Source organism: Hemitrygon akajei, chromosome 11, assembly GCF_048418815.1.
Source record: "Hemitrygon akajei chromosome 11, sHemAka1.3, whole genome shotgun sequence".
In the NCBI taxonomy this organism is placed as follows: domain Eukaryota; kingdom Metazoa; phylum Chordata; class Chondrichthyes; order Myliobatiformes; family Dasyatidae; genus Hemitrygon; species Hemitrygon akajei.
The window spans coordinates 104,777,202-104,921,380 of NC_133134.1; positions in this window are offsets into that span (position 1 = coordinate 104,777,202).

Consider the following 144,179-nt stretch of genomic DNA (forward strand, 5'->3'; position numbering starts at 1 on the left):
TGCTTGTGTTTGCTCTAGGCTTCAGCACCTGAGCGTGAGCATGCATAGAGATGGCAATGTAGGTCATATTGTTGAGATTACATGTGATAGGACCAGAAGACATAGGAGCAGAATTAGGCCATTCAGCCCATGGCTGATTCTAGATCCCACTCAACCCCAATACACCTACCTTCTCGCCATATCCTTTGATGCCCTAACCAATCAGGAAAATATCAATATCCACCTTAAATATGCCCAAGGACTTAGCCTCCACCGCAGTCCGTGGCAGAGCATTCCACAGGTTCACTACTCTCTAGCTTAAAAAAATTCCTCCTTTTTTTCTGTTCTAACAGATCAGCCCTCATTTTGAAGCTGTGCCCTCAAGCTTTGGATACTCCACCATAGGAAACATCCTCTCCACATCCACCCTATCCAGTCCTTTCAACTTTCGGTCGGTTTCAATGAGATCCCCCTCCCCCCACATTCTTCTAAGTTGCAGTGAGTATAGGCTCAAAGCTGCCAAACACTCCTCACATGTTAACCCCTTCATTCCTGGAATCATCCTCTTGAACCTCCTCTGGAATCTCTCCAATGACTACACATTCCTTCTGAGATATGGGTCACAAAACTGTTGACAAAATTCCAAGTGCAGCCTGACTAGTGTCTTATAAAGCCTCAGTATTGTCTCCTTGCTTTTATATTCTATTCCCTTTGAAATAAATGTCAACATTGCATTTGCCTTCTTTACCACAAACTCAACCTACAAATTAACCTTCTGGGAGTCTTGCATGAGGACTCCTAGGTCCCTGTGCACCTCTGATGTTTGAACCTTCTCCCCATTTAGATAATGGTTTACACTACTGTTCCTTTTACCAAAATGCACAATGAAACATTTCCCAACACTGTATTTCATCTTCCAATATTTTGCCTATTCTTCTGATTTGACTAAGTCCTGCTGCAATTGCGTTGCTTCCTCAGCACTACCTAACCCTCCAGCTATCTTTGTATCATCCACAAACTTTGCCACAAAGCCATCAATTTCATTATCTAAATTACTGACAAAAAATGTGAGCAGCAGCTGTCCCAATACAGACCCTTGAGGAACACCACTGGTCACCGGCAGCAAACCGGTCCCTCTGTAGGAAGCTTAATTCCCATTCGCAGCATCCTGCCTGTCAGCCATTCCTTATCCATGCCAGTATTTTTCCTGCAAAGCCATAAGATTTTATCTTGTTAAGCAGCCTTATTGTGGCACCTTATCAATCAACTTTTGAAAATCTAAGTAAATGACATCCACTACCATTCCTTTGTCCACCCTGCTTGTTACTCTTCAAAGAAATCTAATAGATTTGTCAGGTAAGGCTTCCCTTTATAGAAACCATGCTGACTCTGACTTATCATTCGTCTCCAAGTACCCTGAAATCGCATCCTTATAATAGACTCCAACACTATTCCAACCCTTATGCTATCTGGCCAATAATATCGTTTCTCTTGCCTTCCTCCCTCCTTAAAGAGTGGAGTGACATTTGCAATTATCCAGTTCTCTGGGACCATGCCAGAATTAAGTGACTTTTGCAAGATCATGACCAATGCATCCATTATCTCCACAGCAACCTCTCTCAGGACTCCAAGATGTTGTCCATCTCGCCCAGGTGTTATCCACCTTAAGACCTTTGAGATTGCTTAGAACTTTTTTGTTTGTAATAGAAATGGCTTTCGCTCCTGCTCCCTGAGAATCACAGACCTCTGGCACACTGCTGCTGTCTTCCAAAGTGTAGACTGATATAATGTACCCATTAATTTCATCTGCCATTTCTTTGTTCCCCATTACTACCTCACCAGCATGGTTTTTCTGTGGTTCAATATCAACTCTCACCTCCCTTTTATTCATTATATAACTGAAAAAACTTTTAGTATCCTGCTTTATTTTATTGGTTAGTTTGCCCTCATATTTCATTGGTTCCCTTCTTATTGTTTTTTTCAGTTGCCTTTTGTTGGATTTTAAAAGCTTCCAAATCATCAATCTTCCCACTTACTTTTGTTAACTTATATGCCCTTTCCTTGACTTTTATCAAGTCCTCAACTTCCTTTGTCCTGCCATTTGAGAACTTCCTCTGTAGGGCTCACCCTACTGGCACCTTGTGAACTATTCCCAGAAACTTCAGTTATCTCTGCTCTCATGTCATCTCCTCCAGTATCTTCCTTCAATTCACCTGGTCAAGCTCCTCCCTTATGCCTCTGTAATTCCTTTTATTCTCTCATGATACTGTTCATCTGCCATTTCTTTGTCCCCATTACTACCTCACCAGCATCACTATCCCATGGTCCAATATCAACCCTCACCTCCCTTTTTATTCTTTATATAGCTGAAAAGACTTTTAGTATGCTGCTTTATATTATGAGCTAGTTTGTCCTCATATTTCATCTTTTCCATCTTTTCCCTTCTTATAGCTTTTTAAGATGCCTTTTGTTGGATTTTAAAAGCTTCTCAATCATTCAGCTTCCTACTCACTTTTGCTATCACTTTCCTTGTCTTTTATGTAGTCCTTATCTTCCTTTGTCAGCCTTGGTTGCCTACCCCTGTCACTTGAGAACTACTTTCTCTGCAACATATCCATCCTGCGCCTTGTGAATGAATCCCAGAAACTTCAGGCGTCACTGCTCTACCAACATGCCTGTCAGTATCCTCCAATCCACCTGGGCAAGCTCCCCTTTCATGTCTCTGTAATTCACTTTATTCCATTGTGATACTGATACATGTGACTTATGCTTCTCCCTCTCAAATTGCAGTATGAATTCAATCATATTATGATCAGTGGCTCCTCAGGGTTCCTTTACATTAAGCTCCCTAATAAGATCTGGGTTATAACACAACACCCAATCTAAGATAGCCTTTCCCCTTGTAGACTAAAGCACAAGCTGCTCTTAAAAGCCATCTTATAGGTATTCAACAAATTACCTTTTGGTATCCAACACCAACCTAATTTTTCCAATCCCCTTGCATATTGAAGTCCCCCATTACAGTTGTGTCATTATCCTTATTACATGCCTTTTCCAGCTCCCTTTGCAATCTCAACCCCACATCTTGGTTATTTCAAGGACTATATATGATTGCCATAATGTTTTTTCTACCCTTTCAGTTTCTTAACACCACCCACAAAGATTCAACATTCTCTGACCCTTTGTCACCTCTTTCTAAAGATGTAATTCCATCTCTTACCAGCAGAGCCACACAACCACTTATGCCTTCCTGCCTGGCCTTTCATGTTAAGCTCCCAACTATGGCCTTCTTTCAGCCACAACTTAATAATACCCACAATGTCATACCAACCAATCTCTAGTTGCGCCATGATTGTGTCCACCTTATTCCAAATGCTACGCGCATTTAAATACAACACCTTCAGTCTTGCATTTTTTGCCCTTTTGAATTTTGCCTCTGTTGTACAATTTAACTCTGCTCTGTTTGTATTTCTACCCAGTCACTGGCTTGTCCTTCCTTTTATTCATGTTACATCCATCATCAACTTGTAAACCTTATGGCTCATCCTCAGCTCTATCATACTGGTTCTCTTCCTCCTGTCATAATAGTGTAAACAACACTCAACACCTCTAGTAAACTTGCCCACGAGAGTATTTGTCCCCTGAGATTCAATTGCAAACCATCCCTTTGATTTAACATATCATGCCTGCCCCAGACAAGGTCCCAATGATCCAGAAATCAGAATCCTTGCCTCCTGTTCCAATTCTCCAGCCACACATTTATCTGCCACCTCCTTCTATTCCTATCCTCACTGTTGCATGGCCCAGGCAGCGATCCTGAAATTACTACCCTTGAGGTCCTCCTTCTCAGTTTCCTTCATAACTGTCTGCATTCTTTTTTCAGGACCTCCTCTCTTTTTCTGACTATGTCGTTGGTACCAATATGTCTCACCACTTCTGGCTGCTCATCCTCCCATTTCAGGATATTGTGGACATGTCCGGAAGCATCATGAACCCTGCCACCTGGGAGGCAAACTACCATCTGTGTTTCTTTTCCACGTCCACAGAATAAACTATCTGTGGCCCAAAACTATTCACAATACTCCCAGTGTGGTCTGACCAATGCCTTATAATGCCTCAGCATTAAATCCTTTCTCTTATGTTCTAGATTCTCAAAATGAATGCTAACTTTGCATTTCCTTTCCTTACCATTAATTCAAGGTGCAATTTAACCTGTAAAGAATCCTGCACAAGGACTCCCAAGTCTCTTTGCATTTTTAATTTTTGAAAAGTCTCTCCTTTTAGAAAATAATCTACACCTTTATTCCTTCTACCAAAGTTCATGACCATACATTTCCCAACACTATTTTTCTTTCACCATTCCCCAATGTATCTAAGTCCTTATGCAGACTCCCTGCTTCCTCAACACTAATTGTCTCTGTATGTATTTTCATATTGTTCACAGACTTGACCATAAAACCATGAATTCCATCATTTAAATCATTAATACATGGCATGAAAAGTGGCTATACCAATAACGACCCCTGCAGAACACCCATAGTCACTGGCAGCCAAACAGAAAAGGCCCCCTTATTCCCACACTGCTTCCTGTCAGCCAGCCAATCTTCTATCCTGGTAAACCTCATCTGCACCGTCCCTAAAGGCTCCAGATAACTGGAAAAGCAGAACTGAATGAAAAAAAGTCTAGTTGCAACCTAACTAGAGTTTTCTAAAGCAGTAATATAACTTCCAGTCCCTTGAATGCATTGCCTTGACTAATAAGGCAAACAAGCCATGTGCATTTGTTACCAGCCTTTCAGGGACCTATATATTTGCATCCCATGGTCCTTCTGCATATAAAAACTGTTAAAATTCCTGCCATTAACTGTACACTGTCCATTTACACTGATCTTCCAAAGTGCAACATCTTACATTTGGCCGGATTAAAAGCCATGCGCCATTTCTCCACCCTTTTCTGCAATTGATGTATATCCTGCTGTATCCTTCAGCAATCTTCTGCACTAACCACAATGCCAGCAACTATTGCATCTTTTGAGTACTTAAAAACCCACCCATCTGCATTATGATGAGAGCAGTGGAACCTCCAATCAGGAATCAGTTGAAAGTTCAGATAGATAGATAGTTTAACTACTTCCGTAAGCAGATTCAGACTTGGCTGAGAAGCTTTTTATGCAAGAGATGGTTCTCACTTAGCAGAATGGTGGTCTCCCCTGATGGTTTCTAATTTGGTTAGAAGGAACTTAATTCTGAATTAAAGTGAGGAATAAAAACAGAAAATCCTGGAAACTGTGAAGAAATCAACAGAGTTCCACTTCTCTCTCCACATATGCTGCCCGACCCAGTGAGAGTTTCTGGAAGTTTCTGATTTAATTTCAGGTATCTAACATTGGTAGTTTATTTTTGGTTTCCAGTGAGAGTAGGAAGATTAATTGTACCAGTGGTGGACATGAAGTTGGCACTTCCAAAGCATTAAAAATGGGAGTAAAATTTCTGACATAATATGTTGCTCAGCTCAGCAAGTTTTATTTGATCTATGTGGAGGAATGATGATGACAGAATTTCTCATTCAAGAGCATTGTAATCAGTTGCCTTTCTATTCATAATCTAGGTCAGTTTTTGGATGAGTAGATAATTATAACAGAAATGACAGTGCCAATGACTATTAAAACACTTTAGCCTGGAATAGTTTGATAATTCTGTTTGTTTTAATCAACAGCTGCTTGGTTTAATTCACATAGCTGATTTAATTGGATGAGGATCAATGCCTAGGCATGAGTTCCAGAGAAGTCTCTGTGGACACAGTGAAGCTACCGATTTGTTCTGGAATTTGTACTAATGCAACAAGGCCATTCCAAGCTTACCTTTACATCAAGGATGATGTGCTTCTAATTCCGGATTGTGTGTTCTGAGGTGGTTGATGAGTCCAATGTGGGAGCACAGTCCCTGCCACAGGTACAGCCGGTGTTGAATATTGGGGTGGTGAGTTTGTGTGATGGTGTACTTTATCTGTTCCTTATGCAGAGACTCTCTGTGCTTCTGAATCATGGATTGCTGTTCTCAGTATCTTCCTGATATTCCTTCTCCTCCTGGAGTGGTTGTGGGACATAGAATCCCAGAATCAGTGGGAAAATTAGATTTCCGCAAGGATGCTTTGAGTACATCCTTGTCCCTTCTCTTTTATCCTCCTAGCAACCTCTTCCCTTGTCAAATATTTGAACAGAGTATTTGTTTATGAGTCTAGTGTTGGCTACGTGAATGCAAGTGCAAATGGGACCACAGTCAAGGGGTTCTAGGATCAGGACAGGACACTGAGAGGATACTGACCCTGGCTTGCTTATCCTTCCAGTAAATTTGAAACATTTTGCAGAGATGAGTTTCAATACTATAAGCTACTGCTGCACAAAGAGAACTCTGAAGGAAATAAAGAATGTAGAACAGTATAGCACAGGAACATACATTTGATCCATGATATCATGCTAAACTAATTCAGTTAATAATAACTTGCCCAACCAAAGCAATCCCTTATGCCCACAGTGTTGATATCCTGTGATATCCTGCACATCCCTGCCTAAGAGCCTGTTGATCACCCCTGTGGTATTTGCATCCACTATGTCTCCAGTAGTACGTTCCACGCATGCACCACACTCTGTGAAACAAAACTTACCTGGACATCTCCTTTGAACTTATTCCCTTTCATTTTAAATGCACACCCTCTGGTATTAGACATTTCAACTCTGGGAAAAAGATATTGGTTCTTCACTAAGTTGCCAGAAGAAATGCTTGAGGCAGATGCATTAACAATATATAAAAATCACTTGGACAGGTACATTAGAAAGGTTTAGAGGGATATGGGTCAAACATGACAAATGGGACTAGCATAGATAAAAATCTTGATTGCTATGGACCAGTCGGGCCGCAGAGCTATTTCCCTGATGTATAACTCTATGACACTTTGTATACATTAGAATTTGCCTGATGTATAGTGCTTTCAGTGTTCAAGCCCTCTGCATAGAGCTGTTGGACTGGGATGTTTTTCATTTTGGGATTGACCTCTGCTGGACGTTTTAGCCATGTAATGTCATAATTTAAAATTGTATTCTTTATTCTTTGGGGTGTTTATTTATTCACTGTACTTCTCTGTGTGCACATCATATCCAGAAAGAACTGGCCTTCATCACTTCTCAGAACCCCATGCAAGGCCTCAGTTGGAAGATAATGAAGGTTCAAACAGTGAGTGGGCTGGAATTGAGGCCCAAATGTACAAATGTCTGACAGCTGAGACATGAAATTGTGAAAATCAAGACAGAACAACTGGAAGCTCATGACTAATGCAGAACACCAACAAGTCAAACCTGGCAAGAAATGACCATCTGCCACCCATTTGCACTTGGGTTATCAGGATTCCTGCAGGGGGAACGTGGAGAAGAAACAATGAAGCTAGCAAGTATAAGGGCTAGGTGACTTCAATGTGAATCACTAACATAGCTTGATAGGACCAACACTGAACGAGTCCAGAATTATTATTTGGTTTGTCATTATTGTCACATGTACTGAGATACAGTGAAAAGCTTATGTGCTATTCTGTTCATACTGATCAAATCATCACACAGCCCATTGAGGTAGAACAAGGTAAAACAATAAATTATAAACAATAACAGAATTCACAATGAAGATAGCAAATAGATAATGCAGATAGACAACAAGTTGTAAGGTCATACAGTAATGAAGTTGATTGTGAATTCAAGAGTCCAACTTTTCCAACCAGAGAATCATTTAATAACCTAATAGTGGTTGGGTTGAAGCTCTTTGAGCCTGGTATATAGAGTTAATAGACTGGGCCTGCGGCAGGTATTGAGTGAACCAAGGTGAGCACTAGACCAACTTAATTTCCCTGTCACCGGTCTACCTGCTGCAGATGCATGTATCCATAACACTGTTACATCCCCTACCGATAGCAGATTCTTCATTCCCTAAATACTCATGACTACATGGTCAGATTCTACTCTTTCTACAAGTTTGCAGATGATAACACCATAGTAGGCTGAATTTCAAATAATGAAAAACAAGAAGGAGATAGAAAGTCTAGTGAGATGGTGTCATGACAACAACCTTCCTCTCAATGACAGCAAAACAAAAGAGCTGGTTATTGAGTTTAAGGAGGGCTGTATACCTGCTTCTGTTTATATCAGTGGTGATGAGGTTGAGAGGTTTGTGAGCTCTAAGTTCTTAGGAGTGAACATCGCCTGTCCTGAACTACTACATAGATGCCATATCCAAGAAAGTTCATTAGTGCCTCTCAGTCCTTAATTGGCTAAAGAAATCCAGCATATCCCCATTAACCCTCAGCAACTTTTATTGATGCATCTTATCCATATCCATCACAGTTTTCCTGCACTGCACTTGCTCTGTTCAACATGTTTTTATTGCTTTACCTTGTACTACTTTGATGTACTGATGTGGTGAAATGATCTGCATGGGTAGCTTGCAAAACAAAAATCTTCACTACAATTTGGTACATGTTGCAAGAATGATCCAGTTGCTAATCACAAATTGATACTGCATGGTCCTTGTGGGAACAAAAACCCACCATCACATCAAGGACAGAACCCACCCCTCACCACTACAATACCTGCGACCATACAAATATCATCAATGGAATGGGGTGAGAGCAGATCAGATAGCTCCTATGTAGTGCCCATAAAGCAGTGTTAATCATCAGGTCAGAAATAGGGATGATCACTGATGCTTCATTCCATTCACAGTTTCTCAGTGAATGTATCAGCCTATGTTTGTACGCAGCGATACTTAGACAATGTCCAGGCAGAGGCTGGCAAGTGGCAGATAACATTAGGACCATGGTAATGCTAACATTGACCACTTCCAAACAGAAAGAGAGTCCCACATACTACTCTCAATATTCAATGGCATTACCATCGATGAGTTCTCCTGGGTCAACATACTGGGGGATCACCATTGATCAAAAACTTTGCCCGAACAGCTACCTAAATGTCTGGGCTACAAAATATACCATAGGCTGCATAACCAGGCCACTGACTCAACTTTGGACAGCCGAAAGCAGTTACATCATCTACATTGTTTGGCACATGTACATTGAAGCATACAGTGAATTGTGTCATATGTGTCAAATCAAATCAGGGAGGATTGTACTGGAAAGCCCACAACTCTCACCATGCTTCCAGCATCTGCGTTGCATGGCCACTACTGACTCACATTAATCTGTACACCTTTTGAATGTGGTGGTAAACTGGAACAAAAAAAGAACACAATCATAGTCTGAACATAGAACCTCTTTATAGATAGCAGTGGGATCTGAACTGCAAAATTACAGCTAGCGCTGTAGAGAAATTGTACTAATCGCCATGCCACCATGCAAGTCGCAAGTCAAGGCAGAAGTTGGGAGTATAATGAAATATGCTGCACTTGTCTGGACATATCCAGCTCTAACCAAGAAAGAGAACACCCTCGGAGGACCCTCTATCAACACATAGAAGAACCTTCACAAACTCCCGCTGCCTCCAATGACCCCCTGATTTCAGTCTCTGTGGCTAATATGAGAGCATCCTTCCTTCAGGAGGGTGAACCCACAGAAAGCATCTGGTCCAGATGGGATACTTGGCTGAGTACTAAATCAGAATCAGAATCAGGTTTATTATCACCAGCATGTGACATGAAATTTGTTAACTTAACAGCAGCAGTTCAGTAAAATACATAATCTAGCAGAGAGAGAAAAAAAAGAATAAAACATAATAATAAACAAACAAATAAATTATGTAGATTGAATAGATTTTTTTAAAAATGTGCAAAAACAGAATACTATATATTAAAAGGAGTGAGGTAGTGTCCAAAGCTTCAAAGTCCATTCAGGATTCGGATGGCAGAGGGGAAGAAGCTGTTCCTGAATCACTGAGTGTGTGCCTTCAGGCTTCTGTACCTCCTACCCAATGGTAACAGTGAGAAAAGGGCAAGCCCTGTGTGCTGGAGGTCCTTAATAATGGATGCTGCCTTTCTGAGACACCGCTCCCTAAAGATATCCTGGGGACTTTATAGGCTAGTGCCCAAGGTGGAGCTGACTAGATTTACAACATTCTGCAGCTTCTTTCGGTCCTGTGCAGTAGCCCCTCCATACCAGACACTGATGCAGCCTGTCAGAATGCCCTCCACAGCACAACTATAGAAGTTTTTGAGTGCATTTGTTGACATGCCAAATCTCTTCAATCTCCTAATAGAGTATAGCCTCAGTTTTGCCTCCTTTATGACTACATCAATATGTTGGGACCAGGTTAGATCCTCAGAAATCTTGACACCCAGGAACTTGAAGCTGCCCACTCTCATCACCTCTGATCCCCCTATGAGGATTGGTATGTGTTCCTTCATCTTACCCTTCCTGAAGCCCTCAATCGGCTTTTTTGTCTTACTGATGTTGAGTGCCAGGTTGTTGTTGTGGCACCGTTCCACTAGTTGGCATATCTCACTCCTGTATGCCCTCTCATCACCACCTGAGGTTCTACCAACAATAGTTGTATTATCAGCAAATTTGTAGGCATAACACCACCAGGGTGGTGGACCGAGCAGTGCAGCGCACGTCCACCTTCCTCAGCGTCTTCTTCCCGACTCCCCTGAAAAGACCGCGAAAACCCCCAAGCTCCCAGCCTCACAAGACAAAATAACATTCCCCATTGGTCAACAAATGAATACAATCCCAATATCAGCAAGTCTAAAACTAAACAACTGCGAGAGAAAGCACTTATCATACAAAGAAGCATTCCTACTCTTAACAAAACAAAGAAGCCATTTTGATTAACATACACAGTACATTGCACATGTATATAGAGAGTAGAGCAGTGGGTTAGGCACACACCCCTGAGGTGCACCAATGCTGATCATCAGCGAGGAGGATATGTTATCACCAGTTCGCACAGATTGTTGTCTTCCGGTTAGGAAGTCAAGGATCCAATTGCAGAGGGAGGTACAAAGGCCCAGGTTCTGCAACTTAATCAGATTGTGGGATGATGGTATTAAATGCTGAGCTAGAGTCGACGAACAGCAACCTGACGTAGATGTGCTAGTACCTGTGTTGATCAATTGGCTGGAGTGGTCACCGATGGCTTTAACTTATTACTTCCTCATTCCGAGGCAGGTACTCACATGCTTCAAGCAGGCTTCAATTATACCTATGCTTTAGAATGACATAGTAACTTGCCTCAATGACTATTATCCAGAGTCACTCACATCCACTGAACTGAAATGCTTTTAGATGTTGGTGATGAAACATATCAACTGCTACCTGAGAAGCAACGTGGATCTACTCCAATTTGCCTACCATCACAACAGGTCCACAGCAGCTGCCATTTCATTGGTTTTCTACTCAATCCTGGAACATCTGGATAGCGAAGATGCATATATCAGTATTCTCCTCATCAGCTACTGCTCAGCATTCAAAACTATCATCCCTTCAAAGCTAATCAGTGAGCTTCAAAACCTTGGCCCCAATACCTCCATGTGCATTTGGATTCTTGATTTCTTCACTTGAGACTCCAGTCAATCTGAGTTGGCAAAAGCATCTCCTCCACAATCTCCATCAGCACAGGAGCACCACAATGCTATGTGTTTAGCCTCCCTGCTCTACTCACTTTATACCTATGTCTATGAGGTCAAGCACACCTCCAATGCCATGGTTAAGTTTGCTGATGACATCACTGTTGTTGGCTGAATCCAAGTTGGTGACGAACCAGCATATAGAAATGAGATTGAGAATCTGGTGCCACAGCAACAATCTCACATTGAATGTCAGCACACAAAATGGCTGATTATTGACGTCAGCAGGAGGAAACCAGAGGTCCATCAGTCAATCCTCGCTGGAGGATCAGAGGTGGTGAGGGTCAGCAACTTTAAATTCCTCATAACTATCATTTCAGAAGGTATATCTTAGGTCCAGCATGTAAATGCCTTTATGAAGAAAGCACAACAGCATCTCTACTTCCATAGAAGTTTACGAAGATTTAACATGACACCTAAAACTTTGACAATCTTCTACAGATATGTGGTGGAGAGTATATTGACTGGTAGCATCACAGCTTGGCATGGAAACACCAATGACCTGGAAGGGAAAATCCTACAAAAGGTAGTGGAGGCAGCACAGTCCAACACAGCTAAAGTCTTCCCAAACATTAAGCACATCCACATGGAGTGTTATTATAGGAAAGCTGTATCCATCATCCAGGTCCCCTGCCATCCTAGCCATGTGCTAGTCTCACTGCTATCATTGGGAAGAAGATATAGGAGCCTTAGGACCTACACCACCAGGTTTAGGAACGGTTATCACCCCTCAATAATTATACTTGTGAACCAGAGGGGATAACTCCACTTCACTCAGCTTTACTCATCTCCAGCACTGAACTGTTCCTACAATCTATGTACTCACTTTCAAGGACTCTTCATCTCATGTTCTCAATATTTATTGCTTATTAATTATTATTACTATTATTTATTTTTATTTTGTATTTGCATGATTTGTACCCTTTTGCACATTGGCTTTTTGTCTATCCCATTGGGTATGGTCTTTCATTGACTCTATTTTTTCCTTTGGATTTATTCTGTATACCTGCAAGAATATGAATCTCAGGGTTTATAAAGTGCCATATATGCACTTTAATAATAAATTTACTTTGAACTTTGAAGAAAAAGTAGTCTGCTTGATTGGCACCCCATGCCCTGTCCTAACTGATCATTCCTCCATCATCGGCATGCAGTGTCTGCAGAGTGTACCGTCTACAAAATGCAATGTAATTACTTACTCAAGCCAGACTGACAACACCTCCCAATACCACAAAGGACCATGGCAGCAGGTCCTTAAGACCACCATCACCAGCAGGTTTCCTTCCAGGTGTATGCTATGTGATGTTGTTAGGGGATGGAGAACTGAATTAAGGAGAAAAGATTAGCAGGTTGGGGCATTTTTCACTGGAGTGCAGGAAATAGAGTGGTGATCTTATAACATTATGAGGGGCATAGCTAGGGTCAACACAAACAGTCTCTTTCCTAGGTCTGGAGAAGCCAGAACAAGAGGATATAGTTGTAAGGTGAGAGTGATGAAATTTAATAGGGACTAGAGGGACAACGTTTTCACCCAGAGGAATAAGCTGTCTGAAGTAGTGGTTAAGGGAAGTGGTGGCATTTGTTAGTCTCGCAAGACCAGGGATCTTCACCTGGAATGGTTTCCAGAGCACAGGCCTGGGCAAGGTTGTATGGAAGACTGGCAGTTGCCCAAGCAGCAAGTCTCCCCTCTCCACATCACTGATGTTGTCCAAGGGAAGGGCAAAGGCCAATATAGCTTGGCACCAGTGTCATCACAGAAATTGCCAGAGCAAGGTTGAAGACAACGTCGGATTGCCTTAGGGACTCCAGCTCTGGATTTGTCCTCGGGGTTTACTCCCGAAGCCTTTCCCATGAGTGGGTATGGCCGCAAGGCAGCGGAGGTTTGAAATCAGAGTTTTCCCTCTCTTTGATGGACTGCCTTCCCAGGCTGACGAGCGCTCCATCTATCCAAATTAAGGGAAGTACATTAACAACATTTAAAAGGTATTTGAACAGATTAATGTGTAGGAAAGGTTTATAGGGAAATGAGAGCCAAAAACCGGCAAACGGGACTGGCTTCCATGGGAATTTGAATTGTCCTGGATTGGAAGTGCCGAAATGCCTGCTTCTGTGCTATATGACTCTATGGCCTTTTTGAGCTTTGGAACGACATCACATGTCCATCATCGACATTAGATCCAAATCTTGGAACTCCCTCCATGGCATACCATGGCAACACCTTCACCAGGAGGAGAGTAGCATTTCATGAAGATGGCTCATCACCATCTTCTCACAGGAAGGGAAGGATAAGAAGTACAGTATATGCCGGTCTTTCCAAGATTTCAAACAGTGAATGAAAAAAAATAGCAGATGTAGGAATCAGGAGTGAAAAAATAAGGATTCAGATGACAGGTCTAAACCTACTCCCTTTACTGATATCACCTGACCTTCTGAGTTCCTACAGTGTTTTGTGGTTTATTTTGCAAAAGAATTAAGCCAACCACCAGGGTATATTTAACCATATAACAATCACAGCATGGAAACAGGCCATCTCGGCCCTCCTAGTCCGTGCCGAACTCTTAATCTCACCTAGTCCCACCTACCCGCACTCAGCCCATAATCCTCCACTCCTTTCCTGTCCATATACCTATCCAATTTTACCTTAAATGACACAACTGAACTAGCCTCTACTACTTCTACAGGAAACTTGACAAGATGGTGCATCTTGACAAGATGGTGCTGAGCTGTAATCTCTGTCGAGGTCATGGCTCAGACTTAGTTGGTTGATTTTTTTATTCATGGGGAAGGTTTGGTGGACAGAGAGGGAAGTTAATAGTCATGCTAGGGTTTAGGGACAGAGATGTTGGGAGTTAGAGGTCAGGCCAGAGTCTACACCTCTGCTCCACACTCCATATTTAAAGACCAGAAATGTGGATGTGTGACAGAGGACATTTCTGAATGTTGGGCTGGCAAGCGTTGTGGGTGAGGATGAGGTGGTGGCACCTCCATATCAGCAATTCTACCACCCCCCCACCAGGTTAGTAGGTTACAGGATTGAAGTTCCAGGCAGGCAGGAGACACGTGGGCCGGTGACCCCTCGAGGTACGTTCGAGAACAGTCAACATGCATACATGGGAGGAAAAGGGCTTGTTTTGCTATTGTTCTTTTATTGCAGTTCTGTTGTTGCTATTGTTGGTGCTGTTCTGTGGACCTGCAGGGCATGTTATGTTGGTGCCAGAATGTGTGGCCCCCAACCTGTCATTTGGTTGTCTTGGTTGTTAAAGGAAAAGAAGCACTTCACTGTAAGATTCGACGTACACGTGCTAAGTGTGAATCAGAATGTGAATCTGTAGCTGAGATGTTGGAAAGAGCACTTGATGACATGTCATGTTGGACCTACAGCACTTCTGCCTGAGGGTGTCTTCAGCAAGATAACTAAAACCCCTCTTTTGAGATTTTTGTGATTTTGATGCTTCTTCCCAATGGAATAAATACAGATACAATGATTCAGAATATAACAAATCCCTCAAGGAAATTGCAGAGATCTGCTGACAAACTGAATCATGGTCTTCCCATTAATAATCATCACTTAGTTGCATAATTGAAGGAAAACAGGACTGATTCAAGCAAAGAGAATTAGCTGAGAAGTTTTAAAGAATATTGCATTTACGATCAAGTCTTTTCTAATACTCAACTTGACACTTCATTAGTTGAAGTTTACAGCTGGAAATCAAGCTGCCAGCTAACCTTTTTTTTCCAGCAGATCATCATATGTTTATATTTAAAAGCGTAATGCCATATATCATTTTCCAGCTATTTGCTAAATGTCTGAGTAGGAATTCGAACTTGCAGATTACACTGCAGAATTATGTGTTGTTCTGTGATGAAGATCAAGAAAGAATAATGCTACGTGGCTTTAAAAGTATTGATTACTAAAAGGAGGTCTAGTAGTGCAGCTGATAAGATCCACTGTCTCACAACTTCAGAGACTATCCTTCAATCCTGCCTTCCTGCTTTCTAAGTAGAGTGCCCCTTTAAATATTGGTTTATCCCCTGGGTACCTTGGTTTACTCCCATATCACAGAGGCATGCAGATTGCTTTGTTAAGGTGTAAATGCCACCCTACTCCCTGTAGAGTGTAAAAACTGGAGGGAGTTAAACGTAGAGGGAGCAATATGGGATTAGGGAAAGATTACTATTGATGGAGTTTGATCGCCAACACAGACTGGGTGGGCCAAAGGTTTTGAATGATTCCATGACTATTGGATGAATCTCTAGGAGAAAGGGTGCAAACAAAAACCGGTTAGTAAAGCTTAAATCGTGAGATGTGTTACTGACAGTGCTGCTGTGTTGGGAACCTGCTTTCCTCATTGCTTGGCTGGTAGGTTGTGGCATGAAGCCGCTGATATGTAGGAATGCAAAATGCTGCAGAGGGTTCAAGATCAGTCAGTCCCCTCATAGGCAAAACCCTCCCCATCATCAAAGATGTTTTCAAGAGGAGAAGCCTCAAAGCAGCAGCATTCACCTTTAAGGACACATACCATCAGGGACATGCTCTCATCTTGTTAATCATCAAGGAGAAGGGACAGCAGCCACACTCAGCATTTTAGGAACAGCTCCTTACCCCTGCCATCAGATTTCTGAGCAGTGCATGAACCCAGGAACACTAACTCACTTTGGCTTTTTTACACCATTTACTTATGTTTGTAACGTAAATAATTTTTTAATGACTTGCACTGTACTTCCACCACAAAGCAACAAAATGCACAATATTATGTCAATCATAATTAACCCAGATTCTGATTTTGATTCTGAAGTGAGTGCACGGTTTTTTACATGGGCTGCTCCGCGGGGGAAAAATGCTGAAACATTGGCTACAGAGTGTGATGCTGCTCGGGGTAAGAACGAGCATTGCTAAGTACCGACAGCGCCTGTTGCATGTGTTGCAGGATCACAGGATCCCAGGAATCTCTGGACCCTCGCCTGGATAGTGGTGGTTACTGCCCTGTGAGCTTTTAGCCGGAGTGCAACAATGGCTGCACTCCACATGGCGACCGGCAGCTCCAGACCTCAGCACAGTGCCTGCAGGTAGACTCTCACCTAACCGCAGCGTGATAATATCACCATTTCCTTGCTGAGGGAATGTGAGGGGAGGGTAGAGGTTCAAGCCTAATTCCAAACACTACACGCACAGTTCACGTGGATATCTTTCCTCTTGTACAGTGTCAAGAGCAGCAGAAGAAATCGGTGCCCTCTGAACCTGTGCTAAGCTCCATGCTGAGGTGGTGATAAATGTGGTGGAGTGATAGGAATCTATAACATAGAATCATGCCATTCAGCACATCTAGTCCATGCCAAACTATTTAAACTGCCTAGTCCCATCGACCTCCACCTGGACCATAGCCCTCAATACTCTTCCCATCCAAACTTCTCTTAAACATTGAAATTGAATTCGCATCCACCGCTTGCACTGGAAGCTTGTTCCACACTCTCACCACCCTCCGAGAGAAGATGATTCCCCTAATATTTTCCTTAAACATTTCACCTTTCATCTTAACCCATGACCTCTAGGTGTAGTCTCACACAACATCAGTGGAAAAAACCTGCTTGCATTTACTCTGTCTGTACCCCTCACAATCTTCTTTACCTCTATCAAATCTCTCCTCAATCTTCCAAGTTCTAGGAAATAAAGTTCTAACCTATTCAGTCTTAACTTGGCTCCTCCAGTCCTAACAACATCCTTATAAATTTTCTCTGTACTTGTTCAATTTTATTTACATCTTCCCTGTAGGTAAGTAATCAAAACTGCACACAATTCTCCAAATTATGCCTCACAAATGTCTTAGACAACTTCAACATAACTTCACAGTTCCTGTACTTAATACTTTTATCTATGAAGGCCAATAAGCTAAAAGCTTTCTTTATAGCCCTATCTACCTGTGATGCCACTTTCAATGAATTATGTACCTGTATTCCCAGATCTCTTTGCCAAACTACACTGCTCAGTGCCCTACCGTTCACTGTGTAAGATCTACCCTGGTGGATCCTCACAAAGTGCACCACCTCACACTTACCTGCATTAAATTCCATCTGCAAGTTTTTCACAAACAAGGGAATATCTGCAGATGCTGAAATCTGAGCAAAATACACAAAATGTGGGAGGAACTCAGCAAGCCAGGCAGCATCTAAGAAAAGAGTGTAGTCAATGTTTTGGGCCAAGACCCTTCATCAAGACTCTGTTGTACTCTTTTTGATAGATGCTGCCTGGCCTGCTGAGTTCCTCCAGCGTTTTGCAAGTATTGCCATTTTTTCAGCCCATTTTCCCATCTTTTCCTACTGCAAGCTTTGATAGAATTCTTTGCTGTACACTACACTTCCAATCTCGTTGTCATCCGCAAATTTGCTGATCCATTTAAACAAATTATCATCCAGATCATTGGTATAGCTGCCAAACAAAAATGGGGCCAGCATCAATCCCTGTGGCACTCCACTAGTCACAGGCCTCCAGTCAAAGAGGCAACCATCTACTACCACACTGGCTTCTCCAACAAAACCAATGCCTAATCCAATTTACTACCTCAACTTAAATGCCAAATGATAAAATCTTTAGACATACCCCATATGGGACCTTGTCAAATAACTTGTTGAAGTCCATGTGAACAATATCTGCTGCCTTGCCTTCATCAACTTTCCTGGTAACATCTTCAAAAAGTCTCTAGAAGATTGGTTAGATACAAGCCACATTGCACAAATCCATGCTGACTATCCCTAATCAATCCCCTTGTATCCAAATACTCATATATCCAGTCCCTTAGAATACCTTCAAGTGTCTTTCCCACACTGGTGTCAGGCTCACCAGCCTATAAGTTCCTGGTTTATTCTTAGAGCCTTTCTCAAACAGCAAAACAATATTAGCTATGCTCCAATCCTGCAGCACCTCACCTGTCACTAAGGATGTTTTAAATATCTGCTAGAGCCCCGGCAGTTTCTGCATTTGATTCCTGTAGGGTCCGAGGAAACACCTTGTTAGGCCCTGGGGATTTGTCCACTCTGATTTGCCTCAAGACAGCAAACATCTCCTCTCTGTAATCTGTATAGATCCATAAGCTTGCTGCTTGTTTGTCTCACTTCTATTGCCCCTTTGTCCATCTTCCAAGTAAATATAGAAGCAAAAAATCTACTTAAGATCCCTCCATCTTTTTTGGCTCCATGCACAGACTCCCATTGTGATCTTCGAGAGGATCAAAGTTGTCCCTTGCAATCCTTTTGCTCCTAAAACACAAAAAGGAAACACAAAAAGTTAGTATGCAAGTGCAGCAGGTGGTCAAGAAGGCCAATGGAATGCTGGCTTTTATTGCTAGGGGGATGGAGTATAAGAACAGGGAGGTCTTACTGCAGTTGTACCGGGTATTGGTGAGACCACACCTGGAGTACTGCGTGCAGTTCTGGTGTCCGGATTTAAGAAAGGACATACTGGCTCTCGAGGCAGTACAGAGAAGGTTCACTAGGGTAATTCCGGGGATGGATGGGTTGATGTATGATGAGAGGTTGAGTAGATTGGGACTCTACTCATTGGAGTTCTGAAGAATGAGAGGCGATCTTATTGAAACATATAAGATTGTGAAGGGGCTTGATCGGGTGGATGCGGGGAGAATGTTCTCAATGATGGGTGAAACTAGGACAAGAGGGCATAATCTTAAAATAAGGGGATGCCGTTCCAGGACTGAGATACGGAGAAATTTCTTCACTCAGAGGGTAGTGGGGCTGTGGAATTTACTGCCCCAGAGAACTGTGGAAGCTACTACACTCAATAAATTCAAAACGGAGATAGACATTTTCCTGGATAAAAATGGCATTAGGGGATACGGTGAGTGAGCAGGTAAGTGGACATGAGGCTAGGTTTAGATCAGCCATGTGATCTCCTGGACCAGTTTTTGATAGCCTGGATGGGTCGGAGAGGAATTTTCCAGATTTTTTCTCCTCAATTGGCAACTCGGTTTTTTTTCCCCCGGGTGATCACATGGGTTTGGGCCGGATGAATAATAAAATAAAATGGGTGGCATGGTGCCCTGTTGGTTGGCACTGTTGCCTTGTGGGATTCGGTGAAAACTAGAGTTAAGATTGGATCAGCCATGATCTTGTTGAATGGCGGAGCAGGCTTGAGGGGCCGATTGGCCTACTCCTACTCCTATCTCTTATGTTCTTATGTTCTAACATATCTGTTGAAGCATTTAGGATTTTCTTCCACCTTGTCTGCTGCAAAAACTTTGTGCCTTCTTTTGGCCCTCTTGATTTCTTTAAGGGTTCTGTTACATTTCTTAAACTTCTTAGGTACCTTATTTGTTCCAACATGCCTATATCTGCTATGCACCTTCTTTTCCTTAACCAGGACCACAGTCCACTCTATCAACGTCTGCTTCAACAAAGGCTGCTCCACTTGCCCCTGCCTTATTTTAATTTGTATCTGCGAATAGAAGCTTAGAAAACATAGAAAGCCTACAGCACAATACAGGCCCTTTGGCCCACAAAGTTGTTCCCAACATGCCTTAGAATTACCTTAGAACTACCTAGGCTTACCCATTGCCCTCTATTTTTCTAAGCGCCATGTATCCATCCAGGAATCTCTTAAAAGACCCTATCATTTCTGCCTCCACCACTGCTGCCAGCAGCCCATTCCATGCACTCACCACTCTCTGCATAAAAAACTTATCCCTGACATCTCCTCTGTGCCTACTTCCAACCACCTTAAAACTATGCCCTCTCGTGCTAGCCATTTCAGCCCTGGGAAAAAGCCTCTGACTATCCACACGATCAATGCCTCTCAATATTTTGTACACTTCTATCAGGTCACCTCTCATCCTGCGTCACTCTAAGGAGAAAAGGCCGAGTTCACTCAACCTATTCTCATAAGGCATGCTCCACAATCCGGGCAACATCCTTGGAAATCTCCTCTACACACTTTCTATGATTTCCATGTCCTTCCTGTAGTGAGGCGACCAGAATTGAGCACAGTACTCCAAGTGGTGTCTGACCAGGGTCCTATATAGCTGCGACATTACCTCTCGGCTCTTAAACTCAATCCCACGATTAAGAAAGGCCAATGCATCATACGCCTTCTTAACCACAGAGTCAACCTGCATAGCAGCTTTGAGTGTCTTATGGACTCAGAACCCAAGATCCCTCTGATCCTCCATACTGCCAAGAGTCTTGCCATTAATGCTACATTCGGCCATCATATTTGACCCACCAAAATGAACCACCTCTCACTTATCTGGGTTGAACTCCATCTGCCACTTCTCAGCCCAGTTTTGCATCCTATCAATCTCCTGCTGTAACCCCTCCACACTATCCACAACACCCCCAAACTTTGTGGCATCAGCAAATTTACTAACCCATCCATCCACTTCCTCATCCAGGTCATTTATAAAAATCACGAGGAGTAAGGGTCCCAGAACAGATCCCTGAGACTCACCACTGGTCACCGGCCTCCATGCAGAATATGACCTGTCTACAACCACTCTTTGCTTTCTGTGGGCAAGCCAGTTCTGGATCCACAAAGCAATGTCCTCTTGGAGCCCATTCCTCCTTACTTTCTCAATAAGCCTTGCATGGGGTACCTTTTCAACTATCTTGCTAAAATTCATATAGACTACATCTACAGCTCTACCTTCATCAATGTGTTAGTCACATTCACAAAAAATTCAGTCAGACTCATAAGGCACAACCTGCCTTTCACAAAGCCATGCTGACTATTCCTAATCATATTATGCCTCTCCAAATGTTCATAACTCCTGCCTCTCAGGATCTTCTCCATCAACTTACCAACCACTGAGGTAAGACTCACTGGTCTTTAATTTTCTAGGCTATCCCTTCTCCCCTTCTTGAATAAGGAAGCAGCATCCGCAACCCTCCAATCCTCATTGATGATGCAAAGATCATTGCCAGAGGCTCAGAAATCTCCTCCCTCAATTCCCATAGTGGTCTGGGGTACATCCTTCTGGTCCCGGTGACTTAACCAACTTGATGCTTTCCGAAAGTTCCAGCACATCCTCTTCCTTAATATTTACATACTAAAGCTTTTCAGTCTGCTGTAAGTCATCCCTACAGTTGCCAAGGTCCTTTTCCGTAGTGAATACTGAAGCAAAGTACTCATTAAGTACCTCTGTCATCTCCTGCGGTTCCATACACACTTTCCCACTGTCACACTTGATTGGTCCTATTCTCTCACACCTTATCCTCTGGCCTTCACATGGCCCCTTCTGGCTGTCTTAATTTTATTCTTAAGCTCCTTCCTGCTAGCCTTATAATCTTCTAGATCTCTATCATTACCTAGTTTTTTGAACCTTTTGTAAGTGCTTCTTTTCTTCTTGACTAGATTTACAACAGCCTTTGTACACCACAGTTCCTGTACCCTACCATCCTTTCCCTGTCTCATTGGAACATATCTACGCCGAACCCACACAAATATCCCCTGAACATTTGCCCCCTTTTTTCTATACGTTTCCCTGAGAACATCTGTTTCCAATTTATGCTTCCAAGTTCCTGCCTCGTATTTTCCCTTACTCCAATTAAACATTTCCCTAACTTGTCTGTTCCTAACCCTCTCCAATGCTATAGTAAAGGGGATAGAATTGTGATCACTATCTCCAAAATGCTCTTCCACTGAGAGACCTGACTCCTGACCAAGTTCATTTCCCAATACCAGATCAAGTACAGCCTCTCCTCTTGTAGGCTTATCTACATATTGTGTCCAGAAACCTTCCTGAACAGACCTAACAAACTCCACCCCATCTAAACTCCTTGCTCTAGGGAGATGCCAATCAATATTTGGGAAATTAAAATCTCCTACCACAACAACCCTGTTATTATTACTCCTTTCCAGAATCTGTCTCCCTATCTGCTCCTCAATGTCCCTATTGTTATTGGGTGGTCTATAAAAAACACCCAGTAGAGTTATTGACCCCTTCCTATTCCTAACCTCCACCCACAGAGACTCTGTAGACAACCCCTCCGTGACTTCCTCCTTTTCTGCAGCCGTGACATTATCTCTAATAAGCAGTGCCACGCCCCCACCTCTTTTTCCTCCCTCCCTGTCCTTTGTGAAACATCTAAAGACTGGCACTTAAAGTAGCTGTTCCTGCCCCTGCACCATCCAATTCTCTGTAATGGCCACAACATCATAGCTGCAAGTGCTGATCCACGCTCTAAGCTCATCCACTTTATTAATAATACTCCTCACATTAAAATAGGCTCATCTCAAACTATTGGTCTGAGTGTGTCCTTTCTCTATCAACTGCCTATCCTCCCTTTCACACTGTCTCCAAGCCATGAAGCATAACCTCTGATTGGCTGCTGTTCAAACCCTAAAACTCCTGTGAAGTGGTGCTTTTTAGTGCACACTCATAGACCTGAGTCAGTCACTCCTTCTCTCGTTCCTGAGCTCTGATTGGCCACTGTTCAAACGCCAAAATTCTTGTGGTGCTGTTTATTAATGCATACTCACTGACCTGAGTAAGTCATTCCTTCTTTCACGCTCATTCTTTGATTGGCCGCTGTTCAAATGTGATTGATTGATATGGTCTTCCCTCATTTTCCACCTGTTGATATCCTCCTGTTGACTGATGTGACTAAACCCTCTTCTGCCTGTATTCTGCTCCATCATAGGATGCCTGCAGCAAAATGGGGAACTTCACTAGCAGACCTCCACAGTCCACAAGGAAGTCCTACAGGGAAGGGTTAGATTGATCATGCAGTAAGTAAAAAGGTAAGGACAATATCTGGGGCCGAAGGTCTTTACTGTGCTGTATTGTTTTATGTTCTTCATTTGTTCTCTAATGGACAGAAAACTGGAGAAGTTCTTACCTGAGGTATTTAAACTATGAGTTTAGATAACTTTATTGATATTGGTTAATAAAACTACAAAAGCTCAGGCACAAAACATGGGGGAAATCAATTTTGATTTAAACGCAGAAAGATAAACAAAAGAGCTGCTCGTAGACTGAGGAAGTGGGTCAGTGTGTGTGTACGCCTGTTTACATCAATGTTGTTGAGGAGGAGATGGTTGAGTGCTTCAAGTTCTTCAGTATAAATATCACCAATAGCCTGCCATGCTCCAACCATTTGGATACCATTACCAAGAAATTGCATTAATGTTTCTCCTTCCTTAAGAGACTAAGGAAATCTGGCCTGCCTCTGTTGATCCTCATGACTTTTTTATCGATGCACCGCAGAAAGCAACCTCTCCAGATGATCCAGGGCTTGTATGGTAATTGCTCTGTGCCTGAATGCAAGAAACTGCAGTAAGTTGTGAACGTAACTTGACACATCATGAAAACCAGCCTCCTATGCAAGAGCTTTGTTTATACTTCTTGGTGCCCTGGTAAAGCAGCCAACATAATTCGAGCCTTCTCCCACACTAGAGATTCTCACTTCTTCCCCTTGTATTGGGCAGAAGAGATAAAATGTGGAAAGCACCTCACACCAGACAGAGAGACAGCTTCTATCCATCGTTTTAAGCATAAGATTGACTTCCTGTATGATAAGATGGACTCTCAACCTTCTAATCTACCTTGTCATGGCTTTAGACTTTAATGTCTGCCTGTACTGCACTTTCTCTGCAATTTGTACACTATACTCTGCATTCTATTATTGTTTTTCCCTAATACTACCTCAATGTGCTGATGTGTGAAGTGATCTGTGGGTCGATACATGTGAAAATCATAAACCAATTTACCAATATAACTGAAGATAAAAATAGAGACAACGTAAGCATCAAAATTATCTGCAGGGCAACTGGAATTAGAATTATAAAGAAAACAAAGAGCATCATTTCCAAATTATGATTCACAGATGACAAGGTAGTGTTTAACTTGATGATGATGCCCACTTTGCCCACTTAAGTGGTTGTGCTGTCAGCTTTGCTATGCTTTGCCACAGAATCCAGGTTGGATTACTACTTCCACAATGTAGCAGTATTATTGTTTAAGGATACAGTAGGTGTGCAGTTATATAAATGCACCATTCCGGTCAGTGGGAGATTTGATCATATTCCCTGCTCATCTCCTATTGATAGTGAGGGGACTTCAGGAATTGCGAAAATCATGGAATACCCTATCAGTCAGGGAGACAAGAATTTCCAGCAGTATGTAACAGGTTCATTGGCAACACTCAAATTGTCTTCGACATTCTGAAGGAGGTACTATCCCTAAAGGCAACATCCACCTTCAAAGATCCTCACCCTCTGGGCCATGTCATCTTTTCACAGATGCCATCTCACAGAAAGAACAGAAACCTGAAGTCTCACACCACTTGATTCCAGTACAGTGGCTTCCCTTCTGACATTTCATTATTGAAGCTAATGGCTCCACCCGATTCATTGCCTCAGTATAGCAACATCATGACCACTTTGGTCACTTTGCACTTTATTGCACTTTGCTTTATGTTTGCTCCTGTTATGTTCTTTCTCATAATACCTATGCATACAACAATTATGTTTTTCTTGTGAATGTTCCTTATCAATGCCAAGAGCCTGTGATTTATTTATTTAATTTATTGGCATAGAGCACGGGGTAGTCTTTCCAGCCCTTCTTTTTATTTATTTATTTTTTTAAATTTTTTTATTAGTTTTTCAAAACATTTTACAAAATTAAAAACTCCAAATCCCAATGAGGAGCATTAATACAGTGCAAGATTAAGCATACAATAACAATATGCTACGAAGGAAGAGAATTTAACAAAAAAGCACCTAAATTAAAGACAAGTGAGCTTAGTGTCCTCCCCAAGCCCCACAACACAAGAAAAAAACAACTCCAGACCAGCCACCACACAGTATAAAGAGTATGAGTCCAGACAGTCAAACTCCCAGACTGTGAATACACTTAGCAACAGAGGAAAATAATGCCTACTACCAGAAAAAAAAGGGAGCTGAAAGCAAGGGACTGAAAAGAAGAGAGAAAAAAAGAAAAAAAAACCCTAGTCAAGAGGAAGGTTATGAAAGTACTTGATAAAAGGTCCCCAGACCTTATGGAACTTTAGATCCGAATTAAGAACTGAATAATGAATTTTTTCAAGGTCCAAGCAGGCCATAATGTCATTAAGCCATTGCGCATGAGTGGGCGGGGCAACATCTCTCCATCTAAGGAGGATCAAGCGTCTCGCCAGGAGAGAGGCAAAGGATAGTATTCGGCATTTGGTCAGACCCAGACATAAATCTGTCTCGCCCCAAAAACCGAACAGAGCAATTAAGGGGTTAGGTTCTAGGTGCTGATTCAGAATACCCGATAATGTAGTGAAGATATCTTTCCAGAATTTCTCCAAGCTAGGACAGAACCAGTACATATGGATGAGAGAGGCCACGCCCCTCTTGCATTTATCACAGAGCAGACTAATGCCAGGGTAGAATCGAGATAGTTTAGATTTAGACATATGGGCTCTATAAACAATCTTAAACTGTAAGAGGCAATGGCGAGCACAAAGGGAGGTTGAGTTAACCGATTTGAGAACTGAGTCCCAGCTCTCCTTGGATAAGGAGATATTTAAATCCTGCTCCCAGGCCATTTTAATTTTATTCTCAGGGGCCCGTCGTAAGGCTGCTAGTTTATCTCGGATAATTGAAATTAAACCTTTACCTAGTGGATTAATGGAAAGAAATAGGTCCATAGCATTTTTCCAGCCCTTCTGAGCCACATTGCCCAGAAATCCCCAATTTAGTCCTAGCCTGAACATGGGAGAATTTACAATGACTAATTAACCTACCAACTGGTACATCTTTGGAATGTAGGAGGCAACTGGAGAAAAACGTACAAACTCCTTACAGGCAGCGGTAGGAATTGAACTCAGGTTGCCTGTACTGTAAATCATTGTGCTAATCACTTTGCTACCATGCCGTCCCATAATGTGATGTTGCTGCATGTAAATTCTTCATTGCACATGTGCCTATATGTACTTCAGAATATGACTTTTACATTGACTGTGATGCTGACTTCCTAACGTCTCTGCAAATTGCTCAAAATTAACTGCCACAGTCGCCATAACCCTTGTCTTCCCTAACTTATGTTAGCCTCAGTTCTCCAACAACCCAGATTTAAAACTTGCATGTACACTTTTAATACTTTGCACCATCACTCTGCACTCTCCCTGCTGTCCTATGTGCTGCATTCTGTTTGCTCCAACTTTCAGCTACAAATACTTGGTCTCAATACCCTGGAGCTTGTGTGAGCCTTTCTGCCGTTCCCTATCATCAAGCCAAACAATGCTTTGACTACCTAATAAACACACACAAAATACTGGAGGAACTCAGCAAGTCAGGCAGCATCTATGGAAGTGAACAAACAGTTGACGTTTTGTGCTAACACCCTCCTTCAGGACTGGAAAGGAAGGTGGCAGACACCAGAATGAAAAGGTGGTGGGAAGGGCAAGAAGACTAGCTTGGTGATAAGCGAAGCCAGGTGGGTAAAGAGCTGGAGATGAAGGAACTTGATGGAAGAGGAGAGGGGACGAGAGTGGAAAAAGGGAAGGAGGATGGGCACCAGGGGGAGGTGTTAAGCAGGTGTGAAGAGGCAAGAGACTAGAGTGGAGAATAGAAGAAGAGGGGAATGGGAGGGATTTTTTTTACTAGAAGCAGAAATTGATATTCATGCCATCAGGTTGGAGGCCACCCAGATGGAATTTAAAATGTTGCTTCTCCACCCTGAGGGTGACCTCGTAGTGGCACGAAACTTCCTAATAACTTCGTTTTGATTTTGTTCTTCTATGCCTTTATTTGGTCTGCGTGTGATTTGGTTACTGATTTATCATTGTCATTGTCACAGGTGCCAAGGTACATAAAAAAATTCTTTGGTTTCGCATGCCATCCACACAAAATCACTGGCATACTCAAGGTTGTTTAATGTCGTTTCCTGTACACAAGTGTAAGGAGAATGAAGTAATTGTTACTCTGGATCTGATTCAGATAAAAAAAATATAAAGAATAAAGAACATGATGATAATAATAATAAAATTCCCAATCAATATAAATACATAAGAGAGATTATAAACATGGATTGATTGTATGTCCATAAAGTGATGCTAGGCTGTATATAAGGTTTTTGATGAGAAATAATAAAGTAGTGGTGGAATTAGTGGGTGAAGGTTTGATCAGTCTTATTGTTAGGGGAAAGTAACCGTTTTTGAGTCTAGTGGTGCTGGCATGGACACTACATAGACTCCTCCCTGAAGTGAGTGGGGCAAATAGCCCATGACTCTTCATAACCTTACTTTCCCTTTTCCAACACCTTTCAGTATATATTCACTTGCTAGTGGGTTAGCTAGTGCCAGTGATGCATTGGACATTTTTGACTACCCGTTATAGAGCCTTCCTGTTCACCACAGTGTAAGTTTCTGTACCAAGCAATGATGCAGCTTGTTTGGATTCTCTCTACTGTGTATCTGTAGAGATCAGTAAGTATGGATGTGCAAAGTCCAGTTCTCTTCAGAAAGTAGGGGCATTGGTAAGCTTTCTTGACTGTGTAGGAGATGTTCTGGGACCATGAGAGGTTATGTGTGATGTGCACTCTCTGGAATTTCCAGTTTCAACTGCTGTGCTGCCGATGTAAAGGGGAGTGCGAGTGGTGTGAGTTCACTTCAAGTTGATAACCATCTCCTTTGTCTTGCTGATATTAAGGAAGAGGTTAGTTGCCTACTACCAAGCGTCAAGGTCTTCCCCCTCCTCTCTGCAGACCAGCTCATCGTTGTTAGTGATGAGCCCCACTACCGTTGTGTCATCAGCGAACTTGACGATGTGATGGCTTAGGTGTTTGACCGTGCAGTTAATGTTGAGCAGAGTTACAACAGCACTGGATGGCACTAACGTTGAGGATGATGGGGAGGGAAGTGTTCCTGAATTTTTTGTGCATAGGCAGTCTTTGTCCTCTTGATGCTTAAGATGAAATTTCTCCAAGCTGCTCTGAGAGCAGTTCTGTCTCTGAACTTGGAGGCAGCATCCTAGGCTTTTAGTAGGTTAGTCAGCCAAGGGTTCTGGTTGGCTTATAGTCAAGATGACCATTCTTGAGGTACCAACATCTCCTACACACTTACTGATGTAACTGCTGGCAGATGAGGCATATTCCTTGAGGTCTGTGTATACACTGTTTCTGGTGCCCTCCTTGAACATCTGCCATATAGTCTGTTCAAAACAGTCCTGAAGCATAGAGATTGCCTCATTGGCTACACAGTGATGTTCCTATTGACAGTTTTCAGCAGTCGTTGGTGTGGTGGGATTAACATTATGGAGATGTGGTCAGACAGGGCAAGATGAGAGTGAGGGATGGCTTTGTAAATACTATGTTTGTTTGTTTGTCGTCACGGTGTCGTGTTGGTGGAACTTGGGTAAAATGCCCTGAAAGTTAACAAAATTGATGTCTCCAGCAATTTTGAAGAGCAATTAAGAATGCTTGTTTTGTAGAGAGCTGATAACACTATAAAGCTCTCCCAGTGTGTTCTTGGCGATTGTGCTTGTGGGATGTAGACAGCAGTGATGAACATAACAATGAACTCCCTGAGGAGGTAATATGGCCGTCATTTAATTGTAAGGTGCTCTATTTCCCCAGAACAGTGTCTGCTAACTACAGTCAGGTTCGTGCACAAACTTTTGTTAATGAACAGTAAACACAGATTCCACCCCCTCTGGATTTCTCTGACAGGAAGTTCCTGTCTGCGCAGAATGCTGATTCAGGCACATTGTTGTTTAAGCACATTTTAGATCAGAATGCAGCAGCTTCTCATCTCTGTCTGTGCATTTCATTATCCAGGAAAAGTGCTGGTACCACTGGTCTAGTCCGGTTAGCTCTCAGCCTCCCGAGTGCCCCAGGACTCTTACCACATTTCTGCTTCCTCTCATACTGACTACGTCTGCCACTTCCCCGGGCCAGGTTGCCGTTGCAGGATTGCAGGATGTGTCATGAAGTTTGCTGTTTTGTGGCAATGACACAGCAATGGAACTGAATTTTGATCAGAAGTGGTGCCAAACAAAATGGATACTTTAATTTACTTTAAAAATATGATGATTCTATTTAATAAAACCTTGTTCAGATTAACAGGTAGATACTGTAGTTGACAGTGATCTACTATCTTTGTCATCCTCTCCAGTTTGTCCCATGGACAGACAGACTGAAGCAATTTGTTTCACTTAAAGGCATGAAGCCGCTCAGGAAAATCCATATTGTATCTGCCACTTCAGTTGTGAGGCTGAGGTGCAATAGCTTTCAGTAAATTATACAATTTTCTACACAAGGAATGTTATCCCTTTCCCTCGTAGTTACTTCCTGGTGAAGATCAAATACTCAAATAATCATTTCATAAAATTTATATTGAAATATTTAAGTGAGAGGTAAAAGTTTTAATCTTCTCTTCCAATAAAGATAGCTATTGGTACGCTCACTAAAGGGAGGTTATACTATAGCCACCAAAGAAGAGCTCACCTCTCTGTTCATATTCCATGGCAAGATTAGCTGCCAATACCCACTATTTGAGCAGTGAGTTCCTCCTCTCCACCGAGGAGGAGATACTTTCAACTAACAAAGTAATTTAAACATGGTTCATTAGTTTTCAGTGATGCATGTTTGACTTAGATGCAATTCTTAAAACACATTTAGAACTCACATAGGATTTCTATCTTATAAAAGATATCCAAATTATGAACAATTTAGAAGGCAGAAGAATGGATTCCAGTTCACTCCATCTTTCTTTCATTCTTTTTGTTATATTGACTACACCTAACAAGCCTGACTGCTCTCTTACATTTATATTGGGTCTTTTTTTGCCACTTGTTTGACTTCACACACGTGATAATTTTTCAAATGCTTTTTCACGCAATTGTTCTAAATGCTTCTGGGTGAGAGATCCCAAACACCCAAAACTAGTGCTGTGAATTATGACCCTCTGAATACAAAAATCTTCCCATTATTGATATATCAGCTATTTGATGTGCCAAGTGATAGCATCAATCTTGTCTGCAAGTTTTATTGAACTAAATAACTTAGCCATTATTGTCTGGTTTCATAAGGCCAATTAACATAACCCATTTGCCTTATACTGCATCTCTTGAGTAGTCACCCCTATGCTATGGGCCAGCATTCTGTACTCTAGGGCCAGCTCTGTTTGTTTACAAAGCTGTACTTTTAACTTCAGACTGATTATTGCTTCTCATTTACATTAAGAACTGATGACTCGCTCCTGATTATGACAAGAAGCTGAACAAAGGTTATTGGTTGGAGGTTTAACTTACTCAGAAATAATTCTTTGATCTGCAGAAATACAAGCTGCTGTTAGAGAGCTGAGCTTGACAAAAAGACCCCCTAGCCTTGGACAGTGAATATTCATCACAGAATGAGACTTAAGGACTGATGACACTGTAGATTTAGATCAGCTCTGATACACACAGTGAAATGCTGAGTGAGAATTAAGTGACTCCAAGAACACACTTCTTAAGGCCCTTTGGGGCCAACTCCACCTCCAGCCCAATTCAGCAAGATGAGAGCTGGATGAAAATATTGACTGGAATTTCAAAGTAAACATAATGGATTCAGAGTAAAGGAGAATAAAGGAAACAAAAAGTAAATTATTTAAATTTCTTAGAAGAAATTATGACATGTAGAAACACAAACTCAGATGAAATTTGCATCAGGAATTTAAAGCATAAATATGCTGTAAAGCACAAACCCAAAATCTGAGCAGAAATTCCATTGAGTTTAATATACAAATGAAGCACATCTTCTGATCTATCAAGTATACTGATGAAATGTAGACATAATTTTAAACAGTTCACAACATTAAATGGATCTTTGCTATTGTGGCTTCAATGTTGGCTTTGTATTTAGTTGCCAGACCCACATCTGATCTTATGTCCCTGAGCACCTCCATCTCTGTGCCTCCACCTTTAGTAAATTCCTTACTTCTGACCAAGCTTTTGTCTTCAGTGTCAAAGTCAAAGGTGAGTTTATTATATGCAAAAAAATACAAGTATGCACAGGTGCAATGAGAAACCTACTTGCAGCAGCATTATAGGTGCACAACATCAGATATGTGAAATAACATCATAAGGAAAGCAAAAGCATAAATTAAAAATAAATGAAACAACTTTCACAAGAAAGGACACAATTAGACCAAAGCAATACTCTATTTCATTGCAAAATGAACAAAGTGGCCATAATGTTGAGAACCATATCATACCATTGAGGGAGCAATTAGGGTTGTGGAGGTTGGTTCAATAACTGAGTGGTTGAAGAAAAGTAGCCTGGCTTCTATACTTCCTGTCTGATGGTACTTGTAAGAAAATGGCATTGAACTGATGGTGGAGATCTTATGATGGATGGTGCCTTCATGGCAGTACCTCCTGTAAATATTACTGTTGGTGGGGAGGGATGTGGCCATGACGTATCTGGCAAAGTTCACTACTCTCTGCAGTTTCTTACTGTGCATTTGACTTGCTGTACCAGACATGATGCAACCATTCATAGAGTCAAAAAGTACAGCACAGAAACAGGCCATTCAGCCCATTGCCAAAACCATTTAAACCACCTAGTCCTATTGAACTGCACTCAGACCAAAGCCCTCCATACCTCTGCCATCCATGTACCTATTCAAGCTTAAACATTGAAGTTGAGCTCATATGCATCACTTGTGCAGGCAGCTCGTTCCACAACCTCACAATCCTCTGAGTGTAGAAGTTTCTCCTCATGTTCCCCTTAAACTTTTCACCTTTAATCCACAACCTCTAGTTGTAATCCCACCCAACCTCAGTGGAAAAAGCCAGTTTCCATTTATCCTATCTATACCGTCATGATTTTGTATACCTCCATCAAATCTCCTCTCAATCTGCATTCTAAGGAATAAGTCCTAACATTCAATCTTTCTTTATAACTCAGGCCCTCCAGACCTGGCAACATCTTTGAAAATTGTATTCTTTCAACCTTGTTTACATCTTTCCTATAGGTAGGTGATCAAAACTGCACTCAATACTCCAAATTGGTTCTCAACAACCTTATACAACTTCACCATGGCATCCCATCTCCTGTACTCAATACATTGATTTACGAAGGCCAATGTGCCAAAAGCTTTCTTTATGACCCTATCTACCAGTGACATCATTTTCAATGAATTATGGACCAGTATTCCCAGATCACCTTGTTCTACCACACTTCTCAGTGCCCAACCATTCACTGTGTAAGACCTAGCCTGGTTGGTCCTACTGAAATGTAAAACCACGTACTTGTTTGCATTAAATTCCATCCGCCATTTTCAGCCCATTTTTCGAGCTGATGCAGATCCCTTTGCAAGCCATGATAGCTTTCCTCACTGTCCACTATATCCCAATCTTGGTGTCATCCACAAATTTGCTGATGCAGTTAGCCACATTATCATCGCTATCATTGATATAGGTGACAAACAACAGACCCAACACTGATTCCTGCAGCACACTACTAGTCACAAGTCTCCAGTCAACGAGACAACCATCTACTACCATTCTGGCTTCTCCCACAAATCCAATTTATTATCTCATCTGGAATGCTGAGTGACTGAGGTTTCTTGACCATACAGGGCATTGTCAAGTGCCTTGCTAAGTGCCTTGCTAACATCCATATAGAAAACATCCATTGCCTTGCTCTCATCCACTTTCCTGGTAACTTCCATGAAAATCTCTGTAAGATTGGTTTCACATGACCTACTGTGCACAAGGCCATGCTGGCTATCCTTAATCAGATCATGTCTATCCAAATACTTATTTAGCCCATCCCTTGGAATACCTTCCAATAACTTTCCCACAGCTAATGTCAGACACACCAGCCTATCATTTCCTTGTTTATGTTTATCCCTTCTTAAACAGTGGAACAACATTGGCTATCCTTCAATCCTCTAGTACCTCACCTATCACAAAGGATGATTTAAGTATTTCTGCTAGGGCCCCAGCAATTACCACACTTGCCTCCTGTAGAGTCTAAGGGAACTCCTTGTTAGACCCTGGGGATTTATCCACCCTGAACTGCTTCTGTTGCAAGGATGTGGCAATGGAACAAACCCAAGTGCTGAACACAGGCACAGAGGCCAAGTCAGGTGGCGTTACAGTCATAGCGAGCGTGGAATTGGTGCCGAAGGAGCCTTTACCCAGAGCCTTGATCTTCATAGAGAATTCAAGAATGATGCTAGACTTAGAATTGATAGTCCTAAGAACCATGGACCAAGGTTACTCGTACACAAGTCAACCAAAAAACTCTTCTTGTGCTCACAGGGTTTTTAATACTGCATTTGCTGATGGAGGGCAGGTGTTTGTAGTTGGTGGAACCTGGGAATGATTGGAATTAAACGAGGTGATTGAGCCAGGTGGGTGCTTGCCAGAAGGCACCATGACAGCTTTAGGGCAGTAAATACCACCTCATCTGTAATCTGTATGGGGTCCATGAGTTGAGGCTGCTTTGCCTCACTTCTGCAGACTCTGTGTCTGTCTCCTGAATAAATACAGATGCAAAATATATATTTAAGATCTGCCCCATCCCTTTTGGCTGCACACATGGATTACCATTTTGATCTTCCGGAGGACCAATTTTGTTCTTTGCAACATTCTTGCTCTTAACATATCGTAGAATTCCTTAGGATTCTCCTTCACTTTGTCTGCTGGAGTAACTTCACACCTTCTTTCTGCTCTCTTGATTACTTTTTAAGTGTTCTCTTGCATTTTTGTACACCATAAACACTTCATTTGTTCCTACCTGCCTCTACCTGCTAGGCATCTCCTTTTTTCTCAGAACCAGGGACTCAATAGCTCTTGAAAACCAAGATTTCTACACTTGTTATCTGTTCCTTTTATTCTGACAAGCAAATGCAAGCTTTGTACTCTCAAAATGTCATATTTGAAGTCCTCCCACTTTCTAAGTGCACCTTTGCCAGAGAACAACCTGTCAAAATTCACACTTGTCAGATAATTTCCGATACCATCGAAAATGGACTTTCTTCAATTCAGAGTCTCCACTCCTGGACCATATTTATCTTTTTGTATGTTTACTTTGAAACTGATGGCATTGTGGTCACTAGATGCAAAGCATTCCCCTACACAAACTTTGGTCACCTTTTCTGTCTCATTCCCTGGTGGCATATCAAGTATTACATGCTCTTTTGTTGGGACTTCTGGGCACTAATGAAGGCAACTTTCTTGAACACATTTAACAAACTCTATCCTACCTAGTCCTTTTATGGTATGGGATTCCCAGTCAATATGTGTAACTTTAAAATCACCCGCTATGTTTCTTGCAACAGTATGCAATCTCTGTATAAGTTTATTTCTCAAAATCACTGGGACTGTTGGGTGGTCTGTAATATAACTCCATTAATGTGATCATACCTTTCTTATTTCTCAGTTCCACTCATAATGCATCACTAGACGAGTAATCCAGTATGTTCTGAAAGAAGACTGCTGTGACATTTTCCCTGACTAGTAACACCTCCGCTCCTCCTTTAATTCCTCCTGCTCTGTCATTTCTAAAATAACAGAACCCCAGGGATATTGAGCTGCCAGTCCTGCCCCTCCTGCAACCAAGTCTCACTAATGGCTACAATGTGTTGGTCCATGCCCTGAGCTCATCTGCCTTTGCTATGATACCTCTTGCATTGAAATACACATAGCTCGGGACACTAGTCGCATTATATGCAAACTTTTGATTCCTGACTTTGTCTGAGGTCTTAACATCTTTCTCCATAGCCTTTCCATGACCTATTTTGGCACTCTGGTTCCCATCTCCCTGCAGTGAGTATACTTTTAACAGTACATCAGTAGAAGTTTATTAGATGTTTAATGTTCAGCTGAAACTCTTGAACCTTCTAAGATGTTAGCACACCTTGCTTGTGATTGTACCTTTGTGCTGGCCTAGGTCACATCATCCGAGGAATTTAAAGCTGCTGGTTCTCTTCACCACTGATTCCCTGAACCCCCAATGCAGACTGGTATGACTAATTTATCTCATGGTCAGATGCAGTGTTAATTTGTCCTTCCTAATTTCCTTATGATGTCCCTTACATTGAGTGAATTTTCCAAAGGTTAATTGTGAGTTAACCAAGCAGGTATTGAAGGGTAGGAACATATAGACCAACCTTTGATAGGATGGCAGATATCTGGTTCAATGAGGCAGTTGACTGCTTACACTAATCCAACAGTTTTATAGCCAGTTTTACTGTATTAGTTCAAGATTTTCATCACCAGGTGATTTTTAAAAATTCAAAACTCAACCTATAAGACATGTGCTCAAATTCTTTGGGTTGCTGGTCCAACCAATCTACAGCTTAGCTTTATCACTCCCTTTTGACTGCTTTTTGGAAAAGTTAAATGTTAGAGGAGTATTTAATGATTTTTCTGCTATCTACTCAGACAAGCAATCATTCTCAGAAACTGATTTTGCATTTGCAATGTAATCTGGAGGATGAAATTATATTATGAAGGTGTTTTCATGTCCCTGCCTCTCTGAATTAAACCATTCACCTGTGATCCTTGCAGAGATGTCCATTAGCTTGTGCAAGATTGCAACTGTACACACATTTCAATGTCAACTACTATTTTCTCAAAAGTGATTTAATGATAAACAGTAGCATCTGTACTAATGTTGGAACCAGAAACACGTAGGAAGATTACATTTGTGAGCACTGAGATTGTCAATTCAGGAGAAGCCAACAGTTACCTTAGTTTCTGGATTTCCCCTTCCTCTTCCTTTCTTTTCCTGCTGAAAGGTCTCGGGCCAAAGCAACAACTGTTTAAGGAGCAGTATATCAAAAAGTGATGATAAGTGCCCTCTGTGAAAGCTCCAGTGGAGGAAGTTCAGCCACACTGGCATGAACAGGCAAATCCCAGAGGCCACCTCCTACCATCACTGTAATCCACTCCACAACCACCATTGCTCAGTGAAATATAAGGCTGGTAGGTTAATAATTACCATAGTTTGTTCCTAGCATATTGTAGCATGGTGATAAAATCTAATTTTATTTAATGGTATAGCGTGGAGTAGGATCTTCCAGCCCTTCGAGCCAAACGGCCCCAGCAGGCCACGATTAACCCTAACCTAATCACAGGACTACTTACAATTACCTATTAGCCTGCCCGGTACGACTTTGGACTGTGGGAGGAAACAGGAGAATGGTGCCGGAATTGAACTCCGAAGCGCCAACTGCTATGCTACCATGACACCCGTTTTGATTGCCGAAACAAGGGGAAGTTCATGTGAGTGCGGAATGAATCAAATAAGGTTAGCAACACACACAAAATGCTGGTGGAATGCAACAGGCCAGGCAGCACCTATAGAAAGAAGCACTGTCCTGATGAAGGGTCTCAGCCCGAAACGTCGACTGTGCTTCTTCCTATAGATGCTGCCTGGCCTGCTGCGTTCCACCAGCATTTTGTGTGTATTGCTTGAATTTCCAGCATTTGCAGATTTCCTCGTGTTTGTGTTTTCAAATAAGATTAGTGTAGGTTTGGTGTAGGTGGGTTCTTGTTGGCAGGTCCCTCCAATAGCCTGATTCTGCGCTGTATCAGTCAATGACTTCATGACATCTGAGTTTAAAGGTTGTGGGTTTGAGTCCCATCAAACGGTAATTGTAGAATTTAGGGGCATATTTTGGGGAGAAGAGGTCAGTGCTGAGGGCATTAATCACTGAGGCACATATCCCAACTTCACTGCAGCACTACATGGACCAGATCCTGCCAGGGCTCCTCTGAAATGCTCTAGGCACATAAAATTCACTTTCAATACTTCACAGGTTTGTTTTCTGATAATTCTAGTGGATAGGGCTCTGAATGCCGCACTATTGTGCCTCATTATTGGCCATTAGCTGAATTTTCAGTCTATTGTTCCTGGATATTTAGCCCCTAATTCTGGTTGGAGGATTCATTACATCAGAATTGTTACAGAGAAAGATTTAAGACAACAACCCAGTGACCTTTTGTTCCCCTCTGGGCAAGGAACATCTGGTCTAGAAGTGTTCTGAGATCATGTTGTCCAAAATTGAGAGAGGTGCTCTCATTGTGTGCCCCTTTAAAAGCCGCTTTGTCAGACAGTAGCAGGTGGATCAGGAGAATGCAGATTTCATTCATTGCCCAGCTGACCTCCTCTCAACGTCCTGCAATGTTTTCTATGTGTGAACATGATTTAGAGAACTATTAACTGTAATGAGCAAAGAAGTCTGTCCAAACTGCAGAAACTGAACAGCACTCCGCATAACTCCCTACCAAATCTACTACAAACCCATTGACTCAATCACACCATCTCCCACACTTCTCACCCTTTGACTTGCTATGACACCATTCTCTTTCCTTAGATCTTCCATCTCTGCCACACCAGATCTTATGACGAGGTCTTCAACTCCAGGACATCCAAGATATCCTTTATTAGAAGCTCTCCATGCCCTTTCAAGGCATTATTTGAAGTTTGTTAAGACAGTGACCAATAGAACTGCCTCAAAGCTAATCTGCAAGATGGTTGCTGCAGGGACCTGACATTGTAGTACTTCACATGGGGCTCCATGGTGAGAATTTCCATGTTCAGGGTTAAAATTTCCAAACAGCATACTGAAGCAAAACAAGTAATTAAGCTATTCTCTTTTCTCAGTTCCTTCGTCTCCACCACATCTGTTCCCAGGAAGGGGCTTTCCTTTCCAAGACTTCAGAGCTGTTCTCCTTCTTCAAAGAGTGGAGTTTCCCTTCCTCCACCATTAATGCTGCCGTTACCAGCATCTCCTCAATTTCTTGAATATTCATGCTCACCCCATCTTCCTGCTGTCTTAATAGTGGTAGAGATCCTCTTTTCTTTATCTGCCACCCCATTAGCCTCTACATCCAACATATCATCCTCTGCAACTTCCACCATCGCAAAAAAGATCCTACCTCCAACTCCTCTCTCTGCCTTCTATGGGGATTGTTCTGTCCATGATTCTTTGTCTATTCGTCCCTCCCTACTAATCTCCATCCTGGCACTTATCCCTGTAAGCTGATGTAGTCAACATGGGAATTGCAGATGGAGCTGGATGTACCTCTTGGGCTGGGTGCTTGGTGACTGGGTGAGGTGCTTCTGTGTCTCCTATACATAGACTTTAAGTTTTCAAGGAATGTTCTTTTCCCAATTTGAGGCAGTAATGGGCCAGATATTCAAAGTTTATTGATTTCTTCAAGCAGAATTTGAGCACACCCTCAAATCCTTTCCTTTGTCCAGCCTGTAATCTCCCACTGCAGAGTCTGGTGTCAGGCATGAACTGCCCAATGTAACTGGGTAGTGCTAACTAAGTCATGGATTTGAAGAATCATACAGCACAGTAACAGGACTTTCAACACAACTAAGGGGATTCCATCTAAGTTAGACCTACTGGCCTTCTTTTGGCCAATATCCTTCTAAACTATTCCTATCTATCTATCTATCTAATTACCTCTTATATGTTATTAACAAACCTGTTAAACCAGTTCCTCTGACAACTAGTTCCATACACAGCTACATATTATCATCTGGGTGAAACAGTTGCCCCTCAGGTTCCAACTAAATTTCTCCACTCTCACCTTAAACATATGCACTCTATTCCTTGATTTCCCTATTCTTAGGTAAAATATTGTGCACATTCACCCTGTCAAGGCCCATCAAAATGTTATGCACCCTTCATTCTTAAATGGCCTAATGAAAAGAAAATCTATCCTTCTCAATCTCTTTCCATAGTTCAGTCTTGGCAAATTCCTCGTCCATCTCCTCGGTGCTATTGCCAGCAAAATGACATCCTTCCTGGGCAGATCCTACAGCTGGGGATGTTGCTCTGGGGGAAGTTGATAATATTGGTTCACTTATCGTCCCAGTGAACTTGGGGGATTCTGCAGAGATCAAGTTGGTGCCCAGTTTCCCTGAACTTAGCAGTGATCCCAGTAACCTCTGAGTAAATACTTTAGTGCTGAGTCTCTTCACTGACTTTCTGCCTTAGCAGAGCCCAAGTTAGGAAATGAAAGCATGCCCTGCAGTCCCTTCACCCATCCATAATGATGACCATGGGTCTGATAAAAAAAAACAACTTGGCCAATTGGAAGGATAAGGACAAATTCTACCTTACCTCAACTCCATTGGAAGTTAAGTTATTGAAACACTATAAGACATTACAGTATAATTAGGCCATTCAATCCATTGAGTCTGCTCCACCATTTGATAGCAGATGATCCATTTTTTTCTTAACCCCAGACTCCTGCCTTCTCTCCACAACCTTTTACACTCTGACTTATCAAGAATCTGTCAATGTCCACCTCATATGCACCCAATGACTGGGCTTCCACAGCTGTCTGTGGCAATGAATTCCATGGACACACCATCTTCTGGCTAAAGAAATTCCTTCTCATCTCCATTGTAAACAGATGTCCCTATATTCTGAGGTTGTGCCTTCTAGTCATAGACTCCCTCACTGTAGGAAACATCTTCTCTATATCCATTTTATCTAGACCATTCAACATTCAGAATGTTTCAATGAGATCCCCCCATATTTCTAAATCCCAGTGAATTAAGGCCCAGAGCCATCAAATGCTCTTCATGTGATAAGTGTTTCAACCCCAGAATAATATTCACTTTGTATTTCACTTTGTACACATTTTACTTTTCTTCAGCCCATTCAAAGGGAACAATTGACCTTCAGCTCTGGGGGTGACTTATAGCTGGCCTCTTTCACCAACAGAACAATGGTGGCCATGTATTATCTCCTTGTTTATGTCTTCCTCTCTGTGATTCTGTCCTCAACACAGAGCTGGGAAGTATACATTTGCAGAAATCTGACAAGAAATATACTGTGGTGATGTGGGTGTGTTAAAGTCTCTGTCAAGTTTGATGTCTGATTGAGCACCAATGATTCACTTGGTTCCATTCTCCAATCTAGGCTCCAGTGACTGAGAAGTTTTCAATTTCTCCAAGCTTTTTCCAGTTCCTGAATTAGGATTTACTGTGTGTTGGTGATATAAAAATCCTCACTCCAGGGATCAAATGGAATCAGTGAAACTGAACTTTGGATTGTGACATACAACAGTCAATAATAGGATTATCATCCAATACTACTCACCGTGCAAGTTATTTCTCAATTTAGTTACAGTTTCAGGCAACCTCGGGTTAGACATGGACAAGTCTTTCCCTGTCATTTGCACAATATGACTACTCCTGTATTGTGGAGTGAAATATGTAATGACTCTTTACAGGGTGTTGTGATTGTGAATGAACCACTGTAGTTGTAGATGTAATAGTCCATTATTCAGTGCAGACAGACACTCAGGAGGAAATCTGATGGAAGATCTCTCAGAATCTCTCAGCACAATCTCCCTGAAGTCAAGTATATTGAGCTTTTATACTTCTTAAGCACGAAGCCAGCAGTAGGAGATTAAATACAGTTTCATCTTTTTTGGTGTCGGCAGGTTGATTTTTATAATTTACCTATTTAGAATGGCAACATATCTCAATTGGAAAGAACACCTTTGTTCAGTATCCAGACACCCAAAATAACATTTTACACTGCACTGAGAGCTGAATCTCTCTGCAGACAATGGTGGGCTTTGTACAGATTTCCTTGTCTGAAGTATTAACTTCCTCTCTTTTTCTCTCTCTATCAATCTTGCGCTATTATCATGTTTGTTTTGCACAGCATGTCATGTATAATTTATGTTAATATAAGCTTATGTGAGATTATGCTGTCCTTGCCACATAATGTGCTCCTGCTGTAAAGACAAATTTTCATGCCATTGATACGTTGTGTGAATGTTTGCTTATGACAAAAATAAGCCTGTATTTGAACTTCTATTCTCTGGCAGCTACTCCTATATCTCCTAAAAGACATCATACCTGATCCCTGTTTACCTCTACCTGGTCTTTCAATAAAGGTTGGTATGTCTACATATTGTTTTCCAGTTCTGTCTTTGTGTTGGGAAGCAAGTGATACCAATAAAGCTGGAATATCTCAGATATTAGCTTCATAGAGGCGAGATGGTTCTTTCCACGTGCTTTAGAAGGAGATACTTGGTGTTAAAGACATTTAGTAATTGTCCAAAGCCTGAAAACACTACATTTCAGAATCAAGATTTACTTTAAGCATCCTAGTATCTTTATTTTATTTAGAGATACAGCATGGAGTAGGTTCTTGTGGTCCTTCGAGCCGCACTGTCCAACACCTCTGATTAACCCTAAACTAATCTCTGGACAATTTACAGTGACCAATTAACCTACTAACCGGTACATCATTGGACTGCAGGTGAGAACCAGAGGATCTGGAGAAAACCAAAACATTCCACAAGGAGAACGTACAGACTCCTTATGGGCAACACTAGAATTGACCTGTGAACTCTGATACCCTGAGCTGTAATAACATTGTGTGAACTGCCATGCTACCGTGGTGCCCTGTACTTGATCTTTATTAAGGCAGGAGTTCAAGCTTCACTTGAAAAGATGGAACACAAAGTATGAACTAACCTTGTGAATGTATTGGTACCAATGAAAGAGGCATGAATGAACATTGGGTTTTAGGAAAAGAAAATTCACAGCAGGACCTCAAGGGTAGCAATCTCTGGATTCCTCTCGGTGCCATGTACTAGTGAGGGTAGGAGCAGAAAATTAGAATGCGGCTGAGCAGCTGGTGCTGGGGGCATGGGTTTTTGGGTTTCTGGATCATTAGCATTTCTTCTGAGACAGGGGTGACACATACAGGAGGGTGAGCTACACTGTAAGAGGAGAGAAACCAATATCATAGCAGAAAAGTTCAGTGCTGCTACCTGGGAAGGGTTAAAATAGATTAGCTGTGGGATGGGAACCAAGTACAAATGGAGGAATTAAAGATAAGTCATATGTCATAAGGAGCAACAAACAGGTCAGGGGCCAGTGTGTGCAAACTACATGGCAAATGATTTTACTTCATTGCAAGGAGTATTCAGGGTAAGGGTGATGACCTTAGAGCATGGGTAAGCACAGTGAACTGTGATGTAGCAATTATGGAGACTTAGTTGAGAGACAGACAGAACTGGCTGCTTAATGTTTCAGAGCAAAAGAAAAGCAAAAAGAGGGAGAAAGGTTGCGTGTTTAGTTAGAGTCAACATCACATCTGCACTCAGAGCGGATGGAATGGAGAGCTCATTGACTGAGTCTATATGAATAAAATTCAAAAATAAGGAAGGTGCCATCACTATGATGGGCTTATAAAACAGATGCCCAAATAGTCATGGGGTACTGAGTACCAAGTATGCGGGGGAAAACAATAAGGTTATCATTGTGGGTGACGTCAACTTTTCAAACATAGACAGGGAACTCCTCGACACAAATGGTTTAGGTGGGACTGAATTTGTTAGATGTATCCAAGAGAGCTTCTTGAAGCAGCATGTGCATATTCCAACTAGAGGAAAGGCTGTAGTGGACCTTGTACTGGGGAATAAGACTTGCTAGGCTACTGAGCTTTAAGACAGCTATGAATAAGGATTAGAATGGATCATGCAGCAAAGTAGTTATGTTAGGGGATAATGCATTATGGGGGCATCAGACAGGAGCGAGGAGTTGGTAATTTCAAAGAGTCGTTTCTGGGCAAATCCACATATGACGTGTGGAGGATGTTTGAAGACCAGCTACACAAACCTCAAGACTGTTTTATTCCAATAAGAGGAAATGGCAGGGGTGAAAAAATATGGGAACCTTGGATGACAAGAGAGATACTCAATTTAGTCAAAACAAAGAAGGAAGAACATGCAAGACTTAGCAAGCTAGAATCAAACAGCACGGTTGAGAACCATAGGAAGACGAGAAGAGAATTTAAGGATTTAGGAGGGCTGAAAGGGAAGCTAAAGAGAACTTGTTGAGTAGAATTAAAGAAAATTGGTGTAACACAGTAATGCATTGGTTACGGTTACAACAGCAGTGACTTGGTTCTTTGATTCTGACTCAGTTGTTTGCAGGAATGGGACCCGCTCTCAGGGCATCATGACCGGCCACTTTTTGATATCCCAAGGGCACAGCCTGGAAGACTAGCGTGCCTTCAAGGGTTTTGGATTTTCATGGCTCTGGAGACGTGTTGATTCTAGCCGGTGCCCCTGATTGAAGTGTCGCGGGAAAACAGGGAACATCGGGAGTAGTGGATTAGCTTCTGTGGGTTGTGTGTCCAAAGAGCTGGGCCCTTCTGGGGCTGACTCTCTGGGTACAGAGCTCAGAAAAAGCGATGCAACAGACTTTTAACATCGTAAATCAGCAAGTTGTGTTTTACGTCTCTTCTCTCGCTGTGAAATGGAGCCACCTCGTTTTCCCTTATTAAGGAGAGAGAGAGAGAGTCTGTGGTATGTTGAATTACCAGGTGAACAAGTAGTCTATGGGGTACTGCGTCTTTATTAATGCTTTACTGCATGCCTGACTGCTCAGTGGAGGGTGATGATGCTTTTTGCTGGGGGGAGGGGGTTGGAGGGGTCATTACCTTGTTGCTGTTTGTGTGTGGGTGGGGGGGGAGTTGGGGGGTGCTTTGGGGTTTTAACATTTAACTCTCATTCATTCTTTGGGACACTCCTCTGTTTTCGTGGATGTTTGCGAAGAAAAAGAATCTCAGGATGTATATTGTATATATTTCTCTGACATTAAATGTACCTATTGAAACCTAATGATTTAGTCTTTTCATGCTGCTGTCGGTAAAGAATGTATACACTCTTCACATGACTGTGTGGGTTTCCTCTGGATGCTCCAGTTTCCTCTCACATTCCAAAGACATTTAGTTTATTAGGTTAATTGGTCACATGAATGCAATTGGGTGGTGTGGGCTCGCTTGGCCAGAAGGGAGTGTTACTTTGCTGTGTCTATAAATCAAGAATCTCAAGCCGTTCTACACATATACCAAGACCATAGAATAACTAGAGTAGTACTGCTCAAGGATGAAGAAGGCATCTTGTGTTAAGGCCATAAGACATAGGAGCAGAATTAGGCCATCTGGCCCATCGAGTCTACTCCAGCATTCAATCATGACTGATCCTTTCTCTTCCTCCTCATCAACCCCAGTTCCCGGCCTTCTCCCCGTAACCTTTGATGCCATGTCCAGTCAAAAACCTATCAATCTCTGCCTTAAATACACCCAACGACCTGGCCTGCACAGCTGCATGTGGCAACAAATTCCACAAATTCACCACCCATTGGCTAAAGAAATTTCTCTGCATGTCTGTTTTGAAAGGGTGCCCCTCTATCCTGAGACTGTGCCCTCTTGTCCTAGATTCTCCCACCATGGGAAACATCCTTTCCACATCTACTCTGTCTAGGTCTTTCAACATTTAAAAGGTTTCAATGAGATCCCCCCTCATCCTTCTGAATTCCAGCAAGTACAGACCCAGAGCCATCAAACGTTCCTTGTATGATAACCTTTTCATTCCTGGAATCATCCCTGTGAACCTCCCCTGGACCCTCTCCAACGCCAGCACATCTTTTCTAAGATGAGGGGCCCAAAACTGTTCACAATACTCAAGGTGAGGCCTCACTAGTGCTTTATAAAGCCTCAAAATCACATCCTTGCTCTTGTATTCTAGACCTCTTGAAATGAATGTTAACATGGCATTTGCCTTCCTCACCACCGACTCAACCTGCAAGTTAACCTTCAGGGTGTTCTGCACAAGGACTCCAAAGTCCCTTTGGATCTCAGATTTAAGATACAGAGGACATGGCCAAGTTCCTAAATGAGTACTTAGTGTCAGTATTTATCAAGGAGAGGAATGTGGAGAATAGCGCGATGAGAGAGAGTGTAAGATTATATTAAGATTATTAAAGATAGTATCAGGAGTCTTAAAAAAACATTAATGTGAATAAGTCTCTTGGGCCTGACATGATGTATACTAGAATACTGAGAAGTGAGAGATGAGATTGCTGGGACATAGACCAAGGTCATTGTATCTTTGCTAGTCACAAGTGTGATGCCGGAGGACTGGCAGCAAACTAATATTGTTCCTTTGTTCAAGAAAGGAAATAGGGATATGACATAGGAGCAGAATTAGACCATTTAGCCCATCAGTTCTGCTCCACGATTCTATTATTGCTGATATATTATCCCTTTCAATTCCATTCTCCTGCACTTTCCCCATAACCTTTGACACCCTGAATAACCAAGAAATTATCAACCTCTGCATTTAATATACTCAGTGACTTGGGCTCTACAGCTGTTTGTGGTTACTACCCTCTGGATAAAGAAATTCCTCCCCATTTCTGTTCCAAATGGATATCCCTCTATTTTGAGGCCATGTGCTCTGGTTCTAGACGCTTTAACTATAGGAAACATCCTCCCCACATCCATTCCCTCCAGGCTTTTGAATATTCGATAGGTTTCCATCAGATTCCCTCTCATTCTTCAAAACTCCAGTGAGTACAGACCCAGAGCCATCAAAGACCCCACATATGTAAACCTCATCTGGATTCTCTCCAATCCCAGAACATCTTTCCTTAGATAAGGGGCCCAAAAGTGCTAACAAAACTCCAAGTGTGGTCTGAGTAATGTCATATAAAGCTTCAGCATTACATCCTTGGTCTTACATTCTAAATCTCCCAAAATGAATGCTAACATTGCATTTGCCTTCCTTACCACCGACCCAACCCGCAAGTTAACTTTTGTGGAACCCTGCACAATGACACCCAAGTTGCTTTCCACCTCTGATTTTTTAATATTCTCTACATTGAGAAAATAATCTACGCCCTTATTCCTTCTAGCGAAGATCTTAACCTTTAAAGTACCAACACTACAATCCATGTCACTTCTTTGCCCATTTTCCCACTCTGTCCACATCCTTCTGCAGACTCCCTGCTTCCTCAATACTATCCACCCCTCCACCTATCTTCATATCATCCGCAGATTTAGCCACAAAACCATCAATTCTGTCATCTGAATCATTGACATATAACATGAAAAGATCTGATGCGAACATTGACCCATTTAGAACACCACTAGTCACCAGCAGCCAACCTGCAAAGGTCCCATTTATTCCCACTCTTTTGTTTCCTGCCAGTCAGTTAATCAACTATTCATGCTATGATCTTTCCTGTAATACCATGGGTTCTTGTCTTGTTAAGCAGCCTCATGACTGGAACCTTGTTAAAGGCCTTCTGAAGGTCCCAGTGCACAAGATCCACCAATTGTCCTTTGTCTACCCTGCTTGTTATTCCCTCAAAGTAATACAACAGATTTGTCAGGCATGATTTCCCCTCAAAGAAACTCATTCTTACTTTGACCTATTTTATCATGTGCCCTGCAAGTACCCTGCAAACTCATACTTAATGATGGACACCAACATCTTCCCAACCACTAAAGTCAGGTTATTATTTTCTTTCTTATGCCTCCCTCCCTTCTTGAAGAGTGGAGTGACGTTTGCAATTTTCCAGTCCTAGGGAACCATTTCAAAATCTAGTGATTTTTGAAAAATCATTACTAATGCTTTCTCAATCTCTTCAGCTTCATTTTTCAGAACCCTGGGGTGTGGTCTATCTTCTCTAAGTGACTATCTATCTTCAGACCTTTCAGCTTCCCAAGCAGCTTCTACTTAGCAATAGTGTATGTTTTCACAAATATAATGGCGAAAGTGTTTTATGTTTAAGAATATGTGGCAACTTGTTTATTGAACACTAAAAACTGAACTCAATGCTTGGTAAAAGTCTTTTGTATATTGTCCTCATCACGTCAGACCAGCCTCTTAAAGTGAACTCCAACCCAATGTCGGCAGTGGCCCCTCCAGAATGTACTAAATCTGATATTATGAGCCTTTCCCGGAACTTGGATGAGCAGCCTGGCTCGGGCTCTCTGCCCATTGGACTTCCCTGAGCAACAGATTGACCATGTTAACGTGGGCCGTGTTGGTCCTCTTCTTACCTCCCCTGGTTTCACACACCTCTTTGACATTGTGGATTGTACAACCAGGTGGCCAGAGGTTATCCCTCTAACATTGACAACAGCCACAGTTGTGGCTCTGGTGTCCATCAGCCCCTGGGTTATTTGGTTTGGCACCCTGTCTGATATTTCCTTTGACATCAGATCTCTGGGCTTTGATGGTCTGGAACCCTAGTGTTAGGCTACATCACACCACAGTGTATCTCCTGCAGTCTAATGTCCTGTGTGAGTGCTTTCACTGCTCCTTAAAGGCTTCCCTGATGGATGAGTGTTAGCATGATTGTCTCCCATATGTCCTGCTGGGACTTGGAACAGCTCCAAAAGAGGACCTGCAGTCACCTGCAGCTGTTACGAGTGGGCCATTTTATTTCTGATGCCGTGATTGCCTGGTCAGCCTCTCAGCAGTGTTCCACCCTCTTCAGTAAATTCAATTCCTTTGCAACTATTCCTATTTCCCATCATGGCATACAGCACTCTTGGGTTCCTGTTGACCTACATACCACCTTATTTTTTTCTTCTGCCACGATGCACACCAACATCCCCTTCCCCGTTTTGTATTGGAGAGAAAAGATTTTTTATCATAGATGAGAGGAGTAACCCTGAATATGTTTTGGTAGATCATCTTAAACCGACCCATCAAGATCTGGAAGATTCTACTACCATGCTCCTAGTGTCATGACATGACCATGAGAGTGTCAACACTCCCTTGGACGAGCCAGAGGCACCAGGTGTTCCTTTGTCAATGGGCAGAGAGCCCGAGCCAGGCTGCTCATCCAAGATCCGGGAACGGCTCATAATATCAGATTTAGTACATTCTGGAGGGGCCGCTGCCGACATTGGGCTTGAGTTCACTTTAAGCTACACACCTCCGAATACCTCTGTGTTTGTGCGCAACACCCACAGCATAGTCTGAAGTGTCAGTAGTAATGGTGTGATGGTGCATGCCCTTGACAGAGTTGTTGTGGGGAACTTACTGGGGGAGGAGGGTTACGAGTCAAAATACTTGGCATCCACAAGCCGATGGTTCTTAAGATCAACCAGTAGTCCTTGAGTACACAGGAAATCTACACTGAGCAGAGATGGAGCCACTTGTGCCAGGACGAAGTCCACTGAAGCAGAGCATCACCCGTTGTGCCCATAGATCTGAATCTTGCTGCTGTTGGCGTATTCCAGTCAGGTTTCATGGCTCTTGGCCTTCGTATCAACAGGCGATGCTGCCAGCATTCCTGTCACACAGATTACAGAAAGGGGTTTCTGTAATGAATAGTAGACGACCCTGGCAACTGGAACCCATGGCATTCACAGACCTCTGATGTCCCAATGTGCTGGCACTGTTGAACCTGCAAGGCAGTCGGCACTTCCTAGCATTCATAACAAAGTGATCATGGTGAAAACACAGCCCCAGCATCATCTGTTTCACAGCCATGGATATTGAGGTAGAGAAAGGAGGAATGATACACAGCTGTCTAGCTGTGAGTAATATAAGCCATTTTAGCCAGCTCCCTTTCATCCCTTATGGGTGCATTAGCAAGGGCTAAGTGAACTTGGTCAGGCATTTGCTGCATGAAAAGTTCTTTAAAAATAACACAAGGATGGTGATTTCCCAGGAGAGACAGCATGTGGTCCATTAGCTCTGACGACTTAGCATTGCTGAGGCCTGGCAAGGAGAGCAAACATTGATGTGCTCAAACTCTGATAATCCAAAAGTTTGAAACTGTAAGTTTTCAGACATTGGGAAGTGTCTCGGCCTGAATTGGTGATATTTTATTCTTTTCCATAGGTGCTGGCCGGCCTGCTGAGTTCCTCCAGCATTTTGTCTGTATTGCTGGCATTTATTGTATTTAGGCAGGTGTTCTAGTAGTCTCATCAGTCTCACAACCGTGGATTTACTGAGTGATGCTACCACATTGCAGAATTTGGTGTCATCCGCGGTGATTTCCCGCAGATCAAGTAAGGCCCTGGCTTGTACAAACCAAGTGATGGTATTTTGCTCCCAAAACTCTGGCAGTTTCAAAGCGTCTATGTTGCGAACGTGTTCAATAACTGAGATTACCCTTGAGCACTGGGGTCACCAGTGTAGGTTTTCACAAATAAAATGGCAGAGGTGTTTTATGTTTAATAAAAGCCATAAGCATCTCATTTATTGAACACCAAAAACTGATCACAAAGCTTGCTATAAGTCTTTTAAATAATTACCTCATCATGTCAGACCAGCTTCTTAAAGTGAACTCCAACCTGATGTCAGTGGTTGTGAATTCTGTATGGTCCCACCGGTTACATCACCCTACAATAGTAACTATGCTAACTTCTTCCCCTTGACACTCTCGAAATTCTGGGATACAGCTAGCATTTTCCAAGGTGAAGACTGGTGCCTTTCTTCCACTTTATTTCTTTGTCCTATGTTACTAGTTTTCCAGCATCATTTGTTACTGTTACAATATCCACTCACACCACTCTTTTACTGTTTATATATCTTAAGAAAGAACTTCTGGTATCCTCTCTTATATTATTAGCTAGTATGACTTCATATTACATTTTTTCTCTCCTTATGACTTTTTAGCTTCCTTCTGTTGGTTTTTAAAAGCTTCCGAATGCTTTAACTTCCCACTAATTTGTGGTATCGTGTAACCCCTCTCTTTTCTTTTTATCTTTCTTTGACTTCCCATGATGACCTGATCCTTCCTTTAGAATATTTCTTCATTTTCGGGATGTACTATCCTACGCCTTCCGAATTGCCCCCAGAAGCTTTAGCTAGTGTTCTTCTGCTGTCTTCCCTGCTAGTGTACTGTATATAATGTTTGGATTTATTTCTTTTACAGCACCGCCCCCCCCCAACCTCACAGGACTACATATTGATCAGCTGTCTGCGCATGTGCTGTTGTCCACACATACACATTCTTCTCTCGCTCTTGCTGCACTGTGAATCCACCAGTTAAAACCATCTTCCACGTCCGTGCTTTTATTTAGTTAATATGCAGTTACGCACACATACAATAGATTGGTGGTACAAATCTGAATGTCAGAGAATATCACAAATTGCACCGACAGTTATGGGACGATACAGCGAGAGTTAAACAGCATGAGAAGGTCGCAGGAGTGCGTGAGTAACAGTGGAAGACGTGCTGAATTTAAAATGAAAATAATGTGGTGATGGCTTCAGTCGGGGAAGTTGATGAATTTGATAGGACTAATGAAGGTTGGGAGTCATATATCGAGAGTTTTGAACTGTGCTAAAATGAAAACAATGCAGCCAAAGAAAGCCCCGACACTTCTTAGCTCAATTGGTGCAAGAATGTACGGTCTCTTATGCAACCTAGTAACAACTGAAAAGCCAGCAAGCAAGATGTTTGACAAAATTGTTACAATTTTACAAAACCACTTGAGCCGTAAATCACTGGCAATGGCTGAGATGTTTAGATTTTGCAAAAGGAACCTGTCAAAATATGAAAATGTGAATACATTGCAGAACTGCGCAAACTCTCCCAGTACTGTCAAGACGTACAAAAAAGCTGGATGAACTCAGCAGGTCAGGCAGCATCCGTTGAAAGAAGCAGTCAACGAAGGGTCTCGACCCGAAACGTTGACTGCTTCTTCCAACGGATGCTGCCCGACCGGCTGAGTTCATCCAACTTTTTTGTACATCTTGATTTGACCACAGCATCTGCAATGTACTTTGTGTGTGCTCCCAGTACTGTGACTTTAGAGATGGACTTTCTGATGCAGGCTTGCATGTGGCATGCATCAGAGCACTCAAAAGGGGCTACTATCTGAAAGAAACCTAATCTTTGAACGGGACTGACAATTGCAATATCAGTAGAGACTGCAGCAGAACTATCTGGAGCTCAGGAAATTAGAGGTCTGTGCTGTAGGGCAATTCTAGCTAGTTTCAAGAGTAGGTTACATGGTCGGCACAACATTGTGGGCCGAAGGAACTTTAATGTGCTGTAGATTTCTTAAAAAAAATACAGAAATGGAGGTTAGAATGTGAAACACACAAAATATCCCTGAATGGTGCAAAAAGCCAAAAATACTAGCGATGTGGCAAATCCTCCCATGATGCAAATGACTGTTGGTTCGAAAAAAGTTCAGCAGAAAGTGCCAAAGACAAGGTTACATTGAGAGAGTGTGCAAGGCTACCAAAAAGCATAACCGTGTGGAAAGTCTCAAACACAAACCTAAGCAAATACATAAAGCTACCGAATGTAAAACAGAATTGGACAACATAGAGTCTGACAAAGGTGAACTGTCAACTAGAACTGCATAGTGACAAATCAAACACTTGCAATGCTGTTCATGAACAGGAATCTGAAAATCTCACATTGGCCTCCTGAAACCCTTTCTGCAGAGTTAGTTACAAAATAAGCAGTTCAGCCAGCTGCCAAGTGAAGCGAGGAGCTTCCAGATTGGACAGAAAGTCCTAGTGTATGATTACAGAGAAGAGGAGTGGACACCCGGTAGGATAGCTACAAGAACTGGACCACTGATGTGCACAGTGAATGCTGGAGACCAGGTACGGGGATGTCATGTGGACAAGGTACTGGATGCTCAACCGAGTGAAAAGCCTCAAACACAAAACTAAGCAAATGCGTAAAGTTACCGAATGTAAAACAGAATCAGACAACATAGAGTCTGAGAAAGGTGACCTGTCATGTCAAGAACAGCATAGCATAACTGAAGCAAATCACAAAATCATCTGGATCACAATAGATGTGTCTAGTGTCTGGTGATGCTCAAATGAAGAAAACACCTGAGTCGACCACATTCAACAAGTCACCGGATTTATTTCTCAGTGATGATGTCACTGACAGCAACTTGACAAGGGAAACTGAAAACTTGGTCTTAGACAAGACACCCACCAAACCTGATGCCACTCCACACATCTAGAGGCGCGACGAGAATGTAATCATTGATTAGATCCTTGTCAAACCTGTTGCCACTCCACAGGTCCAGAGGCACTGTCCTGAAAGAAATAGAGTACCACCCAAAAGACTGAGGCTTTAGAACTGGGAAGTTAGTCATCGAATAAAATTGTGAAAGCATGCTTATTTTCATCATGGGTGAACGGTGAAAGAAAAAGGAAATTGAATGTTTTGAACAAATACGGTTTTATGTCTAAAGGGGAAGGAAGTTTTTTTTAGAGCAATGGCACCCTCCTCCCCCTTAGCACTGCATATTGAACTGTCATCTGTGCATGCTTTGTTGTCTATGCATGCATATTGTTCTCTCTCACTCTGGCTGTACTGTGAATACACCAGTTAAAGCCATCTCCCGCAACTGTGCTTTTACTTAACTGATATGTAGTTGTGCGCAGACACAGTGTACCCTTCCAATCAACTTTGATCAGCTGCTCTCTCATGCCTCTGTAACTCCCATTATTCCACTATAATACATTTGACTTTATCTTCTCCCTCTCAAACGGCAGGGTGAATTCTATCATATTATGATCACTGCCTCCCAGGCATTCCTTTACTTTAAGCTCCCTAATCAAAACCAGTTTATTACATAACACCAAATCCAGAATTGGCTTTCTCTTAGTGGACTCAACCACAAGCTGCTGTAAAAGGCCATCTCATAGAGGATCTGGAAATTCCCTCTCTTGGGATTTAGCACCAACCAGATTTTCCCAATTGATCTGTGTATTGAAATCCCCCCATCGTAACTGTAACACGTCATTTCTATTTCCCATTGTAAACTGTATCACACATCCTGGCCACTATAACAGAGGCCTGTATATAACTCCCATCAGGGTCTTTTTACCTTTAACTTGAGCCACAAGGATTCTACATCTTCTTATTTTATAGCACCTCTTTCTGAGAATTTGATTCACTTTTTAGCAGCAGAACCACCCAATCCCCTCTGCCTACCTGCCTGTCCTTTTGATACAGCTTGTATCTTTGGATGTTAAGATTCCAGCTATGATTTTCTTTCAGCCACAGCTCAGTGATGCCCACAACATCATATCTGCCAATTTCTATCTGCACTACAAGATCATCTACCTTATTCCATATACTGTGTGTATTCAAATAAAACACCTTCGTCCCCCTTTTTCGTTCTTCTCCCAAGTTACACTTCAACTCATCCCACAGACTGCAATTTTTCTCTAACATCTGCCTGTTCTTCCTCATAATCTTACTACACACTGCATCTACTTGTATACCAGCTGCCCCATCCTCAGCCCTATCATTCCAGTTAACAACCCCCGGCAAAATTAGTTTAAACCCTCCTCAACAGCTCCAGCCAATCTGCCTGCAATGATATTGATCCCCCTTGGGTTCAGGTGTAACCCATCTTTTTTGTATAGGCCATACCTTCCCCAGAAGAGATCCCAATGATCCAGAGAGCTGAAACACTGCTCCCTGCACCAGTTCCTCAGCCACACATTCATCTGCCAGATTATCCTATTCTTACCCTCACTAGCACGTGGCACAGGCAGCGATCCAAAGATTACTACCCTGGAGGTCCTACCTAACTGCTTACATTCATTGCTCAGGACATTCTCCCTTTTGTTACCTATGTCATTGGTACCAATGTATACCATGACTTCTGGTTGCTCACCCACCCCCTTTAGAATGCTGTGAACCTGATCTGAGATATCCCTGACCTTGCACAAGGGGCAAAAATATCATCCTTTTTTATCCAAGTCCACAGAATTTCGTGACTGCTTCTCTAACTATGGAATCCCCCATCACTACTGTTCTCCTCTTCACCTCCCTTCCCTTCTGAAGGAGCAAGCCAGACTCAGCTGGAGACCTGCTTGCTGCAGCTTCTCCCTGGTAGGTCATCGCCCCCCAAAGTGTGCGGGTGAGTTTGCAGACAACACAAGCATTGTTTGCATTGCGGATCACTTTGGAGAATGCCAGAGGATATTGTGAGATACAAATCGGTTACAGTTATAACTGGAGAAGTGGCAGATGGAGTTTAATTGGAGCAACTCTGAGCTGCTGCATTTTGGGATATCCAATATAAAGGGACGGTACATAGTTAATGGCAGGATTCTTAACATCAGTGATGAGCAGAGCAATCCTGAATTCTAAATACACGTCTTCCTGAAAGTAGCCATACAGGCTGATAAGGTAAAGAAGGCATATGGCATGATTGTTTTCTTTAGACAAGGCTTTGAGTTCAAGAGGCAGGAAGTTATGCAACAGAGTTATAAGGCTCTAGATTGGAAACATACAAATTACTGAGTTCAGTTCTGGTCACTTCATCATATGAAGAATGTGGAGGTTTTGTAGAAGGTACAGACAAGGTTTAATGAGATGCTGCCTAATTTGGAGGACAGGTGCTATGTGGAGAGTTTGGATAAGGTGGGGCTGTTTTCTGCAGTGTGGCGAATACTGACAGGAAATTTGATAGATATTTATAATGATATGTGAGGCATAGTGTAGCCAACCAGTATTCTCCTCACCCCAGGATTAAAATGTCCAGTACTAGAGAACCGATTTAAGGTAATGGGTAGAATATATAAAAGTGATGTGTGGGCTAAGATTTTTACACACAGATTAGTTGGGGCCTGGAATTCACTTACAGGGTGGTGGTGGAGGCAGATAGCATCAAAGCATTTTGGCGACTCTAAGACACGTGAAGAAGTTTGAGATATGATCAATGTACAGGAGATGATTTATATTAATTAGGAGTCATTGGTTTAATTAGTTTAGCACAGGATAGTATTGCTGTGTGTTCTATGTTGTAATGAAGGTGTTTTATGCTGTCAACTACATATAATTAAAACAAGACAGCAGGTGCTGGAATCTGGGACAATAAGCAGAATGCTGGAAGTACTGTATGGATCAAACAGCATCTGCAGAGGTAAAAGGTGCAAGTGAATGTATTGGTTTGAGAATTTGCATCAGACTGAAAATGAAGAGATAAGTGCAAGTTAAATCATTGCAAAAGTAGGGTGGGGCATTTATTAGTGGTAGGGTGAAACCAGATGGGGTTGGGTTACTGAGCAGATGGAACTCGGCAGGGGAAGAAAAGGAGGGGGAGAGTGTGAAAGGTGAAGTAAAGGAGAAGAAAAATGGTTGGACATGTGAGTGTGAGTAGGAGGAGAGCAGGAGGAAGGTGGGTTACTTGAAATTAGAAAGCTCAATATTCATACCATTGGGATGCGAGCTTCCCAAGAGGAATATGAGATGTTGTATTCTCAGTGAAGAAGGACCAACAGATCAGTGTGGACTGGCACCTTGTACTTCCAAGTGTGTGTTGCCTTAACTCTGTTTCTCCCTGCCTCACTGACTTTTCTATCCTCAGCCTCCTTCATTGCTATAGAGTGGCCAACCACAAACTTGGAGGAATAACATCTCACGTTCTGTTTGGGTAGCTCACGACTCCGTGGTGTGCATGTTGAACTGATGCAGGATCTCGACGTATAAACTCAACTTATCCCTCTTACTTCTACAGGTGCTGCTTGATCTGCTGAGTTCCCTTAGTGTTCAGTTCATGGTTTGGTCAAATATACCGTCTTTAACAGCGTGTGAAGATGCACCGGACCTCTCAGTTGATCAAGGAAAATCCTGTGGAGTCATTGAGCAATATCGCAAGGATACAGTCTCAACAAGACCATTTAACTGGTTCCAATTTCCTGTGTTCAACCTATATCTTTCTTAGTCCCACCCTCCATGTCCCTATCCAAGCGATTCTTAAATGATTCTATTGTATTTACCTCAACCACTTCCTCTGTCATCTCATTCCATATATGCACCACCTTTCACATGAAAAAGTTGTCTCTCAGATCTCTTTCAATTCTTTCCCTTATAACCATATAACAATTACAGCACGGAAACAGGCCATCTCAGCCCTTCTAGTCTATGCCAAATGCTTACTCTCACCTAGTCCCACTGGCCCACACTCAGCCCATAACCCTCCATTCCTTTCCTGTCCATATACCTATCCAATTTTACTTTAAATGACAATACCAAACCTGCCTCTACCACTTCTACTGGAAGCTCATTCCACACAACTACCACTCTCTAAGTAAACAAATTCCCCCTCGTGTTACCCTTAAACTTTTGCCCCCTAACTCTCAACTCATGTCCTCTTGTTTGAATCTCCCCTACTCGCAATGGAAAAAGCCTATCCACATCAACTCTATCTATCCCCTTCATAATTTTAAATACCTCTATCAAGTCCCCCCTCAACCTTCTACGCTCCAAAGAATAAAGACCTAACTTGTTCAACCTTTCCCTGTAACTTAGGTAACGTTCTAGTAAATCTTCTCTGTACTCTCTCTATTTTGTTGACATCTTTCCTATAATTCGGTGACCAGAACTGTACACAATACTCCAAATTCGGCCTTACCAATGCCTTGTGCAATTTTAACATTACATCCCAACTCCTATACTCAATGATCTGATTTATAAAGGCCAACATACCAAAAGCTTTCTTCACCACCCTATCCACATAAGATTCCACCTTCAGGGAACTATGCACCATTATTCCTAGATCACTCTGTTCTACTGCATTCTTCAATGCCCTACCACTTACCATATATGTCCTATTTGGATTATTCCTACCAAAATGTAGCACCTCACACTTATCAGCATTAAACTCCATCTGCCATCGTTCAGCTCACTCTTCTAACTGGCCTAAATCTCTCTGAAAACTTTGAAAACCTACTTCATTATCCACAACGCCACCTACCTTAGTATCATCTGCATACTTACTAATCCAATTTACCACCCCATCATCCAGATCATTAATGTATATGACAAACAACATTGGACCCAGTACAGATCCCTGAGGCACACCACTAGTCACCGGTCTCCAACCTGACAAACAGTTATCCATCACTACTCTCTGGCTTCTCCCATCCAGCCACTGTTGAATCCATTTTACTACTTCAATATTAATACCTAACGATTGAACCTTCCTAACTAACCATCTGTGCGGAACCTTGTCAAAGGCCTTACTGAAGTCCATATTGACAACATCCACTGCTTTGCCCTCGTCAACTTTCCTTGTAACCTCTTCAAAAAATTCAAAAGGATTTGTCAAACATGAACTTCCACACACAAATCCATGTTGACTGCTCCTATTCAGACCCTGTCTGTCCAGATAATTATATATACCATCTCCAGGAATACTTTCCATTAAGTTACCCACCACTGACGTCAAACTGACAGGCCTATGATTGCTAGGTTTACTCTTAGAACCCTTTTTAAACAATGGAACCACATGAGCAAAACGCTAATCCTCCGGCACTATCCCCGTTTCTAATGACATTTGAAAAATTTCTGTCAGAGCCCCTGCTATTTCTACACTAACCTCCCTCAAGGTCCTAGGGAATAGCCTGTCAGGATCCAGAGATTTATCCACTTTTATACTCCTTAAAAGGGCCGGTACTTCTGTTTAATCGTCATAGTTTCCATAACTTCCCTACTTGTTGCCCTTACCTTACATAATTCAAAATCCTTCTCCTTAGTGAATACCGAAGAAAAGAAATTGTTCAAAATCTCCCCCATCTCTTTTGGCTCCACACATAGCTGTCTACTGTGATTCTCTAAGGGATCAATTTTATCCCTCATTATCCTTTTGCTATTAATATAACTGTAGAAACGCTTCAGATTTATTTTCACCTTACTTGCCAAAGCAACTTTGTATCTACTTTTAGCTTTTCTAATTTCTTTCTTAAGATTCTTCTTATATTCTTTATATTCCTCGAGCTCCTCATTTACTCCATGCTGCCTATATTTATTGTAGATATCTCTTTTTTTCCTAACCAAGTTTCCAATATCTCTTGAAAACCATGGGTCTCACAAACTTTTAACCTTTCATTTCAACCTAACAGGAACATAAAGATTCTGTACCCTCAAGATTTCACCTTTAAATGACCTCCATTTCTCTATTACATCCTTCCCATAAAACAAATTGTCCCAATCCACTCCTTCTAAATCCTTTCAACATCTCCTCAAAGTTAGCCTTTCTCCAATCAAAAATCTCAACCCTGGGTCCAGTCATATCCTTTTCCATAATTATATTGAAACTAATGGCATTGTGATCACTGGACCCGAAGTGCTCCCCAACACATACCTCCATCACCTGACCTATTTCATTCCCTAACAGAAGATCCATCATAGGTGCAGGAGTAGGCCATTCGGCCCTTTGAGCCTGCACCGCCATTCAGTATGATCATGGCTGATCATCCAACTCAGAACCCTGTACCTGCTTTCTCTCCATACCCCCTGATCCCTTTAGCCACAAGGGCCAGATCTAACTTCCTCTTAAATATAGCCAATGAACCGGCCTCAACTGTTTCCTGTGGCAGAGAATTCCACAGATTCACCACTCTCTGTGTGAAGAAGTTTTTCCTCATCTCTGTCCTAAAAGGCTTCCCCTTTATCCTTAAACTGTGACCCCTCGTTCTGGACTTCCCCAACATGGGAAACAATCTTCCTGCATCTAGCCTGTCCAATCTCTTTAGAATTTTATACGTTTCAATAAGATCCTCCCTCAATCTTCTAAATTCCAGTGAGTATAAGCCTAGTCGATCCAATCTTTCTTCATATGAAAGTCCTGCCATCCCAGGAATCAATCTGGTGAACATTCTCTGTACTCCCTCTATGGCAAGAATGTCTTTCCTCAGATTAGGGGACCAAAACTGCACACAATATTCTTGGTGTGGTCTCACCAAGGCCTTGTACAACTGCAGTAGAACCTCCCTGCTCCTGTACTCAAATCCTCTTGCTATGAATGCCAACATACCATTTGCCTTTTTCACCGCCTGCTGTACCTGCATGCCCACCTTCAATGACTGGTGTACAATGACACCCAGGTCTCATTGCATCTCCCCTTTTCCTAATCGGCCACCATTCAGATAATAATCTGTTTTCCTGTTCTTGCAACCAAAGTGGATAACCTCACATTTATCCACATTAAATTGCATCTGCCATGAATTTGCCCACTCACCTAACCTATCCAAGTCACCCTGCATCCTCTTAGCATCCTCCTCACAGCTAACACTGCCGCCCAGCTTCGTGTCATCCGCAAACTTGGAGAAGCTACATTTAATTCCCTCATCTAAATCATTAATATATATTGTAAACAACTGGGGTCCCAGCACTGAGCCTTGCGGTACCCCACTAGTCACTGCCTGCCATTCTGAAAAGGTCCCGTTTACTCCCACACTTTGCTTCCTGTCTGCCAAACCAATTCTCTATCCACATCAATACCATACCCCCAATACCGTGTGCTTTAAGTTTGCACACTAATCTCCTGTGTGGGACCTTGTCAAAAGCCTTTTGAAAATCTAAATATACGACATCCACTGGCTCTCCCCTATCAACTCTACTAGTTACATCTTCAAAAAATTCTGTAAGATTTGTCAGACATGATTTTCCTTTCACAAATCCATGCTGACTTTGTCATCTGATTTCACCTCTTTCCAAATGTGCTGTTATCACATCTTTGATAACCGACTCTAGCATTTTCCCCACCACCGATGTCAGACTAACCGATCTATAATTCCCCGGTTTCTCTCTCCCTCCTTTTATAAAAATCACTGCCCCTTCTCTAGTTGGTACCTCTATGTATTGCTGCAAAAAACTATCCTGCACACATTTTACAAACTCCAAACCATCCATCCCTTTTACAGTATGGGCTTCCCAGTCTACGTGTGGAAAATTAAAATCTCCCACAATCACAACCCTGTGCTTACTACAAGTATCTGCTATCTCCTTGCAAATTTGCTCCTCCAATTCTCGCTCCCGGTCATGTAGTCTATAATACACCTTTATAAGTGTTACTACACCTTTCTCATTCCTCAATTCCACCCAAATAGTCTCCCTAGATGAGCCCTCTAATCTATCCTGCCAGAGCACCGCTGTAATATTTTCTCTGACAAGCAACGCAACACCTCCTCCTCTTGTCCCTCCGATTCTATCACTCCTGAAGCAACAAAATCCAGGAATATTTAGTTGCCAATTACACCCCTCCTGCAACCATGTTTCACTAATAGCTACAACATCATATTACCAGGTATCAATCCATGCTCTAAGCTCATCCACCTTTCTTACAATGCTCCTAGCATTAAAATAAATTCTCCACCTCTTCCTCTCTGTTTATCTCTAACAGTACAAAGAACTTTACTGTCTTCTTTTTCTTCCTTCTCCCATACATCTGTTCCTACACTCTGGTTCCCCTCCCCCCTCATATCTAGTTTAAATCCACTGGAGCCTCTCTAGCAAACCTACCTGCAAGAATACTTGTCCCCCTCCAGTTCAGATGTAAACCGTCCCACCGGAACAGGTCCCACCTTCCCTGGAATACTGCCCAATTATCTATAAACCTGAAGCCCTCCCTCTTGCACCATGTCTTCAGCCACGTGTTCATCTGCACTATCTTACTATTTCTAAACCCATCTGCACGTGGCACTGGTAGCAATCCTGAGATTGCAACCCTGGAAGTCCTGTCCTTTAACTTGGCACCTAGCTCCCTAAACTCACCTTTCAGGACCTGCTCACTCTTACTCCCCACGTCATTGCTCCCTACATGGACCACGACATCTGACTGCTCACCCTCCCTCTTGAGAATACTGAGAACTCGATCCGAGATATCGCGGACCCTGGCACCGGGGAGGCAACAGACCATCCGGGATTCTCGATCTCTTCCACAGAACCTCCTATCTGTCCCCCTAACTATCGAATCCCCTATCACTACTTCTCTCCTCTTTTCCCTCCTTCCCTTCTGAGCTGAGGGTCCAGTCTCGGTGCCAGAGATGCAACCATTGCAACTTGTCCCTGGTAGGTTGTCCACACCAACAGTATCCAAAACAATATACTTATTGTTGATGGGAACGGCCACAGGGGTGCTCTGCTCTTCCTGTCTATTCCCCTTCCCTCTCCTGACAGTCACCCAACTACCTGTCTCCTGAATCCTAGGGGTGACTATCTCCCTGAAACTCCTATTTCTGCCTCTGCCTCCTAAATAATCCAAAGTTCATCCAGCTCCAGCTCCAGTTCCCTAACACGGTTTGTCAGGAGCTGCAGCTGGATGCACCTTTTGCAGGTGTAGTCACCAGGGACAACAGTGCTCGCCCTGACTTCCCACATACTGCAAACGGAGCACTCAACTGCCCTAACTGCCGCCTCCATTACCTACTCCTAATCTAATTAGATTAATTAAAGGAGCCTACCCGGCCTTACCTCACCTGGAGTGAAGCTCGTACTCAGCCTCTGCTTGCTTTTTAAATTCTCCCGCTGCCACACGGGCCAACTTTCACGCGCTTGTGCAGTCGTGCCCCATTCAAACCTCGCCTCTGCCTGTTCTTGCCAAAACCTGATTGAGCCAAAGCCAACCCACTCTGCCTCAGTCCACTCGAATGATGGCCGCTGTATATGGCAGTCTTTCTTTTTAAACCTTTGATGCAGTCTAGCCTCTTTGCCGCAATCAGTTAAAGAAAACAACAGCTTCTCTCCGAGCTTCTTTTACCTCTTCACTCTCCGCCTCTTGCTGCGATTTAAATAACTGTTGAAAACTTCCTCTCCTCTTTAAACCTTTGGCGTGCTACATTACGCGCCTGTGAAGTCTAGCCTCTTTGCCGCGATCAATTAAAAAAATCAACAGCTTCTGTCCGAGCTTCTTTTACTTTCTCATCACAAATTTATGTCCCTTTATTTTGGACTTCCTTACCCTGGGGAAAGGACTGTTATCATCCACTTTATCTATACCTCTGATCATTCTAAACATTTCTATGAGATCACCCTTCATTCTCCTACTTTCCAAGGAATAAAGACCTAATCTGACCGACATCTCTCTGTAACTCAAGGCTTTTTGAAAACAGCCACCATCCTTGTAAACCTTCTCTGTACTCTTTCATTTTATCCATGTTTTTCCTAATATAGTGTGAACAAAACTGTATATTACCCCACGTATGGCTTCACCAATGACTGAAACATAATATCCAAATTCCTATACTCAGTATCCCAGTTGATAGCATTCTTTTGAAGGAAGTTCTCCCTTGTGCTCTGACCAGCATACATGCAGCAACTTGTGTTAGCTAAAGACATCTAGTTAATGTGGAGTGTGTGAGCTTGCTGTATTCAGGTTGACTTTTTTTGCACCCCAGTCACTACATTTCAAATTTACTTCAGTGACTGTAATATACTCTGGGATGCCCGGAGTTATGAAAAGGATGATTGAAACACAAATTCTATCTTTTTTTTTGTTATGATTGTATGAGATACAACTCCAGATGCAATAAGTTGAGTGTCTGGTGTGTGATTGGTGTTTTGACACCCATTTTCATATCCCAAGTGAGCTTGTTGACCCCACGTGTTCAGCACGCACTAAGTGTATAAAATAGATAGTGATTTAATAACCCTGAACATAAGAGATACTTCAGAGTAACTCACACAAAATGCAAGAGGAACTCAGCAGGTCAGGCAACATCTATAAAGAGAAATAAACAGTCAACATTTTGGGCTGAGAACATTCACTGGAACAGGAAAGGAAGGGGGAAGAAGCTAGAATAAGACAGCAGGATGACAGAAGGTGTACAGACTGATAGGTCGCTAATAACCTGCTCATTTTGAAACCTTCAATTCCTGCAAATCCAATTGCAATTCAGAATTACTTGCTAACAATTTAATCTAAGAGGCTGGAAGATGTGATACCAAACTTAACAAAACAGTTGATGGGATGGGCAGAATGGGGAAATGCTACTGTAGCCATAGAATTTACTAATTACACACAAGTTCACTTATGAGGAGCTCATATCAAGATCAGTGTATAATTGAATGAAGTATTTAAAATATTATGAGGCCACGTTAACCCAGCATTCTAATTTTGAATGCTGTCTGTGTTCAGCCTTCACTTGCTCCTTGTGACTGTGCGGGCTTCCGTTGGGGAAATATTAAAAGACCTCTGAGCTTGTAAATGAACTGGCTATAGTCAAGTGCCCCTTGTGTGTATGTGATTGTTATAATTTGGGGCCAGTTAAAGGGTGTTAATATTGTGCAACTACATATCAATTTAACAGAAGCACACATGTGGGAGGTAGCTTTAATAGATGTACTCACATTGCAGAGACAGAGAGAGAACAATGTGCAAGCATAGACAACAGATCAACACCAGAATCAGAATCAGACTTTAATCACGAAGTACCTGTGCACATACAAGGAATTTACTTCCAGCAGATGTTGTCTCTCTGCTCATAACAATCATAATGATAAATATAAATGAAAATATAGATTATACATACAGGTAGTGCAATCCAAGTAATAGTTAGCCGACAGTTAACCGACAGTTAAATGTTCAGCAAAGTGACCGCAGTAGGGAAAAAACTTCTCCAGTGCCTATTAGTCTTAGTCTGGAGGGATCTGAAGCGCCTACCAGACGGAAGCAGATCAAACAGTCTGTGCGTAGGATGGGAGGAGTCCTTTATGATGTTCCCCGCCCTCTTCTTCAACCTGGAAGAGTACAGGTCCACAATAGAGGGCAGGGAGGCTCCAATAATGCGCTCGGCAGTCCTCACTGTGCGCTGTAGTCTGGTTCTATCCTGCTTGGTGGCGGCTCCAAACCACACAATGATGGAGGTGCACAGGACAGACTCAATAACTGCAGTGTAGAACTGCAGCAGACATTCCTGAGGCAGACCGTATTTCCTCAAGAGCCGCAGGAAATACATCCGCTGCTGGGCCTTCTTCAGGATGGAGCTGATGTTCTGCTCCCACTTCAGATCCTGAGAGATGGTGGTTCCCAGGAACCTGAAGTTCTCCACGGTGGACACAGGGCTGCTGAGGACTGTGAGGGGAGACATACGTAGTGCTAAGTGGAGTCATTGCTCTAAAAGAAATAGATCCATACATTATACTTCCTCCCCCTTTAGATTAATGTAACATAAAACTGTATATGTACAAAATGTTCAATTTCCCTTTCAGTAACAGTCCATAACTAACTTCACTCTTCTAAAGACTCTGTCTTTTGCGTGTGCTTTGTTTTTTCAGGGTAGCACCTCTAGACCTATGGAGTGGCAGGTGTCTTGTCATTGATCATGCTCTTGCCTCACCTCTGGATCTGTGGAGTGGCATCAGGTTTGGCAGGTGTCTTGTCAAAGACTATGTTCCCTGTGATCCCTTGTGAAGAGGATCACCAGGTTGATGTTCACCCCACATATGTGAACGGCTTCAGCCTTTCCCTTCTTGATCACTGAGACGATAGGCATGGCCCAATCACTCCATTCAACCTTGAAGAGAAACCCAACAACTCCAAGCTCAGAAGTTCAGTATTCACTTTAGGACACAATGCATAATGTACTGGATGTGCTTTGTGGAATCTTGGTGTAGCTGCTTCATCCAGTTCAGTTCTGGACTTTATGCCATTGAGTTTACCAATCCCCTTCTCAAACACCTTCTGATTAGCATTAAGCAGCTGTGCCAGTCTCTGGTTAGTGCTACCATTTGGGATGCCATTGCATCTTGATGTCACACTAAGAGCTTTGACTTTGTGCCAGTCTAGTTGGATTTTTCACAACCATTCAGGTCTGAAAAGGCTCTCTACTTTTCAACACATAAAGCTCTAACTGCTGTGTTTGGCCTTCATACGTCACATTTCAGTTTGCCGTTGGGAGATACTTTATCACCTATATATAACTTTAGCATCACTGAGATATTCTCTAATGGTATCTTAGAAGCAGCCTGTTGTAGTTAGCCACAATTATAGACAAATCTGACCCTGTGTCCAGTTCCATTTACAGCTTTACACCAGACACATCTGTGGTGATCCATATGATTTTGTGATCTGCTTCTGTAATACTATGCAGTTCTAGATATAACAGCTCACATTTAGCAGACTCCGAATCATCTAATTCTGCTTCACACTTGGTCACTTTATGCATTTGCTTAGTTTTGTGTTTGAAACTTTGTGTGTTACCTTATCTGCGACACTTCCTGCAAACATTTTCTTTGAACCAACAGTCATTTGCATCATGTGAGGATTTGGCACATCGATAACATTTTTGGCTTTTTGCACTATTCAGGGATATTTTGTGCATTTCACCTCCTTTTCTGTAGTTCTGCTGCATCCTTTGCTGTAGTCTCTAAAGATATTGCAAAGGCCAATGACTGCTCTAAGGTTAGGTCTCTTTAGACTTGTAGCACCTTTTGAGTGCTTTGTTATGAATGCCACATACAAGCCTGTCCCTTAATACATCAGAACGTCCATCTCTAAAGTCACAGTACTGGGAAAGTTCATGCAGTTCTGCAATGTATTCAGAAATGCGTTCACCCTTTGACTGGTTCCTTTTCTAAAATCTGGATCACTCAGCTATTAGCAGTGGTTAGGGCTCAAGTGATTTTGTAAAATTGTAACAATTACATCAATCGTCTTGCTTGCTAACTTTTCAGGTTATTAATTTGCTTAAGAGACTGTATGTTCTTGCACTCATAAAGCTAGGAAGTGTGGGGCTTTGTTTTGCTCAACCATGTCGTTCGCCTTATAATAAGTTCAACCCTCTTGATATACAACTCCCAGCCTTCATTAGCACTACCAAGTTCATCAACTTTCCGGACTGAAGCCATCGCCATGTTAATTTCACGTTAAATTTGCTAATTGCATCTTTCACTGTGTAGTATACAGTGTACTCAGGCATCCCTTTGTTACTGTCCATGATGACCTTCTCTATGCTGTTTAACTCTTCTCTCTCACTGTCTTGTCCCGTAACTGTCAGTGCAGTTCATGATATTCTCTGACATTCCGGTTTGTACTTGTCGCCAATTAATTTGTTATGGCTGTGCAGATATATATATATATATACATATATATACACACACACACACACACACACACACACACACACACATATATACATATTAAATAATAGCGTGCATGTGATAGATGGCTTTAACTGGTGTATTCATGAATGTGTGAGAGAGAGAGAGAGAGAGAGAGAGAGAGAGAGAGAGAGAACCAAGTGCATGTGTAGACGACAGATCAATACACATATGTAGACAATAGATCATTCACAGTGCTAGGGGAGTCATTGCTCTAAAAGAAATAGGTCCATACATTACAAGGGAATGTGGGAAGAATAAAAATAGTGGGATTAATGTAAGATTAGTAATTGCTGGAGAGCACAGACTCAGTGGGCCCACCTGTTGTTTCCACGCTCTACTCTCTATGATCAATGAAACCCTAGAAATTTTAAAAAGCTGCATATTTGGTGACTTCAGTCAAACACCTGTGAACTTCCCTGAGTTTAAGGACATCTCACTGTGCTGTATTTTCTCAATCTTTCCTCCAGGGATCAAACTGCCTGTGGGTTTACTGATGACCACTTTGAGTCTAAGGTTTTTAATACATAGGAGCTCACGTTTCATAAACATGTGTGATTTTTATTGCTATGGAAATGGTGTTGAAAAACATGATGGAGGTCTATACAGCGCAGGATGCAGATTTCACAATAGCTAATAAATTGGCCACTGATTGTACTTCTGTATGTTTGTGATGCTTTTTGCTGTTGTAGCTCATCCACTTCAAGATTTGATGCATTGTCTATTCAAGGAAGCTCTTTTGTAACATGTAGTTATTTGAGTTATTGTTGCTTTCTTGTCAGCTTGAGCCAGTCTGCCCATTCTCCTCTGACCCCTCTCATGAACAAGGCATTTTTTACTCACAGAACTGCAGCTCATAGGTGTTTTATTTTTGATTTTTTGCAATATTCTCCATAAATTCTAGAGAGTATTGTGTGCAAAAAATTCAAGAATATCAGCAGACACTCAAACTACCTTGTCTGGCACCAACAATCTTTCCCTGGGCAGAATGACTTAGATCACATTTCTTCCACGTTCTGATGTTTGGTCTGAATAACAAAAGAACCTCTTGACCATGTCTCCATGCTTTGACGCAGTGTGCTGCGGCCACATGATTGGCTGATTTAAATATTTGCAATGGTGAGCAGATGTACTGAGTGTATATTCTGTGTGTTCACTACTAATTGTGGTAATGGCTGTGTCCTCTTTATGAGGACTGAGTTCTGTGATGGGAAACACTGTTATCGTTGTTCAGTTTAGATCGGCTTGCCTTGCACTGTAACATTTGTGGACCAGCATGAGTTGTAAAGGCAGGCAAAAGGTAATAGCAGATTGTAGTAGTTCACCAACATCCTAGTAGCTGTTAGAGTGGGAGGGGCATCTTCTGAACAATATTGAAGTGAAAGACTAAAATAAATGTGGTTTAATAGTATTTATGTCATATGTAGCAATAGACAAATAATAATAATAATAATAATAATGTCTTCATAATTTATGACAAATTAAATAACCAACGTTTGGAAATGAATGCAAATGCAACTGAAGATTGCTGGGCTATGAAGTAATTTGAAAGTGATTAAAATAAAAGTAGGTACTGATTAACTGTTTTAACTTTTGTGTGGTCAGACTATCAAGATTATATTTAAAGGTTGTATGAAATTTCATTTAAGAAAACACAGGCCTCATCTGTAGGACCTACGGGCAGCATGCTAGTGTAATGAGTAATGCAATCACTTTACAGTGCCAGCAGTTTGCATCCAAGATGGTGGCGTGTCAGAGTTTACAGCGGCCTCTCTGGAGTTGACATCTGTTATTTGTCAAGAGGGGTGCCGTGAACAAACCTAATCTGATGAAAAACGGATGTGGAAGCACAGAGGAACATCTGGAAATCTCCAGGAAGGCCTTCTTTATTGCTGCTGCTGTTGTGAGGTCCGGGTCTCAGCTGAGAAGAACAGGCCCCCAGTCCTCGGGGTCGCGTTGCGGGTGGCCGGTGGCGGGGGCATCATAGTGAGCTTGGCAGAGGATGGTGCTCAGAGAGGCTGTGCCGGAGGGGATGGTCGGAAGCTCAAAGGTTCGACGGACTCGGAGTCTGCTGCGGTCGGGCGCTTTCACTGTGCTGCGTCTGTGAGGCTCGGTCCGGCGGCGCTGCCATGGAAGTCCATAGCGGGGGTATTCCCTTCTGCCGCCTGCATGGGATGAAGAGTCTATCAGGACCCTGAAGACTTGTGTAAACTGTACTGTGGTTTCTTTCGAATTTATAGCCTTTTAACATCTTTGGACTATTTTTTACTGTGCCCATGGTCTGTTTATCAATTATGGTATTGTTTGCACTGTTGTAACTATGTGGCTTTGTGTAGGTCTTGTAGCTTTAGTTTTTGGTTTATTGGGCGGTAGAGTTGGTCCCCTAACTTGGTGTGTCTGGGTAGTCTTGTTTTGTCTGGTGGGTTTGGAGCTCCTTTCCAGGGAACGTGCTAAGACGGTAGCGTGATATTAATACGCAGCAGCCTCTCCAGACTCTGGATTTGGGGGTTGCCAAACGTTATGTGGATTTTCTGGTGTAGTCTGTTTTGTCGTGTGCTTTTGTGATATCATTCTGGAGTAATGTTGTCTCATTTTTTAACTGTATTGCAGTTGTGGTTTCTAAATGACAATAAACCGAAATTCAATTCAATTCAAATTGTCGACAGTGACTTGATTCTCACTGCTGTCTGTAGAGAGTATGTATATTCTCCCTATGAACAAATGGGTTGCCTTGAGGTACTCTATTTCCCTGCCACATTTCAAAGACACACGGTTAGAATTAGCAGGTGTGGGCATCTCATGTTCTCACTGGAAGCATGGTGACACTTGTGTGCTACTCCCACTGATCTGATTTGAGGCAAATGATGCATTTCCCTGTATGTTTCAATCTTTCAGTATACATATGACAAATAAATCATAAAGATAATTTGTATTAGGTGGTGCTCCCATTATAGGAAGGATGTGGGGGCTTTGGAGAAGATGCAGAAGAGGTTCTGTCAGGATGCTTCTGAGAGTAGACGGCGTGTGCAATAAGGGGAAATTGGACAAACCTGGGTGGATTTCTCTGGAGTGGTGGAGGCTAAGTGGTGACGTAATGGAAGTTTATCAGATTATGAGAGGCATAGATTGAAGCAAGATTAAGGGGGAATGTTTTTTGAGTTGTGAGGGTCTGCAATGCTCTGCCAGGGTTGTTGATGGTGCTAGATTCAAGAGGAGTGCTTTTAGATAGGCTCCTGTCTGTGCATCGAATGAAGGGATTTAGACCATGTGCAGGCAGAGCGATTAGTGTAATTAAAACCATAACGCATTGGAGCACAATGAGGACATTTAGCCCATTGAGTTTTTTCCACCATTCCATCATGGATTATTCACTACCCCTTTCAACCCCCATTCTCCTGCCTTCTCCCTGTTAACTATGATAACCTTGATAATCAAAACATTATCAACCTCCACTTTAAATGTGACTTGGTCTCCATAGCAATGCCTTCCACAGCTTCACTACCCTCTAGCTAAAGAAATTCCTCCACATATCTGTTGTAAAGGGATATCTTTGTATACTGATGCTGAGTTATCTGGCCCCACTATAAGAAACCTGCTCTTCACATCCACTCAATCTGGGCTTTTCAATATTCAATAGGTTTCTGAATTGTTCTACACACCCAGAACCAACAGATACTCCTCATATGTCAACCCTTTCATTTCCAGGGGTATTTTCAGGATCATCCTCTGCAATTTCTCCAATGCCAGCACATCGTGTATAATCAAGAGGCCCAAAACTTCTCACAATATTTCAAGTGCAGTCTGACTAATGCTTTAAAAAGACTGAGCATTACATTCTTTCTTTTATATTTTAATCATTTGAAAATGAATGCCAACATTGTATTGCCTTTCTTGTCACTGACTCAATCTGCAAATTAACCTTTATGGAATACTGCACAGGGATTCCCGAGTCCCTTTGCATCTCTAATTTCTGAATGTTCTCCCCTTACAGAAAATAGTCTATGCCTTTATTCCTTCTACCAAAGTGAATGCCCATACACTTTCCTACACTGTATTCCATCTGCCACTTCTTTGCCCATCCTCCTAATCTGTTTGAGTCCTTCTGCAGGCTCCATTAACTTAACTTGTTTGGTGGGCAGGAGGGTCTGTTTCTATCCTTTTCTCCTTCATTTTCTATGGTAAATCTGAGAAGGTTTGGAGAAAGGAAGGATGTGCCAAGCTAAAATTGAGTATTTAGGAGAGATACAAGGACAGCTGATGAGGTCACAGTGGGCAATGGTATCACAACTCCTGGTTAGCTTGTTCAACAAATCACACATCAGTCAAAGAACCCAGAATCTATAGCCATTAGATTTCATCATGTTTAAATATCGAACAACTGCTCTGATGTGCTATTATCTATCAAACTACAAAAATACATAAATATCTATCGTCATCCTGGCAGCTGCTTGATGACTGAGCATCCATAACACATAAAAGATAAAACAAACTTCTTGTCTCTGCTCTAAGTGGGCAATGGCTGATTCCTCCCAATTTTAACCTCCTCACCTGAAGGATAAAACAAAACTGTCAAATATTCACAGTTCAGGACATTTTCCAAAGAGGTCCTGACTCTTCATCACCATTTTACTCAATCTTTTCCTCATTGGCCCTTTCCCACAGGCAATGATTGCTTATGAAGCACAGAAACAGCCCTATGGTCTACAAAGTTTGTAGTGACGATCAAGCAACGATTAATACTAATCCTATGTTAATACCAATTTCTTTCTCCCCACATTTTCAATAATTTCCCACTACAACCCTATCCACCCCAAGATTCCACCACCCATCTACTCCAGGGACAATTTACCAGTTAACCAAATGACCCACATGATCTTGGGATGTAGGTGCACATAGTCTCACAGAGAACTCTTTTGGGGCTTCACCACTGTCTCACACAGCAGTTCATCCTTTCTTTCTAGTCTTCTCCACCTTTTGCTTATCCATTTCTAATCTTTTACTGAGTCAGATGAAATCCTTTCAACCTGAAATGTTAACAGTTTCTCTCTCCCTGAATCTGTCTGACCTGCGGCAGATTTCTGTTTTGATTTCATTCTTTCAACATCTGCAGAAATTTACCTTAAGGTGAACTGAATATCATCAGTCTTCCAGCCTTCTTTTCACAGTTCCTGAAGCTGGAACATTTTGTGTAAAGTCACTATAGAGGCAAAAGTTTCCTCTGCTTTTAGAAGTCTAAAATCTGGGCTATGGGGTCCTATGAATCTTTGGCCATTCATATTCCTGCACATTTACTTTACCAATATTAATTAAATTCTCATTAACTCCTTGGTTTCTCACTCTTCTGGCTTCATGTATTGCATTTAATTTTGATCTACCATCACCTTCAACTTTGTTTTCTATCAATGTGTGATTCACTTTTCCAATAGAACATTATCTTTCTCTACCACATCGTCCTACCATGTTACACCAGACCACTATTCAATCCAGATATAGTGTCTCAACTTGAAACATCTATTGTACTTTCCATCCATAGGTGCTGTCTAAACCACAGAGTTCCTCCAGCGTTTGTGTGTTGCTGCAGATTCAAGCTTCTACAGTGTCTTGTATCTCTAGATTATGAATTATTTATTTGAGATAAAGTGTAGAACAGGCCCTTCCAACCCAATGGGCCACATCGCCCAGCGAGCCACCTATTTAACACTAGCCTAATCAGAGAATAATTTACATAACCAATTAATCTATTAACCAGTATGTCTTTGGACTATGGAAGGAAACACAAGCACTCATAGAGAGAGTGTGCAAACTTTTTACAGACAGTGCCACAATTGAACTCTGGAACACCCTGAGGTGTAATAGCGTTGCACTAACTGCTGCACAACCGTGTATGAGCGTCTAACAGTACTCTTCACATGAACCTACTGATGGAAAATTGCTCAAAGGTACGCAGGCTTCAATTAATTTAATTAAGATATAATTTATGATTTTATTAACTGCGGGCTTCAGGGTACGATGCAGTTCTTGACTAGCACATGTCCTGCTGGTGGAGCATTGTCACCTGGCTACACATGCTTCCCATCTTTCCTCGGGTCTGCAGTCCTGCAGTTCTCCTTCATCACCAACTTCAATAACAATATTCCATCATATGTAATATACTCCATTCTTTCGAAGAAACCATTTCAGATAATATTGATTGGAATGCATTGTTTAGGAAACCAGATGACTGCTCCATTAATTGTACTTCTGCTCACCAATGTTCATTGTCAGAATCTTTTTCATCTGGAGCCTATGGGATTCACATTTCTATTGGCTAATCCATGTGTTCTAGAAGTTAATATTAACTTTTGCCCAACTGAGAGATTTGCCAAACTTTATTCACAATGCTCTCTGGAGCTTTTTTATCCTCCACTTTGTCTTTTGAATGTAGCAAACAAAGAGAAACAAGATTTCAAAGGAGATGGATGTGTTACCCGATTGACAGATCAGGTTTGAGCATCACGATGCACAATATAAAAACTCAAAAGACAGATCAAGGTGGCTGACCAGGGGGAGGGGCTGAGGTGGTGGGTGAAGAAATGCAGGACACAAAGATATTCTAACTTCTGAGCTTCTCTGTATTTTCCTGGTCTGGTTTAGCACCCCTTCACCCTAAATAGTCAGTGGGGCATATATTGTGTTATAAGCCTCACAAGGGGGAGAATGGAGAATATGAGGGTTCACCAGTTTGACTGTGGATTAATTTGTGTTGTACATAATTACGTTGACTCAGACAGAAATATTCTAATTTAGTAATTTATTCATAATTAGCATTTGTGGTCAAACCATTACTTTTCCTGGCAGTTCAGCCCCACACTGACTAGTTATATACAGATTGCCTTAAAAACCTTCAAAGTAAACTCCTAAAATATAGTACAATTAAGCTCAGACTTCTTGTTTATCCCCCTCCCTGCTAGGATTCTCAACCAACTAGTTTAAAAAAAAACCTCTTTGATGTATTTCAAGCCCTTCGCACAAGGCCAATCGCTGTCAAAACTGGAGAATTTAAAACCCTTCACTACTGCCTTTGCACTCTTCTGTAATCTTCCTGCATGGAGACACAAGACACAGGCAGGCTTTTTATAAATAGGCTAATAATTTTGCAATCATGGCATGTCCAGATACATAGGACGTAGAACAGTACAGTAAGGCAACAGGCTATTCAGCCCACAATTTTGTGCCATACTAATTAAATTACAGGAACAGGTTCTTCCCCTCTGCCATCCGATTCCTAAATGGACATTGAAACCGTGAACACTAGTTTACTTTTTAAATATATATTATTTCTATTTTTGCACGATTGTTAATTTATTCAATATACATATGCTGTAATCTATTTATTTATTTACTTATCTTTATTTTTCTTCTTATGTAGTGCATCGAACTGCTGCTGCTAAGTTAACAAATTTCATGACACATGCCGGTGATAATAAACCTGATTCTGATTCTGAAATTAGTAATCAAATGGCCAACTAAACTGATCCATTCTGCTTAACATGGTGTACATATCCTTCCATTCCCCTCACATTCATGTGCTTATCTAAATGCCTCCTAAAAGTCCCTAATAAATCTACCTCTCCACCACCCCAGGGAGCAGGCTCCAGACACTATTTGTCTAAATTTAAATGTGTGTCATTAAAAATAGAATAAACTGCTTAAGTTACTTTGTTAGCTGGAAGTATCTCCTCCTTGGTAGGGAGGAGGGAGCCTACCACTCAAATGGTGGGTATTGGCAGATAGGGAAGTAAATTAATCACTGAAGAGTAGGTGGATACAGTATAGCCTCCCGACAGAGAGAGTACCTATGGGTACCTATATTGGGTAGGGCTTCAAATCTCTTTTTGAGTTTAGGACTTTGCGGACAGTGAACCCAATGCCATCATGGGCTGGGACAGCAGTAGATCGGTGACAGGTGGAACCAGGTAAGGTGGGGAATGAGAGTCAGCTGAATCCATGTTGGGAAGGGTGATGGAAGACTTAATACAGAGGTAGGTGGGTAACAGATGGAAAATGAAGTGGGAAAAAGGGGGCAGATAGATCCAGTTGGGAGTGGGGGTAGATGGAGAAGTTAGAAAGAGCATTTGTAATGTGATTAGTGAAAACAGGAAAGTGAGGGGTACTAGCCTGATGGAGGGGGGTAGCAAATTGGCTAAAGGCAAGGATGGGGAGAGGAGGGAGAGATGAAAAGGTGAACAAAAGGAGGAAAACACGGGGTGGACGTGTAGGAGTGGGGATGGAACACAGAATGTGGGTTAATTGAAACCGGAGGAATTCATACCATTGAGTTGTAGACAATGCAAGTGGAATATGAAGCGACATTCATCTGGCTTGCATTTGGCCTCACCGTGAAAGTGAAATTGGATTAGAATAAGTTTGCTATTGTCACATGTATTGACGTACAGTGAAAAGCTCGTCTTGCATAGTTTTCATACAGATCAACAGTACATTGAGGTAACACAAGATAAAACAGTAACAACGCAGAATAAACTGAGAAAATATAGTACAGGTAAACTATAAGATGCAAGACTGAGTGGTCAAGAGTCCATCTTATGGTGCCAATGAACCATTTAGTAGTCTTATAACAGTGGGGTAAATTGAGTCCTTGAGTATGGTTGCAGGCTTTTGTATCTTCTGCTCAATGAAATGGGGAAATGAAAGAATGTCCTGGGTGTGTGGGGATTTTGATTATGCTGGCTGCCTAACAGAAACAGTGAGATGTATAGACAGAGTGCATGGAGGGGAGGCTAGTTTCCATGATGTGTTCAGCTATGTATTGTATGTCCACAACTGTGCGCATCTTCTTGCAGTTGCATTTAGAACAGTTACCATACCAACCCATAATGCATCCAAGTAGAATCCTTACTGTGGTGCATAGATGAAAAGTAGTAAAGATTGTTGGAATTTTGGGTCAGTGGGATTCAGGGGTCCCAGGGCACTAGGATCATTGGGAATAGGATTCTGGGCAATGGAAGATGGGGTCCTTGCAATTTAGGGGCAGTGTGTATGTGGAGAGAAGATCAGATCAAGTGAGACTTCCTCTCTAGGACAGTAAACCTACCTCCTTCTGCCAGGAATTCTGTCCAGACATGTCAGCCCTTTTCCATCTCACTGGAACACCAGGATCAAGTGCCAAAGAGCAGCAGGACCCCGGTGACCAATGACTGTCACAAGGTTCCCTGCTCCTGGTTGGATGGTGAGGATGAGGTCACAAACAATTGGTTCTGGGGGAGGTGCGACATCTGGTCCTCCTGAGTTGCAGCCGTCAAATACAAAACAAGCCTGCATCAATCAACAGTTCCTTTCCTTCACAGATGCTGCCTGACCTGCTGAGTTCCTCCAGCAGGTCTTTCCTTGGTCCAGATTCCAGCATCTCTAACAATCACAGGATTATTCCTTGTTGGAAGGAATGAGAGAACAAGGGACTGGAGTCTGAAATGGTTGTGGAGGAGAGGCTACAGAGTGGGGAAAGGAGAGAACAGAGGGAGGAGTGCATGATGGGTCAGGGTGCTGAGAGGGATGAACTCTGTGGTGCTTTGGAGGACAGGAAAACAGTTGTAGGAAGAGTCTAAAGTGGGAGCATGTTCAGTAGCATGAGGGTTAGAATATGTCTGTGTCTGAGTGTGATCTATACATGTGTTCTAGATGAATGTGGGTCTGTGTCTTTGCATCTGGGTGTGTGTACCAGTATAATTTTTTTCAGAAAAGGTGTAGCTAATGGAAATCTGAAATGTCATACTGGAGATACTGGGTAGATCAGGAAAGACCTGTGGAAAGAGAAACGGTTAAGTGTTTGGATCAAAAATATTTAATCAGAACAGAGACCAATGTTTTGATGAAAAGATTTCAATTTGAAACATCAGCAGTTTCTCTTTCAACAATGTAGCCCAACATGCCGAGTGTTTCTAGCTTCAAATTCCTGATGCATACATTATCAATAGACTGTCCTGGTCCAGTTTTTATATATGTACCATAGGAATCACCTTATCCAGTAATATTATCGCATGACCTGGCAACTGCTCTACCCAGGACCACAAGCTTATTGTCCCAAAAGTCAAGCTGCTCTCTACTGATTCTGTCGACACTTTTTGCTGCCTTGGCAAAGTAGCCAACATAATCAGAGACCCCTTCATGCTTGGTCATTTCGACTTCTTCCCCCTTCCATTAGGCCAAGGTTTGGAGACACACGTCACTGTTCCCAAGGACAGTTTTCATCCTGTTGTTAACATAAGACAATTGGATGGACCTCTTGTAAAATGAAAATGCTCTTTACTTGATCTCTCAATCTACCTTATCATGACCTTACACCTTATTGTCTGAATCCACTGTACTTTCTTTGTAATACTACGTTCTGCATTTTTAAAATCTTATTCTTTATGACTTCTTTTGGATTTGGCGATATTGATCTAAAGGTTCTTCAAAAGAAAAGAATGAAGTCAATAAAACCTGTTGTTCATCGCCATTGATTACATCCTTAAGTGTAATAAGAATGAAAAACTAAACAAAGAAAGAAGAAAGCACAAAGAACAAAGAAGTCATGATCATCTTATACTAAAACTAGATCACTAGGGAGATAAAGTGCATTCCAGTGAAATAGTCAGGTTCAATTGCCCTGACACAAGCTACAAACAAACTTCTAGAAAAGAATGGAATCAGCTATGATACAATTACTGAAATTTTTTGAACAATTACACTCATATAGGTGATAAAAATACATGCAAGCATAGGAAAAATTAAACTACAAGATTTTACATTCAAATCCAGCATCATAAAATTATGTATTGAATAATCATACAAACAAATCTTGTCACTGTATATCAGTGAATTGACAATAACTAACTAGTTATCAGGTACCATTTCCCATTTTAAATGACTGGGTATGTCATAAAGGGGGGGGCATTTGGAACGGACCCACATGTAAGACACAGACACTGAATTACCAGGAACAGGACTAGACGTGAGAAGGAAACAAGGAAAGTGGGGAAGAAACGATGCTGGACAAGACACAGGCCCTGGACAAGGCAAGGATTCCGGGCCTGGGCTAGGACTTGACTAGGATAGTGGAACCAGGACATGGAACTGGGAACTAGGAGCCTGGGCTTGGACTCTGAGCCAGAGACTGGGCAAGGACCCAGAACCTGGGTCTTGACTCGGGCTCAGACTCCAGAACCAGGCAAGGACAAGACATGGCTACAGAACGAGGAGAGGCACCAGGGCTGGATGTGAGATTCCTGGATAGAACAAGGAAACCCCAGCACAGGATGAGGAAATCCCAGCACTGGGCTGGGCAAGGTACTCCTGGTCTGGGCGAGGCACATGGACAAGATGAAAACACAAAGCCATGGCTTACGCAGGACAAAGTTCTTGGACATGGCTAGGACTGGACGAGACCCCAAAGACTTGACTTGGATGAGGAAGAGACAGGAACACAGAGCCTTGGTCAAGGGAGAGACAGGAACATGGAACACAGAGCTGGGACCTCTCCTTGGATACAGGACATAGGGCCAGGTCTCATTACACAGAATGCAGAATACGACAAGAGGGTTCCTAACACAAGGTAGCAGCAAACAGCCAGACCTGCCTAGCAAAGGCAAGGACACAGACAGTTCCCAATACTAGGTAGCAGCAAACAGCCAGACCTACCTAGCAAAGGCAAGGACACAGACAGTTCCCAATACTAGGTAGCGGTAAACGGCCAGACCTACCTAGCGAAGGTGCGGACACAGAGACAGTTCAAAACAACAAAAGACAGTTCCTTATCTTGCTCCAGTGGTTGAACTTGACAGTGATGAAGGCAAGGCTCCAGGCCAGGTGAAGCGAGGCTCCAGGCAAGACAAGGCTCCAGGTGGAAGGTGAAGGGAATCGATGCAGACAGGGGGTTTAGACAGGAAGAGTCCAGCAGCCAGAAACTGAATCCTGAAGCTATTTATGAAGCCAGCCCAAATGAGAATCAGCTACCTCAACAGAAACTGGGGAAAACCGGAAAACCTGGAATAAGGAACATGGACCAGACCGTGAACCAGAATGCGGATTTCACAGACCGGACCATGACTGGGTAGGTATTTATATGTGTATCGTTGCGCGCATGTGCGCGTGCATGTGTGAGTGTGTACATGCACTAAACTTTCAAATCCAGAAATCTTGTTTTCTGGTGCCATTGGGCCAGAGGCTACACTGTGAAGCTGGTGTGAGACATCCTGTACAATGGCCACCCCACTATAAAAGGAAGCTCGCATTGCCAGCTGCCTTGTAGAGGAAACAAATGAAATTCCACCTGTGAGGAAGAAGAAGAGACAAAACGCCCCTCTTTGGAATTGGAATGAATTTCTTAAAGCCAGCTGGAATCATATCTACCACAAAGGAAGATGATGGTACTGATTGGAGGTTAGTTATCTCAGCAGCAGGACATCCCTGCAGAAGTTCCTTAGGGTAGTGTTGTTGACCCAGCCATCTTCTGGTGCTTTATCAATAACCTTCCTTCAGTCATAGGTCAGAAGCAGAGGGATTTACTGATGATTATACAATACTCAGCACAATCCGTGACTCCTCAGACAATAAAGCAGTCCATAACCGCGTGTATGAAGACCTGATCAATATCCAGGCCTGGGCTGATCAGTGTTATATCCGTCCCACTCAAGTGTCAGGCGATGATGATGTCCAACAAGAGAGAATCTGACTGTCACCCTCTGACAGGCAATGGAATTACCATCACTGAAGTCCCCACTATCAATATCCGGTGTTATTAACCTGGAGTTGACAATGTGGCTACAAGAGCAGATCAGTAACTAGGAATCTTATGGAGAGTAACTCACCTCCTATCTCTTCAAAATCTGTCCAGCATGTACTAGGCTCAGGTCAGAGGTGTAATGGAATGCTTTCTACTTACCTGAACGAATGCAGCTTCAACAACATTCAAGCAGCTCAACACTGAAGCCTACCTGAGAAGTACCCCACCCACAGCCATACATTCACTCCACCACTGGCACACAGTAGCTTTAATTTGTACCATCATTGGGTCATAATCTTGGAACATCTGAACTAACAACATTGTGGTTCACACACACACCTCAAGGAAGGGTAGCTCACCATCACCTTCTCAAAGGCGGCAAGGGATGGCCAACTGACTATTGGCTCAACCAGTAAAGCACACGTTACTCCGATAAATAGAATGTTATGAATAGCATTGCAGTAAAATGTGTTTCATTTATTTTAATATTCTTTGGTCATTGAAAGTTTGATCCAAAGGTTAGCTGCATTGTCTAGCCTCGTTTTTACATGTCACCTTTCCCTCAGGCAACTATCTCAGCTGTAGCTGTTATTAAATAGCTGAAATGCAATTAAGAGAAATATGGGAAAAAAACAGCACACCTTGTTAAGAGATTCTTTCTGCTTGTGAACACCTTGTTAAAATCAGCTTGAGAGAAAAAGTATTAAATTTTCAGGTGCGGTGCAAGTCACGTGCAAATGTACCCACTAAAACAAATGCATGTTAACTCCATGCCAGTTCTGTATACTCTGGGGAGGAGGTGGACTGAAGATGCCGATGTGCACTGAGAAGGTGTTGCTGGGATGGTTGGAACAGGAAATGTTCTGCTTCTTCTATCGATTTTTTGCATTTCTTTGCCTTTCTCAGATGCTCCTTCACATTGGTCATAGGGCAGGGTATCTATAGGGAGAAATTTTATGGTCCTTTCAATGCCCCTCATGATTTTAACCTCCTTTGCAAAGTCATCTGTTATTCTCTTGTGTTCCAATGGAAAAATTGAATATGAAAGCTTATACCACCAGGCTCAAGGACAGCTATGTGATAAAAACAAATCATCATGAAACTAATGAATGGACATAACTAATTTAGAACTAATAGAATTATGGTCAAAGTGTTTCCCCGTTGACACATCAGTCAGTTGCCCAGGCCCCATTTCCCAAGAGGATTTCAACTTTTGCCCCATTTGATGCCATTCTAATATTGCCTTAGAAAACTTACCTAGGTATCTGTAAAGAACTCTGAACCATCCAAACCAAAAGCATTATGGATGTACAAACAAAGGAAGCTAAAATCACCTATTATTACAATCTTGTTATTCCAACAGCATCTGCGATCTCCCTACATATTTGCTCTCGAATTCCTGCTAACTGTTAGGAAGCCGAAAGTGCAGTACAGTCCCATCCAAGTGATCACCCACTCCTTGACTCTACCTATATAACCTCACTGGACCATGGCACTGTCATGCTATTCTCCCCAATCAAAAACACCACTCCCCTTCCTCTCTTACTTTCACCTTCATCATGCCAGAAGCTTCTCATGTTCTTCCTAATGCTCCGCCTCCAACCTTTTCACTTAAGGATAATTTATTAATTTTTGTTCCCACTTCCCATTCTTTATTTGACCCACTTAACATCCTGCTTGTTTAGTCAGCATTCACCATACCTAGATGCTCATCAATCCTGCCTGCTCAAGCACGTACTTCTCAAGATGCATTATTATTGCTCAGTTGAACAAAATGTTCTTCAAGTATGTTTTAGTTCTTCCCATGCACCCTTCAAACTGCCCTCCATAAAAAATATTTGCTGGCTTGGTGAAGTTCAAATCACATAAAGCTTCTCCATTTTTATTCAGAGCTGATGTAACGCCTATTTATTGTTCTCTGTTCAGGGTTAGAGGGGGAGTTGCTTCTTACTGCTGATGATTAGGTAAAGGGATCTGAGCTGGAAATAGGCTGGAATGAATCCTGGATAAAATGTCACACAGGTTGATCCAAGATCCAGAAACATGATTTCCAACAGAATTAAAATCAGATTTAATGTCATTGGCACACAGTATGTCATGATATTTTTCATTTTTCAGCAGCATTACAATGCAACATATAATAACAAAATACTATCAATTACTATATATGTAAATACTATCAATTACTATATATGTAAATATATAATTAGATTAAATATATAGTACAAAATTAGAGCAGAAATACTTAGTGGGTAATGTACATGTGGCATTGTTCATTCAGAAATCCGAAAGTGGAGGGGAAGGAGCTGTTTCTAAAATATTGAGTTTGTGTTTTCAGGCTCCTTTACCTCCTCCTTGATGGCAGCAATGAGAAGAGAGCTCGTCCTTGGTGATGATGATCCTCAATGATAGATGCAGCCTTTTTTCACCTTTTGAAGATGTCCTTGATGCTGGGGAGGCTCATGTGTATGATGGAGCTCGCTGAGTTTGACAATTTCTAAAGTTCTTTTCTGATCCTATGTAGTGGCCCCTCCATGGCGATGTAACCAGCTAGAATGCTCTCCATGGTACATCTGTAGAAATTTGCTAGTCCTTAGTGACAGATTAAATCTCCTCAAAGTTCTAATGAAATATAGCCACTGTCCTGCCTTCTTTATAATTCCATTAATATGTTGGGCCCAAAATAGATCATGAGATGTTGACACGCAGGAGCTTGAAACTGCTCTTTCTTTCCACTGCTGATCTCCCAATGAGGACATGTGTGTTCCCTCAGCTTCCCAGTCCACAATGAATTCCTTAGTCTTACTGAAGTTGAATCCAAGGTTGTTGTTGCAACATCACTCAACCATCTGATCCATCTCACTCCTGTACACCTCCTCATCACCATCTGAATTTCTGCCAACAACAGTTGTACCATTAGCAAATTTATAGATGCCACTTGAGCTATGCTTAGCCACACACTCATGGACATAGAAAACAGAGCAGCGGACTAAGCTCATATCCTTAAGGTGCTCCAGTATTGATTGTCAGCGAAGAGAAGATGACTTTTCCAATTCGTACTGACTTTGGTCACCAGATGAGTAAGCCAAGGATCCAGTTACAGGGAGAGGTACAGAGGCCCAGCTTTTGAAGTTTAGTAATGAGGGTTTGATGGTGTTGAAACCTGAGTGCTGATTCAAGGCCAAATGGAGAGCCAGTGAGATTGCAGCTGTTGCAGACCTATTGTGGCAATAGGCAAATTGTAATGGGTCCAGCTCCTTACTTAGGCAGGAGCTGATTCTGGCCATGACCACCCTCTCAAAGCATTTCATTACAGTAGATGTGAGTACAGTTGGGGGATTGTCATTGAGGCAGCTCACCCTGCTCTTCTTGGGCACTGGTATAATTTTAAATCAGACAGGGACTTCCAGCTGCAACAGTGAGAGTTTGACAATGACCCTGAGCACTCCCGCCAGTTGGTTGCACATTTTGAGTGTCCTACCAGGTAGACCATCAGGGCTTGATGCTTTGCAAAGCTTCACTCTCTTGAAAGATGTACTGATTTTGAGATTGATAGAATTTTTAAATATCTTAGAACTATGTTACTTTCTGAAATATCCATGGCTGTGACTGTGGATTTCAGCTGTATTAGTCCCAAACAGGAATATTTTATGACTCTCTTTGGAGATGCATACAAATCCATCTGTACACCAGTGCAATGTACTCAGGACACTAATGCCTTGTGTGCCATAGCTAGTTTTATTCAGTAGTGCCTCCAGTTCAAAACACAGAGCTGAGGTGCTCGAGATGGGGCTTACTGATTCTACACATTTCATTTACCTACTTTTATGGGCAACTCCCACCTTAATCAAATATGCACCATAGCAATAAGATATGGGAACAGAATTAGGCCATTCAGCCAACTGAATGAGCTCTGTTATTCATTCATGACTGATTACATTTCCACACCATTCTAAACCTTCTCCCTGTAACCCTTAACCTTCTTATGAAGCAAAAATCCATTATTCTCTGCCTTAAATACATCCAGTGTCTTGCCCTGCACTGCCCTCAATGGCAATGAATTACCATTCATATTTACCATTCTGAGTCTGGATAAATTCCTCCTTAACTCATTTTTGAGGGGATGTCTCTGAATTCCAGTGCCTTCAGATCCTAGCTCTCCTACTTAAGGCAAAAACACTCTCAACATTGACTTTGTCCAGGCCTTTCAGTATTCAATAGATTTCAATGAGATCTCCCCCCCCCCCCACAATCCTTCTGAACACCATCACATACAGATGCAGAGACATAAAACACTCCTCATATGCTTAACAAATATGCTTCTCATATGCTTCTTTGACACAGGTAGCTGTGGAGGCTAGGTGTTTATGTATACTTAAGGCAAAGGTTGAAGAGATATAGGGAAAAGGCAAGAGATTGGGACCGAGAGGAAAATCGGATCAGCCATGATGAAATGGTGAAGCAGATTCAATGGGCCAAATGGCCTCATTCTGCTACTATACCTTAAAAATAATATATATTACATCTCCAAGTAGTTCCTCAAAATATGAGCTATAGGCATACTGATAGCTTTACCTAGGTCATTTCCTCATTCCCTTATCTGAAGAAAATTGCAAAGTCACAAATGTAATATCAATGCCCTGATGCAAGTTGTGACCCTAAATGTTAATAATTTCTTTTTTCCCCACAGCACGCTTGACCTACTGAGTTCTCCCAGAAGGTTGTTTGTTGGCACAAATACAATACTTAACTTATAAAGGAATAATTTTGTATCCCTGAGATCGCTATAGAACAGGATGCTGTTCAACAGCACTGACATGGCATTTATAGATGAACCAAGTTTATAATGTCCATTTTGCATGTACCTCTCATCCCATCACTCTGTCATTGTCTCATTCCTTCTCAAATGGATTATTGTTCATTTTATGTTCAATTGCATCACTCTTTCACACTGTTCAAAGCAGCATCCGTTACCTCAAGCACCACGGTAACGTAGCAGTTAGCACAACGCTATTACAGCTTGGGGTGTCGGAGTTTGGAGTTCAATCCTAGCATCCTCAGTAAGGAGTTTGCACCTCCTTCCTGTGGAATGCATGGGTTTTCTCCAGGTCCTCTAGTTTCCTCCTATGGTCCAAAAACGTACCAGGTAGGTTATGTGGTCATTGTAAGTCTTCCTGTGATTGGATTAGGGTTAAATCAGGGTGGGGGGGGGGGAGTTGCTGGGGTGGTGCAGCTCAAAGGGCCAGACAAAGCCCTTTGAATTCTCTCCCGTTTCAGAGACAACACACTCCAGACTTAAACTTGCCTTAGTATCAGCTTTCCTCTTGGCTGTAATGGAAGCAACAACATGGAAACAACCTGTTTGGCTCAGTGAAACAGAATATATGGCACAGAGATTACAGCAAATAACTGGCCCTTTGGCCCACAAGGTCTGTGCCAGCCATGATGCAACTTTCAGCCGCACATCTGCTTGCATATAGTCCATACCTCTCGAATCCCTGTCTCTTCATGAGTCTGTCTAAATGGCTCTTAAGTACCCCTCAGTGGACCTATTTAAATAGGTAATCCCTACTAACAATATGTTCCAACTACATTTGTTCCATATTAAATATTCAACCACATTCCTTTATTCAGCTGGTGAATTGGGAGTGTTGCCAATTTTCTGACTCAACCACTCTCTCCAGAATTGAATTTCACAGCCTTAGACTCTGTATGCAAAGAAGTTACTTCTGTCATCTGTCCTAAAGATCCAGCATTTGGTTTAATATTCACTATGTAGCACTACAAATCAAATTACATCATTCCTCAGCAGTTATTGGATGGATCTGATTCTAAAAATGAAAGTTCCCGAGGAAGAAGATAGGTACTGTGAGGGACTCAGTATCAACAGACAATTAGATTCCAGAGAAAACACACCTGTAATTGATATTTCCAGTTTACAAGATCCAATTCTCCACAAATTTTACAGCATATGTATGCTAATTCACCTTTTCTGAAACCCAGCACTGATAGCAGTCTAATGAATTGAGCTGCATTTTCAGAGGCTGTCTATCTCACTTATTGTTTAGAGCCTTGCTTGTGCATATTATAAGTAAGATTAATTTAAAACAGTAAATGAGAACAGGAAGAAACCCAATATTTCTCCATCTGCTGCATATAATTCATTGACCTTCACCTTCTCCATTTGCCCTGGACTTCCTCCAAGATCATTGCCTGCTTTCATTTTATCTATGATGGATATATTCAATCCAATTTGAAGTGAGCTACATCTTTGTACCTTTCATAGCTCATCTTTTCAGAGAATCCCCACTGCTACACCTCCACTTTTCCTGATCTAGTTCCAAGTTTATTGCTCATCATTATGAAATTGTATCAAGTGAATTTGAATATTTTTTAAGGCAGGTTATTCATAAGAAAGGAAAAGAGATAGGCAGAGATGTACAATTGAGATTATAAACAGATCAGGCACGATCTGAATAAATGATAGAAAAGGTTGGAGTGATTGTTTCACATATATCTGTTCCTAATTTGTATTTTGTATGCATTTTGAATTTTGTCCTGAAATCCCACTTCAAATTTAGCTAGCTGTGCTAATACAGTATCCGTTTATCTACATTTTAAAAAATTATTTTTTGCTCAGCATATCAAAACTTTCAAATTTCAGTAACAGTTACATTTCTTCCCCTCACAGATATCAGCTATCAGAACACTTCCATCAAAGTGTAGACATCACCACCACATCCTATGCAAAAGCCCTTATTAGTATAGCAGACAGGTTTACATCTAAACATAGTAGAAAAGTTTGCCATGTTTTATGAAAACTATTTGTTTTTGAGTGTCCCATACATGTTAAACAGTCCAAAGGAATGTATTCCATGATTAATCTATGCCAACCAGAAGGTCCAGGTGACTTACCGGACATCCAACAAAGTCAAATATTCTTCCTCGCACAAAAGGTCAGGATGTTAAAATGTTTCTTCTGATTGGCATTAATAACATGACTGCTGGTTAGGCGTAAGAGAAAAGACATTGGGTCCAGTTCAAGCACCATCTACCTCTTTTGAGAAATTAACGATTTTCATCGAACTAAAAAATGGCCCACTGACATATCAACACTTTATTGCACTGGCATCGTAATGGAGACTTTTCTTGTAAGAGCTTAAATTAAATATACAGGTTGGTCATAGAGTCATAGAACACTACAGCACAGAAATAGACTCATTGGCCCTTCCATTCATTTCCAAACTATTATTCTGCCTCATCCCACCAACCTACACTTGGACCATAGCCCTTCGTACCCCTCTCATCCCTGTACTTATCCAAATTTCTCTTTAATATCTGCCACAATCAAGAGAAAATCTGCAGAAGTTGGAAATCCAAGCAATGCACACAAAATGCTGGAGGAACTCTCCCTGCAGGCCAGGCGGCCCTTATGGAAAAGAATAAACAGCTGACATTTTGGGCCAAGACCCTTCATCAGAACCAGAGAAAAAAGGTGAGGAGTCAGAGCTAGAAGGTGAGGGGAAGGGAGGAAGAAATTTAAGGTGATAGGTGAAACCAGAAGACAAAAAGGCTGGAGAAGGAGGAATCTGATAGGAGAGGACAGAAAGATCTTGAAGAAAGGGAAGGGGGAGAATCACCAGAGCGAGGTGATGGGAAGAGAAGGAAATAAGGAGAGAGAGGGAAATGGGAATGGGAAATGGTGAAGGAGAAGGGGCAAGGCATTAACCAGAAGTTTGAGAAATTGATGATCATGCCATCAGATTAGGGGCTACCCAGACGTTTATAAGGTGTTGCTTCTCCAACCTGAGTGTGGCCTCATCACGTCAGTAGAGGAGGCCATGGACTGACACGTCAGAATGGAAATGGGGAGTGGAATTAAAATGGGGGGCCTCTGGGAGACCCCACTTCCTTCTGGTGGATAGAGCATGAGTGCTCAGCGAAGTAGTCTCTCAATCTACGTCGGGTATCAACCATACCTGCTGGCAGCTCATTCTACACTCTCATACAGGGAAAAGGCAAGAGATTGGGACCGAGAGGAAAATCGGATCAGCCATGATGAAATGGTGAAGCAGATTCAATGGGCCAAATGGCCTCATTCTGCTACTATACCTTAAAAATAATATATATTACATCTCCAAGTAGTTCCTCAAAATATGAGCTATAGGCATACTGATAGCTTTACCTAGGTCATTTCCTCATTCGCTTATCTGAAGAAAAGTGCAAAGTCACAAATGTAATATCAATGCCCTGATGCAAGTTGTGACCCTAAATGTTAATAATTTCTTTTTTCCCCACAGGTGCTGCTTGACCTACTGAGTCTAATGAATTGAGCTGCATTTTCAGAGGCTGTCTATCTCATTTATTGTTTAGAGCCTTGCTTGTGCATATTATAAGTAAGATTAATTTAAAACAGAAAATGAGAACAGGAAGAAACCCAATATTTCTCCATCTGCTGCATATAATTCATTGACCTTCACCTTCTCCATTTGCCCTGGACTTCCTCCAAGATCATTGCCTGCTTTCATTTTATCTATGATGGATATATTCAACCCAATTTGAAGTGAGCTACATCTTTGTACCTTTCATAGCTCATCTTTTCAGAGAATCCCCACTGCTACACCTCCACTTTTCCTCTCATGTTTCCTTTAAATATTTCACATTTCAACTTTAACCCATGAGCTCTAGTGCTGGTTTCACCTAACTTCAGTGGAAAAAGCCTGCTTGCATTTACCCTATCTATACCCCTAATAATTTAGTGCACCTCTATCAAATCTCCCCTCATTCTCTTATTCTCCAGGAACTAATGTCCTAAGCTATTCAACCTTTCTCTGTAACTCAGTCACTCAAGTCCCATCAATGTGCTCGTAAATTCTCTCTGTATTATTTCAACCTTATTGATATCTTTCCTGCAGCTAGGTGACCAGAACTGCACACAATACTCCAGGTGCGGACTCACCAATATCTTAAACACTTGAATATGAAATCCCAACTCCAAAACTAATACTTTGATTTATGAAGGCCAGTGTGCCAAAACCTCTCTTTACAACCTTATCTGTCTGTGACATAATTTTCATGAATTATGGATCTGGATTTTCAGATTCCTCTATTCTACTGCATGCCTCCATGCCTTATCTCTGACTATGTACTGTATGTTCTCCCAAAGTGCAACACCTCACACTTGTCTTCATTAACTTCCACCTGCCATTTTCGGCCCATTTTTCCAGTTGATCCAGATCACACTGCAAGCTGTAACAGCTTTCCTTACTGCCCGCTGCACCCCCAATCTTGGTGTCATTTGGAAATCTGCTGATGCCATTTATCACATTATCATCCAAATCGTTGATATAAATGACAAACAGCAATGGACCTAATACATTGCTCTTACAGCACCCAACTAGCCACACCTCCAGTTAGACAGAGAACAATCTACTATTCCTCTCTGGCTTCTCCCGTAAAGTCAAAGTTGAATCCAATTTCCTACCTCATACTGAATGCCAAATGACTAAACCTTCTTAACAAACCACCCATTCAGCACCTTGTCAAAGACCCTGCAAAAGTGCATGTAGGCAGCATGCACTGTTTTTCCTTCATAAACTTTTTAGGTAACCTCAAAAAACTCTATAACGTTCCTAATCAGGCCCTGTCTATCCTTATATGTCTGGACCTTTAGAATATCTTGCAACAATTTACCCACTACTGACATCAGGCTGGACAGCCTATAATTTCACACCTTATTTTTTGAGCCTTTTCTAAACAACGAACAACAGTAGCTATCCTCCAGTCCTCGAACACCTCAACCCATGACTGAGAACATTTTTAAATACCTCTGTTAGGTCCCCTGCAATTTCTTCATTAGCTTTCCACAATGATATTAATCCTCCTCCAGTTCAGGTGCAAATCATCCCATCTGTGTAGGGTCCACTTTCTCAGGAAGAGTACCCAATAATCCAAGAATTTAAAACTCTCTCTCCTGCACTTTCTCCTTAGCCACGTTAAACTGTATCTTCCTGTTTCTGGCCTAACGACCCTGGGGCATGGGCAGCAACCCTGATAACACAATCCTGGAGGTCCTGTCTTTAACTTAGCACCTGAACTCTGCAGGGCCTAGTTACCCTTCCTGCCTATGTCATGGCTATCGATATGGACTACGACCTCTGGCTGCTCAGCCACCCAGTTAAAAAAGCTATGGACTCAGTTTGAGATGTCACTGACCCAGGTACCCAGGAGCCATCTAGGAATCTCAATCTCGTCCACACGACATCCTGTCTGTTCTCCTAACCAATGAATCCTCCATCACTAATAGAAACATAGAAAACCTACTACGCAATACAGGCCCTTCAGCCCACAAAGTTGTGCTGAACACGTCCCTACCTTAGAAATTACTAGGCTTACCTATAACCCTCTATTTTAATAAGCTCCATGAACCTATCTAAAAGTCTCTTAAAAGACCCTATTATATTCACCTCCACCACCGTTACTGGCAGCCCATTCCATGTACTCACCACACTCTGAGTAAAAAATTTACCCCTGACATCTCCTCTGTACCCACTCCCCAGCACCTTAAACCTGTGTCCTCTTGTGACAATCATTTCAGCCCTGGGACAAAAGCCTCTGACTATCCACACAATGAATGCCTCTCATCATCTTATACATCTCTATCAGGTCACCGCTCATCCTCCGTCGCTCCAAGGAGAAAAGGCCGAGTTCTCTCAACCTATTCTCATAAGGCATGCTCCCCAATCCAGGCAACATCCTTGTAAATCTCCTCTGCACCCTTTCTATGGCTTCTACATCCTTCCTGTAGTGAGGCGACCAGAACTGAGCATAGTACTCCAAGTGGGGTCTGACCATGGTCCTATATAGCTGCAACATTACCTCTCGGCTCCTAAGTTCAATTCCATGATTGATGAAGGCCAATACACCGAGTCAACCTGTGCAGCTGCTTTGAGCGTCCTATGGACTCGGACCCCAAGATCCCTCTGATCCTCCACACTGCCAAGAATCTTACCTTCAATACTATATTCTGCCATCATATTTGACCTAACAAAATGAACCACATCACACTTCTCTGGGTTGAGCTCTATCTGCCACTTCTCAGCCCACTTTTGCATCCTATCAATGTCCCACTGTAACCTCTGACAGCCCTCCACACTATCCACAACACCCCCAACCTTTGTGTCATCAGCAAACTTACTAACCCATCCATCCACTTCCCCCACGTCCCAGAACAGATCCCTAAGGTACCCCACTGGTGACCGACCTCCATGCAGAATATGACCCGTCTATGACCACTCTTTGCCTTCTGTGGGCAAGCCAGTTCTGGATCCACAATGCAATGTCCTCTTGGATCCCATGCCTCCTTACTTTCTTCTTGCAGTGCCTTGCTGAAATCCATATGCACTATATCTACAGCTCTTCCTTAATCAATGTGTTTAGTCACATCCTCAAAAAATTCAATCAGGCTCGTAAGGCATAACCTTCCCTTGACAAACCCATGCTGACTACTCCTGATCATATTATACCTCTCCAAGTGTTCATAAATTCTGCCTCTCAAGATCTTCTCCATCAACTTACCAATCACTGAGGTAAGACTCAGTAGTCTGTAATTTCCTGGGCTATCTCTACTCCCTTTCTTGAATAAAGGAACAACATCCGCAACCCTCCAATCCTCCAGAACCGCTCCTGTCCCCATTGATGATGCAAAGATCTTTGCCAGAGGCTCAGCAATCTCCTCTCTTGCCTCCCACAATAGCCTGGGATACACTCTTCCAGTCCTGGTGACTTATCCAACTTGATGCTTTCCAAAAGCTCCAGCACATCCTCTTTCTTAATATCTACGTGCTCAAGCTTTTCAGTCTGCTGAAAGTCATCACTACAATCACCAAGATTCTTTTCCATATACTGAAGTATTCATTAAGTACCTCTGCTATTTCCTCCAGTTCCATACACATTTTCCCACTGACACACATGATAGGTCCTATTCTTTCACATCTTATCCTCTTGCTCTTCACATACTTGTAGAATGCCTTGGGGTTTTCCTTAATTCTGCCTGCCAAGGCCTTTTCATGGCCCCTTCTGGCTCTCCTAATTTCCTTCTTAAGCTCCTTCCTATTAGCCTTATAATCTTCTAGATCTCTAACATTACCGAGCTTTCTGAACCTTTTGTAAGCTTTTCTTTTCTTCTTGACTAGATTTATTACAGCCTTTGTACACCATGGTTGCTGTACCCTACCATAACTTCTCTGTCTCATTGGAACGTACCTATACAGAACTCCACACAAATATCCACTGAACATTTGCCACATTTCTTCTGTTCTTTTCCCTGAGAACATGTTTCCAATTTAAGCCTCCAATTTCCTCCCTGATAGCCTCATAATTCCCCTTACTCTGATTAAGTGCTTTTCTAACTTGTCTGTTCCTATCTCTCTACAATGCTATTGTAAAGGAGACAGAATTACTATCATTAATGCTTGCCTCTTCTCCCCACTTCCTTTCTGAGATAAAGTACCAGAGACCTGACCACTGTGGTCATTCCCCTCATCAGTATCAAATACAGTATACTTGTTAGTGATGGGACTGGCCACAGGTACAAAGGATACTGGAGGCAAAAGCTCTATAGTAGGCCACTTTGTCTTCATTCATCTCAGCTACAACCTGTCCAACGTCAATCCATAACTTTTAACACCAATACCAGAGTGGAAACCAACCTCCGCTCCATAGAATTTCTCTGCACATTTCACCATAGTAAAGGAGCCAGCAGAATAAAAGGCAACTCCTCATACCAAGCAAATAACAGACACCCCTCCCACTGGGGTAAGATACAAAAGCCTGAAAGCACATACCATCTGGCCCAAGGACAGCTTCTATAACATGGTTATAGACTATTGGATGGTCCTCTAATGCCATAAGATGGACTCATCCGTACAATCTACCTCAATGTGGTCTTGATCTTATTGTCCTCCTACAGTGCCCATAAAAATTATTCAACCGCCCTCACTCCCTTGGAAGTTTTCATGTTTTATTCTTTTACAACCTTGAATCACAGTGGATTTAATTTGGCTGTTTTTGATACAGATCAACAGAAAAAGACTGTTTCATGTCAAAATGAAAACAGATCTCTAGAAAGTGATCTAAATTAATTACAAATATAAAACATAAAATAATTGATTGCATAAGTATTCACTCTTTCATATGGCACACTAAATCATCACTGATGCAGCCAATTGGTTTTAGAAATCAGCTAATTAGTTAAATGGAGATCACCATGTGCAGTCAAAGTGTTTCAAGTGATTATAGTAAAAACACACTTGTATCTGGAATGTCCAACTGCTAGTGAGTCACTATCCTAGCAAGAACTACATCATGAAGATGAAAGAACACTCCAAGCAACTCCGTAAAAAATGTTATTGAAAAGAACAACTCAGGAGATAGATACAAGAATATTTCCAAGTCACAGAATATCATCAAGAAATGAAAAGAATATGGCTCAGCTGTAAATCTGCCTCGAGCAGGCTGCCCTCAAAAACTGAGTGACCGTGCAAGAAGTGGACTAGTGAGGGAGGCCACCAAGAGATCTATGACAATTCTGGAGGAGTTACAAGCTTCAGTGGCTGAGATGGGAGAGATTGTGCATACAGCAATTATTGCCTGGGTGCTTCACCAGTCACAGCTTTATGGGAGAGTGGCAAAGAGAAAAAAAACCTCACATGAAATCTCAGTTTAGAGTTTGCCAGAAGGCATATGGGAGACTCTGAAGTCATCTGGAAGAAAGCTCGCTGTTCTGATGAAACCAAAATTGAGCTTTTCGGACATCAGATTAAAGCCTATGTTGAGCATAAGCCAAACACGGCACATCATCAAAAACACACCATCCTTACCATGAAGCATGGCTCTTGCTGCATCATGCTGTGGGGATGATTTCCTACAGTAGGCCCTGGAAAGCTTGTGAAGGTAGAGGGTAAAATGAATGTGGCAAAATACAGGGAAATCCTGTTGGAGATCCTGATACAGTCTGTAAGAGAACTGCGACTTGGGAGAAGATTTGTTTTCCAGCAAGACAATGACCCCAAGCATAAAGCCAAAGCTACAGAGGAATGGCTTAAAAACAACAAAGATAATTTCTTATAGTGACCAAGTCAGAGTTCAAACCTCAATCCAATGGAGAATTTGTAGCTGGACTTGAAAATGTCTCTTCACTCACGATCCCAATGCAATCTGACAAAGTTTAAGCAGTTTTGTAAAGAAGAGTGGGGAAAAATTGTCGTGTCCAGATGTGCAAAGCTAATTGGGATCTATTTCTTAGAGGATCAAGGCTGTAATTACTGCCAAAGGTGCATCTACTAAATACTGACTTGAAGGGGTTGAGTATTTATGCAATCAATTAATTTGTGTTTAAAAATTGTAATGAATTTAGACCAATTTGTGGAAATTTGTTTTCACTGACACAAAAGAGTCTTTCTCTGTTGATCAGTATCCAAAAAGCCAAATTAAATCCCTTGTGATTCAATGTTGTAAAACAATAAAACATGAAACCTTCCAAGGGGTGTGAATACTTTTTATAGACACTGTACTTTCTCTGTAATTATAACACTTTATTTTAAACTGTTATCGGTTTATCTTGTACTACCTCAATGCACTGCTGTAATGAAACAGAATGCAAACAATTTTTCACTGTATTTCAGTACATGTGACATCATTTACAGTATACCATTTTTTTTACCACCGTATGTTTATCTCTATCAGGTAATTGTCACTTGCTCCCGTATCGGTAGCTCCAGAGAGAATATGTTCCATATTTCTACTCGCCATCACATACTTATCATGACACAGGAGATTATTCAGCCAATCAAGTCTATATTAGCTTTAGGCAGGGTTATTCCATCATCCGTTTGTCCCTCTCATCTCCCCAGAAGGAAATTGTCTCCTTTGACCTTAGACAATGGAAAGCACAGTAACAAACTGGATACTGTTGCTGCCTCAGATTTCTGGAAACCCTGTTCGATCCTGATCTTGGTGCTGTCTGTGTGTTGTTTGCATATTCATCCTGTAACCATCTGGGATTCCCTGGGTGTTCTAATTTCCTCCCACATTCCCAGGATGTGCAGGTCACTTAACTAGTTCCTGTAGATTCCCAATCCTAAGTAAGTCACAAAGGAATCAAAAGGGAGGTGGTGGGCATTTGGGAAGGTAGCAGGGAAATATAAAAAGGAGAATTGACACTGGTGGGATTGGTCTGCTAAGGAGCTGGTGTGGACCAGATGGGTTGAATTGCCTCCTTCTGTGTCTGTTGTTGCTACGCATCTAAAAAACTGATGAGAGTGAGTTATCACAACAATCAGCAATGGGACCATACCTCTTTACAAATGACACCACTGCTGTTGGCAGGTTCACAGGTGGCAATGGGGAGGCTTACAGTGATGAGATAGATTGGCTGGTTGAGTAGTGTTGCAGTAACATCATCGCACTCAGCGTTGGCAAAACCCCAAAGTGTCAATTGTGGACATCAGGAAGAGGAAGTTGGGAAAACACACATGAGTCCCTACTGAGGAGTTAGTGTTGAATAGAGTGTGTAGCTTCAGGTTTTAGGTATCAGTGTTTCAGAAGAAGAAAGTGAATGGATGGTCACTAAACCTGCAAATGACTGAAAAAGACTCTGGTTCAAATTGAAATTCAAAGAAGTCTAATAGAATAGTCAGACAAGATTTTCCTTTAAGGAAACCATGTTGATTTTGACTATTTTACCCTGTCTTTGAGGGACCAGTCTTTGAGAGTGAACTGTAGCATTAGGTTCACTCCGTGAGTCCTGCCACCACCTCTGATCCAGGCCAGGGTTGACCCTGCACATAGATATGTGATCTTGAACTTCCTGAGGATTAGCCTGAAATAGATAGAAGCAAGATTCATGAAAGAGAAATGCTTTGCCAAACTGATATGATCTACTGGAAAGACAGGAGTTGATTAAGGAAAGTCAACATAGCTTTGTGGATGGGAGTTCATGTCTCATCTACTTCATTATTTTGATGATGTAACAAAAAAGTTGATGAGGACAGGAAGGTAGACGTGGTTTATATGGACTTCTTTAAGGTTCCACATGGTAGGCTGCCCTGGAAGGTTAGATCGCCTGAAGAGCTGGCCAATTGGGTACAAAATTGCAGAGAGTAATGGTAAAATGTTGTTTCTTATACTGAAGGCCCATGACTAGAGGTGTGCTTCAGGAGTTAGTCCAGGATCTATTGTTGTCTATCATTTGTACCAATGATTTAGGTAAGAATGCACAAGGCGTAGTTAGTAATATTGCAGATAAAACTAAAACAGGTGGTATGGTGAACAATGAAGAATATTATCAAGCAAGTACAGAGGGATCTTGATCAGCCAAGTAAGTGGGCCAAGGAATGACAAATGGAGTTTAATTCAGAGGAGTGTGAAGCATTGCATTTTAAAAAGTCAAACTTTTTCACAGGTAGGATTTTCACAGCTGTGTGGTGAACAGGGCTACATTCAGGAGCAAGTACATGGTTTATTGAAAGTAGAGCCATGGATAGACATAGTTATTAAAAAGGTTTTTAGCATGCTCGCCTTGTCACAGTGGCCAGTGGAGAGTTTGCCATACAGCACAATCTTGGGCAGGCGATGATCCTCCATCCTGGAGACGTGCCCTGCCCAGCGCATCTGCATCTTCAACAGCATGGCCTCGATGCTGGTGACCTCCGCCTGTTCGAGGACTTCAGTGTTGGCGACAAAGTCACTCCAGTGGATGTTAAGGATGGTGCGGAGGCAGCGCTGGTGAAAATGCTCAAGGAGTCGCAGGTGGTGATGGTAGGTGACCCACGACTCGGAGCCGTACAGGAGGGTGGTCAGTACAATGGCTCTGTACACGCTGATCTTTGTGCCTTTCTTCAGATGCTTGTTGTTCCAGACTCCTTTGTACAGCCTGCCGAATGCGCTGTTTGCCTTTGCCAGTCTGTTGTCAATCTCTTTGTCGATCTTGGCATCTGACGAGATGGTGCACCCCAGGTAGCTGAACTGGTGGACTGTCTTCAGCTCTGCCTTACCGATGGTGATGCGGGGAGGGTGGTAATCTTCCTGAGGTGCAGGCTGATGGAGAACTTCTGTCTTCTTCAAGCTGATTTCCAGTCCGAAGAGCTCGGCAGCCTCTACAAAGCAGGATGTTATACGCTGCCCCCCAAAGTTCCTCAGCATGGTCATCCAGCTACATGAAGATCAGCATGGCCAAGTCAGTCATGACAACGAGCTCTCAGAACCCTTCCCAATAGGCAACAGTGTAAAGCAAGGCTGCGTCCTCGCACCAACTCTCTTCACCATCTTCTTCAGCATGATGCTCGAAAGAGCCACAGAAGACCTTGATGACCAGGACGGTGTCTACATCTGATATCGCACCGATGGCAGCCTGTTCAACCTGAGGCGACTGGAGTCCTACAGCAAGACATTGGAGCAACTCATCAGAGAGCTACTCTTCGCCGATGATGCTGCCCTTGTTGCCCACACAGAGACAGCCCTGCAGTGTGTAATATCCTGCTTTGCAGAGGTAACCACATATAGGCATATAAAATCATGAAGGAGGTAGAGAGAGTGAACGCACTCAGTCTTTTTATGAGGGTTGGAGAATCAAGAACTGGCAGTCATATATTTATGGTGAGGGGGAAAAAATTTAAAGGAATTATGGAATTCAAAAGGTAATTTTTTTTACACAAGGTGTGGTATCTGTGTGGCAGAGGCAGGTATAATAATGACATTTAGAAGAAAGTTGGACAGGTCTTGGATATAGATTGGAAAGATTTTGGTAAGAAGGTGGCATGCCATGTCACAGCAGCCTCTCCAATTCCAACCAAAGGTGATATTGTCTTTTTTAAATGTCTTTTTTTATGACCACAAGATGCTGCTGGATATTAAGAACTTCAAGTACTGCTGGTCTAACCTATTAGTGAGTAGCCTGATAGCGAAGGTGCAGGAGGTACTGGACTTGGTGTGGACCACGCTGCTGCCTGTTATAGAAAGGCATTGAAGTTGGTTCACAAAGGCATTGTGCATTTTAACAGCCATTGATGTCCTGGCTGTTTTTCTTGTGCTCGTAAGACCTTATTGGAAATTGATAACGTAGGGTACTGTAAGTCTGATACTCTGGTTTATTGGTGAGACTGTTAGTGGGGGAGCTGCCTGGCGTTGGTTATAGCCAAAGATGCTGTAGCCGGTGTGTTGCCGTGTTCTTGCTGGATTGGGGGCTGGCCCTTACCCTTCCCTTCAGGTGCTGCTCTCCGGTGTTCACTCAGTGGACGATGAACTGGATTACCTTCATCTTTGGCTTATTATTTTTACGTGCCATCATACAAATCATTTCACATCATTAGTAGATTGAGTAATACATGGGAAAAGCAATAAAAGAATGCATAATATAGTGTTATTGTTACAGAGAAAATGCAGTGAGGACTGAAAGTAGTGTGTGAGGCCATGACGAAGCAAATTGTGAGGGCAAGAGTCTACCTTACCATATAAGAGGTCCATTCAGTAGACTTATAAAAGTGAGATAGAAGCTATTCCTGCACATAACATCATATGTTTTCAGGCTTTTCTCAGGACAAGAGAGAACAATTCCACAAAAAGCTGGGCTGCACGTGCATAAGGTGCTTTCTATGGTGCATTTATAGGAACTGGTGAGGATCAAAGGAAGAATACTTAATAAAAGCTTTCAAAGATAAAACTAAGCATGAAAATGATATTGTACAAAATGTGATGAAAATAAAACAACAAAGTGATGTTGTACAGTTGATGTACTGAAACATGGTCCATGTTTGGCAGTGGGTAGGGCTTGGAGTCAAATAAGGGAATTTCTGAATTCATATCGGGAACGGTCAGGGCTTAAGTTAAAAAGCTGAGGGTAGATTTATTAAAAGATAAATTAGAATAAGTGCAGTAAATTGCTTTCTCTTGAAAAGGAACCTAGACATGGGCAGATTTATCTGAAGACTGGCAACTTTAAAATTAGCGTTGGCCATCCACACAAACGCTGAAAGAAACAGCTGTGAATGAGATGGAAGGATGCTTTCATGTGGATCCGAGTTGGGTGATGTCACTGAATAAGTATGGCACAAAGTCGTGAATGAAGCAGCACCTCAAAAGAGAGCAGTGAAGGGGAAATGAAAATGAAGATAAATCATTTTTTCTCTAATCTTTCATATTTACACAATGTCCTTATTATCCAGCAGTGATAAGGGCATCAATTCACACAGACAACAAAAACATGAATGCCATTAAGGCTTTCTCTTTTATGCCCAATAAAACCCCAAATAAAAATAAACCTGTTCTATTATGCTCCAAAACTGTCAGCACAAATTAATAAATGCCTTAAGATAAGATGAGGAGGAATTTCTTTAGCCAGAAGAAATCTGGAGAATTCATTGCCACAGGTAGTTGTGGTGATCAGGTCTTTGGGTATATTTAAGGCAGAGGTTGACAGATTCTTGATAAGTCAGGTCATGAAATGTTACAGGGAGAAGGCAGGAGAATGGGATTGAGAGGGGAATGGATCAGCCATGATCAATTGGTGGATCAGACTTGATTGGCTGAATGGCCAAATTCTGCTTCTATGTCTTATGGTTTAAGATGTTTAATTTTCAAAAAGTAAATTATATTACCAAATAAACTTCAAGTGATTACATTGAAACTGATAAGCTCAGCTTGAAATCATAAGGTGCAGTGTGGTAACCAAGATGTCAAACATTTCACAACAGTAAGTCACTTGACACAATTGGCCTGGAAACTGATCACCAAGGTACACAGACAATGGATGCTTCTCAGTACATGTACTTATGTGTATTTGCTAAAAACAAAATCAGAGATGGGACCAGGGGCTGCATTTGCAACCACACCCAATCAATGGATGCTCAAGACTATGTGTGTTGTTTAGTTGGCACTCAGACAACAAAACATATGAGGGGTGATTGATAAGTTTGTGGCCTAAGGTGGAAGGAGATGAGTTACTAACTTCAAACTTTCCGCATAATCACTCAAAGAGTTGACCTGCATGTATGTGTAAGGAGAGCTGTATAACTCCTCCTTCTACCTCAGGCCACAAACTTATCAATCACTTTCTGGCGGTCCAAGATCCGTATGCTCCACGACCGCTGGACTAAGTGTGTAAATGTAGGAGGGGACTATGTTGAAAAATAAATGTGCTAGGTTTTCTAAAATTGACTCCTTCTACCTTAGGCCACAAACATATCAATCACCCCTCGTATGGTGAACTTACACAGAGTCGTACAGTTTACATCAAACCTGAACTGAGTTAAATCTCTCTAACGTCCATATGCAGAGTAACAAGAATAAAACCGACTTACTATTAATGCAGAACATCAAATGGATTGCTTTTCATTGTCTTACAAAGATAGATGTTGATATGAATTATTCTAGCAGCACCTAGCATTTAGTCCTAACCCACTCCTAATGCAAAGTTGCTTAATATACATAACTTCATCAATCTTATACAGCCACTTACATTCTCCTCACATTATCAGCCCCTTCACTGTCTCACATGGCTATTATATCTTCACAGAAGTACCTACTTACAACTTTCTCACACAGACGGGCAGCTTTCCTTAAGCCTACAGTCACACAAGACCTGCAGGCAGACCTATGTACTTATGTTGACAGACATAGCCATACAAACCTAGCCTTTGAACACATCACTCACATTTACCTACTGCACATGATATATGGTAGAAGGTATGGTGCATGCTGAAATTACTAACAAAGATCATTGAAACACAAGAGATTCTGCAGATGCCAGAAGCCCAGAGTAACACATACAAAATGCTGGAGAAACTCAGCAGTTCAGGCAACTTGTATGGAAATGAATAAGCAGTCCACATTTCAGGCTGGGACCCCATCAGGACTGGAGAAGAAGTGGGAAGAAGTCAAAATAATGTGGGTGAAGGGGAAGGAGTGTGAGGTAGAGGGTGATAGGTGAAGCTGGCTGGGTAGAGAGGGGGATAAAGTGAGGTGGAAAGGTAAAGGGCTGAAGGAGAAGAAGAAACCTGATAGGAGAGGGGAGTGGATCATCGGAGGAAAGGACGGTGAAAGGGCATCGGGGGAGGTGATAGACAGGTAAGGAGAATAGAAGAGGTGAGGGAGGAGCTGAATGGGCCTGTGTAACACTTCTTCCATTTGCAGAGATAAATGCCAGGGGAAAGCACTCAAACCTGCATGTGGAAACAGTGCTACACCTACCTATTCACCTCTTCCCTCACCTCTATATTCAGAGTCCTAAACTGTCCTTCCAGGTGAGGAGACCCTTCATCTACGAGTCTGTTGCAGTTGTCTACTATATTCGGTGGTCCAGTGCAGCGTCCTCTACATTGGTGAGACCCAGTGTAGCTTGGAGGACCACTATGTTGTGCACCTTCGCTCCATCCACAACAAGCAGGATATCCCGGGGGCCAACCAATTTAATTCCAATCCCCATTCCCATTCTGACATGTCACTTTGTGGCCTCCTCTACCGCCACAGTGAGGTCACTCTCAAATGGGAAGAGTGATTCCTCATGTTTTGGCTGGATAACCTCCAACGTAATGGCTTAAGCATCAATTTCTCTAACTTCTGGTTGTTTTTCCACCTCCCCCTTCCCACTTTTATGCTCCACTCTGGCTCCCCTCTTACTTTTTCTCTTCTCCTTCCTTACCTGCCTATCACCTCCCTGTGATACCCCTTCTCCTTCCCCTTCCCATCACGTTCTACTCTCCTTTCCTATGATAGTCCTTTCTCTTCAGCCTATTACATTTTCCACCTACCATTTCCCAGCTTCCCATTTCATCCCCCTCCACCACCCGCATGGCTTCACCTATTACCTTTTAGCTTGTACTCCTTCCCCTCCTCCCACATTCATATTCTGCCTTCTTCACCCAATGAAGCACCTCAGCTCAAAACATTGACCGTTTATCCCTTTTCAATGACAATTGAAAGCCTTGAACAAGCATTGCTCAAGAAACGAGCTTCAGCAGATCAAATGTAAATGCGCCACTTTACACAGTAAGATTAATTTTGATTTAGAAACTGATTTAACGATAGGTCACAGTTGATAGCAGACTGCAGTGTGTCTCATTTGAAAGGGCTTTCTAAACCTGTCCATTGCATATGATAATGCTCTGGCAATGAACTGTGTCATCGAGTTTCGCTATTGCCAAGATCTCAGTTCTGCATTAGGGTCAAGGGAGTCTAGGGAAATGGGGAGTGGAGTGAGGGATGATGGAGTTTAAGATAGAATGGATTGAGAAAAATAGAGAGAATGAAATGGGTTTCTGATGGAGACAGATCCTGAGACGACATAAACTAGTTATTTGCAACGAGAGAGGGTTTTGACAAGCAAGGGAGAGAAGAACCAGGACATGACAGTCAAAGTGTATGAATATTTGATCATGGATTCTAAAAAGTGGATAATGGTAGCCATGGAGACCAATATCTGCTGTGGGTCTGCAGCAGCCCTGACAAGTTGGTCGGGAGGGACATCTACAGAAGAAAGTGACTGGACAAGTGAAAACTGGGACTATTTGTGTTATCTATGTGTTTACCACATGTATGGTAGATATTAAAAACCACATTGAAAAGCAATGGCATAATTCCATAAGCAGTAAAGGCAAACTACAGTGTACCAATTATGGTTATGTAACCGCGACAATATTTGGAGGAATTATATGACTAAATGTCATGTGATCAGATGTCAAGTTATCAGCAATGGCATGGGGTTAGAATGAACATAGAAATGTACAGCACATTAAAAAGCCTTTGGCCCACAATATTGTGCCAAACATGTAACCTACTCTAGAAACTGCCTAGAATTTCCCTAATGCTTAGCCCTCTGTTTTTCTAAGTTCCATGTACCTATCTAGAGGCTCTTAGAAGACCCTATTGTATCCACTTCCGCCAACATTACTGGCAGTGCATTCCATGCACTCACCACTCTCCGTGTGAAAAACTTACCCCTGACATCCCTTTGGTACCTATTCCAAGCACCTTAAAACTCTGCCCCCTCATGTTAGCCATTTCAGCCCTGGGACAAGGCCTCTGGCTATCCACACGATCAATGCCTCATCATCTTATACACCTCTATCAGGTTGCCTCTCATCCTCTGTCACTACAAGGAGAAAAGATCAAGTTCACTCAACCTATTCTCATAAGGTAAGCCCTTCAATCCAGGCAACATCCTTGTATATCTCCTCTACACTCTCTCTATAGCATCCACACCTTTCTGTAGTGAGGTGACCAAGCTGTAACATTACCTCACAGCTCTTAAACTCAGTCCTGTGGTTAATGAATGCCAACACACCATACAGCTTCTTAACAACACTGTCATCCTGTGCAGCAGCTTTGAGTGTACTATGGACATGGACCTCAAGATCGCTCAAATCCTCCACACTGCCAAGGGTCTTACCATTAATATTGTGTTCTGTCTTCAAACTTGACCTATCAGATAATTAATACTTCATGACAATTTCCAAGTTGTAAATGGTGTGAAGGTCTGTCACTTGTCTCAACCAGGTCGGATCATGTCAACGAGTTCCATTAGGGCTTAAAACCAGCACCACATAAGTAAGATCAACACACACAAAATTCTGGAGGAACTCAGCAGGTGAGGCAGCCTCTTTGAAAATGAATAAACATTTGACATTTCAGGATGAGAATCTTCAACAGACTGGAAAGGAAGGGAGAGGAGGCCACAATAAAAAGGTGGGGGCGAGGGTGGAGAACAAGTTAGAATGTGATAGGTGAAGCAGGAATGTAAAGGGCTGAGGAAGAAGGGATCTAATAGGAGAGTATAAAAGAAAATGAAGAGTGGGGGGGGGGGGTGTACCAGAGGGAGGTGATAGAAGATGAAGAAAAGAGGTTGGAGGCCAGAGTGGGGAGTAGAATATGAGGGAATGGGTGGAGGAAAAGAAAAAAAAGAAGAAAAAGTACAGAAAGAGAAATCGATGTTCATACCATCAGGGTAAAAGCTACCTAGACAGAATGTGAGGGGTTGCTTCTCCACCCTGAGAGTGGTGTTATCGTGGCAGAAGGAGGAGGCATGGAGCAGGAATGGAGATAGGAATTAAAATGGTTAGCCACCAGGAAATGTAAGTGATCTGGTCTGTTGGGAAAAACTATCGAAGTTGCAACAAACTGCGATCTTTGGACACCTCATTCATCAAATTGTTTCCGATCAATATGCACCAGTGTGCTTGATTTCAAAATGCAGGAGACACCAGTCAAGGTAACACCACTTATTAAACCACTGCAGATTTTATTGAGGACCATTCTCGTCAGGAGGAAGAATGATGAATGTCTACACATGCATGGCTGACCTGGATGTCATGGGTGACAAAATCATTAGTAAGAGTGTGACCACTTTTGCAGATGGAGGCATTTGTCATAACACTCTACTGCTTTGTCGCATTTAATGTGTGTGGCAAAGTTTGGTCTTTACACTTCTCCAGTATCCTCTTGTTTTTTTTTTTTCTGAATGGTACCAGCTTCTGATGGTTACAGTGAAGGGGCCAGGACTAGCATCATTTGGAAGTATTTCACCATGTTGGATATCACATACCAATCAGACTCTTGCCCTCTCTAACATCAGCATCCATTGCATTCCAGCAATGCTTACACAGGCATTCATCTTCAAGCATGAATCAATATGCCATAGTTGTTACAGACTTCAAAACTCGTATGGATAAGTGTGTGCCTTCAGTAACACACTGGACCAAGCCAATAGCCATGGACAAACCAGGAGATTCATAATCTGCTGAGGGTTGCATCTGTGGCATTCAAGAGCAGTGATGCAAAGAATATCATGGACAAAATGAATATCTAATGAGGATGTCATGAACAGAGCAAGCACTAAAAGGGAAATAATGTATGAGATCATGAAAAGGCAACGTAACTTCATTGGACATGTGATTAGGAAAGAGGAGTTAGAATGCACGGTAATTATGGGAAAGATTGAAGGGAAGAAGGCAAGAGGAAGGCAAAGACAAATGATGATGGAGACAGCAGCCAGAGAACTGGAAATGAATACCAATGAATTTGTCCACTTGACCCGAAACAGGAGTGTGTGGGCCATGGCAGTCAGAGCTCAAACTGGGCATGGCACCTGATGAAGATGATGATCCAACACTATACAAGAATCCCAGACATGACATATGTAAGATTATGTTAAGAGTGAGTAAACAATTTCAATTGAAGTTAGAGGAAGAATCCAATTCACATCAGCTCTAGCAGGGATTGCAGGCCATTACTTCCAACAAGGTGAAACCTCATGTCATGAATAGCTCTGATGCTTCTCTCCTAAATGAGCTAAACATCCTTTATGCACTCTTTGAAAAGGAGAATAAAACTACACCTGTGCGAATCCCTGCAGCATCTGATGATTCTATTGATGCACCATCAATAACTCTTGGAGACATGAGGCGAGATGTAGGCTTTTATTGGCTGGAAGAAAGAACAAGCAGCAATTGACCACCACACTGCATCCTGGAGACTGAGGCCGGGGCTGTGTCTCCAATCGCCTTTATACCGGGGTCCGTGGGAGGAGCCACGGTCTGTGGGAGGAGCCACAGGAGCAGTCAGCAGGGGGGCATGTCCAGACAGGTATATGTAGTTCACCACATTCACCCCCTCTTTCTTTTAAAAGAGAGTCCCCATGGGGCAAAGTTTCTTACAAGTATATTTACAGGTTAAGTCTATCAGGTGGTCGAATCTGTCGCTGCGATCTACGTAGCACCGGCTGTGATTGCACAGGAGCCGGTGGTGATTGCACCGGAGACGGAGGTTGTGCTGGTTCCGGCCTGACTGGAGGTGTCAGCCCACTAGGCGTCAGTGATCCCTCATGCGTGTGTGAGGCACCTGGTATATGCGTGTGCGAGGCGCACGGTATGGGAGTGTCGTGAGGAGTCTGTGTAGGGCTCGGTGTGCGCGGTGTCACCTCGGGTACAGGGTTCATAGTTACTGTGGAGTGTTCAGGGTAGTGGTCTGCTGCTCCTGCGGGCACCAGGTCGCGGACGGAGACCGTGTCCTCTCGCCCATCAGGTAAGACCACGTAGGCATACTGGGGGTTAGCATGTAGTAGCTGAACCCTCTCGACCAGCGGGGAGTATTTATTGCTCCTCGCATGTTTCTGGAGCAGCACTGGCCCTGGGGATGTCAGCCAAGCCGGTAGGGTGGTCCCAGTGACAGACTTCCTGGGAAAAGAGAATAGGCGCTCGTGAGGGGTGGCATTGGTGGACGTACATAACAGGGAGCGGATAGAGTAGAGTGCCTCGGGGAGGACCTCCTGCCATCGAGAGACCGGCAACCCTTTTGACTTAAGGGCTAAAAGTGTGGCCTTCCACACTGTGGCATTCTTTCTCTCCACCTGTCCATTTCCCCGGGGATTATAGCTCGTGGTCCTACTGGTAGCAATGCCCCTAGCTAGCAGGTACTGGCGCAGCTCGTCCCTCATAAAGGAGGACCCTCTATCACTGTGGATATAGCAGGGATATCCAAACAGAGTGAAGAGCTGGCGCAGGGCTTTTATGACGGACGTGGCAGTGGTGTCGGGGCAGGCGATGGCAAAGGGGAACCGCGAGTACTCGCCTATAATGTTGAGAAAGTAGACATTGCAGTCGGCGGAGGGAAGGGGGCCCTTAAAGTCAACACTCAGTCGCTCAAAGGGGCGGGTGGCCTTGATAAGTTGCGCCTTTTCAGGACGGTAGAAGTGCGGTTTGCACTCAGTGCAGACTTGGCAGTCCCTGGTCATCGTCCTGATGTCCTCAAGGGAGTACGACAGGTTCCGGGCTTTCACGAAATGGTAAAATCGGGTGACCCCTGGGTGGCAAAGATCTGCATGGAGGGCATACAGCTGGCCGAGCTGTGCACTGGCACACGCTCCCTGGGATAGGGCATCAGGGGGCTCATTGAGCCTTCCAGGCCGGTACAGGATATCATAGTTGTAGGTGGAGAGTTCTATTCTCCACCGCAAAATTTTATCATTTTTGATTTTGCCCCACTGTTGGTTGCTGAACATGAACGCAACTGAGCGCTGGTCAGTCAGCAAGGTGAACCTTTTGCCGGTGAGATAGTGCCTCCAGTGTCTAATAGCTTCCACTATGGCCTGGGCTTCTTTCTCCACCGCGGTGTGCCGAATTTCAGGGCCTTGAAGGGTACGAGAAAAGAATGCTACTGGCCTGCCTGCCTGAGGGTAGCAGCCAGTGCGAAATCAGAGGTGTCACTCTCTACTTGGAAGGGAATGGTCTCGTCCACCGCATGCATCGTTGCTTTGGCAATGTCCCCTTTAATGCGGTTGAAGGCCGCGCGGGCCTCGGCAGAAAGGGGAAATGTGGTAGACTTGACCAGGGGGCGGGCCTTGTCTGCGTAATGGGGGACCCATTGGGCGTAATAGGAAAAGAAGCCCAGGCACCATCTGAGGGCTCTGAGGGTGGTGGGAAGAGGGAGTTCTAACAGGGGGCGCATATGGTCGGGATCAGGGCCAATGACCCCGTTCTCCATGACATACCCAAGGATAGCGAGTCGGGTGGTTCCGAACACACACTTGTCCCTATTATAAGTAAGGTTCAGGGCATTGGTCACTTGGAAAAATCGTTGGAGGTTGGCGTTGTGATCCGACCAATCGTGACCACAGATGGTGATATTATCCAGATAGGGAAATGTGGCCTTCAGTTGGCACTGGTCCACCATCCGGTCCATTTCCCTCTGGAAGACAGAGACACCATTTGTGACACCAAAGGGGACGCGCAGGAAGTGATAGAGCCTGCCGCCTGCCTCGAAGGCTGTGTAGGGGCGGTCCTCTGGGCGGATGGGGAGTTGGTGATAAGCGGATTTCAGATCTATTGTCGAGTACACCTTGTACTGAGCTATCTGATTGACCATATCCGCAATGCGGGGTAGGGGGTACGCGTCAAGCTGCGTGAACCTATTGATGGTCTGGCTATAGTCCATGACCATCCTATTTTTCTGCCTGGTCCGAACAACAACCACCTGGGCCCTCCAAGGACTTGTGCATCGCTCAATGATCCCCTCCCTGAGCAGCCGTTGCACCTCCGACTGAATGAAGGCCCTGTCCCCCACGCTGTACCTCCTGCTTTTAGTTGCCACCGGTTTACAGTCGGGGGTCAGGTTGGCGAACAGCGGTGCGGGAGGGATCTTGAGGGTAGAGAGGCTGCAAGTGGTGTCAGTAGCGCAGCTGTCGGCATGGTGCTGGGTGGGATGTGTGGATCGGTGTGTGTGTGTGGTCAGTAGCGGGGTATATGACGAAGTCCCACAAAACTGAGGATTCCTGACAGTGAGTGGTGGGAGGTGCCCGTCATATGCCATAGTCACACTTTTGAGGTTGCTCTGGAAGTCCAGCCCCAATAGCACAGGCGCGCACAGTTGAGGCATGACCAGTAGCGCAAAGTCCCAATATTCTGTGCCCTGCACCACCAATGTCGCTACACAACCCACCCGGATGTCTGTGGAATATGACCCAGAAGCCATGGTGACCCTCTGGCTTACCGGCCGTGTCACGAGTCCGCAGCATTGCACTGTGTCTGGGTCAATAAAACTCTCAGTGCTGCCCGTGTCAAACAGGCAGCTAGTCCTGTGCCCCTCCACCAGGATGTCCATCATTGACCTTGCAAGCTGGTGTGGGGCGCTTTGGTCGAGGGTTACGGAGGTCAGAGTTGAACTGCCGTCTTGGTGCACGGTAAGCACCCGTGGGTCGGGGGCGGGGTGATGTGGCGCCGACAAAGATGGCTGCCCCCATGTCTCGCACGAGGCGGGCAGGCAAGATGGTGGTGACCAAGATGGCGGCCCCCATGCCTCACACGCAGCGCTGCCCGACCCCGCTCGTGGTTCAGACTTACAGACCTTGGCGAAATGGCCCTTCTTTCCACAGCTGGAGCAGGTAGCTTCTCGGGCCGGGCAGCGTTTTCGCGGGTGCTTTTCAAGTCCGCAGAAGTAACACTGCATGGACTTGTGACTGGCAGCAGCTGTGGTCGGTTTCGGGGAGTTCGTGGACTCGCGACTGGCAGCGGTGGTGGTGGATTCGCTCACGGGTGGTGGGGTCTGCAGTGTCCACGGAACCGGCGGGGGATCACGTGGCTGGACAGCATCAGCGTTGTGCAGAGCAGCCTCCAGCGTGTCGGCCGTCTCGATCGCCGAACGTAAGGTAAGATCAACATTTTCCAGCAGTTGCTGGCGCACATACACTGACCTAATTCCTGTAACAAAGGCATCTCGTACTAGCAGCTCCGCATGTTGCTCCGCCGTCAGTCCCTTGCAGTCGCAGGCCCGCACGAGTGTCTGTAGGGCTCGGAGAATCTCCCCGCTTGACTCGCCGGTTCACTATTGCCGTATCGCTAAGCGATGTCTTGTGTAGACCGTGTTCACCGGCCGCAGGTACTGTATTTTGAGGGCGTCCAGTGCCCCTTGGTAGGTCAGCAGGTCTCTGATAAGGGAGAATACTTTCGGACTTACTCTGGATAGGAGGATTTTGTACATTGTGGCAGGCTCAGTCAGGGGAATAGCTTCCAAGTATGATTGGAAGCATGCAAGCCAGAGTACAAAGGCAAGAGCTGCTTCTGGAGCTTGGGGGTCCAAGTCTAATTTTTCCGGACGTAAAATACTCTGCATGTTCTGTTGGAGGAGCCACAGGAGCAGTCAGCGGGGTTGGGGGGGGGGGGTGGTGTCCAGACAGGTGTATGTAGTTAACCACATCTATAATCTCTGTCTTGGAGGCCAATGTCAGAAAGCTTTTCAAGAGGGTGAACCTTTGTAAGGCATCAGGCCATGATGGTGTATCTGGTAGTGCACTGAAAACCTGTGCCAACCAACTGGCAGGAGTGTTCAAGGACATGGTCAATCTCTTACTGCTGTAGACAGTAGTTGACAGCTGCTTCAAAAGAGTGACGATTATATGTGTCCAAGAAGAGAAAGGTGAGCTCTCTCAATGACTATTGCCCGGTTTCACTCACATCTACTGTGATGAACTGCTTTGAGAAGTTACCTCATGGCCAGAATCAACTCCTGCCTAAGCAAGGTCAGGGACTTGATGTCATTTGCCTATAAGCACACCAGGTCTACAGCTGACGCAACCTCACTGGCTCTCCACTTGGCCTTGATCACTTAGACAATAGATATACTTCCCTCTAGAACTCAATACTTGACTTTCTCATCAAAAAACCACAGTCAGTACAGATCAGAACTAACATCTCCTCCTCACTGACAATCAACACTGGCGTACCTCAAGGATGTGTGCTTATCCCACTGCTCTACTCTGTCTACACCATGACTGTGTGGGTAGGCACAGCTCAAACACAATCTCTAAATGTTCCAATCACACAACTGTTGTTGGAAGAATATCAGATGGTGATGAGGAGGTGTACAGGAGCAAGGTGGACCATTTGGTTGAGTGGTGCTGCAAAAACAAGCTTGCACTCAATATCAGTAAGATCAAGGAATTGATTGTGGACTTCAGCAAGGGGAAGTCAAGGAAAACACACAAGCCCTCATTAAGGAATCAGCAGTAGAAACTGAACAATCTCAAGTTCCTGGATGTCAAAATCTCTGAAGATCTATCCTGGACACAACATATTGACGCAATTACGAAGAAGGCTTGACAGCGGCTTTCTTTTATTAGTAGTTAATCACGAGGATATCTTCAAAAGGTGATGGCTCCAAAGGGTGGAATCCAACATTATCTACACTTGTCACCCAGGACATGCCCTCTTCTCATTGCTACCATCAAGGAGAACGTACAGAAGCCTGAAGACCAACACTCAACATTTCAGGAATGGCTTCTTTCCCTCCACCATCAGAATGGACAATGAACCCATGTACCTCATGTCCTGTCTCAGACAACATCCTGGTGAAGACTTAAAGAGACTGCAGATGCTAGAATCTGAAACATAAAACAATCTGCTGGGGCAACTCAGCATGTGAGCCATCTGTGGAGGGAAAAGATGATTTGGGACAATATCCTTCAACTGGACTGAAGATCTGCTGAGTACTTTGGATAGTTTGTTTTTAATATCCTGCTGAATCCGTTCTGTGCCCTCTCCCACAGAATCACATCCTTTCTATAGTGTGGAGACCTACATCAGCCATGGTATCTCCAACTTTTCATTTAACTAAAACTTCCCAGCTCAGATTTGAAAGTTCAAAGTTCAAAGTAACTTTCTTATCATATGGCACCATATACAAACCTGAGATTTGTTTTCTTGCAGGCATACTCTTTAAATCCAAGAACCATAATAAAATCAGTGAAAGAACACACTCAACAAGGTGGACAATCAACTAATGTGCAAAAGATAGCAATCTGAAAATGCAAAATAAAATAAATGATAATCATAACTAAATAAGCAATAAATATTGAGAACATGATATGAAAAGTCCTTAAAAGTGAGGCCATTGGTGGAAGGAACAGTTATGTGATGGGCATGCGATGCTGGGTGAAGTTTTCCCTACTGGTTCACGAGCCTGAAGGGTGAGCCTGGTGGCATGAGACCCGAGGCTCCTCTACCGTTTTCCTGATGGCAGCAGTGAGAAGAGAGCATGACCTGGGTGGTGGGGGTCCCTGAAGATGGATACTGCTTTCCTACAACAGTGCTCCATGTAGATGTGCTTAGTGGTAGGGAGGGCTTAACCCATGATGGACTGGGCTGTATTCACCACTTTTTCTAGGATTTTTCATTCAAGGGCATTGGTGTTTTCATGCCAGACTGTGATGAAATCAGTCAATATACTCTCCACCACACATTTACAGAAATTTGTCAAAGTTTATGATGTCCTGCCAAATCTTCACAAACTTCTATGAAAGTAGAGGCACCTTTATTTGTACTTCCTTCGTAATGCCACTTATGTGCTGGACACAGAACAGATCCTCTGAAAAGATAACACAGAGGAATTTAAAGCTGCTGACCCTCTCCATCTCTAATCTCTTGATGCAATTGGCTCACAGACCTCTGGTGTCCTCCTCCTGAAGTCAATAATCAGCTTTTTGGTCTCGCTGACACTGAATGAGAGGTTGCTGTTGTGGCACCACTCAACCAGATTTTCAAACTCCCTTCTATATACTAATTCATCATCAGCTATAATTCAGTCCATGACAGTGGTGCCATTGGCAAACTTAAATATGACATTGGAGCTGTACTTAGCCACACAATTATAATTGTAAAGTGAGTAGAGAAGGGAGGCAAAGTAAATATTCTTAATGCCCTTGCTAATGAAGTCAAATATCCATTATGCATTTTTAGCATCCTGCATCATTCAACCCCTGGTTTAACCACCTCATTTTACTTTCCTTGTGTCTTTTAAGATGAGACTCATTTGCTGAAACACAAGTGACTGTAGTTGCTGGAAATTGTGAGTGACACACATAAAGTGCTGGAGGAACTCAACAAGTCAGGCAGCATCTATGGAAAAAGATAAATCCTGACAAACGGTCTTGGCCAAAAACATTCACTGTTTATTTCCCCATTTTGCTTAAGTTTTCCTGTCTTGCTTAGTCTTCTTTTGTCAAGTTTTGCTTGAGAATGTATAACTTCACAATAATCTCCCAAAGATTTTAGTTAAAATAAAATAATATTGACAAATAAACTCTTCTCAGGGTTTCAGCTGTGTACAGGTATCAATTTTAACTGTCGCTTCATCCAGCGAAGAAAATGACAGAGTTTGCCTTTAAATATCAGTTAAAGTCAACACCTGTACCTGGCAGGAAACCCGAGAAGAGTTTATTTATCATGCATGCTGAGAAAGCACAAGATCCTTTTCCAAGTTAATATTGGTTTCCGTCTTTCTGCCTCCTTAAGGTCCACTCAGACTGTGTCACAGGTCAAAATTTAATTAAAACCATCAAAAACAGCACAGTGTAGAAGGTGTCAGTGATCAGAACTCAGTGGTACCATTACACCTCGACTGGAATGGTGTTGGTCAATTAAACAATCAATGGATGGAGAAGGCTCCAGCTGAACAATGTTGAGCCTTAGTGTGTAAGGGTTTAAAATAAGGCTACAGCATTAAGTGCTGTCGCAGTTTGATCTATCAGAGTTCCCTCCCGGGATCTGTCATTCTCACAGAATATCAGTCACTTTGATTCTCTCCATCAAGAAGCAAAGAGCTAAGAATGCAGAAAAAATAATGGGACCAGGTACCATGCCATCTCTGGACCCAACTGCTGCTCAAAGCAAACTGTTTTGGCAAAGCTACAACATGAGTATCCATTAACAATGTGTAAAATTTCCATCTTCATCATCTTCCGAAAAAAAAAAGCTGAGGCTCTATTTAAGGAGGCTTCAGTAAGAAGAGGTGAAGCAAATAAGTGCAGGTAAGGCTTTTCTTAGAATTACTCTACCTATTAGAGTAGCTGGGATTGCAGTTACGTCTGTGTCATATCCCTCCTGCAAAATATAGGTGATCCAAGAGACTGGCAGTATCCCTAAGGCCTTCCCTAGTGGGAAATATGCCTGCCTGTAGCTACTTGCTGACTGCATTCAGGAACTGGAGCTGGAGCTAAATGTATTTAAGATAACCTGGGATGCTGAAAGCATTATAGACAAGAGATTTATCAAGGTAGTCACACGAGGAATGATGAAACAAGCTGGAAGACAGTGCAGTATTACCCTGTCATCTTTTCTCTCTGCAACATATATGCCTGTGGAGATTGCTGGGGGAATGACCTTCAGGGAACAGATGCAGCAACCACGTCAGAGGTGCTGTGGCCAACTCTGAGGCTCAGCTGGAAAGGTAAAGCCAAGGCAGAGCAATAGTGATTAGAGACTCAATAGTTTAATGTCTGCAATAGAGATGCCAGGATCGTGTTGTTGAGTCAAGGATTCTAGAGTCAAGGATGCAAAACATTGTCAAAGGAGAGAATGAGCAGCCTAAGGTTGTCATGCAGTTAGGTTCAACAACTTCGGTAGAAAGGGGGAAGAGATCCTGCACAGTGAGTGCAAGGAGTTAGGAAAGAGGCTGAAAAGCAGGACCTCAAAGGTAGTGATGTCTAGATTATTCCCAGTGCCTCCCTTGTTAAAGCAAGATAGTCAATGATTATCCCCAGGAGCTGGTGCAGGAGGCAGGGTTTCAGATTCTTGGATCATTGAAGCTTCTTCAAGGACAGGGGCAAACAGTGCAAGAGAGACAGGTTGCATCTTAGCTGCAAGGGAACCAATGCCCTGGCTGGGAGTTTCTGTTCGTACTACTCAGAAGAGTTTAAACTAGTTTAAAGCAGGAATGGAACCTGAACACCATGGTAAAATGTGGAGGGATTGTGAGGAGGGTAGATGTCATCACCAGTATTGCAGCTGCACTCAGAAGGGACATAATGCAAAACTCATCCCCTGAGTACATATGGGTAGAACTCAAAAATAAGTAGGCTACAATTACTCTGTATGGTAATTGTCCTTCAATGGACAATGGGAAACTGAGAAACAGATATGCAGCAGATTAGGGAACATTGTAAAAACAGAAAAGTTCCTGTCATGGGTGACTTCAATTTCCCTAATATGGACTGAGACCTACTTAATGCAAAAGGTTTTAGATAAGGCAGATCTTAATACACAAACCCAGGATTGTTTTTTTAAATTAATATGTAGATAGTCTAACAAAAGGTGGGGCTATTCTGGACCTGGTGCTGGGTAATGAACCTGGTCAGATGACTGAGCGTTCAGTGGGAGAATAGTGGAGGAACAGTGTGCTTTAAGCTTTAAGGTAGCTATAGATAAGGTAAAAAAATGGAGCTTATTAGAGCGTAGCAAATTGGACCTGGACAAATTCCAATAGTATTAGCCAGGAATGAGGAAGAGTTAATTGGGAAAACCTGTTTATGGGCAAATCCACATCTGACATGTGGAAGGTATTTGAAAACTTACACAGAATGCAGGACAGGTATGCTCCAGTAAGAAGGAATGACAAGCATGACAAGTGAACAGTCCTTTGAATACTGAAACTTATGAATAGAGTCAATAAAAAAAAGAAGTGTATGTAGATTTAAGAAGCTAAAGTGAAACAGAACCATTGAAGATTATAAAGAAACTAGCAAAGAACTCAAGAAGAGAATTAAGAGAGCCAGGAGGGAGCATGAAATGTCCAAAAGATCATCTGAAAGCATTTTATACATACTGTTAGGGATAATTCTGAAGTTATGAAATTATGGGCAGCATAATTATGCATTAATTCAAATGAGAATCAGCCTTCAGGATATAAAACCTGTTCACAATTTAACTTCCAATGATACTTTAGGCTGGTGAAACCAATCTTCAGATGTGGGAAATTCTGAATCTGTACCATGCACGGAAGATAATAGATGAATATTCATGTTAATTGCTGCTCATTAAAAACTTCAGATTTGAGATGGGGGAAATCTTAAGTGGTCATTTCCTGTATCAATACAATATTAATAGTGTATCACTGTCACCATATAACCATATAACAATTACAGCACGGAAACAGGCCATCTCGGCCCTTCTAGTCCATGCCGAACGCTTACTCTTACCTAGTGCCACTGACCAGCACTCAGCCCAGAACCCTCCATTCCTTTCCTGTCCATATACCTATCCAATTTTACTTTAAATGACAATACTGAACCTGCCTCTACCACTTCTACTGGAAGCTCGTTCCACACAGCTACCACTCTCTGAGTAAAGAAGTTACCCCTCGTGTTACCCCTAAACTTTTGCTCCCTAACTCTCAACTCATGTCCTCTTGTTTGAATCTCCCCTACTCTCAATGGAAAAAGCCTATCCACATCAACTTTATCTATCCCCCTCATAATTTTAAATACCTCTATCAAGTTCCCCTTCAACCTTCTATGCTCCAAAGAATAAAGACCTAACTTGTTCAACCTTTCTCTGTAACTTAGGTGCTGAAACCCAGGTAACATTCTAGTAAATCTTCTCTGTACTCTCTATTTTGTTGACATCTTTCCTATAATTTGGTGACCAGAACTGTACACAATACTCCAAATTTGGCCTCACCAATGCCTTGTACAATTTTAACATTACATCCCAACTCCTATACTCAATGCTCTGATTTATAAAGACCAGCATACCAAAAGCTTTCTTCACCACCCTATCCACATGAGATTCCACCTTCAGGGAACTATGCACCATTTCACTATGTATGTCACTTAATACATACTTGAGGATAGGTCTGTTGTATCATCTAATATTCTGGTTAGCTTCATATTCAGGGAGCTACCCCCCCCCCCCCCAACACTGTAAAAAAAAGGGGTATGTATTTCAGGTGTCTGCAGTTTGCGCATAGACAGCAGTACTGAACTTTTAAAGGAATTCTGCTAATTGGGATAAACTACCATCATAAATAGTGAATTCTGCAAAAATCGGACTATATTCAAAATGTTAAGATAGGTGTATTAAGCAGTAGTAAATCAAAGCAACTGGACATGTGTTGTCCAGTTGCTTTGATTTGCTGCTGCTGGATATACAATGACTCAGATGACTGAGAACCTTCACAGACATTAAGGTAGGTAATTATAGCCATTGAACTATAGTTAATTGTTTATTGTTATCTTTATGTTATGTAAGTATAAATCATTGTGTCAGGAGAGTGAGATTCTCTTAGACTCTGTCTGCTATGTTTTATATTTGCCAGATACAGCTTCTTTGTGTCTCTGTTTAGTCAGTTGCAAGAGGATGTATGGATAAAGGAGGGAACATATGCTTGAAGGTGGAGAATGTAGGTGAGGTTCCAAATGAGTACTTTGCATCTGTATTTACTAAAAGGGACATGGTAAATAATGGGATCAGTGATTACAGCTGGGGGTGTCGGAGTTCGGAATGCATTTCTGACATCATCTGTACGTCTTCCCCGTGGAATGTGTATGTTTTCTCTGGATCCACTGGTTTCTGCCCACAGTCCAAGGGCGTATCAGTAGGTTAATTGGTCATTGTAAATTATCCCATGATTACGCTAGGGTAAAACCGGGGTTACTGGGCAGTGAGCCTCGAAGGGCTTTTATCACACTCTAACTCTAAATAAAATAAAAGTAATTTTAGGTTTCTTAAAAAAATGATTAACATGGACAAATCCTTATGGCTTGATGTGATACACCCCACATTATTGGGAGAGGCAAAAATGAGATCATGGGGCATTCATAAAGATCTGTATGTCCTTCTAGCCACAGGTGAAGTTCTGGAGGATTGGTGAGTGGCTAATGATTTTCCATTATTCAGGAAGGGAAATAGGTATAAACCTGGATGTGAGTCTCACATCAATGGTAAGGAAACTAATGGAGAGGATTCTTAAGGATAGGGTCTAATTGGTTTATTATTATTGTCACACGTACAAAGATACAAAGAAACGTTTGTCTTGCATACTGTTTATACAGATCAAATCATTACACAGTTCATTGAGCTAGAAAAAGATAAAACAATAAAACAAAAAATTGTAAAAGCTACTGAAAAACTGCAGTGCAGGTAAATGATGAAGTGCAAGGTCATAACAAGGTAGCTTTGAAGGCTAAGAGTCCATCGTGTTGCACAAGAGGTCTATTCTGATAAAAGTGGGATAGAATCTTTGAGCTTGACAGAAGATCCTTTCATACTATTGCATCTTCTGCCAGATGGGAGAGGGGACAAAAGAGAATATCTGGGGTGTGTGGGGTCTTGGATTAAGCTGGTTGCTTAATTGAGGTCACAAATGTATAGACAGAGTTCAAAGAAGGGAGGCTGGTCCCGGTAATGTGCTAATCTGCATCCACAGCTCTCTGCAGTTTCTTGTGGTCATGTGTAGAGCAGTTCCAACGCCAGACCATGAATCGATTGAGGACATGATGAATTTCTTTAGTCTTCTGAAGAAAGAGAGACACTAGTGAGCGTTCTTGGCCATGACATTAATATGATTGCATTATGACGTGCTATGGAAGATGTTCACACCTCGGAACTGTAGCTCTCGATCCCCTCAACCTTGACACAGTTGATGTAGACAGGAGCATGTGCAACACTTCCACTCCCCCCCCCCCCCACTTTTCAGAAGTCTTTTGTTTTGTTGACATTCAGGGTAAGATTATTGTCATGATACCATGTCACTGAGCTCTCTGTCTCCTCCGTGTACTCCGAATCATCGCTGCCTGAGGTGCAGACCACTACAGTGATACGATCTGCAAACTTGTAGAAGGAGTTAGAACAGTATCTGGCATCCAATCTTGAGTGTATGAGCATATGGAAAGCCATAGCCTAATTAGGGACAATCAACAAAGCTTTGTGCAGTATAAGTCACGTCTTACTAACTTAGTTGAGCCTTTCAATGAGATGATAAAGGAGATTGATATAAGTAGAGCTGTGGTTGTTGATGCATAGATTTTGAGAAAATGCTTGACAAGATCCCGCAAAGGTGGCTCATGCAAAATATTAAGGTGTATAGAGTTTATGTTGACTTGAATGTTTGGATACAGAATTGGCTTGCCCATAGATAGATAGATAGATAGATAGATAGATACTTTATTCATCCCCATGGGGAAATTCAACTTTTTTCCAATGTCCCATGCACTTGTTGTAGCAAAACTAATTACATACAATACTTAACTCAGTAAAAAATATGATATACATCTAAATCACTATCTCAAAAAGCATTAATAATAGCTTTTAAAAAGTTCTTAAGTCCTGGCGGTAGAATTGTAAAGCCTAATGGCATTGGGGAGTATTGACCTCTTCATCCTGTCTGAGGAGCATTGCATCGATAGTAACCTGTCGCTGAAACTGCTTCTCTGTCTCTGGATGGTGCTATGTAGAGGATGTTCAGAGTTATCCATAATTGACTGTAGCCTACTCAGTGCCCTTCGCTCAGCTACCGATGTTAAACTCTCCAGTACTTTGCCCACGACAGAGGATAGTGATTAATGGAACTTATTCTGGCTGGAGTCTTTGACTAGCGGTGTTCCACAGGTACTGGGACCTCTGCTGCTTGTGATATATATAAATTAACTGGTTGAATATGTAAATAGGCGGGTTAGTAAGTTCATAGATTATGCAAAGATTGGTGATGTTGTCCATAGTGTAGAACATTGTAAAAGGTACAGTGGCAGAGTTTGAGTGAGATCTTTCCCCTCACATCCCTCTTAAATATTTTATCTTCCACCCTTAACCTAAGACCCCTAGTTTTAGTCTCACCCTACCTCAGTGAAAGGAAATCTTACTGGTACTTACTCTATCTATAACACTCATAAATGTGTATACCTTTATCAAATCTCTCCTCATTCTCCTCCGTTCCAGGAAATAAAATCCTAACCTATTCAAACTTTCTCTTTCACTCAGGTCCTCGAGTCCTCGCAAAATCCTTGTAAATTTTCTCAGTACTCTTTCAATCTTACTGATATCTTTTCTGTAGGTAGGTGACCAGAACTCTGCACAATACTCCAAATTAGACTTCATTAATGTTTTATATAACTTCAAGATAACATCCCAACTCCTGTACTGAATAATAATTTGTGAATAAAATGTGCATGAAGTTCTCTTTAAAGCCCCATCTACCTATGATGCAACTTTCAAGGAATTATACATCCAGATGCTCCTGTTCACTGTGTAAGTCCTACCCTGGTTTTTCCTCCCAAAGTTCAATGCCTCACACTTACCTGAAATAAATTCCATCTGCCATTTATTCTAGCTTATCCAGATGCAAGCTTTGACAGCCCGCCTCACTGTCTACTACTTCCCCAGTCTTGGTATCATCCAAGAATTTGCTTGTTCAGTTTACCACATTACCATCCAGATTGTTGATATAGATGACAAATAACAATGAACCTAGCACCAATCCCTGTGGCACACCACTAGTCACAGGCCCCCATTCAGAGAGGCAACCATCTACTACCTCTCTCTGGCTTCTCCTGCAAAACCAATGTTGTGTCCAGTTTACTAGCACATCCTGAATACCAAGCGACTGAACATTCTTGACCAGCTTTCCATACGGGACTTAGTCAAGTTCCTCGCTAAGTCCATGTAGAGAGCATCCACTGCCTCCCCTTCATTACCTTTCTGAAAAGACTTTTTAAGGTTGGTTAGATGTGACCTACCATGCACAAAGCCATGTTGACTGTCCCTAATAAGGTCCTATCTATCCAAGTACATACAATATATATCCAGTCCCTTAGAATACTTTCAAATAATTTACTCACTCCTGAATATCTTCTCACAGCTACCATAAGGCAGGAAGTACAGAAACCTGAAGTCCTAACACCACCAGGACAAGAACAGTTACTTTCTTTCAACTATTTAGTCCTTGAATCAACCAGAATCCCCCAGATCACTGCCTCAGTATAGCAATATTATGGCTACTTTGATCACTTTGCACTAAAATAGACTTTTGTTTTTGTTCTAATTCTGTTCTTTCTTTAAAGGAAACATATTTAAAAGTTTTGTTTTTATTCTTGCTATTTAGATGCTGCTATTTTCCAATGATGGCCCTGAAAACAGTTTTTTTTATTGAACCTGTTCATATACGTATCTGTACATAAGACAATAAACTCATTTTAAGACCTTGACCTCAACTTCAACTTGGCTTGACATTGATGACATGACATCAGTGACATTCTGAATCACTTCTGAGACTACTGGGTATGAGGCTTACCCTACATTAACTACACAGGCGATGCATATATTTCTAGATATTCTCAAGAAGACTAAAACATTGGAATAAATCAATGGCCCAGATTTTCCTCAGACTATAAACATAAAAAATTACATTGATTATAGCTTTCTTATTTAAAATGTATTTCTTGGTATTTTCAAGAAGACTCAGAACATTAGAATAAATCAATGGCCAGGTTTTCCTCAGACTGTTAACATAAAAAAACAATGCTGATGATGGTTTTCTTATTTAAAATGTGGGGATTTTATGGTGTATGTACTTTTATTGGTCTTTTCCTTGAAATTCTCTCAGTCTTTACCAGAGAACCATTAATTTGCTGAAGGACAGTAATATGCTATTTGACCCAGTGAGCGGGCTGCTCTAACTGAAGCATTCCCCCCACTCCTATTACCCCAATCATGACTGCTTATTTTTTTCTCTCTCAAGTACCTACCAGAATCTTCTTCAAAAGCACTAACTAATTTTACTTCCACTTGTCCTGGTGCTAGACGTTTCCAGGACCCGGCTACAGCCAGTGTAAAAAAAGATTTTTAATCTGTTATTTACCAGGATGTAGGTAAATCTTTTCTATTTGGTCCTCGTTTATGTTTTGCCCAAAATTTTAAATCTATATCCCTTGGACCTTGAACTGTCTAGCAATGGAAGGGCTGCTCACTTTCTAAACTAGCCATGCACCTCCATTAGAGCTTCTACAACTGAATTCTGTAGCTGAAATATTTTATCAAATGAACCTCTCTAGTATCTTTTCTACACTTCCTCCAGTTCCTGCCTAACATAAGTTGAGAATATCCGCTGCACTTCACTAATTTTTCCCCAGTATGTTCCACATCATTTCACTCTCCATATTTTCACTTTTACATATTCCCTTGCAATAGCAAAGGAGGCCATTCAGTTCATCATCTGTATGCATTCACAGCGCAAATCATTTTCCATGATAATTTTGCCTGGAGTTCTACTCCCCTGATTTTCTTGCTGATTCTCGTCTAACATCACTTACACTTACACACCAGGGATAATTTACAGCAATCAATTAAGACATGGGAGAAAATGGAAGCAACGGGAGGAAATCCACATGGTCACAGGAAGAACATACCAGCTATGCACAGGCAGCACCTCAAGACAGGATTGAACCTAGTTCCTGAGTTGTGAGTTATCAGCTCTGATGGCTGTGCCACTGTGTCAGATTACTGGTTTATATGCATGTAATCAACTTGGATTGAATGTTGTACCCATCAGAGTGCCAGGAAGAGCATTAGTCACCTTGGAAAATGAGGGACCTCCCTTCTTCAGGGACAGATCAGGGTTTCTCCTCAAATTTGGCTGAGGATATTCCTGCAGATATGACAGTGCCTGGATAGTAGAACACCCATCATAACTCCTTACCCCTACAACATTGATATTCCCCACAGAACAGCAACAACATGTCCCATTACAGTAGAATAGGCAAGGCCCTCATGAGTGAGAGATATGCCTAATGTAATTGTACAGTGTTTGGAATAGTGAGGTAGGTTAGGGAAAAAATCTGTAAATCTAGATTTCTCTTTCTTTATCTCTCCTTACACAGGTGTCATGGTAGCATAGCAGTTACCATAATGCTATCAGAGCTAGGAGCCTAGGAGTTCAGAGTTCAATTCTGTAATCATTTGTAAGGAGTCTATACACAGAATGCATTGGTTTTCTCCAGGTGCTCCGATTTCCTCTCACAGTCCAAAGACATACCAGTTAGTAGGTTAATTGGTCATTGGAAATTGTCCCATGATTAGGCTAGAGTTAAACTGGGGTTTGTTGGGTAACGCAGCTTGAATAGCTGGAACAGCCTATTCCATACTGAATCTCAATAAATAAATACACATACAATATTTTAAAGGGTGACCCTGTTCCATTCTAAAGGAATGAACTGGACTTCTTCTGCCAACCTCCATCCACTCCAATCCAGAAACAGCTCCAACAAGGTGTAGCCTGACAACTCTACTACAGTGCAGAGGATCAAGGTATGACACCTAGTGCAAAACTGCAAAATTTCACTCACTGGCAGTAAAACTAAAGTACTGATTGGTGGCTTCAGGAAGGAGGGAAGGCGAAGTTTATAAAGGCAAACATGTGCCAGTCTACATTGGTGATCGGTGGTGGAGAGGGTCAGCAGCTCTAAATTCCCAGGCATTAACATATCAGATGACCTTCATTGGACCCAGCAGATTGCAGCAATCATAAGGAAGGTGCTCCAGCACCTTTACTTTCTTGCAGGTTAAGCAGAGTCGGCTTGATACTGAACACTTTAACACATTTCTACAGATGTACTGTTGAGTATTCTGATGATTGCATCATAATTTGGTATAATTGGAATGTGCAGGAACATAAGAAACTGGAGAGAGCAGTGAACTCTCCAATACATCACGAACACATCCTTCTCTGCCATCAGTAGAATCTATAGGTGGTGCTGCCTCAAGGCAACATTTATTTATTATCAAAGATGCCATCTGAGCCATGTCATAGATCATGAGGCCAGAAGTGCAGAAGCCTGAATTTTCATACCATCAGGTTCTCTTCAACTATTTGCTTCTTGTCCCAACTTGCATAGCCCTAAATCACTGTCTCACTAGGTAGAGCAGGAGAGTTCTCCCTGATCTTCTGTTCAGTAAACTTTCAGTAAAACAAATCATCTGTGTCATTTTTAACAGTTTTTGTTATTCTGTTGACTGCTTCATTACACCCAAGCTGGGCAGAATGCAAAAACTTTATAGGGGTGTTGGCAGGACTTGAGAGATTGGGTTTACTGGGAAAGGTTTAATGAACTAACACTTTAATCCTTGGAGTATGGAATACTGAGAAGTGACCTTCTAGCAGAGTATAAAATCATGAGGCACATAGATCAGCCTGTAGTCTTTTATCTCAAGGTTGGGAAATCAAGAACGAGAGGGAATAGGTTCAAGTTGACAGGGGAAAGATTAATAGATACATGAGGGGAAACATTTTCACAAAGAGGGTTAAATAAGTGGAATGAGCTGCCAGAGAAAGTGGCCGAGGCAGCTACAATAACAAGATTTAGAAGACATTTGGACAGAAACATGGATAGGAATAGTTTTGAGGGATATGGGGCAAATGTAAGCAAATGGGACCAGATTAAATGGGCATCTTAGTCAGCAATGACCGGTTGGGTTGATGGGCCTGTTTCTGTGCTGAATGACTCTTTGACTCTATAGCAGCATTGTGGACATTTTGACCACCTGGCATGACAGTGGACATTTGTTTTTATTAGAATCGTGTTTTTTTTTGTAAAATGTATTTTTAATTTATGATTTTTGTGATTGTTATGTCTTTAATGCTATGTGTCTATAATGCTGCTGCAAGTAACAATTTCATAGCAATTGAACATACAGTACATACTGTAGCTATGACAATAAAATTGAATTTGATTAACTTTGCTATGCCTTGTTCCCTTCTGGAGCCATGTGTTGGACCACTGTATAGGACTGAATGGTGTTGCTTACTATGACTGTGCTGTAGAATTCAAACAATTATATGCGGATAAGGAAGAAGCTACAAATGTCACATTCTCACTAGACCCTTAAAGGATTCAAAGTGCAAAGTCCTGGAAAGGATAAAATAGAGGCTGCAAGCTGGCAGTTGGCAGGTATGTGAACTTTAAGATGCATAGTACATCCATGGTCAAAACTCATAAAAGAACACATGTTTCAGGCAGTCAAAATGGAAGTTTATGTTCGCCCTCTACAAGATAGGGAGCTGAGACACAGCCAGGATTTACTTAGCATTTTATACTATGTAAAAGGTCCTGAGAAGCCCAAGCAAAAATAACCTTAAGGTCAAGGCTTCTCTTCACAGACACCTGCTGGCCTTGAATCTTTCCAGCATTCTCTGTTTTCATTTGTAGGGCTTTGTTCGTTGTGTGTCAGTATTTCACTAATTATTGCTACTTCAGTTGTTAAAACTACTTTGCACATCTATCTGGATCATAGGCTTCATTTACTCATTACCATCCAAGAAGAAAATCACTAGTTAAATAATGAAAAAGTGCATCTGCCAAAAATAAGACTGGCAGTGATTTTGCATCACATCCTCAGACACTGAATAAATTGGGTTCAAACCTACTTTCAAAACATGATTACGTAACTATGACATGCATTCTACAAGGTTTATAATACTGCCTACATTGAACCATTTATCATCATTTATCAGAATTTACATTGACACACCCACACATTCAGGATTTTGGATTTGCATGTAACTTGAGACCATAACACCATAAGACATAGGAGCAGAATTAGGCCATTCAGCCCATTGAGTCTGCTCCGCCATTCCATCATGGCTGATCCCAGATCCCACTCAACCCCATACATCTGCCTTCTCGCCATATTCTTTGATGCCCTGATCAATCAGGAAGTGATCAACTTCCACCTTAACTATATGCACAGACTCGGCTTCCACCGCAGTCTCTAGCATTCCACAGATTCACACTCTCTGTCTAAAAAATTCCTCTTTACTCTGTTCTAGAGAGTCACCCCTCAATTTTGAGGATGTGTCCTCACGATAGGAAACATCCTCATAATCCACCTCTGGGCTCTCTCCAATGACAATGCATCCCTTCTGAGATACAGGGCCCAGAGCTGTTGACCATAATCCATGTCTGGCCTGACTGGTGTCTTATAAAGGCTGAGCATTATTTCCTTGCTTTTATATTCTATTCCCCTTGAAATAACTTTATTTACCACAAACTCAACCTGTAAATTAGCCATCTCCCCATTTAGATAATAGTCAGCACTATTGTTACTTTTACCAAAATGCACTATCATACATTTCCCCACATTGTATTCCATCTGCCACTTGTTTGCCCATTCTTCCAATTTGTCTGTCCTGCTGCAATCGCATTGCTTTCTCAGCACTACCTACCCCTCCACCTATCTTCATATCATCTGCAAACTTTGCCACAAAGCCATCAATTCCATTATCTAAATCATTGACAAACAATTTGAGAAGTAGTGGTGTCAATACAACCCCTGAGGAACACCACTAGTCTACAGCAGTCAACAAGAAAAGTCCCCTTTTATTCGCACTTGCTGTATCCTGCCTGTCAGCCATTCCGCTATCTATGCCAGTATCTTCCCTGTAACAGCATAGGATTTTATCTTGTTAAGCAGCCTTAACAAACACCTTCTGAAAATCCAAGCAAACTGCATCCACTGCCTCTCCTTTATCCACCCTGCTTGTTACTTTGTCAAAGAATTCTAACAGGCAAGATTTCCTGTTATAGAACCCATGCTGACTTTGAGTTATTTTATCATTGGTCCCCAAGTACCTTGCAACCTCATCCTTAATTATAGACTCCATCACTTTCCCAGCCACTGAGGTGAACCTAACTGGGCTATAATTTCCTTTCTTTTGCCTTCCTTCCTTCTTAAAGAAAGGAGTGACATTTGCAAACTTCCAGTCCTCTGGAACCATGCCAGAATCAAGTGATTCTTGAAAGGTCATGACCAATGCATCTGCTATCTCTACAGCAACCTCTGTAAGGACTCTGGGATGTAAACCCTCTGGTCCAGAAGCCTCATCCACCTTAAGACCTTTGACTTTGCCCAGCACTTTTTTGTTTGTAATAGCAAATGGCACTCACTCCTGCTTCTTCTCACTAATGAGCCTCTAGCATCTTGTTAGTGTCTTCCATAGTGAAGACAAATGTAAAGTACCTATTAAGTTCATCTCCCATTTCTTTGTCCCGCATTACTACCTCACCAGCATCATTTTCCAATGGTCCAATATCAACTCTCACCTCCCTTTTGCTCTCTATATAACTGGAAAAAAGGTTTTTAATCCTGCTTTATATTATTGGCTAGTCTGTCCTCGTATTTCATCTTTTTCCTTCCTCTGCCATATTAATTTAAACCACCCCCGATAGCTTCAATAAATCTGCCCACAAGAGCATTGGTCCCCCTCAGACTCAAGTGCAACCTGTCCCTTTTGTACAGATCCCACCTGTCCCAGAAGATGTCCCAATTATCTAGAAATCTGAATCCCTGCCCCACACATTTATCTGCCACCTTATTCTATTCCTACCCTCATTGTCACTAGGCACAGGCAGCAGTCCCGAGATGACTACCTTTGAGGTCCTACTTCTCGGATTCCTTCCTAACTCCCTGCATTTTTTTCAGGACCTGCTCCCTTTTTCTTTCTATGTCATTGGTACCACGACTTCTTGCTGCTTACCCTCCCTTTTAAGAATATTGTGGACGTGTCCAGAAACATCTCAGACCCTGGTACCGGGGAGGCAAACTACCATCCATGTTTCCTTTTCGTGTCCAAAGAATCACCTATCTGTCCCCCTGACTCTAAAGTCACCTGTTACTGCTACCATCCTCTTCAATTCCCTACTCTTCTAAGCCACAGAGCCAGACTCAGTTCCAGATACACGGCCGCTGTTCATTCCCCCAGAACTTGCATTTCATTTTCCAGAGTTATAACAAACACTGAACTACAGTACATCATATAATTAGAAGAGCAATCAAATGAGATTATTTGCCCAGAGAAGTTGCATCCACGGAATACATTTGAAATTCTGAAATTATCCTGAAACACTTCACACTTGATTAATTTTTTTTGGAAGAACAGAGTGGTTACTATTACTTATGCACAGCAGCTCCCAGTGATACAGCAGCAGTTAATCCAGTAAGATGATACTGACAAGCAGTACATGTTGAATCTGCTGCTTTAATGTCTTTTATAGTTACCAAACAGAAAACATTATCTCCTCAAATGAAAACACTTGGTCTCTATTTCTCCAGATGACTGGATTCAATGGTCCAGTCTGTTATGCTTTGTAACTCTAGAAACTAACTGAAAGAAAAACACCAGAGCCAGGGATACAGGTTGACTTAGTTTCTTCTTTAGTGAGGCATGCACATATGATATGGTGTCGCAATGATGCATGCCATTCACATACTTCTTACATATATCTCACAATGAATTATGAAAACAAACAAAAAGTGTTTCATCAAACAATATATTTACATTACTACTCAAATATTACTGAAATATTAAATGCACCACACTCTTCCCTGATTAGCTATAAACTCCAATTCAATATAGAATGCATTTCAACTCAAATATGCAAAAGTGCTCTCTAGTCATCTATGTATTTTATCCTTCGTGTGTTTGAGTTTTCCAGTGCCATCCTTGAACACAGCTGTGGCATCATCCATACCTTTCTTAATTTGCTTTTGGCTGTATATCATTTATTTTATTTTTAATTTTTTTAGAGTTACAGTCTTTCTGGCCCAATGTGCTGCACTGCCCAGCAACACACCTGTTTCATCCCAGCCTAATCTCAGAACAATTTTCAATGATCAATTAACCTACTAAATGGTATGTCTTTGGACTGTAGGAGGAAACCAGAGCATCTTGAGGAAACGCATGAGCACACAGGAAGAACCTACAACTGGTGCTAATTCCAGTGCTCAGTACTGTAATATCATCGTGTTAACTGCTGTGCTACCTTAGCACCATTTGCAAGTTTCAGTTCAGTATCTTTGAAATGCTATTCACACTCATTGTGTGCAATGACTGAAACAGCCAAGCCTGTGTCCAATTCCATTTTAATTAATTTGCTGCTCACTTCTGCTGTAAGCCATATTGCTTGTCTCCTGTCAGTTTTACATTGTAAATCTCAAGACTACACAGTTCTGTGTCACTCTCATCATTATCATACTTTCCATCAATAGCATGCAGCTTAGTGCACTTTTGAAACTGCAACTTGACTTTTGATCTTTTTTTCTTCCCTGTCCAGTGCATTTATTTATTTCTGCCCAACATGCTATTTGTATGTGTCCTACATTTTTGCATTTTCTGCAAGTATCCTGTTTAAGCCTATATTGGTCTGCTGTATGTGAGCTCCTGTCACTGTGGTAACAGAATTTTTTTCAGCCATGCTGGTTTCTGTTGCAACCTTATTATCAATCTCATTCCTGAAGGCAGCTCATTTGCTGCTGTTTCTATTGATACAGCAATTCAACTGCTCTTTTAAATGTAAGTTGTGCTTCAGTTAAGAGCTCTTTTTGAATGCTTCCCTGGAAGATTTCACAAACTAAATAATCCCTCAGGACCTCATTAAGCCCATCACTGAACTGACAATTCTCAGACCATTTCTTCAATTCTGCTATGTCAATTGAAATGGACACCCTTTCCTTCTGATTCCACTTATGAAACTTAAAGTATTCTGCAAACAGTGGTTTTGTTTCTAAACGTTCCTCATTATGAATGCAACAGCAGCAAAGCTCGTTTCAGCTGGCTTGGCTGGAGCACTTAAACTTCTAACCAATGTGTATGTGTTATGTACATGCGTTATAATGAAAAAAAAAGGCTGAAGTCACTTAACACTTTCATGCAAGGATGTTTATTCCATGCATCAAAAAATCAAGCTTACAGAAATTAGTGAAAATAGCAAAAAGAAAATTGCCAAAATTTATTTTAAAAATCTACCGGAAAACATCACTATAGCTACATACTATGTTGTCCAATATGAGCTTCTGGTAGTTTTGACTTCTCTCCCTCTCCAAGTGAGAATGACCACAATGTTGTTTTGGACCCTAGGACATGTCATTTTCAATTGCTCACAAAGTTAACAAGACTACACATGAATCAGAATATGATGCACCTCACAATGTAGTTACAATCATATTGCAAAATAAACAGAAATATCTGTTTTATACACAAAATAAAAACAATATATACACATTTACACATTCCCAATGCTAAAGAAATGGAATATTCCACTGTTTCTGGCAGGAAAGGCACCATAAAGACAAACTATTTAGGGCCCATTATTAGACTCTATCAGGGAAGATATTGAAGTGTGTACACAGCACAATGACAATGGAATGACATAGCATGTAAACACGCATGTGTATGGAGTGTGCTTTGTGAGCGCTGTCTCTCACATTACCCTTCCCTGTGGTGATGATGTTCGGCAGCTGAGACTGGTAGTGTGCCATAACATTCCTATTCCTTGCTTTATAATGGACACAGAACTTGAAGAGCTGAAGCTTCAGGTGCCACTGTGTCGGTCTGGCATTATGGTCCTTCATTGTCTGAATACATGTCAGTGTTCTGTGGTCTGTGTAAAGGTCAAACTCCCTGCCAAGGAGGTTATACCAGAAGCTGCCAAGAGCCCACTTCTTTTCAAAGGTGGAATACCTGGCTTTCCTTTGGAGGAGTTATTGTCTCAGGTAGAGGACAGGCCACTCTACTCCTGAGGCATCCAGTGGACAAGGAACTGAAGGACAGATGAAGAGTGCATGTGAGCTTTAAGGGTTTGAAAAGCAATTTCACACTCACTTGACCACAGCACTGGGCTGCTTACAGACTTCCCAATAAGATTAGTCAGAGGTGTGGCTAGAGTGGTGAATTGGAGAATGAACCTACGATACTACCCAGGAAAAACTTCACTTCCTTCCTGGTGAAAGGTTGATGACTGTTGCAAATTGCTTCCACCTTGTCCAACTTCTCTATATCCCAACTGGTAGCTAAGGTGCCTGGTTTCCCTTTCTGCCCACCCACATTTTTGTAGATTGAGGGTGACATCAGCATCATGAATATTTCCCAGGACCCTGTGCAGATAGTCCAAGTGCTCTGACTATGTCTGGCTATAGACAACCACGTCATCTAGGTAGGCCACATGACAGTCCTCACGGCCTTGCAACAATAGGTCCATCAGCTGCTGGAAAGTTGCCTGCGCACCATGAAGACCAAAGGGCATCATGGTGAATTGAAACAGACCCAGGGGTTGTGCAGAAGGCAGTGATCAGTTTTGATTTGTCATCAAGGGGAGCCTTTACAAAGATCCAGTGTAGTAATGTACTTTGCTTGTCCAATCATTTCTAGTAGGTCCATCAATATAGGGCATAGGATAAACATCAAATAAAGAAATGGCACTCAGCTTCCGGGATTAAATGCACACCCCCAGGGTACTATCCTTCTTGGGACAATAACAATAGGACTGCTCCTCTCACTATCTGAAGGCTCGATGACCTCCAGTTCCAGCACGGTCCAAATTTCATCCTTCAGGACTCCCACAAGTCACTCTGGCACTCTGTAGCAGTGTTGGTGTACTATGCCCTGGTCAGATCTGATACTGATGCAATGTTTCAGGACCTTTGCCAGTCCTGGTCTTGGTTAGAACAGGTATGGAAATTCAGCAAACAGAGGTCAAACATCCCAGGCCTTTTGAGTCTTCCTCAAATGGGTACAGCATCCATTCAAGTATCAAAAGAGGCAAGAGAACCAGTATATGTCCCATGGTGCCTTTGTCAGAGTGACTTTCTAGGCCTTTTGATTTCAGCACGAGTCTTGCCATAAAATGAAACAGCACTATCTCATGTACCACTGGAAAATCCATCCACAATTCCACAGAGTTACCCTGAATGTCCCTTGGAGTGTTAGAGTTTCTGCTCCTTTGGAATGAAGGCTGTGATGGCGCCCTCTGGTGAGCATTGAGGTACTACAGGGCAAGTTGGGCAACTCAATGAGTCCATCTGCTGGCTCAAGCTCTCAGATCCATGTTCTGGTGTCTGGAGGAAGCAACAGTTGCAGTTGCTGCAGAACTTTAGCCTCACCAATCTCTTCCTTGGACTTCTGCTCTGGTCAAATCTATTGCTGGCAGACTCTTCAGGCAATAATATGTCTCATGTGCGATTCTGCTGGTAGTAGAACACTGGAATGGAAGCATTGATGATATGCTTTTGCCGAGATATCAGCACCTCCTACCAGTCAGGATAGTTAATGGACCTCTCGTGTAGGCTTCAAGAGCTTAACACATTACTATACTGGTGGCACCAGCTGGTAGGCTCACTCCTCCTCTGGCCATTGCCATATTCAGGCCATCCTCTCAAACCTGAGGAGATAGTATGCAATATCGTCACTTTGTTGATAAGAAGGTGTCTTAGAACCCTTCTGCAGGTTTTGGAGGTCCTTGCTAAAAGCAGCATCTCTCCTCCACTGAACAGACAAAAATTCTCAGAGCAGACTTTCCAGCAAGAGTTCAGAGAATTTTTGTCTGGGCTGAAGTTCTTCCTCCTCCGAGGTCCCCACTGTTTCCCAGGCAAATGCTTTATTTTTCACCTCAGAGGATTTCCTGACTTGGGACTGTAATCTTCTCCATGTTAAACATCCTTTGAGACTAGCCATCCACCACTGCCACCGTATGTTACATACATGTATATATACATACAGTATAAAAGAAAAGATGGCTGGAGTTGTTTAACAGTTTTTTTTAACAGTTTATTTGGTGTGTCAAAAACCAAACTTAAAAATGAGCTAAAATAGCAAAAAGAAAACTGCCAATATTTACAAAAAGATATCTAGCAGAAAGGACCATTATAGCTACGTACTATTTCATCCAGTGTGAACTCCCAGCAGCTTTGATTCTCTCTCTCTCTCTCTCCCTCTCCAGCTGAGAATGAACCCATTGTTTTGGAATATGATGCACCTCACAATGTAGTTAAAATCATATTACATAATAAACAGAAGTACCTACCTTAAATACAGTATACAAACTATACACATTTACACAACCCTACTACCAAAACAGGAAAGGGACCGTAAAGTCATACACATTAGGATTCATTATTAGAATATACTGGGGAAGACATTGAAGTCTGCACTCAGTGCAACAACAGCAGAATGACAAGGGTGTGTGTGTGTGTGTGTGTGTGTGTGTGTGTGTGTGTGTGTGTGTGTGTGTGTGTGTGTGTGTGTGTGTGTGTGTGTGTGTGTGTGTGTGTGTGTGTGTGTGTGTGTGTACAGAATGCATTTACAAAGCACTCTCTATTACAGTATTCTTTTCCACCAATTGCACTCAGCAAAATTGGCACTTATTTTGCATTTTGGCACTTCAACATGTAGGCAGTCATCTCAGATTTATTTTAAAACCTCCTCATCACCACTGTCATGTTTTGTAACTCCAGAAACTAATTGAAAGAGGAACATGGCAGCCGGGGATATGAGTCCACTTTGTTTCTTCGTTAACTTGAATAAACAAGTCACTACATATGATGTAGTGATGTAATGACGTATGCCATTCATGTATTTTATATACTGTATAATCCATAATGAATTATATAAACAAAGAATACTTAATCAAAGGATATACCGTAGATTCCGGACTACAGAGCGCACCTGATTATTAGCCGCAGGCTCTAATTTTAGAAATAAAATCAATTTTTTAATTGTAAAGGCCGCACCGGATTTTAGGCCGCACCGCTACTTTTAAATATACATACGTATCGGTAACACAAATTACGTTGCATATACTTTTTTACTGAACAGCACGAACAACATTCCAATATCTCCTAGCGACTGGTAAAAATATATATATTGCAGCCTACCAGGAAAAGTTATTGATCGACTTTAACTTAAAAGCAGCGTTTTCGATCGGGTCTAATCGGGTCTGACGCTTGCGCAATGCGATCGGGTCTAATCGGGTCTGACGCTTGCGCATTGCGATCGGGTCTAATCGGGTCTGACGCTTGCGCAATGCGCTCGGGTCTAATCGGGTCTGACGCTTGCGCATTGCGATCGGGTCTAATCGGGTCTGACGCTTGCGCAATGCGCTCGGGTCTAAACGGGTCTGACGCTTGCGCATTGCGATCGGGTCTAATCGGGTCTGACGCTTGCGCAATGCGCTCGGGTCTAATCGGGTCTGACGCTTGCGCATTGCGATCGGGTCTAATCGGGTCTGACGCGCTCGGGTCTTGCTTCGAGTATTTTCCATGTTGATGAGGGTGAGTACAAATGACTGATTTACAATAATTTAATTGTGAAAGTGCGCTTGATTTATCGTACAATTTCATTGGACCTCTGTGAACTACTCATCAATTTTATTGGTCTACTGTTACGAGGCAAAATGTTTACGAGGCGGCATGAAAAAAAAACCATGTATTAGCCGCTCTGGATTATAGGCCGCAGAGTTCAAAGCTGTTCAAAATGTGGGAAAAAAGTAGCGGCTTATAATCCGGAATCTACGGTATTTACAATATTACTCAATATTACTGAAATGTTAAATACACTAGCCAGACCCAAAACTGTCTATTTTCCTCTACAGATGCTGCCTGATCTACTGAATTCCTCCAGAACTTTGTATGCAAGCATAGAACATATAACCGTACGGTACTAGAACAGGCTCTTCAGCACACAATGTTCTGCTGAGCCAGCTAAAAAGTGATTCAACTCCTGAATCCATCAGCATGACTCAAGATGAGCAAGTACACCATTTACTTTAGTGTGAAAGGCTAATGCTAATGGTCCTAAAACACATCAGTAATAAAATTCTCATCCAACACTCTATAACCTGTTGAACTGGTATCATCTACAAAAAATATTTCTCCAACATTTGTGCATCATCTTTTTCCTTCAGCCACACCTTAATGATCATAGAGTCATACATCATGAGAAAAGGCCCTTTAGGTCAGCTGACCCATGCCAACCAAAATGTACAACTAAGCTCGTCATATATTCATCGAGTAGTATAGCATAGAAACAGCCCTTTCAGCCCATTCAGTCCATGCCAAAACCATTTAAAATGTCTACTTCCATTGACATGCTAGAGGACCATAGCCCTCCATACCTCTACTATCCATGCACCTATCCGAACTTCTCTTAAAACATTGAAATCGAGCTCACATGTACCACTTGTGCTGGCAGCTCATTCCACACTCTCACGACCTTTTGAGTGAAGAATCTTCCTCTCATGTTCCCTTTAAACTACTCACCCTTCATCTTTAACCCACAACCTCTGGTTGTAATCCTACCCAAACTCAGTGGAAAAAGCCTGTTTGCATTTAGATTAGCCATCCCCCTCATAATTTTGTATACCTCTATTTATCTCCTCTCAGTCTTCTAAGTTCTAAAGAATACAATAGTAACCTATTCAATCTTTCCTTATAACTGAGGTCCTCCAGACACGGCAACATCCTCGTAATTTTCTCTGTACGCTTTCAACATTAATTACATCTTTCCTGTAGGTAGGCACACAATATTCCAAATTAGACCTCACCAACATCTTATAAAACTTCAACACAGCATCCCATCTCCTGAACTCAATGCTTTGATTTATGAAGGTCAATGTGTCAAAAGCTTTCTTTATGACCCCATCTACCTGTGACTCCACTTTCAACAAACTATGGACCTGTGTTCCTAAATCCCTTTGTTCTACTGCACTCCCCAGTGCTATACTGTTCACTGTGTAAGATCTACCCTGGTTGGTCCTACCAAAGTGCAAAACCTCACGCTCGTCTGCCATTCTTCAGCCCATTTATCCAGCTGATGCAGATCCCTCTGCAAGCCATGATAGCCTTCCTCATTGTCCACTATACCCACAATCTTGGTGTTATTAAGAATTTTCTGATCCAGTTAACATATTATCATCCAGATCATCGACATAGATGAGAAACAACAAAAGACACCGCACCAATCCCTGCGGCACACCATTGCTCACAGGCCTCCATTCAGAGAGGAAGCCCTCTACTGCCACTCTCTGGCTTATCCCACAAAGCTAATGTCTAATCCAATTTACTACCTCATTCTGAATGCTGAGTGACTGAACCTTCTTGACCAGCCTTCCATGGGGGATCTTGCCAAATGCCTTGAGAAGGTCAAAGTAGACAATATCCACTGCCTTGACTTCATTCATTGTCCTGGTATCTTCCTCAAAAAAACTATTTAAGATTGTATAGATATAACATACCGTGCATGAAGTCATGCAGACTATCCTTAATCAGTCCAAGACTATTCAAATAATTATATACCTGGTCTCTTAGAATAGCTTCCAATAACTTTCCCACAAAGGTCAGATTCACCGGCCTATAATTTCCTGGTTTAAGTATAGAGCCTATTTTTTAACAGCAGAACACATTGTCTATCCTCCAGTCCTCTGGTACCTCTCCTGTTGCTAAGGATGTTTTAATGATCTCAGCTATGGCTCTGGCAATTTCTGCAGTTACCTCCCGTAGGATCCAAATGAACACCTTTTCTGGTTCTGGGGATTTATACACCCTAATTTGTCTCAGAATAGCAAACACCTCCTCCTCTGTAATCTGTGCAGGGTCTATGAAGTTAATGTTGCTTTGCTTCACTTCTGTAGACTGTGCATCCATCTCCAGAGTAAACGCTGATGCAAAGATTTAAGATCTCCCCCATCTGTTTTGGCTCCAGACATAGATTACCATTCTGGTCTTCCAGAGGACCAATTTTGTCCCTCGCAATCCTTCCACTCTTAACATACCTGTAGAATTCCTTAGGATTCTCCTTCACCTTGTCTGCTAGAACAACTACATGCTTTCTTATAGCCTTTCTGATTTCTTTCTTAAGCGTTCTTTTGCAATCCATAAGAAACTCATTTGATTCTACTTGCCTATACCTGCTATGCACCTCCTTTTTTACTCTTAAACAGGGCATCAATATCTCTTGAAAACCAAGATTCCCCACACTTGTTATCTTTACCTTTTATTCTAACAAGCACATATAAGCATTGTACTCTCAAAATTTCATTTTTGAAGGCTTTCTAACTTCCAAGTATACCTTTCCCAGAAAACATCCTGCCCTATCCACACTTGCCAAATCATTTCTGATACCATCAAAATTGGCCTTTCCCCAAATTAGAATTTCAACCACAGACCAGACTTACCGTTTTTTCATATTTACTTAGGAACTAATGGCATTGTGGTCACCGTTTGCAAAGTGTTCCCCTACACTAACTTCTGTCATCTGTCCTGTCTCATTCCCTAATAGCAGATCTGATACTGCACACTCTCACTTTGGTATTTCTACATTCTGATGAGCTTTCCTGTACACATTTGATAAACTCCATCCCATCTAGTCCTTTTACAGTATGAATTCCCAGTCAATATGTGGAAAGCTAAACTCACTTCCTATAACACCCTTATTTTCCTGCAACAGTCTGCAATCTCTTTACACATTTCTTCCTCTAAATTTCTAGGATTGTTGGGTGGTCTGCAGTATAGCCCAATGAACTTGGTCATGTCTTTCTTATTTCTCAATTCCACCCATAATGCCTCACTAGTCAAGTTCTCCAATCTGTCCTGACTGAGCACTGCAATGACATTTTTCCTGACTAGTAACACCACCCCTTGTCCTTTAATCCCCTGCTCTGTCACATCTAAAACATTGGAACCCCGTCAGTCCAGCCCCTCCAGCAACCAAGTTTCACTAGTAGCTACAATATCAAAATTTTGTGTGTTGGTCCATGCCCTGATCTAATCTGCCTTTCCTACGATGCTTCTTGCAATGAAATAAGTGCATCTCAGAACACTAGTTGCACTAATCTCAACCTTTTGATTAATAACTTTGTCTGACGTCTTACCAACATCTTACTCTGAAGCTTTTCACCAATTGTTCTGGCACTCTTGTTCCCATCCCCCTGCAACTCTAGTAGTTTAAACACCACCATGCAGCATTAACAAACCTTCCTGCTAGGATATTAGTCACCCTCCAGTTCAGGTGAAAAGCATCCCTTCAGTGCAGATCACACCTTCCATGCAAGAAAGCTCAATGATCCAAAATTCTTCTGTCCTCCCTCCTGCACTAACTCCTTAGCCACATGTTAAACTGAGTAATCTTTGTAGTTCTGGCATCATTAGAACGTGGCACAGGTAGAATTCCTGTGATCACATCCCTGGAGGCCCTGCCCTTTAACTTCACACCTAACTCCTTGAACGCCCTATGCAGAAACTTGTCCTTCATCTAACCAACGTCATCGGTGTCCACATGGACCAGGACCTTTGGCTGTTCACCCTCCCAATTCAGAACACTGAAGACTTGATCCAAGATGTTCCAAACCCCAGCATCCGGGAGGTGGTATATCAGCGGGAATCTCGCTCTTGCCAACAGAAGCTCCTTCCTGTTCTCCTAAATAACAAATCCCCTATCGCCACAGTGTGCCTTTTCTCTCCGCTTCCCTTCTGAGTCACAGAGCCAGACTCAACAGTTGGATGCCTAATGTTGAGGGGGATGGCCACAATGGTACTCTGCACTGGCCGTTTAACCTCGTTCCCCTTTCTGACTGTCACCCAGTTTCCTGTGTCCTGCCCCTTGGGTGTAACTACCTCTCTATATGTCCTATCTATGACCTCTTCAACCTCCCGAATGATCCAGACTTCATCCATTTCCAGCTGAAACTCCTTAATATGGTTTGTTAGAAACTGCAGCTGGATGCACTTCTCGCAGTTGTCGTCATCAGGGACACTGGAGACCTCCCTGCCTTCCCACATCGCACAAGATAAGCATTCAACGATCCTCTCTGGCATCTCTACGTTTCTAGCTGCACAGATATAAAGAAGGGAAGGGAAAAATAGACTTTACCTAGAGCTTTTTTTTTTTTGCTTTCTCTGATTGAAGCCTTGAATAGTTAAAGCCTCAAGATGACCTCTGCAACTCTGTCCACTCAGACTATGCGACAATTTACCCTTCCTTCATTTAATTTGCTAATCAACCCCAAACGTGGATTGGTCATTGGTCAGAGCTCAATTACACTGTGGCAACCTACCACTCTCCGCTTCTGCTCAGTCAGTGGACCTGAATGGAACCCTCTCCTCTCATACTTCTGATGTCCAGATTGGTCACTGGTCAGAGCTCAATTACGCTGCCACGAGCTGCCACTGCTTATTCCTACTCGGGCCACTGGGCTGAACTCAATTTGCCTATGTTTAGCCCATATCCAAAGCAATTCATATCCATCTATCTTTTAAACATTGCTGAAGTACTTAACTTAAACATTTCCTCTGGCAAGTTATTTCAAATACTGACTAGAGGGTGATCAGCATATGAACTGTCAGAAGAAGTTGTTGAGGCAGATACATTAACAACAAATCACTCCCCTCTCACTGTAACCCTATGCTCTTGATCCCCAATTTCTGGGACAGAAAGTCTGTACACATTCACACGCTTTGTGCTCCTCATGATTTAATGCACTTCTCTTAGGTCACCCTCATTCTCCATGGTCCAGGTTCTAAGCAGGTAAAATCCCAGCAAAAACATCTTTCCACCTTTACCTTGCCCTTCTTTCAGAGTAAGCATAACATGATACCACTGCTGACAACTCCTATCACATACCTGATAATTCCATACAACTGAGAACAGGAGTTGGCCTGGCTGGATTTCATTAGTTTGACTAGTCTAGGAATTCCTTGAAAATTGCTTACACTGCCAGAGAGAAGTGACTGCTCTAGCAAGGTTATTTCTGGAGCAATGGGCTTGCAACACTGTCGGGATGTCATTGTCCAGTGAGTTCAGCCTTTCCTGTTCACCATGAGGCACAGGGAGTCCAACAAAGGACATTGGCATTTCTGACTGAGGGTGATTGGTTAATTGGTAAATTAGTTATAATAAATAATAAGTAATTAGTAAATTGGTTAATTGGTAAATATTGTCTCATGTTCTGAGACACAGTGAAAAGCTATGTTTTGCAAACATTCCACACAGATAATTTCATTACACCAGTGCATTGAGATCATGCAAGGGAAGACAATAACATAGTGCAAAATATGGTGTTACATTTCCTGAGAAAGTGCAGTGCACACAGACAATGAGACACAAGGCCTTGACAGGGTAGATTTGAAATGTCCATCTTATGATAAGAGGGGATAGAAGCTACCCTTAAGAGTGGTGGTATGTGCTTTCAGGCTTTTGTTATCTTCTTGCTGATGGGAAGGGAAACAAGAGAGAATGACAAAGGAGAATGTCCAATGTCGGTGGAATCTTTGATTAAGTTGGCTGCTTTTACTGAGGCAGCAGGACGTGAAAATAGTTCCTGGAGGAGAGGCAGGTTTCCATGAATGTAAGCATTAGAATCTTGTCTTCTGCAGGATGCTTAATGAGATTTAGGAAGCAAAGATCAGACCTTGTAGCTCTTGAGAATTACAAGATAGCCTGGGAAGGAGGAGGAATGGAATTAGGAGCTCTAGAGGGGACATGAGAAGGCTTTAGCGAATAGGTTTCAGGAAAATCCAAAGGTTCTACACACATGCACTACACATCCTGAAGAACAGGAGGATGGTCAAAGTGAGGGTAGGACTGATCAGAGATAGTGAAGGAAACATGTTCCTGGAGTTGGGGGAGGTAGGGGACATTCTTAATAAATATTTTGCTTCAGTATTCATCAGTGAGAGAGAATTTGACATACGTGAGGAGAGCATAAATCAGGCTGATAGTCTTAAGAAAGAGGATATGCTGGAACATTTTTGAAAATATTAGGACTGATAAGTCTCCTGGGTCAGACATATATAGCCCAGGTTACTACAAAAAGCAAGGGAAGAGACTGCTGCAACTTTGGCAATGATCTTTGCATCCTCATTGGCCACAGGAGCAATATCAGATGAAGGGAGGGTGACCAATAGTATTCTCACAGACCTCCGTTGATACCCCTGCACCCCCCCCCCCCCCTTACCCCATCCCTATCTATAATTTTAGTCTGGTTCTCTTTCTCTCTCTTTTTCCCCCCTCAATATAATCTCCCCCCAGCCCTACCTTTCTTTCTCTTTTATTTCCCATAATTCTCCACCTTCCCCCAGTCCATTTCCCTCCAGCCTATCACTTCCCAGCTCTCTACTTCATCCCTCCCCCCACTTCTTATCCCCCCTCGACCATCCCATGTTACTTCACTCCTGATGAAGGGTTTCAGCCCGAAATGTCGTCACCACCTCCTCCCATAGATGCTGTCTGGCCTGCTGAGTTCTGCCAGCATTTTGTGTTTTTATTTATTTCCAGCATCTGCAGATTCACACGTGTGACAAAATTGTATTCTTTTTTTACGAGAAAGTGAGTAGGGATAACCCTAGGAAATTTAGACCAGTGAGTCTTAGTTCAGTGGTGTGAAGATTATTGAAGAGAATTGATAGAGACAGAAGTTATGAGTATTTGGAGAAGCATAGTCTGATTAAGGATAATTAACATGACTTTGTGAAGGGAAGGTCATGCCTCACAAGCCTGATTGAATTATTGAATGAGGTGACAAACTTATCAATGAAGGTAGAACAGTGATATGGTGTGTATTCCCAGGGCTGTGCGCTGAGTCCATTGCTGTACACCCTGCTCACACATGAGTACATTGCCAAACCCCCAAGCAATCACTTTGCCAAGTTCGACACGACACGACAATGATGAGATGGCCTACTATGAGGAAGTGGAAGATCTGAAGGCCTGGTGCCAAGCAAATAACCTCTTCCTTAATGTCATAAGTCAAACGGGATTGTTATCAACTTCAGAAGAACTCACATCGCTCAGAATCCCCTTGGCATTATTGGCGTGGTAGTGGAAACTGCAAGCAGTTTCAAATTTCTGGGAGTGCACATTACACATAAACTCTCATTGTCCCAGAACACATCCTACACAGTCAAGAGAGCTTAGCAACACAGATACTTTCTGAGGAGGCTGAAGAGAACTGGACTTTGTACTTCCATAATCACGTCATTATACATATGCGCAGTAGAAAACATGCTAACAAGCTGCATCACTGCTTGGTATGGAAACCACTCTGCGGCAGACAGGAAGTCTCTACAACAAGTAGTAAGAACTGCCCAACTCCTACCTGCCGTCAAAGACATCCAATATATATATAAGAAAGTACTAAAAAAGGGCCAGTAACATCATCAAGGATCCAACACATACTGCTCATGGGCAGTTTGTCCACTCTCATCTGGGACGTGGCTACATGGTATCCACAGCAGGACTGTAATTGAGGCATTGATTGTGTGGATAGTCAGAGATTTTTTCCCAGGGCTGAAGTGGTTAACACAAAAGGGCAGAGCTTTAAGGAGCCTGCAAGTAGGCACAGAGGAGATGTCAGGGGTAAGTTTTTTTTATGCAGAGAGTGGTGAGTGCGTGGAATGGGCTGCCATCTATGGTGGTGGAGGCAGATACAATAGGGCCTTTTAAGAGACTCCTGGATAGGTACATGAAGCTTAGAAAAATAGAGGGCCATGGGTAACCCTAGGTAATTTCTAAAGTAAGTACATGTTCGGCACAGCATTGTGGGCTGAAGGGCCTGTATTGTGCTGTAGTTTTTCTATGTTCCTATGTAGTGTACTTAATATTTCAGGTATGTATTGTTGGAATAAACATTCTTTGTTTGTTTGCATAATTCTCTATGGGTTATATGTAAAAAGTGCATAAATGGCATATGTCATTACACTGCCACATCACATGTGAATGCCTCACTGAAAGGTAAACTTAGCATGTGAGTATCCCCAGGCTCCTGTGGATTTTTTTCAATTAGTTGCAGGAGTTACAAAATATAACAGTGGCGATGAGGTAGCTTTTAAAGATTCAGAGAATCAAAGTAGATTTATTGTCAAAGTATGCATACAGAATACATTTGTCCTCCCGCAGGCAGCCACGGAACAAAAGAAATGCCATGGAACCTGTTTAAAGAAAACATCAAACAGCTAAATCTCTAAAAAGGGACAGATTGTGCAAATGGGAAAAAGCAAGTGAACAACACCAGGAATATCAAACGTCAAAGCAGGAGTCCAGGTGTACTCAGTTCAGTTCAGCTGTGTGCCGTGAGCTCACAGCAGGCAGCAGAGCTGGGCCAAGGAGGCCCAGTCCACAACGATCACCCCCAACAAACCATCCAAAAACAGAAAAAAAAAGAGTAACCAGAATCCAGAGATACATGCAACATGAACCTTCAAATCCCCCAAAGTGAATCCGTACCCACGGTCACGTCGATCAATCCTTGCGATGTGGAACACAAGACTCCTGCACCTTCCTCCATCGGCAGTTAAAGAGAGGGACAGGAAGACCAGTCAAACACAGGCAGGCAGCAGCAAACACCTGCCCACGCTCATCTTCGTTGACTTCAACCTTGATGCGATGTGCCGCCTATTCAGCTCCCAACTTTATTGAACTCCCTCTGCGGGGAGAGGGTGGGGTGGGGGGGGGGGGAAACTGGATGATGCCACAGGAATGTCCATGAATGATAATGGAAAATTACACATATCAATAATAAAACAGTGTTAAATGAAAATGCCACACCTGTCTGCTTCTTTAGACATAAATGATTAGCCACTGAGCTAGATCTAATTGAGGCTGAAGGAATTCTTTTCAAGTTTGAATGGAGCCCATGGGCAATGGCAGTGGTCCCAGTAGCCAAGAAGGATGGGTCTGTCAGGATCTGTGGTGATTTTAATGTCACCATTAACCCAGTACTGAATGTAAACCAACCCTCTGCTAGCATAGAGGATATCTTTGCAAATATTTCTGGAGGAAAACACTTCAGCAAAGTGGACTTAGCTGAGGCCTACCTACAGATGGAGATGGAAGAAGAGACCAAAGTGCTTCACACTATAAGCGCTCACATGGGATTTTATCACTATAATAGGCTTATTTTTTGGAGTAACATCATCACCTGCACTCTAGCAGAAAGCTATGAATTAGATGCTGCAAGGCTGACCAGGGACTCAGTGTTACCTGGATGACATCATTGTTACAGTGTTAAAAAGATGAGAAGATTATGTGCTCAGAGCATGACACAACAAATTTGAATTCTTTAAACCAGGTATGACTTACTGGAGTCATACCATTGACCCACAAGATTTTACACAAATGTGCTGAGAATATTCAAGCCGTGGTGGTTGCCTAAAGGCCAAAGGATGTGTCACAGTTGTGGTCCTTCTTAGGATCTGTCAATGGCTATAACAAGTTCCTGCCACTGTGCTCCATTCCTTGAACTCATTACTATAGATCAGGAAGAAATGACAATGGACGAAAGCAGTAAAGAAAGTAGTGTGAGGCGGTTTTCCAAAAGACAAAGGAAATGATGATGTCAGACACTGTACTCACACGTTATGATTCACATCATTGAGTGAAGCTTGCCTGTGATACCTTGCATTATGGTATCGGTGCAGGTATGTCACATGTTAGGTGTGATGGAAGTGAATGTCCCATAGACTTTGCATCACCTTCCCTTACCACTGCAGAGAAAAAAAGTATGCAAACATTGATGGAGAGGCCTTGAATCTGATTTGGTGTGTAAAATATTTCAACCAGTATGGGAGGGAGTTTACCCTCATTACTTACCGACCACAGATGTTCATTTTCAATCCACAGGAGGGTCTTCCACCATTGGCAGCAGCATGAATGCAGAGATGGGCTCTGCTTATTGGAGGACATAATTACAAGATCGAATTCAAGAGGATAAATTAATCATGGAAACACTGCTGGTTTGTCCTATTCACTCTTGGAAAAGGAAAAAGCTAGGGTTACAAAGCATAACAAGGACTACCATTTCCACAAGCAGCAAAAGTGATCTACACCTACACCATTTAACCCCATCAATAATTTATTATTTCCCATCAATCACCTTACGTACATCCCAGCATCACTTTATGGATGTGGTGGCATCTGTTAGGCTCGCGAGACCATGTATCTGCGCCTGGAAAGTATACTGAAGTGCCCTCTGCAGGGCGCAGGCCTGGGCAAGGTTGTATGGGAGACCGGCAGTTGCCCATGCTGCAAGTCTCCCCTCTCCACGACACCGATGTTGTCCCAGGGAAGGGCAAGGGCCGATACAGCTTGGCACCAGTGTCGTCACAGGAGTTCCCAGAACGAGGTTGAAGGCAACGTCGGACTGCTTTAGGGACTCCAGCTCTGGATTTGTCCTCAGGGTTTACTCCCGAAGCCTTTCCCATGAGTGGGTATGGCCGCAAGGCAGCGGAGGTTTGAAATCAGAGTTTTCCTTCTCTTAGATGGACTGCCTTCCCAGGCTGACGAGCTCCATCTACCCGAAACATTTATGGACATACAATCAATCTATATATATGTAAGCTATCTGATGAAATTACTACTGTACTGTGCAAATGTCTTAGGCACATAGATATAGCTAGGGTGTCTAAAACATTTACATGGTACTGTAGTAATTTTATATTTTACACTGCACTACTGCTGCTGCAAAAAACAACTCACAATGTACGTGAGTGATGACAAACCAGATTCTGATATGGGTCTGTATCATGGAATGAGAGTGGGAAGGAGGCAGAGAGAAGGAATCATGGCTGCAAAAAGGGGAAGGGCGTGGCGATGGAGTGGAAAGCACCAGAGATACATTATGTAATGATCAATAAACCAGCTGTTTGGAATCACGTGCCCTTGACTGGTCTCTCAGGGCTTGGTTTGTCTGAACCTGCATCAGCCTCCATTCCAGCACTCCTTCTCTGTCACCTATCCCACATTCCTCCCGCAGCACTCCACCCTCAACATTCCCAGCATCCTTTGCTCCCACCAGATTTCCATACTTGCTCTCCTCTCCACTTTGACAAAGTACTGTGCAAAACTCACAGGCACCCTACCTATATATATGTGCCTAAGACTTCAGCTTGGTACTGTATATTTTTATTTATTGTGTGTTTATTATTATTGTAATTTATTTTTTTTCTCAGCTCAAGCTGGTAAAACTTGAGGTGCAGACCTAACCAAGCACACTCATTTCTCAAATTCCAGGAAATTTTGGACTCTTCTAGTGGTGTTTAGTATTCTGGCTTTCTGAAGATTTACATAGATATTACTGTGTAGCCCAAATT